At 40.0% G+C, this 144,179-nt stretch overlaps 4 protein-coding genes and 1 non-coding gene across 12 annotated transcripts in view; 3 read left to right on the top strand and 2 right to left on the bottom strand.

The window, feature by feature from the left end:
• Rundc3b (RUN domain containing 3B) overlaps positions 1 to 49,403 on the top strand; it is a 135,437-nt gene extending 86,034 nt beyond the window's left edge. The window contains exons 7-11 of one of the 2 annotated variants that reach the window (XM_027391545.2): positions 5,282 to 5,450; positions 19,382 to 19,539; positions 33,959 to 34,105; positions 43,644 to 43,762; positions 47,083 to 49,403. In XM_027391545.2, the coding sequence (XP_027247346.1) occupies positions 5,282 to 5,450; positions 19,382 to 19,539; positions 33,959 to 34,105; positions 43,644 to 43,762; positions 47,083 to 47,228 (739 nt within the window). In that variant the 3' untranslated portion in view covers positions 47,229 to 49,403. The remainder of the gene's footprint in view (positions 1 to 5,281; positions 5,451 to 19,381; positions 19,540 to 33,958; positions 34,106 to 43,643; positions 43,763 to 47,082) is intronic. The other variant, XM_027391546.2, reaches the window with a different exon arrangement.
• Positions 49,404 to 66,184: 16,781 nt separating this feature from the next.
• LOC118239561 lies at positions 66,185 to 67,096 on the bottom strand. Its single transcript, XM_035451646.1, has one exon. It carries the CDS (start codon positions 66,980 to 66,982, stop codon positions 66,284 to 66,286), a length of 699 nt encoding a protein of 232 aa, XP_035307537.1. The 5' UTR covers positions 66,983 to 67,096; the 3' UTR covers positions 66,185 to 66,283.
• Positions 67,097 to 73,051: 5,955 nt separating this feature from the next.
• On the bottom strand, positions 73,052 to 101,155 carry Slc25a40 (solute carrier family 25 member 40). Of its 7 annotated transcripts, none has more exons than XM_027391547.2 (12): positions 100,976 to 101,154; positions 96,776 to 96,846; positions 96,553 to 96,675; positions 93,766 to 93,825; positions 90,142 to 90,248; positions 88,737 to 88,804; positions 86,572 to 86,696; positions 85,103 to 85,276; positions 81,581 to 81,690; positions 79,391 to 79,472; positions 75,137 to 75,217; positions 73,052 to 74,812 (listed from the first exon to the last, which is right to left on the bottom strand). In XM_027391547.2, the coding sequence occupies exons 3-12, from the start codon at positions 96,650 to 96,652 to the stop codon at positions 74,652 to 74,654; spliced, it is 1,068 nt and encodes a 355-aa protein (XP_027247348.1). In that variant the 5' UTR covers positions 96,653 to 96,675; positions 96,776 to 96,846; positions 100,976 to 101,154; the 3' UTR covers positions 73,052 to 74,651. The 7 variants fall into 7 exon arrangements, with proteins under 7 accessions (XP_027247348.1, XP_027247349.1, XP_035306653.1 ...); XM_027391548.2 differs by having other exon boundaries at positions 96,583 to 96,675; XM_035450762.1 differs by lacking the exon at positions 96,776 to 96,846 and having other exon boundaries at positions 100,976 to 101,155.
• Positions 101,156 to 101,436: 281 nt separating this feature from the next.
• On the top strand, positions 101,437 to 124,022 carry Dbf4 (DBF4 zinc finger; the record flags this gene model as incomplete). Its single annotated transcript, NM_001246771.1, is given in 12 exon segments — positions 101,437 to 101,514; positions 102,801 to 102,973; positions 106,081 to 106,260; positions 108,112 to 108,162; positions 109,642 to 109,711; positions 109,893 to 109,969; positions 112,741 to 112,777; positions 113,880 to 113,925; positions 116,809 to 116,937; positions 117,324 to 117,438; positions 121,075 to 121,199; positions 122,840 to 124,022. Coding segments are annotated over 12 exon segments (2,016 nt in total). The 3' UTR covers positions 123,807 to 124,022.
• Positions 104,591 to 104,747, top strand: LOC113832870. The gene has a single exon (XR_003480340.1). It is a non-coding gene; the product is annotated as a U1 spliceosomal RNA (small nuclear RNA).
• Positions 124,023 to 144,179: the final 20,157 nt, after the last annotated feature.

Genomic DNA, 144,179 nt, shown 5'->3' with positions numbered 1-144,179 from the left:
GCTGTATGGATCCTAGTCTCTGATTGAGTTTTCTGTTGTTGAATGTGCTTTTACCTTGTCCTCTTCTCATCCTTTCTTCTAGTGGGTGTAGCAGGAGTTTCTTGCTCTCCTGGTGGGTATGGGACCAAGGTTCTCTTCTGGTAGACGCAAACAGATCCAATACTCTGATGTCTGTGCTCTTCTCATGGATGGAGGTGTCACTGTTACCGGGGCGTTGGTAGTGTTCAGGTGTGTTGGGTCCCTCTGGATGGAGATAGAACTGCCACATGGTGCTCAGTGTGTCGGATCCCACTGCAGAATTCGGTCCAGCGTGCAGATCACTTGTGTCAGATGACTCTACTGCCTCAGCCTCTTAAGTAGTGCAGTTACAGGCTTTGCCATTGTGCATAGCTGTAGTGGTTTTTGCACGTATTTTCAAAAGTTATTTTACATGTGTGTGTGTGTGTCCATGCCATAGCAAGTACTTTATCCACTGAGCCATCTTGCTAATCTCAGTTTTTACTTTTAAAAATAATGATATCAGCATCTTTTCTTTAAATATGATTATTTTCTGTATTTATCTACATCATTTTCTATAAATACCTATAAATATAAACATCTAACTTATCTAAATATATTTATTAGAAAAATTTAAATAATATGAATATCTCTAAATGTAAATAATGTATTTTTATAAATATTCTTTACATTAAATATTATTCCTGAAGAGCTGTGTTTTCACATACAGAGTTAGAGTTACTGAATCAGGCCATGTCTGATTACATATGCTATTAGGCATTCCTTCTTTACTTAGAATCCCAAGTTCTCTGCCTCTTTGCTCCTCTTAGTATCATTTTCTGTGCAATACCAGCCCTTTGATCTGTGAGCTACATCTGATCCTCTCTCTTCTATTAATATCTTTGTCCCAGCAATTGTTCCCTCTCCATTATCCCTTTTTGTAGATCCTCCCACATTTTATAGCTCGAAAGACATGCTGAAAAACAAGCTCCCTTACTACAACCCAGATCTTGACATATAGGGATTTCTCTCCATCAGCAAGCAAGCATGTAAGTCTGCAGTGGACAGCAGCTGGGTGTCTGTAACTCAGTTGGATTCCTGTGCTGTCTACCTCTTTTACCTTTCTGTGAAGCACGCCTTCCTCCCAGGTATGAGAAAGCCTTCATCTAAAATAGGGTGTTATCAGACATGGTAGGTCAGAGAACTGCTTGATGGCCAGTTCTAAAAGAAAAGGCAAGGGATGGTTAAGGTGTGACTCAAGCTTCTATTGTCTTCTTAAGGAAGTGAGTTCTAGTCTTTAACAGATGAATGGAGTGAAAGGGAAGGAGACAGGGACATAAGGGGAGGGAGGGAAGAATAGAGAGACAAATAGACAGGGACAGAGAAACTTGATTCTGTTTCCTGAGACTCCCAGTGCCCCGTGTTAGAAGTCCAGCCTTTCATGTTTGTTGCTCTGAAGCTGTTCCAAAGCTGCTTCAGGAGCCAAGGACAAAAGGCCAAGTTACATTAACCTTATTGTTCTAATCGCTTAGGAAAAACAAGGACTATGGGAGTTATAAGCCAGTAGCTATGGATGGAAATAAGTAAATACGTAGAGGGTTTGGGGCTCCTTCCTCTGAGATACACAGCATTGTTTATGAGGCTCCAAGTTGAGCTATCCAGAAACTCACCAAGCCCATCCTATCATAACAGCATATAAACATAAGCACCTTAGTTGTCCCCGCCCTGAAAATGAGAAAAATATTCCAAGTCCTTACTGGCTTCTGTTCTCTATCCGTCCCCCCTTTTTTTCCCTCAAACCTTTGCCATAGTTTCTCTCAACCTAGTAAAGGTTTAATACACATATCAAAAACTACTGTTGTCAATGTGCCTTACCACATGTATCTAGGTGGTATTTGGTGATGAGATGTGCTATTTCTCCTCATAGATCTGTGGTTCCCCCCATGTTTGTTCCTTCTCTCTTTCCTGTTGTGGTTTGTCCTCTCTTCTCCATCCTCTATGATTCCAGGCCTCATCCCTGAACTATCTCCTCTGCTGATACTCTTCTCCAGGCAGTTTCTCATCCAGTTTCTTGACTTCATATGTGGTATCTATGCTGCTCCTTTGTAGGTGTGTATTTCCACCTGGGATACCACATACACTTTAGACTTACACCTTTGAAGGTAGAGTAATGGCCTCAAATATGTCATTATGAAAGTGAACCTGTAATTTCTCTTACACAAGAGTTTGCTTCCTTTAGATTTCTTCATTCTCTTTTTTGTTTTGTTTTGGTTTTTGGTTTTGGTTTTTCTAGACAGGGTTTCTCTGTGTAGCTTTGGCACTCGATCTGGAGACCAGGCTGGCCTCGAGCTCACAGAGATCCACCTGCCTCTGCCTCCCGAGTGCTGGGATTAAAGGCGTGTGCCACCAACGCCCAGGAAGATTTCTTCATTCTGAAAATAAAAGTTCTATCATTTATAGTTGCTTCAAAGCCCCACTCTTCAGTTCTCCTTGCCATCAGCAACTATTACCAATTTAGCAACTTAAATCTGCACCTGCGCATTGGCAAAGCAACCAGAGTATTCTTTTGAGTGCAAGTCATACCATTTTATCCCTCTTTAGACAACATCTTTTACAATATTTTAATGTAACACAAAGTAAAAGCAAAACTCTTCGGTTGGTCTGGTTTCTACTACATCTGTGACCTCATTTGCTGCTTGCCCTTCCCACTGAGCTCCAGCATGGCTCTTGTGTCTTGAGTATTCTAGGCATACTTGCCCATTGGGCCTGAGTCTTCCCATTCTCCACACTGAGAAAGCAGTCTCTTAGTTATTTTTTTCCTTTTTCTAGACTTTTAATTACAGAAAATGAGAGGATAAATAGAACAACAGTCCATATACCAGAAAAACCATAGAAAGGGCCAGGAGGTGGTAGTGCACGCCTTTAGTTCCAGCACTCAGAGGCAGAGGCCGGAGGATCTCTGTGAGTTCAAGACCAGCCTGGTCTACAAGAACTAGTTCTAGGACAGGCACCAAAGACATAGAGAAACCATGTCTCAGCACCCCCCCAAAAAAAAACCATAGAAAGAACATTTCCCCTCCATCCTGTGATTATAATAATTACTTCATTTTCCCTTTCTTTCCTACAATTTTTTATTTCCCACTCATTCAACTTAAACATGTGTGGATTTGGTCATTAAAACATTAAAAGAGAATAAGATATTATCAAGAGTCTGTTACATAACACCACTTTTTATTACGGTGACCTTGAATGAACTATATTCTCATTCACTTCCTTTGTTGGAGGAATATTTATTTAAAGAATTAACTAATTTTAATTGATGCAGTTTTTAGGAGAATTGATGGTAAAATGTTACTATGTATTTGTAATGCTTGAATAAATGGAAAACATTGTGGACTAAGTATTTCTTCTCTTCCCTGTCTCTAGAAAGAATTTTATTGTCATTCTTCCTTTTCTATTTCTATGTATAACCATTTCCCAAATGTGTAGGAAATTAAGCATTAGAATTTTAATATCCTTACATAATTATCATCCTGATTATTAATAGAACTACTATATTTAAGAGAGATCTACATGTCTCATTTCCTTTTTAATGTGAGGATTTAAAATTTTTTAATTACATTTATTTATCTTGTCTCTCTGGGGGTGGCAAGAGAAAGAGAAGAAAGTACAGTTGCTTAGATCATGACACTTACATGGAAGTCAGGGGATGTTTTGCTGGTCCTCTCCTTCGACTGTGAGTAGAACTTGGGTTATCAGGCTCAGTAGCCAGGGCACTTACCTGCTGAACCATCTTTTTTTTTTTTTTTTTTTTGAGACAAGGTTTCTCTGTGGCTTTGGAGCCTATCCTGGAACTAGCTCTTGTAGACCAGGCTGGTCTCAAACTCACAGAGATCCTCCTGCTTCTGCCTCCCAAGTGCTGGGATTAAAGGCGTGCGCCACCACCGCCCGGCTCTGCTGAACCATCTTAACAGGCCCTGATTGTATTTTTAAATTAAGGTTACATTAATGTATATGACCCAAGGAAAACTGCTCATTGATCCATCTTGTTCTATGACTTTAAGTTTATTTAATTAATTTAATGTTATATGAATTAAAAGCAATATTTTTAGAGAGTGACATAAAAGATTGTAAGTTTAACACATCTTGTGATTCTACTGAAGTAATTCTATGGAATACTAATATAAATATACAGAAACAAGGAGAATAGGAAAGTGGGCATTGGTTGGTAATAGATTAAAAACCCTATCAGTTGAAAGCTTACTAAATTGTAGGCCTTGTTCTCGCTATTGAGGAAAAAGCTGTAAACAGCACAGACAAAAATCTATTCCCACTGTCTTTTTACATAGCAGAATATTTAGGGTATTGATGGCAGTAAATGTTATGACAGGATTTGAAGAAGGCAGAAGTAGGGTAGGAACTGGTGCTTCTCATTATAAAACAGAATTTCTTTGAGGGTTCCATCTAATGTAGAAATTTAGTCACTCACCTATATTAGACACCTGAGCTCTGTTTGTGTAAATGACAATCTGGGGTTTGTGTCTCCACCAACGTGAACATAGACCCTCATTTTTTTTTTACTACAAATCAGTTTTTAATTAAATCAGGACTGTCCCACAAAAACATTATTAGCTATTCATGATCTGGATTTTGGCAATTGAATTAAACTATGGTACACTTTAAAAGTAATGGGACATTTGCTTTGTGATAAATAAGGCAGCAGAATTACTCATTAGTACACACTTCTGAACAAAAATCTTGCCTTTCTCAACATTGCCCATTTTTAATTCACTCCCGGGTGATCAACACCACAATTGCTTCGACCTGAAGACGGGCGTCCCACTCTCTACTAGACCTTGATCTTAGAACATCCTTTTCTTGTTCTTGAGTTTCTTACCTAGAGCTCACTTTCAGGTCTTTAGGATTTTTTTTTCCTTAGAGAATGATGTAGAATAATTGTTTTTATCTTTTTTATTGATATAAAGACTTGTCAAGATCCATTTTATTTATGAAAATTTAATGTTGCATGTAAGTAAAAGGGGGCAGAGCATAACTGAATTTTACTGATATAATTGGATAATAATCTGTAAAACTGATGACAGACCATGCTAACTTGCCATGTTTTAAGATGTTTAAATCTTTAATAGAATTATTATAATTCTATCTTTGCTACTAAGTATTTTAGAGTTTGCTCTTCAGTGCTTACAAAACAGAAGTGTTAATTTTAAGAGTCAAATCGGAATATGCCATTTCACTTTCTTCTTTTTACCTGTGATCTTCCTAGTTCTGATAGCATTAGCAGTGATGAGGAAGAACTCAGGACTTTTGGAAGCAGCGACAGTGAAAGCAGCACTCCAGAGAATGTGGGGCCTCCTCTCATCATGGATGAGAACAGCTGGTTCAACAAATGTAAGAGAGTGAGACAAAAGTACCAGCTTACCCTGGAGCAGAAGGTATTTGTCAGTTATTAAAAGTCACTTCACTTGTCTCTGCATTTTACCTTTGGACTGTCACTATTCAGAGATCTTTTAACTAAGAAAATTATGTACACGTTGCTATTTCTATCTATTTCTGAATTGAAGTCTTATTTAAAGTCAAGAGAGTTAACACGTTAGAGGTGCCCAGCAGGAACTCCCTCCAAGACACAAACAACTTGAGCTAAGCACAAGCATGTAATCTCAGCATGTAGGTGAAGACAGAAGGATGAGAGTTGGGGGCTAGCCTAGGATACACAGCAAGACCCATAAAACCAAGGACTGAGTAGGAGCAACTTAATGGTAGAGCACTTACATTACATGCACAAATCACTGGACTTTGATCCACAGCATCACAAAACAACCCTTGAGAAGAAACTGCTTCAAGATATGACTGTAAGAAAACAGTGAAGTTCCGCATCATACACAGCACTTGGAGAAATCCATGTGCTTTTATAGTGGATCTGTTTACCAGCATTGATTGTATACGGATTGGAGATAGAAGAGAAAGAGACCCAGTGAGCACAGCTGGACACCAGCACTGTGCAGAGGTGCAGTGGGAACACAGTGACCCAGACTGAAGAGGATGACTTGGCACCAGAGAATTGCTCTGCACTTTTCAGCATATGTTTGGGAAGCTATTTTTAAAAAGTCTTGTCTGAGCTTGTTGCTCCAAGAAGCAAAGTGCCTTGCACCCTGTTCCTAAGAACTGGTTAAAAGAAAAACAAACATGATTACGCTGAGTTGGAGCCTGGTCCTCTGGGATATTCTGTGAAATAAACTTGACTGAGAATTCTGTTCAAAGTGAAAGCTGTCTCTGATGGAGGAACTGCGTACGGTTGCCCTTTAAAGCTGTCAGCTGATTCTGTTAGAGAGCTAAGTAGAAACACTAGAGCCCTGGGCATTAGCAGGGACTGGCAGGATCCATGCTGCCCAACGCTGTTGTTGACTTACAGCCTCATGTCCTCTCAGCCCTCTGAGAGGCCACCACAGATAGTGCTAGGGAACCTGACACACTATAGCATCCCCTGCACCCTTCACCCTTTCACCCGGTAGGGTGTTCAGAACAAGGGTTTCCAGAGTAAATCTGTAGGGTCTGTATGCTAGCTCTACATCTTACTCTAGTCCAGTGGTCCTCAACTCTCCCAATGCTGAGACCCTTTAATACAGTTCCTCATGCTGTGGTGACCCCCAGCCATAGAATTATTTTCGTTACTACTTCATAACTTTGATTCTGCTAGTTATGAATCATTATATAAATAATGTGTTTTCTGGTGGTCTTTGTTGATGCCTGTGAAGGGGCCATGCAGCCCCCCAAAGAGTTGTGACCCCACAGGTTGAAAAACCACTGCTCTAGTGCAAATGCTGGTGCCACTGGCCAGGAGCAAAGTGGAATGAAAAGGTCCAGCATTTCCTGTCCTGGAAGGGCACATAACTAAGAAATGTGGAAGGAAACTGATCACAGAGAACATGTGTCTGCACCTATGCAACAACTGTGATTGCTTCAACAGAGAGGAAATTTTCATTTTTATTTTAAAATTTTATTTTTTATTTATTTGTGTGTGTGTGTGTGTGTGTGTGTGTGTGTGTGTGTGTGTGGGTGTGTGTGTGTGTATGCACACACATGGATGTAAGTGCCATAGGATGCGCGTGGAGGTCAAAGGGCAGCTTTGGGAAATAGGTTTTCTCCTTCTTCCATGGATTTCAGGGATTGAACATAAGTGAACCTGGCTTGAGCAGCAAGCACTTTTACCTGATGACTCATCCCTCTGACCTTTCTTATTTGATGTGCCTGTATGTATTCTTTTGTTATTGCTGTTTGCTGTTGTTTCCTGTTTCTGTGTGCTTCTGAGGAACAAGCCTAACATTTTTAGCGCATTTGCTTTACTCTCTGTTGCTAAGCTATATATTCCAGCCCACACATTAATATATCCATGACCCTGTGTTGATTGAACCTTGGTAGATACATAAAGAATAGAGGACATAATCCCCAGCTAATAACCTAGCTGCAGGTAGGCATGGCTGAACTTAAGATCCATTCCTAAACCTCCATCCCCATAGCAACAAAAAAGAGAAAATGTTATAGACACTGTACCTGGAAGACCTCTCCATAGGTTTTCTCCATACCCTGTTTCAGACTGTCCTTTGCTAACAAATCTAGAAAAGTGCGCACAAAGAGTTTGTCCCATGTGTCAGATATTCTGCTGTGTATATCACACCACAGAACACCTACTCTTCTGAGACCTACAATAAAGGCAAGTCCTTCAGACTCCAAATTAGCAAACATTGTTTTAAAACTCCATTACCAAGCAAAGGAGCTACAGGGAAGCCGTACACCATAAAATAAACCTACATCCAAGGTCACATTACCAAGAGAAACTGCTTACTATGAAAACACCCTCATAAAAGCTATGTTAATTCATTGATGGCTCAAAAGGCCTCACTTGAGAGAAAAAATTTAAAGGAAAAAAATGTTTTATTTGGTTTCCAAGTTCAAAATTTTTGGACCGTATTTAGTCCATTGCTTCCAGAATAGTGGTAAAGCAGAACAGTGATGAGCCTGTAGTAGACAGGGCTGCTTACATTGTGGTGGTAAGGAAGCCAGAAGGGTTAAAAGGGACAAGGGCGATGTGTACTCCCAGAAGCATGCATCTGCCTGCTTTTCTCAACCAGGCCCTGCCTCCCTCTGCTCCCAAAGGAGTCTGTTGAGCCAAGTGGATTACTCATTGATGAGGTTTGAGTTCTCATAATCCAAAATTCTCTGAACAGGACTATACTGGGCACATGTCCTTAATGAATGAGGCTTTGGAAGACATTCTATACTAAAACTATAATAAAAGTGGAAAAATACCCATTTCAACAGATGCTTGCCCCAAACTCAATGCACAAATAGGAGAGATTAGTGCAAAGGGGCATGATTCCTTAAAAAGTTCATAATTCTCTTGTAATTGATCTCAAAGATATCAAAATGAAAGATATACCAAAGAATTAGAAGAAAGAATGCTTTTTAAGAGTATTTAATAAACAGTTATAATATGACATGTATTTAACACCAATGCTCAGGAGACTGAGGCAGGAGCATCACTATGGGTTTGAGACCACTCTGGGCTACATAGTGAATTCCAGGCTAGTGTAGCCTACATAGTAAGATTCTTGTCTCAAAAATTAATAGCTACTCTAAAAAAGAACCAAAGAGATTTCTGGAGAAAGAAAATCTTGATAAGAGTCTTTAAAATGAAATTAGAAGCCCCTCCCCTAGAGTAGATCAAGCAAAAAAAGAGGATATCCAGTGTGTGTGTGTGTGTGTGTGTGTGTGTGTGTGTGTGTGTGTGTGTGTGTGTAGATATGTATGCATGTATGTATTCATGTATGTATGTATATGTGTGTATATATATGTATATGTGTATGTGTAAATTTTATATGTGTATGTGTGAATTAAGTGTTTATGTATGTATGTGTGTATATATGAATGTGTGTATGTATGTATGTATGTATATGAGATCTCTGGGACATCATTTAAAGACTAAAGGTCGGTAGTTCAGTAGGTAGATGACAGATGTGTACATAGACTGATTAAACATATGTATATGCTGATTAGACATATAAAATAGGCTAAAAATAAAGAAAACCCTTTTAGTGAAATAGAAAATTTCCCAAATCATAGAAAATACATGGACATCCAGATGTAGGAGGTATTTATGACCCCAGATAGACATGGCCATAGAATAAACTCTTCATGACATAGATGAAGTATAGAACAGCAACAAGAAAGTATTAAAAGCTGAAGGAGAAGCTTCAGCTCACATTTGAAGGCAAACCTGTCAGAATTGCAGCATCCTTCTCAGCAGAAACTCTCAGAGCAAGGAAGACATGAAATACTGTATCTGACATGTGGAAGAAAGATAATTGCCAACCTTAATTACTGTCCTTCTCATAGTTAACCTTCAGAGAAATAAAGACTTTTCCAAGTAGCATAAGCTGAGGCAATTCATAACCACTGAACCAGCGCTCATGAAGATATTTAAGAATGCTGGTATATAGCGCAGATGGCATTGTACACAAAGTTAAAGAAGATGGAAGAGAAGTGGAGATATGATCAAAGTGTGATATATGCATGTGTAGAAATAGCCTCATGAGCCTGCTCTGCCGACCTGTCCCATACCAAGGTGAGTGATCCTCTGCTCTTCCCAACTCCTGTCCAAAGGCCCAATCACCCTGATCTCTCTGGGCCTGAGCCTGCTCGGAGTAGACCCGCCAGGCCAGGGAGGAGCTCCCTGAGTCTGGAAACACCTAACTCTTCTTTCCCGCTCTGCCGACCTGTCCCATACCGAGGTCACAAGAGGAGATAGAGAGACCCCACCTGCACCCACTGGAAGAAGATATGGGAAGAAGACAGAGTAAGAACTCACTCAACAACAGAAAGACCAATATGACACCACCAGAATCTAGGGACTCCACACCAGCAAGATCTGAAAAACTTGACACAAAAGATGAAAAAGAGATGGACCTCAAAAATTATCTCGGGAAGATGATAGAGACCTTTAAAGAGGAAACAAGAAAATCCCTTAAAGAAATAGAAGAAAAAGCAAGCAAAAAAATTACATGAAATGAAGGAAAAGACAAACCAAAAAATTCAAGAAATAAACAAATCTCTCAAAGAATCTAAAGAAACTCAAGAATAAAACAACCAAACAAGTAAAGGATGCACTCGAAACAGTTCAAGGCATGAAAGCTGAAATAGACACAATAAAGAAAACACAGAATGAGGCGATGCTGGAAATGGAAAGGCTGGATAAACGATCAGGAACTAAAGATGTGAGTATAACTAATGGAATTCAAGAGATGGAAGAGAGGATCTCAGTTATTGAAGACTCGCTAGAGGATATCCAATTTTTCCAATTTATTGGATATTAGGATTGCTACCCCAGTTTTGTTTCTTGGGTCCATTTGATTGGAAAATCTTTCCCCAACCTTTAATTCTTAGGTACCGTCTGTCTTTGAGGTTGAAGTGAATTTCTTGTAAGCAGCAGAAGGAAGGATTCTGTCTTCTTTTCCATTCTACTAATCTGTGTCTTTTTATAGGGAGTTAAGTCCATTAATGTTGATGGATATTAATGACCATTGATTATTGTTCATTCTTGTTTGTTTTTGATTTGGTGATGGAGAGATTATGTGTGGGATTCTGTCCCTTTTTTCTTTTGGCTGTTGGTAAGTTGGGATTATCTATTACCTATGTTTTTCTGGTTGTAGCTAACTTCCCTGGGTTGCAGTTTACCTTCCAGTACTTTCTGTAGGGCTGGATTGGTTGATGTGTATTGTTTGAATCTGGTTTTGTTATGGAATATCTTGTTTTCTCCATCTATAATGATTGAAAGCTTTGCTGTGTATAGTCATCTGGGCTGGCATCCATGGTCTCTTAGTGTAGGTAGAATATCTATCCAGGATCTTCTGGCTTTCAGAGTTTCCAAGGAAAAGTCAGGTGTGATTCTGATAGGTTTGCCTTTATAGGTTACTTGACCTTTTTCCTTTGCTGCTCTTAATATTTTCTCTTTGTTCTGTATGTTTGGTGTTTTGATTATTATGTGTCGAGGTGACCTTTTTTTTTTATTCAGTCTATTTGGTGTTCTGTAGGCTTCTTGTATTTTCATTGGTATGTCTTTCTTTAGGTTGGGAAAGTTTTCTTCTGTGATTTTGTTGAATATGTTTTCTGTGTCTTTGAGTTGGATTTCTTCACCTTCTTCTATACCTATTATTCTTAGGTTTGGTCTTTTCATGGTATCCCATATTTCCTGGATATTTTGTGATAGGGATTTGTTGGATTTAAGATTTTCTTTGGTTGATGAACCTATTTCTGCTAGTGTGTCTTCAACTCCTGAGATTCTCTCTTCCATCTCTTGTATTCTGTTGGTTATCCCGCTACCAAACTCCATCTGGCACGCAGGTCGCTTGCTTCAGATGACTCTGAGCAGCGATGACAAACAGGGGCCGGAAACAGCTCCTGGCCTACCTGGGCCGGCGGATGGAGGCCAGGCTGCCTCTGGGTGTTGGGTGTTCAGAATCCGCCACCACCGAACTCGGTCTGGTGAGCAGGTTGCTTGTGTCAGATGACTCTGAGCCAGGAAAGTTTTCTTCTGTGATTTTGTAGAAAATACTTTCTGGGCCTTTGAGGTAGATTTTTTTCTTCTTCTATTCCTATTATTCTTATGTTTGGTCTTTTCATAGTATCCTAGATTTCCTGGATGTTTTGTGTCTGGAAATTTTTATATTCAACATTTTATTTTACTGTTGTGTCAATTTCTTTTATCGTATCTTCTATGCCTGCCATTCTTTCTTCAGAGTCTTATATTCTGTTGGGGATAGTTGTGTCCATAGTTTGTGTTCGGTTAACCTATATTTTCCATCTCCAGGATTCCCTCAGTTTGTATTTTCTTTATTGCTTCTATTTCCATTTTCAGGACTTGGGGGTTTTATTCATTTCCTTCACCTGTTTGTTTTTCTACATTTCTTTAAGGAATTTGTTCATTTCCTATTTAAGGATCTCTATCATCTTCATAAGGTTTTAAGGTTACTTTCTTGTGCTTCTCTGTGTTTGAATATCCAGGACTTACTGTGATATCTTGTTTATGATCTAACAAATAAAGCTTGCCTGAAGACCAGAGTGCAGAGTTAACTACACTAGTTAACCATAAAGGTCAGGGAGTGGTGATACACACCTTTAATCCCAGCACTTGAGAGACGGAGGCACACAGACCTCTGTTAGTTCAAGTCCACCCTGGGCTACATGAAATTGATCCAGTCTAAAAGAGAAACAGAGCCAAACTGTGGTGGCTCATGCCTTTAATCCCAGCACTAAGGAGGTGTTGAAAAGAAGGGATATGGCTGGGCAGGAGAGGAATATAAGTCAGGGCAGGCAGTCTGAGGAGCTGTCAGTCAGTATGAGGAGGCAGTCTGAGGACAGGTTTGTCTCTTTGGTCTGAGCATTGGTAGAGGTAGGAATTCTAGTGGCTGGCCACTGTATATCTCTGATTCTTCAGCTTTCACCCTTGATAGCTTACTCTGAATTTTTATTATTAAAACCATTTAGAATTTGTGCTAGAAGGACTTGCTGTAGTAGGATAGCTTGGCTCTGGTGGTGTCATGTTGCTCTGGGTTTCTTTGATTGTATTCTTACACTGGCCGCTAGTCATCTGGGTTTGGGATTACTATTGATTTGGATGCTGATTTCTAAGGTTATTTGTTAGGTAGATGCTTTTCCTCCTTGTTTTCTATTTCCTCTCAAGTTCTGGTGACCAGTAAGTCTTCAGGTCCAATAGCATGCCTCCATTGGGGTTTTGGGTGTTCCCTTTGCTTCCGAGGTTCTGGGGTTCTGGGAACTAGCATGGCCTCTGGGGCTCTAGATACTGTGTGTTGTGGTCTCTGAAGTTCCATGAGCCTTAAGTCCCTGGGGTTCCTAGTGTCTGTGTGGCCTACAATATAGAGCAGGAGTTGTCTTCTGGGTTGTGGGTAGGGATGTGGAACCCAGGGAAGGGGGTTCTGTTAGGGATTGCTAGGCGGGTATTAGGGGGCAGTGTCTTAACTAGGGTTGGGCATGGCCTCTGGGGGTGAGAGTCTTCTACTGGGGTTTGTGGGCAGGGCTATGGATCACAGGGTAGAGGGTGCTATTGGGCACTGCTGGGCAGGGCTTAAGGGATTCTAGAGGATGGTGAGCTGTCTGTTACCTGAGTTTCTACTAGTGGCCTGGCCTACAGTAGAGTGGGAGTAGACTAGACTGTCCTCAAACTTGCAGTTATTCCTCTGCCTCCCCTCCTGGGTGTTAGGACTAGAGACGTAAGTCTCCATTTATAGTAATATTGTTTTGTCATTTAAATATTTTAATTTCTGAGAATTCATTTATGAATGGTATAATTATATCATCTCTACCCTTCTTTCCCCTCCCCCTCCTACTATGTTTCCCCTTCACCCTCTGGAATTCATGACCCCTTCCTCTTTAGACATTCTTGTTACATACATACACATACATAGTATACAACCAACTGATAATGTCTTTTAAAAGAACTCCCAAGAATACATAATAATGCTGAACTCATAAACATCTAGTAATATATCAATAAAAATATGAACCCAAAATTATTAGAATATTCAGAAGCAATAGCCAAATCCAAAATTATCGTTATTTTAATCTTTCAGAGTAATTTATTCCTTGATTAGAGAAAAGATTAATAAGGATGTAGTAAACTTTAACAAACCAATAAACTTGATCTAAAATATATTAAATTCTTATGTCTAGAATATTATTATTAACTAATTAATTTAATTTACCTTGTCAAGCACAAATGGAATGGCTATATAGCTTTCAATAATCACATTAGGGTGTAACACTGATATTCTAAATTCAAAGATATAATAGTGATCACAGTATCACAATGCAATAAAGTCAGACAGCAGTTCTTAGTTATTTTCTTATTACTGTTATAAAATAACCCTGACAAAAGCAATGCAAGGGAGAAAAGAGTCATTTTGTTTTGAAGTATCTGGGCATGTAGTCCATCATGATGAGGGAGACATGGCAGAGGTGGGATAGGGGTGTGGGGAGGACCATGAAGCCAGTCAAATTGCATCCAAACTCAAAAGCAGAGTTAACAGCAAGTGGGGTCAGACTAAAACCGAAAGTCCTGCTCCCAGTAACCACTTTCCCCAGCAAGGCTCCACCTTACCAAACTGCACCACCATATGGGGATCAGTTGTTCAAACACACGAGCCTGTGGGGACGAAGCACAAACTACATCAATACAAAGTCCATTATCACTCACATATATCACTTACTTAGATTTAAAAAAAAAAAAACCTTCTAAATATAGGGCAAAAGAAGCAAATAGAAATGAATGCAACTGAAAACAGTGCAAATTGGCAGTTATAAATGGTAATTATCCAGTATCTGTAGGGCTTAGAAGAATGAAATTAGGCAGATAATTTTCTAAAATGTAGGCAGAGAACAAACAATTCAAAGGAAGGAAAATAATAAAATAATTGATATGGACAAATTTAAATAAAGAGAGAGAGCATTTAGCAGAACCAAATGGCGATTATTTGCCACATCCAATGAAACAGAAAAATCCACAGCATAACAATTTGTTCTGAAGTTAAGACACAGGTAAACAGTTTTTAAAATGAGGAGAGTAAGCAGCATAACTAAAACATAGCCAAATCTCACCAATAATTATTAAGGAGGAATTATAATAATTCCGTGTCAGTGCCTCAGGAAACTGAAATGAAGAATCTCTTAAGTATCACTTATCAAAACTGATACCCTTATGCTCTTTTGAAAAGCGATTTTTAAAGTCGTTCCCCAGAACTAACTAATGAAATCATCAGATTCCTGTTTGGAGATATACTGTAGCACTGTTTTAATAGCAGTGCTCCCTACTATATAGTGACTTTAGAATTCTAGACAAACCAGAAATACTCTTCAGTGAATTAAGTGAACCTAGCATATCATTGATATCTGTGTGAAGTCCTAGAAGTATCATACATGATAATATGTATAATATGAGTAGTATACAATATAAAAACAATAGTAAGAGCAGTTAGACATCTGATAACTGTGAGAATGTCCTGGACCTGTGCCCCAGAAGTTCTTAGAACACTGGGATGTGTGGTTCAGGAAACATAACTGTGTTCATAGCATTATTGTTAGTATCAAGAAAATTCTAAAATAACTCTAATGCCATTGACTGTAATACTCGTACAACAAAATAATATACAGTATTGAAAGTAAATGGACTATTTGGCTAAACTCATAAATGTAGATGAATAAGGATATTTCAAAAGAGTACCGATAAAACTCAGGGAAACTAAGCAATGTGTTAAGACAATGTTCATGACAAAAAAAAACGGGAAGAAAAGGAAATGATAAACACATATCTCAAGATACTGCCCTTCCTGCAGATTATAGAAGATCATTTTGGCTCCTACTATAGTATAGTGGTGATTAGATAATGGGTGATGTATTCTTTAATTACTAATGCTTGAAAATATTTGTATATAGTTTGTAATAAAATATATGAAAAGAAAGGTTTGTTTATAAAATTATTTTCAATTATTGAGATTCGATTATGAAGTGAATATATGGAATTTACTATGAAAACAGTCTTCAGGGGCAAGTAATACTAGCCACTGCCAACAGGTATCATGGAGCTAAAACAAAGAGAGCAGTTTGTCAATGTCACAAATAAGAGCACGCACTGATGTGAGTGTCGAGCTAGAATAGGCACTCAGCAGTTCATAGCCAAGAAGCTTGTAGTCTGTTGAAAACATTATACTGCCTCCTGCTGTTAGGCTAAAATGTTAATATCTATGTGATTTTGAAAAGTAATTGTATAGAGTAAATTTTCTAATAGATCTGTTGGCACTTTTTTATTAGTTTGCTTTTTACATTCTAATCCCAGTTCCCCCTGCCTCCTCTCCTTGCCACTGTTAACAAGGTTTGGGAATTTTTAACCAAGATTTTCCTAAGATTACATATAAAATTTCTCCAATTGGACAAAAAAAATGGTTTTAGGGATGGGGAGGTTTCTCAGTATGGCTACTCTCACAGAGGCCCCAATATTTAATACCCAGTACCTGCATGGTAACTTACAACTATCTGTACCTTCAGTTCCAAGGATCTGAAACCCTCTTCTAGCCTCCACGGGCACCAGGCATGCTCATGGAACACACATATGTGCATGCTGCCAAAACACTCATCCATAAACATAAATGAAATTAATTATTTTTTAAATAGCTTTAGGGGCTAGAGAGATGGCTCAGTGCCTATGAATGCCTGTTGCTCTGGGTCAGATCCAGGGTCAGTTGCTAGTACCCACATCAAGTAGCTCACAACCACCCTTAACTCCGGTTCCAGGGGATCTAATATCTCCAGGCCCCTGTGGGGAACCTGCATGACTCAGAAACATGTACATACATGTGGATTTGAAAAATATGGAGGAGCTTGAGATCCACAGCATGAATTAGGGCCACCGGGCAGGATGGGAGCTCCAACTGCCAGAAGCAGCTTTCGTTCTGTGGTGTCTGGGTCCTTTCCCTTACGGTCCTGTGGTCTGAAGGCAATTAAACTCAAGAGATAAGCCAGGCATAATGACTCACACCAGTAATCCCAGCACTCAGGAGGCAGGGGCAGGCAGATGTCTGAGTTCCAAGACAGCCAGGGCTACTCAGAAAAAACCTGATTCAAAAAACAAACAACTCATTGAGGGCCTAAGAACTTCCTAAGTTTAGTCTCAGCTGCAGGAACAATAACCTAGTAGATAAGAACAACAAATGAGTTACTAACACTGAGGAGAATTCAGAAGCAGGAATGGCTAGTTTATGAGGGTCACACATTTGAACTGGCCCTTAAAGGAGATGTGCTTGGTATAGACCTACTTGAAGGAAAGAAAGCATAATTTTATTGCTCAGAGAAAGTCTAGCCTCCTGGTGGCAGACTTGTAACTGCTCACTGTTGCTCATTTGAGAAAGGCAAACTAAAGCCAGATATGTCTGGATCCAGTGCCTTGGGTAGCCCAGTTCTTTGACTGCACACATTTCAAAGCTTCTTACTCAAAATTGTACATACTGTTGAACAACTATTGCAAAGAAGTGGAAGACATCCAAGACTTGAGGCATATCCAGACTCATCAATGCACGCCCAAGTTTCTGTGCATCATGAAAAGACATTTTGATAACCTTTGGGGGGGGCACTGTTTTGCAGATAATTTTGAAATTTTCTGAAACACCCTGCTTCCTGAGAAGATAGATATCAGGAGATGTATCCTTTTTAGTAAAGAAAACTATAGCTTTTCCAGAAAGGAAACTGCAGACATGCAGGAATGTACAGTGAGTACTGGAACTGCAGAGATACTGGAGTGTACAGTGAATAGTGGAGCTGCAGAGTGTGGTAGTTTGAATGTAACTGCCCCCTTAATCTCATAGGGAGTGGCACGATTAGGAGGTGTGGCTTTGTTGGAGTGGGTATGGGCTTGTTGGAAGTGTTGGGAGTATCACTGTAGGGGCCGGGCTTTGAAGTCATTTGCTTAAGTTTCACTCAGTGTCACAGTTAGTCCTGTTCCCTACAAGATGTAGCAACCTCTGCTCCAGCACCAAGTCTGCCTGCACACCACCATGCTTCCCACTGTGATGATAATGGACCAACCCCTGAAACTATATGCCACCCCAGTTAAATGGTTTCTTTGTAAGAATTGCCATGGTCATGGTGTTGTTTTTTTTTTTTTTTTTTTTCACAGTAACAGAAAACCCTAAGGCACTGAGTATGTGGCAAAATTATGTACTAAGCAGGCCTTTCTTTCATAATTAGAAGAGCAGAAAACTGCTCAAGCCAAACTTAGAGAGTTCATGTGATGAGCTTGAAAATGGTGTCAGAGATCACGGAACTAGTGATTTTAGGGAGAATTTGGTGTCCCTGGTGCAGATTTCCAGGAAACTCCAAAACATTAAAGACAAGGTGGAAGGGGGGGCAAGAGATATCTCAATGGTTAGAGTACTGCTTCTCCAGAGTACCTTGGGGTTCAGTACCAAACACCCATAAGATGGGCCACGACCTCTTTAAATCCAGTCCCAGGGAAACTGGCACTGTCCTCTGGGCTCTACAGGCATCAGGCATGCATATGGTACACAAACATCCGTACCCCATTGTGTGAGGCAAAACTCCCATACCCATAAAAAACAAATAAATAAAAGGCAATTTGGAAAGGAAAGGAAATGGCTGGGACATTCCTTTTCTTTGTGTCTTCTGTTTTGGTCTACTTTTCTAAAGTGTTTACACAATGCCTTGAACTACTCTTGAAAACATCTGTCAGTGAGATCTCTATCCGATATATGGGAAGGAATTCTTGATTTGGCGATGGCTTATTTGGGCATGCCTAAAGAAGTGAAGCTAGATGCCAAAGATACTTGTAAAGCCATACTTCGATCATGATCTTTTGGGATGTCAGTGAGAAAAAGGTCAAATGGGTGACTCTTTCATTCCCCAGTCATTATCCTGTGCTCCAGCTAACAGAAACCTTTGCCTTTGCTAGTCACTAATAACTTCATTTACATAGGAAGTTGATAACTAGTTGGAAGAAGTAGCAAAAACCAACAACTTTGGTCTTTGGTACAGAAGAAAAAAGTTGTTTCTGTTTCTAAAATAAATCTTTCAACAAGCAAGGCCCTAGTAGTGTTGAGCAGTTAACCTTGGAGTCCATCAAGAGGAGACATTGGACGAAAGAAGCAGATGCCATGGAGCAGAAAGCATGGGCATGCATACCCAGAAATGAAATAGTATTCTCAGACTCAAGTTTTATACGATTTGCTAATAGTATGGTTAGCTTTGGAACCTACCTTGCACCTACTGTTCAATTAACTTATTAACTTCTGTTAGCATCAAATATGTGGTGCCCAATCATCCAGAAGAAAGCAGCGATTGCTTTGAAGGTGTCATCTGCCTTCTATTTCTTCCTAACGAGTAGGATCTGGAGTTAGCTCCCTGTGTATAGAAAGTCATTTAGAGTATTGATATTTGTAATTAGATATTCATGGGCTTAGAAAACCTGTGTTTATCATCATGAAGTCCACTTTAAGTCCTGTGCATTAAATCACCCTTACACTTTGGAAGAGAAAGGCAAGGGCAGGAGTTGAAGTTTAGGGTCTTCTGGGACTATGTAACTATACCCTGTCTCCCACTCCATCCCCCCCCAAATTACATTCAAGAATGGAGAGTGCATACTAAGCTTCTGTATTCAATTAAAACCATAAGTAATATTTTGAGATGTTTCATATAAAATAGATGGAAGTAATGCTGACGGTACCCAGCATTTATCATAAGATCTCTGAGAGTTTTTGCAGTTGACATTATCTTTGTGATACTGTGTTTCCAGGGTTATCTTGAAGAACTCTTACGGCTTCGTGAGAACCAACTTTCTGACTCTGTATCTCAGAATAAAGTACTACTTCAGAGGATTGAAGATTCTGATCTGGCCCACAAGTTGGAGAAGGAACAGTTAGAATATATCATTGTGGAGCTTCAAGATCAACTGTAAGTGAGCTCCTTTTATGACAGCCTTGGCAATACATAGACATCACCATGGAATGTGTTATGCTAAGCAGTTCAAATGCCAGGAAGTCTGCTGCCTCTCAGATCCTCTCACTCTCTTTAAGGTGTTTTTTTTTCTCACTAAAAAAGCAATCTGTTTTCATTGTGGGAAAATTAGAAAACATAAGACAAAAATTAAAATCACCTTCAGTTGTTCTGTGCAGTATACATCCTAAATGCATGTTTTTACTTAAGTCTGTTTTGTTCTGCAGTGCTGGCATCAGACTTACTGAAGTATACACATCCTCAGCCCTTATGCATTCATGTAGTCATGCCAGTTATTGATTGACTGGAAAATGATTACTCATTAGACCATTATTACTCGAACGTAATCCTGATGGATGAAACTAATACCAGGCTCTACCAGGGTATCACTGTGCACAATTTTAATGCAACCTCCTCTAAAAAAAAATTGTGGCAAGCAGTTTTTAGATAAACAAAGCTGCTGTATACGGAGCAGCATTCTGGTTGTGAGCTCCTTCATCTGTCACTGATCAAAGCACTCACACTAATTCTACCATTTTGTCAAGATTATGTTGTTTATAGTGAAAAATCTCCACTTAATAGTTTTTACTTTTAAAAGATGATATTTAAATATTATTAAACTTCCAGAAAATTATAAGGGTTAATGCACACTTTCCATATTTATTTTCCAAGATTTATCAGATTTTAACATTTGCCTTGTGATTCTCTCCTTCTCCTCACACATGTGGACTTTTAACTGTTTGAATGGTGTATACATTAGTGTGCCTTCTGCTTCTGTTTGCTAAAATTTACTAAAAGTAAAGATATTCTTGTAGATAGCCAACGTTCATGAATCACTTTTAAAAGGTCAAATTGATTAAGTACTCTAATCTTCTCCATCATTCATATTTCAATTTCATTAATTATTCTAAAAACATCCCTCAGTGCAGTTTTGTTTCTTTGTCACCAAATCCAATTCAAGGTTGTATTTTCTATTTGGTTCCATTTTTTCAGTCACTTTACATTCAGAGCAGTTTCTCAGTTTGTCTCATAGGAGATTTGATGCTGATAAGAAATATAGGCCAGTGATTTTTATTGTATTGTTCCTTTGTTTTTGCTTTGATAAATTTACCCTTTTCCCCATGAAATATGATGGAAATTACTTTTGCCTTAAGAGTGTAACACCCAAAAGCATGTGAAGTCTGTTGGCTCTTTACTGATGATATAAATTTTAATGAGTTGGACAGATATTTTGAAATATTTTGTCTTTTGCATAGGTGCTGCTGTTCTCCTTTGTAGTTTATACATAAGATATGACATGAGATGTTATGAGGCCAATTAAACATGAAAGATGCCTTCTTATTTTACCTACTTGCTTATACTCATCTATTCGTTGTTGTTTTTTTTTTTTTTGATACAGTGTCTTACTGTGTAGCCTTGGCTGTCCAGAAATTCACTATGTAAAACAGGCTGGCCTTGAACTCACAGAGATCCATCCTCCTTCCTCTGCCTTCCAAGTGCTAAGAAAAGAGGTACACCACCACACCTGGCAGGAGAGAAGGCTTGTAAAGTAAAAAATTCTATAAGTAAACATAAAAAAACTAACAATATTTTCTAGGAGTTTGTATGTTGATAAAATAATTATGACCACTCATTGTTCCTATTGCTTCTAATGTAGAGGGCTCATCATGGGTCAGCTGAGGTCAGGTTAGCACTCTCCATTCTCATTGGCTTTTGTTAAGATGGGTGAAAATAGCAAGACTAAAATAATAGAGATGACTAGATTTTCCTTTATAATTAAAAGATTAAGAAGGTAATTACACTTTTTTAAGTAACACTGTTTGGAGCTTGTCTAATTATTCTCATCGCAAAATCAGTCTTAATGAGCTGGACTAATAGCATGAGCCTCTAATCTCACTACTGAGGTGCTGAGAAGGGTCATAAGGCTGAGTCCATCCTGGGCTGTTAAATACCAAGACGTTATTTTTTAAAATAAAGTAAAATAAAAGTTAATTTTTCTTTATTAAAATTATTTCCAATTGATGAAGTTTTGATAAGTTTATTTTACATTTGATAATCTAAATGAAAATCCCATATTTAGTATGCAAAAATAATTCACCTGTGTTATAGTGCAGTAAAATAAAACCATGTTATAGATCCCTTTGGTTTTGCAAAAGAACTTTACAATTATTCCTAATACCTTTAAAGAAGATTTTAACCAATATTGAACAATATTAATAAAGCAACAAATAGAAAGTTATGTCCAAGGACATAGAGATGGCTCAGTGATTAGGAGCATGGGTGATTCTTCCAGGGGACCCAGGTTCAATTCCCAGCACCTACCTGGTGGCTCACAACCATCTATAACTACAATCCCGGGTGATCTGATGCCCTTTTGGGGCCTCCATGGGCACCAGGCATAGATGTGGGGCAGAGACACATATATAGACTGAACATCCATAAACATTCAATAAAATTAATATTTTTTAAAATAACCATTGGTCAGCCAGGTGGTGGTGGGGCACACCTTTAATACCAGCACTCGGGAGGCACAGGCAGCTGGATCTCTGTGAGCTTAAGCCTGGTCTACAGAGATAGTTCCAGGACAGCCTCCAAAGCTACACAGAGAAACCCTATCTCGACAGAAAAAAAGTATCTATTGATAAAAATTGGACTGTTTTCTTGAAGTTAGAAGTTAAACATTTACCTTGAAGTAATAAAGCTGTAACCTTCAGATTGTTTCATGTTGTCTCACAAGATCCCTTTGCATGAAACTGTTTTAGAGGAGAATGAGATATGAATTCTTATATGAATATTCTCATTTACTGTTTAATTAATGCAAATAATTTGCATTATTAAATTTAGCTGATTAATATTTAATGGTTAATAACACTAAATGTTAACTAATAATTGAATTAATTAGTTACTGCAAATTAGATTTAAAATGCAAAATAGTGTGAGCACTTTTGCAGCTGTCAGGATAAAATGAACATTTCTCCCTTATTGTTGAGGTCCTTTATCCATTGTCATGAAACCTGAATCAGAGCTGGATACTGGAGTTCCTTTTGCTCTTTCTGAGAAGATAAAACACTTAAATATATCAGTGTAAAATTCAGAGGAATATTAAGAGGTAGAGAGTAAAAGACTTGTAATGTTTCTTCCTATGTGGGTTGAGTATCTTTTCTTGATGATTTGAATCATTTTCTACTCAGCTTGATTTAAAAAAAAAACATATTTAACTTTGTGTATTGGTGTGAAGGTGTCAGATCCCTTGGAATTGGAGTTATAGGCAGTTGTGAGCTTCCATATGGGTGCTGGGAATTGAACCTGGGTCCTCTGGAAGAGCAGCCAGTGATCTTAGCTGCTGAGACAGAGACATCTCTCCAGCCCCTGCTTTTTTTTTTTAACATTTTTTTGAGACAGGGTTTCTTGGTGTATCCCTGGCTATCCTGAAACTTGGTCTGTAGATCAGGCTGTCCTCAAACTCAGAGACCTGCGTGACTCTGTCTCATGAGTGCTGGGATTAAAGGTATGTGCCACCACCTACCGCCCAGCAACATTCCTTAATATATGTAATTTCAATTACTATTATTTTTGGATTATATTTTTTGAATGCTCATAATGTATGAACATTCTGTAGTTCTGGTAACACTCCAAATTAGTGATGCATGTAGTACAAGATTATTTTGAAGGTTTCTACAAATTAGGGCTGTCTTTACCTAGTAGCTATGTCGTTGTCCACAATAGGCTTGGTCTGAATTAATGTCTTGAATTTGCTGGTCCTTCATCTCAAAAATTAAGATAATATTCACCTGGTGGATTATTGAGAATATTCAGGCAGGCCATAGTGGTACACGTCGGGAATTGGTACTTAAAATTTGAAAGCAGGAGGTTAGGAATTTAAGGACAGCCTGGAGCTTCCTGATACCCTATGTCAGACAACCGAAACATAAAAAGTATATTAATATTGGGAGATATATTATGAGCAGGGGGCACTCATATTATTGATTCTTCTGCTTTGGTTTTGATTTTCTAGATATGACTGTTGAGTTCTAGCTTCTAAATGGCAGTTGGATGAATGATGAAAACTATTATACATGATTGTGTTCCCAGTGTATAGCGATACATCCTGTTGAATTACCAGTTAACAGGTTTCACCCATAAATTTAATCCTTTTTAAAATTCATATATTTGATAAAACGCAGAGTATCTTACAAGACACTGGAAAAGGGCACATTTTTAGAAGTTGAGTTCACAGTTAATAAAGTTAAAATACTGGGATATTTTAAAATGTAAAACTAACTTTAAAATCTGAAAATGTTAGTAGTAGTACTTCGTTGTAGATGCTGCATTATTCTTCTAGGTTTGATTCTCATGGTTTTTAAGCCATGTAGTTCAGATTGATTTTTATTTTACTTCAATAAATTTTAACCCCAGTTCATGCATTGAACTTCATCCAATAAAATGAATATCAAGCTTAAAAAATTACTTATACTTTGGATCAATATACAGAAGATTTGTTATAGTGAGGGAAAAGAATTTAGTTGTAGTTAGCAGTCATTTATACGTATGCTTTTGGAATCTCTTGTTTAATAGAAGCTCAGAACACATGGTCCTTTCTGACAAGGAGTTTTCTATAGTGAGGTGAAGACTGACCTCATCAATCCCAGGGTTGTTTAAAGAGTATCATATGTATTAGGAACAGTTTGTTAACAGCCATAGATTTACAGCCTTGGGTAAAAGTAAAAGATTTGCTGTTTAAGCAATTGTAAAACATATACTGCAAACCTCAGAAATAGAGAACCATAGAACAATGTGTAAAATCTGAAAAGCTCGTCCTGTTTCACACCAATAAAATACAAAGAATACTTAAGAGCTCCTGATGCATTTATCCTGTTAATGACTTGAAAATTTTAGCAGTGGTAACATGTTCTGTGTGGTCTTGTAATGGAAGGAACTAGAGTCTAAACAGTATAAGCAAAGAATCATTCCTTGTTGAGGAAATTCAAAAGCCAACCATGTAGCTGTGGCTCGTGGTAAATAGTGATGCTGCCATCCCTCAGCCAGCAAAACATAAGTCAATGATGCTGTACTTCCTGGTTCACAGTTTAGAGTGGGTGGTGCAGATACTAGCAAGAGAGTGCAAATGATATCATGGTGGCCTACATAAAAATGGATGTTTTGACCTATCATAATCATCTGATCATCTGTACATTTAAAAAATGATACTTGTTAATAAAAGTTTAACTTACAATCATGTTAATATGAGTTGCATACTCCATTGACCATATTAGAACAGATACTAAGAAAATGTACTAAGGACTAAGGAAATGGCTCAGTTGGTAAAATTCTGGACCTGAACTTGAACCCATAACCTATGTGAAAAGTCAGGTGCTGTAGCACACACTTGCCATCTCAGCACTGGAAAGGGAAGGTGAGGCAAGCCAGTCCCTGGGGCTCTCTGGCCAGCTGGTCCAACCCACTTGGCAAACTCCAGGACAGAGATAGATACTTCTTGAAAAATAAAAATGGTGCATGGTGCCCAAAGACCAACACCAAAGGTTGTCTGGTAGCCTACACACGTGTGCACAGATACAGATGTATGCACACACACACACACACACACACACACACACACACACACACACACACACAAAGAAAGCAGAAAAAAATGGAGGCAGACTAGAAAGGTAAACCATGTTGTATTACATTCTCTTGAAAACTGATGGGAAATCAGTAGAATAGTAAATTTTCCAGGACAATCATTTGATGTGACTGGTACTCCATTGCCTCTACATATGATACATTCCATTAAAATAAAAACTCTCCTGTTACTGTTTTCATTTTATAACACTATATTTCAGTTTCATATAATTTACAAGATTAATGAATTTAAAAGAATTATTCGGTTCTATTGGGGGGCAAAAATGTATAGACATGTCATTTATAGCATTGTTAACTGGAGAGTGAGGGTAGAACTCAAGGAGAAGAGTTCTTTTATATTAATGAAGTTAAGTTGATATGAATTCAGTTTTGAGTATTATAACCTTAAAATGTTAAATGTAACCTTTATAGTAACCCAAGGAAAATATAGAATATACATGAAAGGAAATAAAGAAATTGAAACATTGTGCTACAAAAACATGAAAGAAAACAAGTATAATAGTCAGTGAGGGAGGGATCACTTATAGACATTGGAAACAAACACTGAATTGATGAGCGTCTCTGTTTCTTAGAAGCTGACTCCCAAGAAACAGATTAGAAATACTAAATTCATGAGCATCTCTGTTTCTTAGAAGCTAACTCGCAAGAAACAGATTGGAAGCACAGGAGAAGAAATCCTCTGGTCCACAAGAACACGCAGTCTGCAAGAGACTCGCTTTAGACTCAAAGTCAAAAGAGAATAATACACAAGAATAGTAACTAAAAGAGACAGATATAATTACACAAATATCAGAGGAAGTAGTTTAAAGCTGCAAAGTTATGACATTGAAAGATATATTAATAAAAACTCATAATTATACATTAAATGATAGAGCATCAAAATTTATGAAGGAAAAAAATGAACAGAATTGAAGGCAAAAAAATCATTATGTAATAACAGTTTGAGAATTCACTACCATTCTGAGCAATGACTAGAACAACCAGAAAGAAAATAAAGTATTTAAACAGCACATTAAGCCAGTTAACATTGTACCCAGCGTATACTTCCAAGGGGCATTCCAAGGTGCATAACATGAAGTTAGCAAATAAGAAAGCAGAATGTGATTTATCCATAAATAGAATATTATCTATCATAAAATAGGAGGGAATTTTGTGATGTGCTATAGCAAGGATATTATTTATGCTAAATGAAAAAATCACTCATAAAAAACTGACTCCACTTACGTGAGTGTATTAATCACTCTTCTTGCTCTGTCCAAATAACTGGCAAGAAGCAGCTTGTGGGAGGTTGTTACTTTGTAATTAAGAAAGGGTGCGCTCGATCACGACAGTCAAGTGTGGCTTTTGGAGTGTGAAGCAGCATTCAAGAGGCAAAGAGAGCAAGAGGAGGACCTACCTGTCACGCCCCAAGTGGCACCACCGAGCCCCTCTCTGTAGAAAGACTCCATGTCCTAAAGATTGTACACCCTTCCAAAAAGTGGCACCATTTGGGGACCACAAGCTGAAACATGGAGGACAATCTACATTTGAAACATAACAGTGAGACAACGTAATAAAACAGAGACAGTAAGGAGAACAGCGGGCATTGTAGCTCAGGCCTTACTTTTTTTCTCCTGTTTTTGTTGTTTGTATACTTATGATTTCAGGAATTACAGTTTTTCTTTCCTTATTTTTTTGTTTTCAGTACATCCCGACTGCATTTTCCCTCCCTCCACTACTCCGAGCTCCCTGCACCTCCCCACCCTTTGTCCTCGCCCCAGATCCACTCCCCTCCATTTCCCTTCCGGAAAAAAAAAGGGCTTCCGGGATATCCACCAAACAAGATACAGTAAGGTTAGGCACAAACTACCATGTCAAGGCTGGACGAGGCAACCCATTAGGAGGAAAAGGGTAGCAAGAGTAGGCAAAAGAGTCAGAGACGTCCTCCCTCCCACTGTTGGGAGTCCCACAAAACCCCAAGCTACTCAGTCATAATATATACAGAGGGCCTAGCTCAGACCCTAGCGGGCCCTGTGGCTCCTGCTTAGTTGATTCTGTGGGCCATGTTCTCAACCACCCTGGCTTCTACAGTTCTTCCTTCTGGGCTTCTGTGGAGTTCCCTGAACTCCAAGGGAGCTATCTCACTATCTAATGTTTGGCTATGGGTCTCTGCTTCCCGTCAGCTGCCAGCAGAGGCCTCTCTGAAGGCAGTTTGGTTAGGCACTAATCTGGAAACCTGAAACAGGTTTACAGGAGCAAAAGAGGACAGGGCCTGGTGGTGGAGAGGCTATAAGGTCAACTGCTCTGCAGGCTGAGGCAAGGGGATAATAAATTCCATTTGCCTAGTCTGCAAAGTGAGTTCAAGGCCAGCCTGGGAAACCGTATCTCTTAGTGAGACCTTATCTTAAAATGAAGAGTTAAAAGATGGCTGAGGCTCAAAGTAGAGTGTCTGCTTACCACATGCCAGGCCCAGGGATCCCTCAGCCAACAATAGAGGAGGAAAGACTAAGGGGCAGATGATGGCACTTGATTTCACATCCCATGAATGGGTTCCATATCACTAAACTGAGTCATCAAAACTGGCAAGATGTTATAGATCAGTTACGTTTTACCACAAAGCCATTTTAAATTGAAAAAGTATCATTTGGAGTCTGAAGCTATTAATGTTTTCTTTGAGAAAGTGTCAGATGTTTATAAAAGAGTGATAATAAGCCCAGTTAGCCATCACCCAGACTGGTCAATCTTATTTTCTTTTCTCAACTATTTCTGAGGCAAATTATGTGTTTTCATTCCTGCATTCTTTACTACACATCTCTTAAAACTAGACATTTTTCTCACATAATCACAACCAATAAAATTAGAAGCATTTCTTTTCTCATCCAGTCTTCATTAATAACAAAATTCTTGTGGTTCTCTAAAAATATCTTCTCTATAGTGTACTTTATTGAATCGGAATTGACTCCTAGGATATCTCATCACAGCATGACTCTTCTTACAGTTCTATTAGATAACTTCTATGTGTTCCTTATTCTAAGTCACTGGCTTCCTTGGCATCATCTCAGGACAGATTATCAAACCCCATCCCAGGCTCAGAACTGAATTTTAACAAGGTTCCCCAGGGAATTAAGTGATTCATTAAAGCTCGAGGCATGCTCATATTCTGTAAAGTAGATCCTTTGCATCCAGAGAAATGAATTGTTCTTGCTCCAAGTCACATATATATAAAGAACTTGAAAAAGGAATGGAGATTATAAGAGACTATAAAGATCACAATAAACCTATCCTGTAATTAGCCAGACATGTATTCAAATAGATGATAGAGTAGTAAGAAAAAAATAAGTAAATGTTTGCAGTGGTAGAAAAAGTAGAGAGATGTTGATGGCTTACATTAAGAAAAAAAAAAAAAAAACCAAAACAGTGGAAGTAAGTGGGTGATTGTCTAACGTATTACCATTCAGCTTCTAAGATCTGAAAGAACTGTTTTTACACTTACAGTTCTCAAATGTCCCCAAGTGCACCTTTTCCTGGATTCCCTTGAGAATTTGTTATGTAAGATTTCTGCTTCTTGCCATTTTTCCCTTCCCTGTATTCTTCTCTCTGCCACCCTGTTTCTCCCTATTCCTTTATCCCCTTTGTTTTCTTCTTTATCCCTGATACAGTTGTTTAATATAAACCTTTTATTATGTGAAATGGAAATAAAATAATGAGAGAAAACTCATAAAGGGAGTGAGGACTTACCAGTTACTGCTTTAGTTGGTGAGAAGTAAAACCCAGGCAAATGTATACTAAAAATGCTTCCCTGGAATTTCTGATATGTGTTTGGAGCAGAAAATTGCTCTCAAGGGGCTTGTGTAAATTTTAATTGAGCTCTTTGGACAAGAATATCTTAGAGGTAGTATGTACTTCAGTTCATTTCATGGCATTTTGGGAGGCACAATAATCATACAAATGAACACTGGATTCAGATAGTGACAACTGACTTCTCTTTATGAAAGTTCATGCCAGTCTTTCATCAGATGGCTTAAGCCAAAGATGAGCAATACCTAGAGCAGTTCATTCATTGATTATTTGGGTTTTATACAGTGGTGCTACCTCATCGTTATTCCTTCAATACCTACTGGCTAGAATTGTATATGAAGAATTTTACTGATTGGAGCTCTTTGGTTTCTATAAAACATTCCATGGCTAAAGCTATACTAATTCTCATTATTCTTGCTTGTACTTAATGTTTGCCTTTTTAAATGCTCTTGCATTCATTTGGTAAGCATCAATTGAAAATAATATGATAAGCCAGGCCAAGTTCCAGGTGCTGATAATGGAAGAGCAAGTAAAACTAACTCTGCCTTTCACAGTGCTACCTTGGTTCAGAGCAGTGACTAACAGTAATCTAGTACTATCTGGAAGATGGTTCTACTTCCCTTCTGTAGCAGTAATTTCTAGTGTAGTTACTTTATCTTTAGTGACTTTCTCTTTCTTTGAACTTCAGTTTTCTTACCAAGATGCCCTGCATTAAATGCATAAAAGTTTGCATTAGTATAGTTGTTAATATATTCTTAAATTTCATAAAGGTTACAGCCCATATCTCAGAGAACTTGAATACACCAAGAATTGTGGCACATTAGACAAGTAATAGGTGGGAAGTCTCAGGTTTGCTGGAGCGCTGTCTTCAGTTCATTCTCTGATGCTGTAACAGGATATCCAAAACTGCAATTTGTAAAGAACATAGTTCTAGAGTCAGAAAATCCAAAAGCATGGCATCTCCTTTAAAACTTACATCTTGACTTCCATGATTCAAGTGTTTTGTTTTATCATAATTAAAGATTGTTTCATGTTGCCAGGAGGTAGTAGCACACACTTTTAATCACAGCACTATGAAGGCAGAGGCAGGTGGACCTCTGTGAATTCGAAGCCAGCCTGGTCTGCAGAGTGAGTTCCAGGATGGCCCAGCTACACAGAGAAACCCTGTCTTGTAAAAAAAATACTGCTTCATGTCATGGACCCTTTGGACTTTCATGAGTACTTGGAACCACAGACGGTTAACTCCCTTAGGGCAGAGAATCATAAATCTTATGGTAGCCAACACTTACAAGAATGAGATCATCATGATCTGAGAAATGAACAAAGTAAAAGAGAGAGAATGACCTTATTAGCGTGCATCACGGTGGTCAAGTAAGATGTCTGAAAAGCTTCATGGGAGAATCAGAAAGTGAAATCAATTTTGAGGAATGGATAGAATTTGGATTTTTAAAAAGATTTTTTATTTTTATTTATGTGCATTTGTGTATCTGTGTGAGTGTATTGCCCTCAGAGGCCAGAAAAGGGCATTGTATCCCTCAGAGCTAGAGTTACAGATGATTGTGGGAACAATCTGGGAACAAATTTGAGTCCCTTGGAGAAGAAGTACTTCTAATCACCAAGCCATCTCTCCAGTCCTAGAATTTGGATTTTTAAAATATAGTTGAGATATTATTAGTGTTTAAAGAACATAGGCAAGGAGATGATAGCTTTTCAATAGTAAGTAAAATCTAAGTAAACTTAGATTTGGGGTATGTTTCCCTCCTCTGGGGGCTTTGAACCTAACTCACCTCTTGAAGTCATTGCTTAGTATCAGATGTGTCAGAATGGTTACGCTTGATGGTCTAAATCTAGCTTAAAATTCATGGAATGAAGTTCTTTCTTTAGTGATCTTTTAATCTTTATATTCATCAAGACTGAATTATGTTATTTTTAGGGATGAAATTCCTGGACACTGCCTGTTAAAAATCCAAAGAGAAAGGAGCTTTTATTAATTTAGAGAGAAATACCACAGAAAAGTTTTCAAATTTACCTGATAAATATATTATTATTCCTTAGTTGATTAAAATTTGTCTTTAGTGAACCTTTCTGTTGAACCTTTCTCTTGGTGTGAGTGATAAGTTGGTTTATTTCCATCATCTAGAATGTTTCTGCATCTAGATTAGCCAGTTAATCTCAACACTAGTTGTTTTAGTGAAATGTGAAATAATGCATATTTATCTTTAGTCACTGATTTAGCATGATGAACAATTGTCTGGTAATCTAAGGCAAAGTCACTTTTAGGGTAAGCTCTTCTTTTTACCAATCCTATTTGATTCACTTTGAATAGGTTTTGCTATAAATTTGCTATAATTTTTAAGGGAAATGATGGGATTGTTTAGTTTGAAAGCAACTGCAGTTAATTCTTGGGAACAGTAAAATTTACTGGGAAGCTAATGGAAGTTTTAGGGATAGTAGAATGGAGATGTATGTCTAAAGAAAGGTAGATGAAAGTAGGAACTGTGGAAAGTTCTCTGCTGATCTTAGTCAGAACCCCACTGCTTGAATAGATACATAGCCCTCCTCATCAGATTAGATTCTTGTCAATATCTAAAATATGGAATGGAATTTTTAATCCAACTTAACTCATTTGCCTGTTCTGTGGTATACCCGAGAATGGAAACCTACCTACAATTTACTGTGCAAGAATTCTCTAGGGACTTATTTGCTTCATAGGAGTAGGACAAATGCCAGCATTTCCTGTTTACACATTTCTCATAAAAAGCGGCTAGTAGGTACTACATGAACCAAAACTATGCCTGTTTGACACACTGAAGTCTCTTATCTCATTTCAAGAGACCAAGTAGAAAAAGTACCATTGGCTTTCTAAGGACAAACAAAGGTCTAAAGATAATACTAAGGGCATCGAGATGGGTCAGTTGGTGAAGGTACTTGTTGCCAAACTTGATGACCTTTGTTTATTTCCCACAACCCATATGGTGGAAGGAGAGAACCAACTCCTGTAAGTTATCCTTATACCCCTGTATACAAGTCACTAAATAAGTAAGATAATTCCTTAATTTGGCTTTAGGCAAAAGTTTTGTTTAGCCAAAAGTTTGGTTTTGGACAACTGTTGTGTTGTAACCTTTGTGGAAATAAGTTCTATTTTATGAGATCTAAAGTTGCTTCTCTTTACAAAAGAAACTGCTTTATAAATTGAAATGGTGATGTGCCTCACCCTTAACAAACTTCCAGTGTCAGTTATTCACAGATAAACAGTTTCATTTCTCACACACTGGTGGGAATGTTGCCTGAGATCCGCCCATGACAGAGAAGTTGAGTTTTCCATTGGTATTCACTAAAAACCCCTAGGGGAGCAAATACGTAATAGAGAAAAATCTACTAAGAAAACCCAAATAATGCAATGTATTGTGATAGATTATCAGGCCAGTAATCTTTATTACTTCTTTTGCTACCAATCTTAAAATTCCTGTAAAATTCTGTTTTCAGTAAATAAACAATGTTAAAATACCTAGAAAGACTTTAAATGAGTTTTATGTCTTTTTCCAGTGAAAAGAATTGTGACAGAAAGAAAAAGATTATCCTAGTAAGATTCATTCTCAGTGACAGTTTAATGAGACAAAAATGGAGTGTGTGTATTAGATTATGTTTCTTTCTGTATACAGTGAAACATGTATTTTAACATACAGTTATCATATGCTCTGTGAAATCAGAAATATACCCATTAGAGACATGCAAACATGGTTATCATGTAGACCCCCTATTGGCACTTAGATGACCATGCTGGCCATTTGTCTTTAGTGTAGGATTGTGCTGCCAGCTACTCACTGTTCCCTCTCCAGCACCCAGAGCAGGACTGTGGGTTAGTTAGTAGGGTGGAGGTTGTAATAGGCCTCCATCACTTCCCTGCTCTTGACATAATGACATGATCTTAGTGCACAAAGGTCATAGGCTCCTGTTTGAGAATGCATGCTACCAAGATTTTCTGTAAAGTTTTAGAGATACAGTAAGACCATCGCTTTTAAATTTTCTTTAATCAATTCCAATGTTGAATTAGTCTCATGACTATAGTCAGTTGGTTTGTGTAAATTGAAATTTTGCCAAAACTTTAATTCTTTCGTAAGTTGTTCCTGTCAAGTAACTGTTCTTTAGAAAGTAAAGAAAAACATGGTAAAACATTGCCAGTTGATTATAGCATTCAGTACAGTTTTGACACTGATTGCATATTTTCATGAAACTTTATTAATAGTCATTTCTATTGAAAACAATTTTATGAGTCTGCAGAGATGGCTTGGCAGTTAAGGCAGCAAGTGCTGCCCATGCAGAGGACCGGAGTTGAGTTCCCACCATCCTCATCAGACAGCTCCAGGGAATCAGAAGCCCTCTTCTGGCTTCAAAATGCACTGTATTCATGTGCTCATCCACATGCAAACACACACATACAGACATAATTAAAATTTTAAAAAATAAAATGGAAATGCGTAGAGGAATTTTTAAGTAAAAATATTCTTTAAAATGTATTTATTGCATGCATTTTTAAATTCCATATATTTCTACTTTTTAATTGATTTATCTTTTTACTTGAGTTAAATTACTTTCAATTATTACTCTGAGTTATTGAACTAGGAGATCCTTAGACATGGAATTTATATTTTAGCTAGCATCTGATAGTCTATTGCTTTTGATTTAGGTTTAAAGTGCTGATGGATCCTTTAATTCCTTAGCAACACCTCATTGGAGAAGACAGAACATCTGATTTTCAGTAGTAGTGATTTATTCTAGCCAACACAGAAAGTCTGAAAAGCAGTCCAAGTCCCATCCAGCCATGGTGTTTCTGCTCAGTCTGTAGACATACCATTGTAAACTGTTTCTTAGGGGCCTAGGTACTGGTTAGGTTCCCTGCCATTGAGAGAATAAAAAAGAATAAAGACAAAAGCACTCACCATCTTAATATTCACAGGACTGTGCTAAAGAATAATGATTTAAGATCAAGACAAGAGTTAACTGCCCACCTCACCAACCAGTGGCCTTCCCCAGGAGCTATGGATGTCAATGCTGTTGCCTTGGATACGTTGCTTTACCGAAAACACAATAAACAGTGGTATGAGTAAGTGTAATATTTTCTTCCAACTAATTACATATTTAGTTGTACCAAAACATGTGGCTATCCACTTTGGCATCTCAGTTATTTTTCTGAACTTATTATTAGCAAAGATAGGCTTTAGGACTCCTTTGATGAGATCCTTTAAGAAGCAGATGTCTGAACATTTGAAGCCAAGGCGTCCTGGGGAAGCAAAATAACTGAAGAATTCCTAGGTAATACTATCAGACCAGTTGCCTCCTCCTTCTGTTATATTCCCATTCAGTCTTCAGTTGTATCTATGGACTTGTTTTCATGAGGCATTTAGTTTTAAATTTTAGCTTTAAGATGCAGTAGCCTGAAACCAATTTTCCAGATTGTTAAAAAAAATGCCATATTCCATCCCCCAAAGTTATATAAAAGTCTCTAGTTCTCAGTGGTTCTGAATTTTGTTCATTTTAATCACTCTATTGTTTAAAACCTATAATACCATCACTCTGCTTCTGGGCTGTGATTTCTTTGTCCTAGTGTTACATTTGGTCAGATTGTGTCAGTATTGAATAAGCTGAAAAATCTTAGATAATCTACATTGTGAGAATCAAGTTATATTATCATCTTTTGGATTTTAACACTTTTCTATCTTAATCATTTGTTTCCACTATATTTCTTCTTCAGTTGAGTTTCTAACTTTTCTCCCTAATCTTCCCTCCCGGGCCCTTTTATTTTTATCTCTTTCCCTTCTATTTCTCTTTTTGCTCTTTTTCTTTCTCCCCCCTTTATCTGCTCTTCTTTAGAGTATGCTTAGTCACTGGCAGAGTCACACATTCTTACCTAGGCTTCTTAGGATGCCCAAGCTAGTGAGTTACCTTGTGTTTCTGTTGGTTTGTTTGTCTGTCTGGCACTCATCTAGATTTTCTGCATCTTGACTAGTTACTTGAACAGACATGTTTTAGCCAAAGTGTAACTTCCACCTTCTTTATTCTCATGATGTTGGGGGTTGTTGTTTAACAAGGATAGAGTGCAAATTAAATTTCACCTTTTGTTATTAAAAGTAGTACTTGAAAGTTGATTACTATCTTTCTTGTTTTACTGATTGTTAGAGACAAGTAGAGGTGAACAGACTATTTGTGGAATAAATCAGAACTCTTTTCACCTATTAGATCATTTCTTAGTGTGACCCAAGGGGCTTTGGGCATTCCATAGAGTAGCATAGAGTTCCTTTATATACTCATAGAAAAAATTACAATAGCTGGGTGGTGGTGGCACACTCCTTTAATCCCAGCACTTGGGAGGCAGAGACAGGTGGATCTCTGAGTTCAAGGCCAGCCTGCTCTACAGAGCTAGATCCAGGGCTACACAGAGACACTCTGTCTCAAAAAAACAAAACAAAATAGTGTATGTAGCTATAGCCTATGCATAGTATGACTTTACCTTTTGGTGTCCTACAGAATTAATAGAACAATATTTGTATTTCAATTTTATGATAAAATATGCTTTATAGAAATATATGGTATACTTACTTTATATGTAATGCGTGAGAGGCTCTTAAATTTACAGAGATGTGCTGGGGTTATGGTTCTCAGTGGATGAACTACCGGTGCAAGCATGAGGACCTGAGATTGGATCTCCCTCACCCATATGAAAAGTCAGTAGTGTTACATACCTATAATCCTAACTCTGGAGAGGCAAAGATAGGCAACCCACTGGCCAGCTAGTTTTGTCCAACCCAAGATCTCCAAGTTCAGTGAGAGATCCTATCCAAAACTTATACATGTGAGCACAGTTGCACACACACACATGGATACATACATATGCATACATCATGCTCTCATGCTCAGTATTGTGACAGGGGCAGTGGGCAGAGCTCAGTAATTGAAGTGTTGAATGTGCCAGCATGAGGACCTGTATTTTATCCCTAGCTCCCATGAAAAATGGTGAATATGGTTGGCCATAAGTCTTGGAGAGACAGTGTCTGATGGATCCCTGGAGCTCACTCACCAGGCAGCCCAGCCTAGCTGGAAAGCCTCAGGTCTGTTTTCAAAAACCAAGGTGGAAAGCTCCTGTGGAGTAGTATCCAAGACTGGACTCAAACCACTGACTATCTGCACCCATGTGTACTGACACCTACACATATAAATGTGAACATGCAGACACACTTGGCATGGCATTAAAGCTACTAAATAAGACTTCCTTTGCAATATCCACATCACTGTAAAAAGGTGAGAAATTTTTGACATGAGATATGCGCTTCTACCTGTTCACATGTTACCCGTTGTTAGGTCAATAAAGAACCCAGAGTGGGCCTGGCTCAGCCATGAACCCAAACTCACACAATACAATAGTAGTAATAAATAAAGGTTTAAAATAAAGAATGACAAGTGGGATGTTTATGACTAGTTTACATCTTCTTGTGTAACAGTAACGTATTTACAAAAGCAGTATCACAGCAGCCTTAAAATGAAGAAGTGATTGCAGTCTTGAAATAAAGGCAGGGGTCCAGCCTATCTAGTCAGCATTTAGTTTGCTGACTCACAACAGTAGCTGAGGAAGGAAAGTACCCTTTTCTAGTAGTATCCTGTTAACTTAACTTGTCCTCATTATGTTCATACTATTTGTAGATGACCCTGCTATCCCTCAGCAAAAAGTGTTAAGTGCAGTGTAGTACACTGGAGTCTGGACCTGGAGTTTGGACTCAGAGATTGTCAGTAACCACTGCTAAGTGATTACTTTGTGATACCGAATGATGCTTCTGTCCTTCCTTTCCCTTTCTGTATATATAATCCTGAAAGTAAGGCCTGTCTAACAGTCAGGTGCACCATCTGAAACTTAATAACGTCTCAGTTAGTATTAATAGTTGACATGATCTTTTCTTCATTAATCTTCCATATCTCACATTCTGAATCTTACAGAAAATTGATTTATCCTTAATAGTTCTGAGTATGTAATTTCAATTACTTCATTTAAAGGTGAAGGTCTGGATTTTCAATATAGGGAGCCTTCTATAAATGTTTAAAACTAAGCAGACCTTTCCATCATTTATGAGTGCCTAAAAATTATGGAGGGAATGGTGAGGTCTCTTTTAATAAAGACTGTCAGCTCTCTTGACAGATGGCCTTACCGTTAAGTAGTTTGGTGTTAATAAGCTTCTGCAAAGGATGTACAATGCCTAAAGCTCTGGGAGATTATTCTAACAACTAGCCTAAGATGTATTCAAGAAGAAAATGTCAGAAGTGAGCTTGGGACGAGTTGGGCTTAACAGCCCTTATTTGAGCTCCCAGCAAATTAGTGAATGAGGCAGCACTGACAGGTTCAGAGAACACCCACCCACCCAGCAGCCCAGCAGTGGCTTTTATAAAGAGAGCAGAAAGCAAAGTAGAAATAGCATCTGATTGGTTCTGTTTAAGTATGACCCTCCCTTGAACGTGGAGGAAGGAGGCATTGGTCTTGTTTGGGAGTGATGTGACAAGTTGGCCCTCTGAGGTTGGCTGAAACTTGGCTTGTTGTTACTAAAATTTAGGCCTGAGTTAGGTTTCCATTTGAATACACTACAGTTTGCAGAAAGCAAAAGAAGTGATGGTGCCTTTTGTGTGCATTGTGTGCATGTGTCTGTGTGAGGGTGCCAGACCCCCAGTAACTGGACTTACAGCTGTGAGAAGCCATGTGGGTGCTGGGAATTGAACCTGAGTCCTCTAGAAGACCAAGGAACGCTCTTAACTGCTGAGTCTTGTCTCCCCCTCCCCCAGCAGTTTGATTATTTAAACATACCCCTATGAAAAACAAGAATTAAAGATAGCTTTTCTGTATTCGTGTGCATACACATGCCTGTGAATATCACGCACATGATTTTTTCTTCATTCTTCTCTCATAAAATATGTCCTGTCCACAGCTTCCCATCCCTCCATTCCTCCCAGCCCCACCCCACCTCCCATCTCCCCCATGGCCACTGTTCCTCTGTTTCCCTTCTGAAAAGAGCTGGCTTTTCAGGGACATCACCTGAACACAGTCTAATGGCACTTAAACTCATTATCAAGGGTGGATGAGGCAACCCAGAGCAGGCAAAAGAGTTAGAGACATTCATCCCCCCACTGTTAGAAGTCCCACAAAACCCCAAGTTAAGCTGAGCAGTAGTGGTGCATGTCTTTATTCCCAGCACTTGGGAGGCAGAGGCAGGTGGATCTCTGTGAGCTCAAGGCCAATGTGGTCTACAGAGTGAGTTCCAGGATAGGCAGGACTACACAGAGAAATACTGTCTCAAAAAACAAACTAACTCACTAAACTAAACAACCACAGCATATACAAAAGACCTAGCATAGACCCATGCAGGCTCTGTGATTGTCACTTCAGTCTGTGAGCCCCCTAAGAGCCCTGCTTAGTTGATGACTGTGGGCCATGTTCTTGTGGTGTCCTCCACCCTAATGGCTCCCTCTCTTCTGTGAGGTTCCCCAAGCTCTGCCTAAGGTTTGGCTGTGCATCTGCTCCCTTCAATTGCTGGAAGAAGCCTCTCTGAGATTGGGCTAGGCACTCTTCTATGAGTATAACACAACATCATTAAGGATCATTTCATTGATTCCCCGACCCCCACCCCTTTGACCAGGCATGTTTGGTTTTATCCTAGGTTAGGGGTAGGGGGCACCCAGCTTCTGGTTCCTGGTCATCCAGGCAGTGTGGGGCATGAGCTTCCTCTCCTGGTGTGGGCCTCAAGTGAGACCAGTCATTGGAAGGCCACTCTCATCAGCTCTGTACCACCATTGCCCCAGCACGTCTTTCAGCCAGAACAGATTGTGGGTTGAACTTTTTGTGTCTGGGTTGGTATTCCGGTCCCTCCCCTGGACGTCTTGCCTGGTTACATAAGATGGCTGCTTCAGGCTCTGTACCCCCATTACTAGGAGTCCTCACCAGGGTCACCCTCATAGTTTCCAGGGAGCTTCCACTGTACTAAATTTCCATTATCTCCCCCAAAGGCCCCCCAATTCCAATCATCTCTCCCTGTACTCTCTACCTCTGTCCCTCGCTCCCCCACCTGGTCCCTCCTGTTGCCATCCCCATCTGCCCACAGTCCACCCACATAATCTGTCCTATTTCCCCTTCCCAGGGAGATCTGTCCATCCCCCTAGAGCCTCTCTCGGTCTGTGGATTGTATCAATCATGCCCATGATTCCTCTTGTCCCTGTAGATAGTACTCACTCCCTTTGTGCATCACATGGTGTATTGTTCAGTGACTACCAGATAACAAGAATATATATAACTGAGTTTAGAACATCTTTTGAGCAAATGTATAACAAAAACTGTATCAATGTTTCTAATTATTGACTGAGAGAAGACTGCCCATGACATATGACACCATTCTTACCGGTTTAAATTACTGTTAATGACATGTAATAAACTACAAGTTCTTTTGTTGCAGAAGGTGTGCTTCTCTTTGCTTTGGGTTCTCATTTTTATGCCCTTAAACTACTTATATTTTAAAAATTCTGTTCCGAGAAGCATCAATACATTATTGGTTTGTGTCTCTCTGGATATATTTAAATCTCATGATGTTAATGAATCTAGAATTCTCAAGACTTAGCAGAACTCCCATGGATAGTTTACTACAAACCTACAAATGTGTATGAGGATGCGTCTTTAGAAATTGGGTAAGCACAGCGAAACCTTGAACTGAACTGAAATCCAATTGTAGAGAAGGAGGATTGATGAGCAAAGGAGTCCATACCAGGCTGGTGAAACCCACAGAAACTGATGTGAACAAGGGAGAGCTTTTGGTTCCCAGACTGACAGCTGGGAAACCAGCATGGGACTGATCCAGACCCCCTGGATGTGGGTGTCAGTGAGGAGACCTCGGAAATCTATACGGCCTCTTGTAGTGGATCAGTATTTATCCCTAGCATAGGAATGGACTTTGGGAGCCTGTCCCACATGGAGGGATACTCCCTGAGCCTAGACACATAGGGGTGGGCCTAAGCCCTATCCCAAAGGATACAACAGACTCTGAAGACCCCCCCTATGGAAGGCCTCACCCTCCTTGGGGAGCAGAAAGGGTATGGGATAGGTAGGGTGTTGTGGGGGGCAGGGGAAGAGGGGAGGGAGAAGGACCTAGGATTGACATGTAAAATAATCTTCTTTCTAATTAAAACAAAAAAAAATAAAAAAAAGAAATTGGGTAAGAATAATGTAATCTAACACCATTCATCATCATCTGAAGCTGAAGTCTCCTTCCTGCTAGTGGGTTTGTACTCGTCTTCAATAAGGGAGGCAGAGTTCTGCTATTAATGTCTTATGAATAAAGGGTTGAATTTTGGGATGAAATACTTGTTGTTGTTCTAAAGCATCATTGTTTCCATATTCTGTTTCTACTTTCCTTTCCCTTGATTAAGTAGAAACTATAAACTAAAGGGTTGATACTAACTGAGAAAAATTAAAGAAAAAGTTTCAACATCAGTACCTCTGAACTTCAGCTTTGTGGGAAGCTCATCCAGCATTGTTATTCTTAGGGCCTCTTTCAAAGTTCCCTCTATCCAGTAAGCAGCAGGCCTGGAGATTATTGTAAATATGTGCTGCCAAACTCTGTTAAGGTATTCAATAAATTCCCATCTTTTGTTTTTAAATGTTTCTGCATATAAATTTTAAATTGAAAACAGTAACACATTTCTTATAATGAAAAAAATGTCGAAAACTCATCTTAAGCCACCAATTTAAAAGCAAGAATTCTATGTGTTGAACAAAGAAAATAATTTGTGAAGAAATGTTTAAAATTCTCCCTTAGAATCCTGTGTTCTAGACCAGGAAGAAGGCTTAGTGGATAAGAGTGCTGGGTGTGTAAGCATGAGGGCCTGAGTTTGAATCCCCAGCACCCATGTTGAAAAGCTGGATATGGCTGCTGTAAGTCAGGGTTTTCTTTGGGCTGGCTGCCAGCTCACAAAAACATGACTCAGAGACTTGTGTCAGCCAATAGCTTAGGCTTGTTTCTAACTGACTCTTATAACTTAAATCAACCCATTTCTATTAATTTACTTTCTGCTTCATGACGTTATTACCCCATCTCCAGAGTGCCCATCCTGTTTGCTCTGTGTCTCCTGGTGTGTCCACCCTTCTTCCCAGTGTCCTCTATGCCTAGAAATCCTGACTACCTATTGGCCTCTCAGCTTTTATTAAACCATTCACAGTGACTCATCTTCACACAGTGTAAAGGAATATTCCACAGTAGTTGCTCCTATCTGTAACCTCAAGCATAGGTTGGGGCTGGATTTTAAGAGTCAGCTGCACCGAAACAACAAGCTGTAGTGAACTGTAGTGAACATTCTTACCATCCTCTATAGCTAACAAAATATGACTTTAATGAAAGCCAAGTGAAATTTATGGGGACAGAATAATTCAATACAGCGCTGTTTCAGCAAATGAAACTGCTCTTTGAGAAGACCTTCTAATAACATAGCAAGGCAGACCCTTCTTCTGAGGCTGGAGTGGAGATGACAGAAGCTAGGGGAATCGTTAGTTCCAAACTTCTAGGAGTGTTTACTGTAAATGGCACCCTGTTTTCTTTCAACAAAATAGAGGTAGTAATAATCTAACTTCCTAGGGTACTATTTAGTATGAAATAAAATTTTATAGTGTACATATACTCATAAATGCATGTGTCATATAAATTTAATTTGAATGTATAGCACTGTATTTTAGCAAGTACAAAATGTTTATAAATATTGGGTACTACTTTATTGTATAGCATATAGATTATAGATGTATTATCTGCTATATCAAAAGTTTCCCAATTTAAAATTATCATTAAAGACTTTTATATGCTAAGCGTTTGAGAAGTCATCTTATTATAAATTAAGAAAGGGCTAGAGAGATGGCTCAGAGGTTAAGACATTGACACTGCTCTTCCAGAGGTCCTGAAACCCCAGAAATCCCGGAAACCACATGGTGGCTCACACCTTCAATAATGAGATCTGATACCCTCTTCTGGCATGGAAGCAACTCTGGCAAGACACAACTCTGTCTACATAATAAATAAATAAATAAATAATTTTAAAAATAAAATAAATTGAGAACATTGTACTAAGTAAGCTCGTAAAGTCATCCTGCCATGTCATTCTTCATTCCCAATAAATGTATTCCATCACTGTGGCAGCCTAGAAAAATTTTTCTTAATAAGATTGATGGGAAGTAAATACAAAACCAATTTAGAGTAATTATTATTTTTAGTAAACTTATCAGTTCCTGCCGTTTGTTGTTGTTATTGTGTTGGTTGTTATTATTAATGTAATTTGTGTTCAAGTTATTGTTAATATACAATCTACTTTTAGTAAAGGAATGCTTTTCTATTTCCTCCTCATTTTAGTTAAGAGTCCTAACTAGCATAAGATAACATCTGAACTAAGTATCCAAAATGTTTTCCTTCAGACAGGGTCTCTCTCTGTAGTTCTGAGTGGCCTGGAACCTGCTAGGTAGACCAGACTGGCCTTGAATGCACAGAGATCCATTTGCCTCTGCCTCCCAAGTGCTGAGATTAAGATGTGTGCCACTATACCCAGCTTTCAAAACACTTTGTGTTTTGACCAGGTCTACTCATGACAATTGTAAAAAGACATCATTTGATTCATAATGTGCTTTCCTGTAAATATTATTATAAAATATGTATTTGTGGATTTTATGTAGGATCTAACTACCGTATGAAAGACATTCAGCTTGAAAAACCTTTTCTTAGTTCACTTGTGTCGGTAAACAGTGATCAATTCTGATTTTACTTGAACTACAAAAGACACCAAACCTGAATATATCTTTTTTTGTTGGCCTTATCCTGAAAACTAAATTTGAGGAAAGGTTAATAATAAGCATTTATTGACTTTTGATTTCTAACTGAAATACCCTCTAAGTAATTAGCCTAATACGAAAGGATCTTAAAACACCAAACAGATGAGGGAAGGAGATTAATTGTCTTGATGGTATATTCATATAATAGCTAATTATTAGTCAACATATTTAAACTTTTAAATTGGAAGACTGCAATAATTGTTTTATTGCATAGCAGCTGTCAGAGGGCACTGGAGAATACTGAAGTGCTTGAAATGATAGGTCATTATTAAATTATGCCATTTGGTTTTTTGTTTGTTTTGTTTTGTTTGTTTCAAGACAGCATTTCTCTGGCTGTCCTGGAACTTGCTCTGTAGGCCAGGCTGGCCTGGAACTCAGAGATCCACCTACCTCTACCTCCCAAGTGTTGGGATTAAAGGTGTACAACACCACTGCCTGGTACCATTTGTTTCTTTATTGGTAGTATTCCTTAGATTGGAAGTTCCTATTTTAAGTGTCTGAATAGACAATCAACTTGATAATGTTAATTTGCTTGACAAATTATTATTCTTTTTTGTTTTTCAATGAACAAAACTGAGAAGCTTCTAGAGTAGGTAAGAGAAATCACACAGAAACCATGATAAAGGCAAACTTTAGGGAAGATGTTGTGAGAAAATTAGTTATACTTTTAATGCATTATAAACCATTCAGGACTGTCACAAGATGCTCTCTTTAGTGAGAAGAAATTTCAATAGTTTTTTTTTATCCTTATTTTCAGTAAAAGTTACCAAAGCCTTGACCAGTTATCAGCAGAAGTTAGCCTTTCTCAGGCCTCACTGGATCCTAGCCATTCACAAGAAGATGGGAAACAAGACTCATTCAATTTCATCGGTGAAGGTAAGTGTGCTGGCTAGATCATGTCCCTTGACACATGATCAAGTCATTGGAGAGGAGAGAACCACAATTAAGAAAATGCTTCTGTGCCAGGATAAACTCCAAAGCTACACAGAGAAACCCTGTCTCGAAAAACCAGAGAGAGAGAGAGAGAGAGAGAGAGAGAGAGAGAGAGAGAGAGAGAGAGAGAGAGAGAGAGAAAGAAACCACCTCTGGTGTTGGTTGTTTTACTCTTTTTTTTTTTTTTTTTTGGCTCTTTGGAGTGCCACCACCCAGCTCCTGAATAAATAACACATGAAGTCTTATTCTTTTTTATAAACACCTAGCCTTAGTTTGGCTTATTTCTTGCCAGCTTTTCTTAAATTCAATTATCCTGGCTACCTTTGCCTCTGGGCTCTTTCCTTTTCCTCTGTATGTCTTTCTCTGTGGCTGGCTGGGTGTCAAGGGAGCTGGCCCCTGACTTCCTCCTCTCCTTGTTCTATCTTGCTCCTTCCTCCTTCCCAGGTTTCTCCTCCTCTTTATTCTCCCCGCCTGCCAGCCCTGCCTATCATTTCTCCTGCCTTGCTATTGGCCATTCAGCTGTCCACCAGACCTTCAGGTGTTTTAGACAGGCAAAGAATCACAGCTTTACAGAGTTAAACAAGTGAAACATAAAAGAATGCAACACATATTGGCAACATTAAACAAATGTTCCACAGTGTAAATAAATGTAACACACCTTAAAATAATGTTCCACAACATGCCTCCAAAAGTTTGGGCTGTAGGCAAGCCCATAGGGCATTTTCTTATTTAGTCACTGACAGAGGCAGGCCCATCCATGGTGGGTGGGGCCATCCCTGGGCTGCTGGTCCCGTGTTCTGTAAAAAGGTGGGTTGAGCAAGCCATGGGGAAGCAGCTAATCAGTAAGCAGCTCCCTCTGTGGCCTCTGCATCAGCTCCTGCCTCCAGGTTCCTGCCCTGTTTTGAGTTCCTGCTCTGACTTCTTTAGTGATGAACTACGTTGTGGAAGTATAAGCCAAGTAAACCCTTACCTCCCAAATTGCTTTTACCATGGTATTTCGTTTCATCACAGCAATAGTCACCCTAACAAAGACAAGAAGGAAATGGCTTTCGTATTTGTGAGTAGTTTAACGTATCTGGTCTTAAGAACAAAGTGTTCTTCTGTAGCCCACACCAGCCTTAAGTTTATAATCCTTTTGACTCTGCCTCTGGTGTCTGAGATTACAAACATGTCCCACATGAATAAATAATCATTATAATGAAAATGTATTTATTTCTAATAAATTGTGTTCATTGACAATTGCATATATGTTTTAATACATTTTGGTTACCCCTGCAGGCTCTCATTTCCCTCCCATACCTACAGGCCTCTTCTCTTCCTTACAGACCTTTTTCTCATATTCATTACTTTTGCTTGTTTTGTGTCTCACAGAGTTTAACTAGAGCTGTCTGTATCAGCCTGTGTTTATAATTATCCATCAGAGCCTCTTGTGCTATGCCTCCCGCTCTTCTCCCAGAATCCATTAGGTTGCCAATAGATCAGTGTAGGGCCCTGTGAGCCTCTTCCTTTCCATGGCTGACTGCTGGGAAGCCCCAACTTGTGTGGACCCAGTGCCATTGGGCACATTTGCTCAGAGTTGTTTATATGATTGCTTTGACCATGTTGTGTCATTTCACAGGCCTTCTCTGCCGTCTGGTTCTTACATTCTTCCTGCTCTCCCTTCTGTTAATGTTACTGGAGCCCTAAGTGGTTTAAGTGTCTTAATCAGGCCTGAGCCTTTCGTTATTTTTTATTCTCAACATTTGCACAGTCATAGATCTCAGCAACACTTCCATTCACCTTAAGGAGAGTTGCTCTCATTAAGCCTGAGAGTAGTCTTTGTCCAGTGTATTAGTATTTCATTATTTGGTTAAATTTACTTCTAAGTATGCCATTCTTTTTTTAAAGATTTATTTATTTTTTATGTATACACTGTTCTGCCTCCATTCCAGAAGAGGGCACCAGATCTCATTACAGAGGATTGTGAGCCACCATGTGGGTGCTGAGGATTGAACTTGGGCCCTCTGGAAGAACACTCAGTGCTCTTAACCTCTGAGCCATCTCTCCAGCCCGAATCTGCCATTCTTTTGGATTATATTATAAATCAAATTATTTTCTCAGTTTTTCAGATTTTTTCATTGCTTCTGTAGATTTTTAAGCATGCATTTTTAAAAAAATTACTCTCTTACCCTGTCTACCTGTGAAAAAAAAGAATAAAAGGGACTTCAGTTGCTCATAGTATTCTCAGAATATCTTGTTCTATCTATCATCTATCTGTCCATTCATCCATCTATCTGTCTACCTATCATGTATTTGTTTTTTTGAGACAGGGTTTCTCTGTGGCTTTGGAGGCTGTCCTGGAACTTGCTCTGTAGACCAGTCTGGCCTCCAACTCACAGAGATCCACCAGCCTCTGCCTCGATAATGCTGGGATTAAAGGCATGCACCACCACTGCCTGGCTTTTAACTTAATTTTTTTAAAGACAGGCTGCTGAGAACTTACAGTGTCACTCAGGCTACTCATGAATGCTTAATTCTAGAACTTCTTCATGTTCAGCTCCTCACTGGGCATGTTTAGTGGAAACTAAGAGCCAACTCCTGAAAGTTTTCTTTTTACACACTCTGTGGCACACATAGACACACACACACACACACACACACACACACACACACACACCCCAATGCACAGGAGATATTGAGTAAACAGTCAGCAAGTGAGTGTTGTCTGATCAGGATAAGTTTGTTTCTATTGCCCTTAATGTAAGCATGAGGTTCCCATATTCTCTCTGGCTTGGCCACAGTTAGTGTTATTTAGTTGAGTATTCTTTTTTTGTTACTGAATGACTGAGTGTGAATATATCTTCCAAAATAGGGGGAGGGGCATGGTGGCACCCACCTCTGATCCCTGCATTTGTGAGGTAGATGGAGGAGGATCTCTGTGAGTTTGAGGCAAGCCTGGTCTACATAGTAAGATAGATCCAGGATAGCCAGGGTGGCATAAAGAGATGTATCTCATTAAGTAAGTAAACAAAAGGCAGCTGTCCCAGTTTTGCTCTAGAATACATATCTCGAACATCAGTACCAAGAAGTCTTAAGAGAAGCACAAATACTCTAATGCTTTTAAAGGCAATGTTAAAAACTGCTGAAAGGTGACATATGTTTAGCCACACGGCTACGTCTTCATTCCTTTAGAAGCTATGGGAATTTTTCATGGATTTATGGTCTTGCTGTGTGATTGATGAAGGCTGTTTGTTATTTCTGTGTGATTTCATCTTAACTTCCAGGTAAAGAAGATACCCCCTCTCTGCTTGGTCTCTGTGGGTCACTAACATCAGTGGCAAGCTACAAGTCCCTCACGAGCCTAAAATCCAATGACTGCCTTGCAAGTCCCACAGCTGAGATGACAAGTCCAGGCCGGACTCCATCCTGAAAGACTACAGAAAAACCCAAAGTTTCTGTTCTGTAAATATTCAGTTTCCATACGTTTGACTGCTGGGGAGATATTTGAAATTTTATATCATTCTGGTACACTCTTGACATTTTGTTCTTTGGGGATTTCAGCCCAGCCCATGTGAAGTCTGAGGGAAAGGCATAATAATCTGCTATTTTTCTTTTTTCAAAAATCTTACATTTGTCATTGAAGATGTTTAAAATTGAAATGGCTTTAAAGAAATCTTACAAAGATTGTCTGAATCTGTTGTAAACTGTACAAAGTTGTTACTCAACTGATTTTTATATATTTGTTTAAATTCATCTTGGTGTGCAGAGGCTGGGCTCAGGTTTTATTGAGAGTTAAAATTGGTGTTTTCTTTGACTCCTTTATTTGGTGGTTAAGTTGGCACAGAAGACAACTAATTTCATGAAGGATTTCCTAAGTTCCGATGTCCACATAATATGTTTGTACAGGAGAAGGCTCTCAGCCACAGCGATACAATGGCTCATTTAGTTTTTCTTTTATCATTTGGTAACCAACTTCTAGCATTTCACAGTTTTTTTGCTATGTACCTTTTTAGGAATTTGCTGACTTAATTTGTAAGGTATGTAGGAAAAGCATTTTGTATCTAAGAAAATGAAAACATTTCTTAGACGTACTTTCTCAGGATTTTCTTTTAAAATTATCCATTTTAAAATGTGATCAGGTGTGCCTGGGAAGTTGGAAATATTCCAAAATGCAGAACAAACATCGGAAAGGTGATGTTTTCATCAGAAATTTCCAGTTTAATTAAGGATTTGAGAAGCTTTTAAATGAAGAACTCATGAGTGGCCAGCATACCTGACTGGATATATGTCTGAGCTACAATTCTGTGTCCCCCCTGTGTGCAACATTTAATTATACCTTGATGTGTCACACCCTTTACCATGACCTCATTTTAAAAACTGATCTTAGTGTTTAAAAATCCTATACATCTATGGGAAAAGTGCTCTTTTAATGGCCATGTTTCCAAATCTTTTTGCTGTTCTTGAAACAACTACACATGTCCCAAAAATTCCACCATATTGAAAATGTATGAAGTATATTTTCTGTAATGAGTGATATGAGGATATAAGTGTGCCAAAGAAGTTTTTTATGTTGTTTACACGAAGACGTCACAAAACTTACTGGGGACTTCAGGAGGTGTTTTTGTTTGTTAATTTTATATTTAAACCTAGCAGCTGTGACATGGAGGAAGCTGTTCCTCCTATAAGACTGTGTGTCCAGAGTGTAGGGATTGGAGGTTCTTGGAAATGCTTGGAGCTTAGTCTCATGATGTGGAATACAAAGTAATCAATAGTGATGTGACCTGTCTTACAGTGAGGCAGGATACAGATAGTCACTTCAGGGGCAAAGGAGGGCTGGATGCTTGTGACAGTCTTCGTTTTGGATGTGTCAGAACATGCTGAGAGCTTCCTTCCCACAGCTGAAGGCTTTAATGCTTATACAAATGCATATGTTCTTGGAAAATGGCACCTCCAGCTGTTCTGAGGAATGTACACTGCATTAAGAACTCCGGTGTCCAAAGCTGCTTTTAATTAGTGTGAGGGATAGAGAATGAGGACCCCGGGCCTGAGGAGGGAATGAGGAAATAGATGGTCAGGAGAACTTGGGGAATTTTAGGCTAGTTAAGGGCACGCCTCCACTTTTCTAAGAACTAGCAAAATGTTTAATGCTTTATCATCCTGACCTGCTCTCACCTGACATTTATGATTCTTTCATATATTAAAACCTTGGTAAGATCTTTTCATACATTTTTTATAAAGTAGAAGGGAATACAAGATTCCCTAATTGGTACACTTTTTCAGATTTGTCTGATAGAAATGCTAGTTTGTGCACGTAACCCTGCTGCAAGCCGCAGACTAAGACATGACACCTGAGGATCAAGGCTTTCCCTCCATTCTTGGAGCTCTTGGTATAAAATTCATCTGCTACTATGAAATCCAGGTTTCTGCAGTTCATTTCAGACCAGAGGAGAGTTTATAAATGTTTGCATGAATAAACCGTATGTGTCTCAATCTTTAATTTCCAATGGTAGTCTTTATTTTTCAGACCCCCCACAAAGAATGCTGAATTATGTCTCTTTCCATGTGTATTTTGTTGCCTTGATGTACTATATTTGTTGCATGTATATTAAAGATTTTTTTAATAATACAATTATGGTCTTCTTCCTTGACAAAAACAATCACCTGATTCAAGTGTTCACTAAACTTGTATTTCAGCAAATATAGTGAATAATGTGGATTAATTATACCTAAAATACTAATGAATGTAATTTGAAGAAATCCTTTTATTCAAGTCAAATTCTATATGTACTTTTAAAAATACTCTTTATAGACCACATGATATTTTGAGAATTATTGACTACATATAGGATAGTGGTTCCATATAATATGAAGCTGACAGAAATTCTGACATGTTCTAAATTTATTATAATTCAAGCACTAAAAGATAGGGGAAGATAAGAAAAGTTAAATTTATCAGAAGCTTACAGGCAAAACCCCACCAAAATTATAGTCATAGTCCTGAAAATACGTTGACATGTTGTCATCTTGTGGCCATGTTATGCAATTGCAATTTGGATTTGCCTGCTCTAGTAATGAAATGGTTAAAATTCACTGAATATTGGACAGATTTCTCCTTTATCCCCCTCAAGGGCATTTCTTGGAACTTTCCGGAAGTTTCAGGACATTGCCCATGATGTATAATGAACTTAGGATTCCTACCAAAGAATCCTTCTCATCACAGTATGGACTATCTTCGTGAGTGCATTTCCTGCCGCCCTCCTCATTGTAACAGGAATAAGGCAAGGCAGAAAGAAGCTGAATATTTTTTTTTCTGACAAACTCCGCCCTAACTGTGTCTAAGCTCTTTTTCTTATACCAGGGGGCAGACAGTGACCCCCAGACTCTAATAACACGCTTTAGCAATCTGGCAAAGTGCTCTTTCTGTAATATGAATTTTAAATCAAGTGTGGTAATCACAATGGAAAGCTGTTTCACCGGTACGCTAAAACCAGTAAATTAAAAGTAGATTAAATGTCACAGCATATAGTCATTATATGCAATAATGAGTTTCATTATGACAGTGATCTGTAGATTTTAATATTGCTCCACTGCAATATTCTTTCTAAAAATGATTGACGTTTTCTAAAGGTTTGGGGGTTTATTTTCATCAAGTAAATTGGTCTATAGTTTTCTGTTTCATTGTGTCTTTATGCAGTTTTAGTATCAGGATAATTATGACTCATAAAATAAGTTTAGTAATGTTCTGTCCTTTACCATTTTATGGGAAAGTTTGAGAAGCTTTATGTTAGTTCTTTGAAGATCTGCTAGAGTAAATAGGCTTTTTAAAAACAGTACAGCCGGGCGTTGGTGGCGGCGCACACCTTTAATCCCAGCACTCAGGAGGCAGAGGCAGCCGGATCTCTGTGAGTTTGAGACCAGTCTGGTCTCCAGAGTGAGTGCCAGGATAGGCTCCAAAGCTACACAGAGAAACCCTGTCTCGAAAACAAACAAACAAACAAACAAAAAAAAAAACAGTACAAAAATTGTCTGAATCTGATTTTTATATACTTGTTTAAATGTGTTTTGGTATGCAAGGGCTGGGTCCAGGTTTTATTTCAGAGGCCTAAGCTTAGTGTTTTCTTCCACTCCTTTATTTGGTGGTTAAATTTTCACAAAAAGACAACTAATTTCATTGTTTCCTAAGTTCAAATGTTTCTGTGCTGCAGAAGAAAGCTCAATTTGGCTAGTTTTTTTATGATTTTTTTTATTTGAATTAGAAACAAGATTGTTTTACATGACAATCCCAGTTCCCTGGTCCCTCCCGTCCTCCCCTACCGCCCCCCCTTAACTAAAACCCTACCTATCACATATCCTTTCTGCTTCCCCTGGATGCTGAGGCCTTCCAAAGAGGGTCATCAGAGTCTATCATATCCTTTGGGATAGGGCCTAGGCCCACCCCCTTGTGTCTTGGCTCAGGGAGTATTCCTCTATGTGGAATGGGCACCCAAAGTCCACACTTGTGCTAGGGATAAGTACTGAACTGCTACAGAAGGTCCTGTAGATTTCTGAGGTTTCCTCACTGAAGTCCATGTTCCTGGGGTCTGGATCAGTCCCATACTGGTTTCCCAGCTATCAGTCTAGGGACCAAGAGCTCTCCCTTGTTCAGATCAGCTGTTTCTGTGGGTTTCACCAGCCTGGTCTGGACCATCACTCCTCCTCTGCATCTGGATTCCAGTTCAGTTCAGTGGTTAGTTGTATGTGTCTGCTTCTACTTCCACCAGCTGCTGGATGAGGGCTATTGGGTGGCATATAAGTCAGTCATCAATCTCATTATCAGGGGAGGGCATTTAAGGTAGCCTCTCCTCTGTTGCTTAGATTGTTAGCTGGTGTCATCTTTGTAGATCTCCAGACATTTCCCTAGTGCCTGATTTCTCTGTAAACCTAAAATGTCTCCCTCTATTATGGTATCTCCATTCTTGTTTTCTTCAATTCTTCCCCCACCCCCACCCCCATCCCCGCCTCAACCTTTCTGCTTGCTCATGTCTTCCTCACCCCTCCTCTTCTCCCCTTCTCATTCTCCTAGCTCCCTCCCCCCTCCTCCCATGCTTCCAATTTTCTCAGGAGATCTTGTCCCTTTCCCCTTCTCCAGGGGACCATGTATGTCTCTCTTAGGGTCCTCCTTGTTTACTAGCTTCTCTGGCAGTGTGGATTGTAGGCTGGCAATCCTATACTTTATGTCTAAAATCCACATATGAGTGAGCACATGCCATGTTTGTCTTTTTGTAATTGGGTTACCTCGCTCAGAATAAGGACCCCACTCTTTTCCAACTAATGTCCCTACTTTAACCTTCCTCACCCTCCCCTCTGAGGCTGGGACTTGAATTTTCACAGTAACTCAGCCAACCTAATAGCAAGGGCTTTGGTTTGATTTTCTTCAACTTGAGCCCTGTGGCTGATGAAGAGAAGACTCTCTTCCAGGGTATACGTAGAAACCTTTAGTCTGTCTATGTGCATCTGGAGCTGCTTAATTTTATCACTGAGTTCATTGTCCTTCACCATATTCTGAGACGCTAGACATTGGTTAATTTGATCCCAGTGCCCATTCTTTTCCTTTGTTAATTTACCCAGATGCCGGGAGCAACCGGTCAACAGCATCATTTTCCTTATTTTATATACAGTCACCAAACCCACTGCCTCTCACAATTGGTGAATCAGGATAATCAAATACATTTGTCTCCTTATGTTTGTAAAATAGTTCACATTGTGAGCTTTCTTTCACTTCTTTCTGAAGCCCCCAGAGAGGCTTCAGTAATTGGAGAGGCTGTGGTACCTGCAGATGTTGGCAAATTAGAATGCCTATTTCAGATACCTAAAAAATTCCCTTATACTTCTGTTGCTCTACAACCACTTCTGATACCAAAATCTGTATTAGTCATGGCTCTCTAGAGTAACAGAACTTATAATCAAATCTCTTTATTACAGAAAGGGGATTTACTAGAATGACTTGTAGGCTATGATCCAGCTAATTGAACAATGCTGTCGCTGAATGGAAAGCTCAAGAATCCAGTAGTTGTTTAGTCCAGAAGACTGGATGTCTCAGCTGATCTTCAATGTGAGCCAGACTCCCAAAGAAGTAGGCTCAAATGCCAGTAATGGACTCGCCAGTGAGAACAAGTAGGCAACAAGAGAATTTCCTTCTATGTCCTTATATAGGCCGTGAGTAGAAGGTTGTGGTCCAGATTAAAGGCGAATCTTCCCACCTCAAAAGATCTGCATTAAAAGCTTATCTTTCTACCTCAAAATCCAGATAAGGATCCTGTCTTCAAGTGATTTAATTAAGAAAAATCCCTGGGGCTGGAGAGATGGCTCAGAGGATAAGAGCACTGACTGTTCTTCCAGAGATCCTGAGTTCAATTCCCAGCAACCACATGGTGGCTAACAACCATCTGTAATGAGATCCGGTGCCCTCTTCTGGTGTGCAGATATACATGGAAGCAGAATGTTGTATACATAATAAATAAATAAAATCTTGAAAAAAAGAAAGAAAGAAAGAAAGAAAGAAAGAAAGATCCCTCACAGGTGTGTCCAGCCATTCGGGTTTTAGTTAATTCCAGATTTTGACAACCAAGAATAGCCATCACAGTAGGAAACAAGTAAGGGGGGCAGAATTTAAAAGGAAGTGGTATAGAACACAGGTAATCTGAAAGGAAAAAGCAGCATAATGGAACAGGATGGGTGAAATGGGGTTGGGGTACTAGGGCAGGGTAGAGGGGGGAACCTGGGGATGGGTGAAATGAGCTTGGGGTACTAGGGCAGGATAGAGGGGGGATACGAGGAGGGCTAACCCTAAAGACCTTAAAAAATGCCACATGGAAACCTACTACTATATAAACTAAAGAAACTTCCTTTAAAATTTATACCCCCGGTGGTGGTGACACATACTTTTAACCCCAGCATGCCGTAGGCAAAGGTAGGCAGATCTCAGAGCTTGAGACCATCCTGGTCTATAAAGCAAGTTGCAGGACAGCCAGCACTACACAGACAAACCCTGTCTCAGAAAACAAACAACAACAACAACAACAAAAACCCTCCTGTAGATGTCATAGGCTATCAAATAAAAGGCCCAGTATCAGGAATGGGTTACGTCTTTTCTAGTTGTCGGCCAGTGGGGTCTCATAATCATCGACACACTAACATTTCAGGCCATTGCTATTGATCTTGATTACCCTGCAGAAATTGATGTTAAGACCCCTGTTGCTGAAGATATCATATATGTATATCACAGAACATGAAGAAATTAAGCTGATACTAACGAAGTTTTGTTTCTACTGGCTTGCTTTCCGAGTGCTGGAAGTTTCTTTTTTTTTCAGATTTTTTTTTATTTGAATTAGAAACAAGATCGTTTTACACAATCCCAGTTCCCTCTCCCTCCCATCCTCCCCTACCAACCCCCCCCCACACACTAAAACCCTACCTATCACATATCCTTTCTGCTCCCCCTGGATGGTGAGGCCTTCCATAGGGGGCGGTCATCAGAGTCTATCGTATCCTTTGGGCCTAGGCCCACCCCCGTGTGTCTTGGCACATGGGTTTCAGTGAGGAAACCTCAGAAATCTACGGGACCTCCTGTAGTTGTTCAGTACTTATTCCTAGCATAGGTGTGGACTTTGGGAGCCCATTCCACATAGAGGAAGTTTCTATGCATGCTAATAGAGTAGAAAAGCAATCAACAGTCTTATCAGCTGTGAGCTAAAACAGCAGCTGTCCTGGCAATATATGCCCACTGTTAAAATAGTGGCACAAATATTATGTGAATGACCAACCACTCTCTGATTGGACTTAAAGCTTGTTTTACAAGAGGGAACTCATGCTTGTTACCATTAACTGGACCAAAAATTCATGTCCGGTAAGGTCATTGAAAGACCCCAGAAGGGGTACTTTCGTAGAAGGAGACCCGCACCCAGGAATCAGCGAGACCACGGACTTGGATGCAAAACCGCAAGAGGTTTTATTGGATACGCGGGTACCCGGGACGACTTAGTTTCTGTGTGGCTAAGCGCCCCGAGCCAAGGGAGAGAGGTCCTTATATAGCAAAAAGCACGGTGCAGAAGCGAAAAGCATAGTTACAGGGATTCTATTGGACAATTTAATGAGGTATAGAGCATTTTCTCAAGGTCTGATAATTAGGCGAAGCGGCCTTGGCTCTATCTCATCTTGGGTACAACAGACTCGGCAGTTCCTCCCTCCGCGTCCAGATGGCTGACCTTGGGACGGAGCGTTCCCCATCGGGCGGGAGCGCAGGGGGAGGGAGGCCCTCTCGCCGCCTCACAGGCTCCTCGCTCGGCCCCAGTCCCGGGGCGCGGTGCCAGATGGGCGGGCCGGGGGCACAAGCCCCACCGGGGTGAAGGCTTGGGAGGAGCCGGTGGCTGGACGTGCGGCGGCGGGGGAGGTGGAGGCCGGCGGGGGTGGGGATCCGGGAAGCGCAGGAGCCGAGGCATCCGCCATGCGCGCCCCACCAGCCGCCGACCGGAGGAGGAGGCAAACTTGAGAAAGAGAGAGCTAAGGGGCGGGGCCTTTCAAGGGGTGTCCCCCAACATCTGCAATCGCAGCTGCAGCAGGGACAGCGGGATGAGGGGAAGCAGGGCGGTGGGAGCGCCCCGTTTCCTCCTCGGCCAACTCTCCTCCCGCCCCCACCCGATCCCCATCCTCCCCAGCCCATCCCGCCTGCTCCAGAGAGAACACCCAGCACCGGCACAGGCGGGGGAGACAAAGAGGCAGCGGGTCTTTCAGTCATAAGCCCTAAGGGAGAATTTAGTACTATTATGCTACATGGATTTGAAACAACACTCCTACTTACAGATTAGCACATCTCGTAAACCTCAGAGATTCTTTTCCAGTAGATGGCAGTTAATAGAGAGACCCACACTGGCCAGTGTGCAGGGAATAAAGGACTGTTGAGAGCTTATCTAGATTGGACATCTGAATTACCCTTCGATCTGCCAAGACTGAGAAATCATTGGGGAAGAGTGGGCAGAGAGATTGTAAGAGCCAATGGTAGTGGACACCAGAATTCACAGCACCACTGCACACATGAACTCAGTGTCTGTGACTTATGCACAAGACCTGTGCAAGGTCAAGCCAGCCAAAATCCCAGAGTGAATGGAGTCGGGGCTCATGAATTCCACACCTAGAGGAAGAGCTATTGCCAGCTATGGCTTCTGGGGTAAGGAGAGTCAATTTTCTTCAGGAATGTGACCACTGAGAAGTATACTCCAGTAGTTGGTTCCACACACAGGCAGCACTAAGTGGTCACAGGGCTTGCCCTAGCTAAATTATTTTCAGTATGAATTTGACACCCATTACAGTTATTTGGGAGGAGAGACTCTGAATTGAGAAAATATCTCCATAACATCCCTCTATAGTAAAGTCTGTCTTGCAAATTTAAATGAGTGAATTTGCCTATGGGAAAGTCCGTGGTGCATTTTAAAACAATGGCCCATTATGGGTAGGACAACAACTCAGCGGATGGCCCTGGGCATACAAATAAGAAAGCAGGCTAAGCAAGCCAGAAGCAAGCCAGTCAGCAGCACCCTCCGAGATGGCCTCTGCATCAACTCCTGCCTCCAGGGTCCTGCCTTGCTTGACTTCCTGCCCTGACTTCCCTCTGCTGGACTGTTACTTGAGCTTGTAAAATGTTACCTGCCTTTGGTCAGAATGTTTTATCACAGCAACAGAAGCACTAACTAAGACAAAGGTTTAAAACAAAGAGCACATGAACTTAGGAGGGGAAAAAGGTGGAGGAATAGAGGAGAAAATGAGGGGCAAATCTAATAATAACAAATTATACACATTATGAACTTGCAAACAATAACAAAATTTAACTTATATTTAAAAACAGAAAGCATACACACACACATGGGAGCTGCATAATTTTTCAACACATGCAAACATCTGATATTTATTTAAATCTGATTAAACATTCACCTCTTCAAACACATATCAGTCCTTTATGTTGAAATACTTTCTTCTGAGGTTAAAGTTATATAATGTTGTTTTCAGTTGCTGCAGTATACGATAGCACATCACAATTCTTTCTTGTAATTGTCAATTCCTGTTGACCCACTGCCCCCATCTTTTCTTTTTTCCCTTTGTCCTTTGTGTGGGCTAACCGGCCTCCTACTCTGAAGAGCCATAAGATCAGCTCTTAAACCCTGTGTGTGAGTGTATGGTCCTTTTCTTTTGGCTGACTCATTTCACTTAACATGATCTCGTTCCATTCTGTCACAGTAGTCAGTGTGTGTCTGTGTATGTGTGTGTGTGTGTAGTATTTTCTTCATGAACTCATCATTTAATGGACACTTAGATTGTTTACGTTTTGTGGTTATTGTGTAGTGGAGATGGGAGTCTGGATGGCCTTTCGACATATTTATATAAAATCAGTAGTGTGAGTTATCATATGCCAGTCTATTTTTATTTTTTGAGGAATCTCTTCCACAATTTTTCATGGTGACCAACAGTCCAGCCAGCCATGACATGGAAGGCAAAAGTCTTCTTAGTATCCACACCATGTCCTTTTGTTGGTGTCAGTCTTTTTGGTAATACCATTATTACTGGGATGAGTTCCCCTGATGATTAGTAATGTAGATGCCTATGTGTGTAGGTCAGAGAACAACTTGTGGGAGTCACTTCCCTCCTCCCATGTGGTTCCTAGAAATCCAACTTAGGTCATCAACCCTGGCATCCAACACCTTTCCCAACAGCCTCTGTAGCCTATCTTTATAGGTTTTGCTGTTTTGCTATTGAGTTTTGGGAGTTGGTTATATAATCCGGATTTGAACACTGAATTATAAGTATAGTTTGTTATTTCTCCCTCTCTGTTAGGGTGACTCTTGGGATCCTTTGCTGTAGCCTTTGGCTTAATGTAATTTTATCTGTCTTTTGCTTTTGTTGTCTGTACTTTTGTAGTCTTGACTAAAACAAACCTGCCCTTTCCTGTATCTTAGCACTTCCTATGTCTTTCATGAGTTCATAGTTTTGATCTTACATTATGTCTTTAATTTCCTTGTGTAAGGAGCCTTGTAACCAGGCAGGTGAAGGCCTGGCTGAAGAAAGTTTAAAGGAAAGGGAGCTTAGGCCCACTACGCAGCCCAGCCATTGTAGATAAGAGTGAAAATGTGTGGAGTGTGGCAAAGTGTGATTAACACGATTTAGCGAACTATTTAAGAACCAGCTCAGAACTGGGAGTTTTAGCGTGTACCACGACTCTATGTCCTGGAGCTCTCCTCCGCTAACCTGACAACCAGTCCATCAAGCTGAGTGCCCGTTCTGAGCCTGATTCCACGGACACCCGGCCCTCAGGAGACTAACTGGCCTGATCCAGAGGAGCAGAAGTCCTGAGCCAGAACCTTCTGGCCACTGCAGGAGAGGTACCCCTGCTGTGAGCCTATTGTCTGTGGTTCTTAGGCTTGTTTGCTTATGCTTGTGTGTTGCTTTGACATAAGCGTGAAGTAAAACTTATATACTCAAAAACTCAACTCGCTGCCTCTGGGGCACATCTGCTTTCCCTATGGTCCAAATCAAACAACCCTCGGACCTCCGTCCAGGGCGGAACCAAGGGTCCCAGGACACCTCTATCTCCCCCTGTGGTCCAAATTACCAAATATGAGTCCTGCACAGGCACAAATGCAAATCCAAGTCAAAACAGCAAGAGACATAACAAGACACATTATCAAACATGGACATAACAAGACACATTATCAAACATATAGGTTTCAAGCTCGACCTTATCTCCAAGATTGACTCCACTCAGGTGAGGGGGGTGGTCGCAAATCCCGGACGAGCCCCCAAATAAAAAACCCCCAGGATCTCAGCCCAGGACTGCGGCCACCCCAATCACCATGCGTAGGTGGAAACTTGATGTGAACAGCAAGAGGCTTTAATGAAAGGTGAACGTTTGTACAAACGGGCCTTCTCAGCACACAGGCTAGAGAGAAGCCCCGATCTCTAGGCACCGGCAGTTTTAAAGGCAAAACCACAACCTTGGAGGGGCCGAGACTCTCTGACTGTTGAGTTAGTAACCAGAGTCACAGGTTCCTAGGAGGCCTTTTGTCTTGAGGGGAGGGCTGGGAAACAAATGGCCTCCTGACCCACCAGTTGTAAAACCCCCAGACCTCAGGATGTGCTAATCAATCTAAGCAAATGGTAGCTGTAGCTATCTCTTTGTTTCATAGGGACCCTAATTGTTAACTATTGACACATTGGCCAGTGGGGCAATATGTTTCCTTCATGAGCCCCTCGGGGGAAGGCAGCCATCTGGGAATTCTTGGTACTCAGCTATCTTATGGCCTGTAAGGGAGTAATTGCTGGCGGCTGGTAAATTCCAGGCACTAGGTCATAGTGGCCTTGGTCAGTTTCTGGGTCAGGCTACCACCCTACATTCCATTTGGGGAGTTTCCTTATCTGGGCTTTATTTCTTTGTTAATTTTTAAGTCTTTCAAAACATGCTGGCCAAGCACTACAATCACAGTGACCTTCCCAGTCCTTCTGGGAACACAAGCAACCATATGCTCACATACAGCATTATGGTAACCAGGAATGTTAAACACTCAGAGTTGTTTTTTTCAAGAGAAAAGATGTATCACCTGTTTTCCACCCAGAAGCCTGGGGCTGGAGGTGGCTAATAGCCTACATGATCCTTGTACTACCTGTAGGGCCAGGCCATACTAAGCTTCCACAACCAGGACTGGTGATACCTAATAGTCCAGGTGACCTTTGCACTATCCGCATAGCTATGAGCTGCCCTAAGGTCTCACAAGCAGGACTGGAGGTGGCTAACAGCCCAGATGACTAAGATCACACTGATGCTCCCCTAGGCCCTCAAGGTAACACCTATCTCTAGAACCCATTTTCATGGACAATGTAACAAACATTTTGCAAAGAGTGTCAATGTAATTATGCCTCCTGTGCACACAGGATTATGTTACACTAGGAAACTTTTTCCTAGATTGTACTGTACTTAAATATGCCTAAAATAAACTGCCTGGTTTCCCATTCCAGAAGTTTAAATGACTACTGAGTGTTGAATTGGATTTCCTTCATGCCTCCATGGATCATTACTCTGCTGGGATGGTGTACTGTTTATGATTTATTTAAGTCACTGTAGATCCAAATAGCAAAGCAGCCATACAGGTTAGCCATGGAAGCCCGGCACACACCTTTAATCCCAGGACTCAGGAGACAAAGGCAGATTGATCTCTCTGAGTTCAAGGCCACCAACGGCTACACAAGATTGAATCAGTCTAAAAGAATAACAGAGCTCATGCTTTTAATCCCAGCACTAGAGAGGTATAAAAGATAGGAGTAGAGTCTTCAGTAGTGAATCTCAGGATTATTCTCCAGCCACACTGAGGAGAGGCAGCAGTCTGAGGCTTGGTGAGAACGTGTGAAGATGGGATCAGCCCTTTCAGCCCGAGGTAGAGGTAAAAGCTAGTGGCTTGGCTGCTTTGTTTCTCTGATCTTCAGCTTAAAGCTTGAACCCAAAATCTGTCTCTGGGCCTTTTATTTATTATGCTACATTCTACCAGCCCTGGTGTTTGCAGACACCTCACACAGTCCTAATGGCATTCTTCTAGATTCTGATATCCAATAAATCAAAAGGCTGCATGTTAGTGCATGGGTTTATTCCTAGAATCAATACTTTGTTCCCTTGGCCTACGTGTCTTCTTATGTTAGTAACATGTTGCTTTGATTAGTATAGTTTTTCTTAATATTTATTTATTATGTATACAGTGTTCTGGCCTACGCCAGAAGAGGGAACTGGGTCACATTACAGATGGTTGTGAGTCACCAGGTGGTTGCTGGGAATTGAACTCAGGACCTCTGGAAGAGCAGCCAGTGCTCTTTACCTCTGAGCCATCTCTCTAGCTCTGAAGTAATTTATTTATTTTTATTTTATATGCATTGGTGTTTTGTCTGCAGGTATATCTATATTAAGTCATCAGATCCCCTGGAGCAGGAGTTACAGACAGCTCTGGGCTGCCATGTGGGTGCTGGGAATCAAACCTGGGTCCTCTGGAGAGCACTCAGTGCTCTTAACCACTGAGCCATCTCTCCAGCCCTTAGTATAGTTTTGTAGTAGTTTTTAAGTAGGCAGTGTACTACCTTCAATGGTATTTTTTGTTCAAAATGTCTTTGGCTGATGAGAAAGAGAGTAGTTAGGGGTAGGGAGGGAGAGACAGACACACTACATTGAGTCTATGATTAGGTTTGCTTAGTGAGAGTTTATCTTGTCAACTAGGTTGGGCTAAGAAGTACAGAGGAAGCTAATGAAGTACACCCTGGGAGTGTCTATGCGAACATTTCCAGACACACTCAGATTGTGAGGGCTCAGACCTAAGGGAAGATTTGACTCATTCATTGATGGATTTAACATCTGGATGGAATCTACACATCACCCCAGCTCTTTCTCTGACTACCCACCATGAAGTGGGTTGCTCTTGTTTGCAGTCTGTCTAGATGAAGAAGCCAATCTGCCACCGCTCCCATCATTCTTAAATTCTGTTCAGTGCTTTGGGCTATGCAGTCAGGGACCAAGCCCTCTGAATCTGTGAGCCAACCTAATCCTTCCTCCTGTCAAGTTCCCTCTCTCTGGTATTTGATTAGAGCTATGTAAAGATAACTAAAACAGACAGTATTTCTTTCTTTTACTAATCTAAGAGTATATATATTTCTCTTCATCTTTTTGTCTTCAAAAATTTCATGAATATTCTATAATTCTTCTTGAGTAGATCCTTTTCTAGTTAAATTTATTCCTGGGAATCGTGTACATGAATGTGAGGGCAACTATTGTAAACACATCTGCTTTACCAGTTTCTATTCCACATAATTTGCTATTGGCATGTAAGAATACTACTGTTTATTTTGTATCCGATGTTGTTGAATTCACTCACTGATTCTAATAGTGTAGAGTGGCTCTTTGGTGTGTGAAATGTGTGGAAACTCTTCCTCTTGCCTGACTGTGTTGACTAGAACTTCTAGGGAGCTGAAGAGTAAGAGAAGAGTGACGCTTGTCTTCTAAAGGGAAATGCTTTAAGGGAATAGAGGGGAAAGAGTACCTACTTTCAAACAAGACTGGGCCACAAGGAATAATGAAAAGAATGTGTCACACACATCAGGGTGAAGTGGCAGTGCTGGGCAGATGCCATTATGAAGTATTTTTGTAAGGCCACGGTGCTTTTATAGAAGTTATCAGCTGCCTGTGAGAATCCTTCTTTCACAACTTCAGCCTTTTTATTTTGACGAGGGTTGATGTAAGCTATTAATTTTGAGTCTGATCACTTTCACGAGTTCATCACGGTAAAATGCAAGCTGGTAGCAGTTACCTTTACTAATGTCCCCAGCCACAGGTCAATGTCTAGAAGGTGCTACGCTACCACACAGTTCAAGTCAAGCTTGAGTCTGAGTTCTCTCAAAAAGGGGAAAAAAATTAAGTTAGTTCCCTTTGCTCTCAACAAACAAAAAAGCAGCTTTAGCATTTGTTCTTTTTTTTTTTGTTTTGTTTTTGTTTTTGTTTTTCGAGACATGGTTTCTCTTCGTAGCTTTGAAGCCTATCCTGGCACTTGCTCTGGAGACCAGGCTGGCCTCGCACTCACAGAGATCCGATTGCCTCTGCCTCCCGAGTGCCGGGATTAAAGGCGTGCACTACCAACGCCCGGCAGCATTTGTTCTTTTTAACTGATGAAAACAACAAATTTGTAGCTTTGCTACTAGGGCATATCTTAATCATAAATATAAACTTAAAATTGTTTTTAGATATAAATTCTACTTTCCATGCTTTTAGTCTTATTTCCAATTTATAGCTGCACCAGAAGGCCCCTGGCTTGACATACAAGATTTCTGGCCGCATTTCCAATCGGAGCTCCCAGCAGCATTCCCACGAAGACACTGCTCAAGCCAGGTGAACTAAATGCCATGGCTATTGACTTTTGTCACTTTTTCTCTGCCTCAAGATTACAGTAGTTCTTCAAATTTGCTGTAATTTCTTCAACATAATTCTCCCAAGCATACCTTTGAAATCTCCTCTAAGATGGACAATTTCCAAAATGTCTTCTTTTCCAAGATATGCATGTAAAGGTCAAAACTGATTCTCTTCTACTACATGGAACCTGGGGATTGAACTCAGTTTGTTAGGCCTGATAGCAAGTGCCTTTACCCACTGAGCTATTTTACCAGACCTAAAATGTCAATAGATTAACGAATAAAAGCAATAGTCTTTAATTTTAAAAAGTTCATTTTGCAAAAATGTAAAAGCAGGCCCGCCGGCTGGGCCAGGGTGGGGCCGATGAACTTCTGTACCTCGCTGTCCCAGGGTGCTGCAGGAAACCAGGCAGTCAGCTGGCACCACTAAGATCTGGACCTTCGGAGCATGTCTTTGAGCACTATGGGAAATGGTTACCACGGCTGCAATACAGAAATACCCAAACCCCATGAACCCCAGCGTGGTGGGCGTTGATGTGCTGTATATGCCCTGGACAGATATGTGGATCCCTCTGGAAAGCTGCACAGCTATAGACTCCTCAGCAAAGTGGGGCCTGCCTTCCATTGTGAAGTCTCTCATTGGTACAGCGAGAATGAAAACTGCATGTAATGTTTAGAAACTGTTATTCTTTTGTTTAAAAAGAAGAAAGGAGAAATGCTGAGACATGAGACATGTTGACTATAAGTTTATTATAAGGCCTGGTAGAATGGGGAGACTAAGAAGAGGAACAGGGAAATGGCTGACCGCCGTGGTCAGTCGTCATACAGAAACAGGGAGAGCCCGTAGACAGAGAAGAGTAGGGCAGGAGAAGAGAGAGAGTAGAACGGAAGCTGAGAGGAAACAGAGAGCATAAAAAACAGAGAGCAGGGACCTGTCTTTTAAAGGGGTCCTCTGCACCTGAGTGCAGACTTAGTTCCCATGGAACTGAAAGACCCCCGAAGAGGTACTTTCGTAGAAGGAGACCCGCACCCAGGAATCAGCGAAACCACGAACTTTGGATGCAAAAAAAGCAAGAGGCTTTATTAGTGGCGCGGGTAACCGGGGCTTAGCTTCTGTTAGGCCAAGCCCCGAGCCCCAGAAGGGGGGTCCTTATATAGGAGTAAAAGCACAGTACAGAAGCGAAAAGCATCAAATCAGCATTTTCTCAAGGTCTGGTAGTCAGGCGAAACGGCCTTTATCTTCTGCCGCGTCCAGATGGCTGACCTTGGGATGGAGCGATCCCCGTCAAGCGGGGCCGCGGGGGGGGGGAGGGTGTGCCGGGGGCGAGCCCTGCTGGGGTGAACCGGCTGTGGGGGAGCCGGCAGGCCAGCAGCCGGTCGTGCACTCATGGGCTGCTGGCTGATTCTGGCTCACGTTCTGGGCCCGGCCTTGCGCGGCGGTGGGGAAGTGGGAGCCGGCGGCTGTGGGGATCAGGGGTCTGGGAGTGCAGGGGAGGATGCATTCGCCACGCGCCCCGCCAGCTGCCGACTGGAGGAGGAGGCAAACTTAAAAGAAAAAGCTAAGGAGGGGGGAGGTCTTTCATCCCCCATTTCTCTTGTAACTGAATGGAATCTTTCATTCAGAGGTCTCTGGATATTCTGGATCTATCTGCTTTAGCTGGTGGTATTGTTGAGTTAAGACTAAGGTCTGTATGGCAGATAATCATTCTCTGATGAATTGAGTCATCTTGTTCAGAATGCAGGGACCAAGTATAAGGATTAAAAATAGAATAATCAGAGGTCCCATGAGAGTAGATACAAGAGTAGTGAACCAGGGAGACTTAGCAAACCATCCTTCGAACCATCCCTGTTGGGACTCAAATACCTGTTGTCTCTGGTTAAGTCTTTCTCTAAGCTTGGCCATGCTGTCTCTAACTATTCCTGTATGGTCTGCATAAAAGCAGCATTCTTCCTTGAGGGCAGCACATAGCCCCCCTTCCTGTAAAAATAATAAATCTAACCCTCGTCTGTTCTGCAGGACTACCTCAGAGAGTGATGTTAAGGATTTCTCGAGTGCACTGACTGACTCTTCTAGGACCTGGATATCTGTGTGCATGGCTTGTTGTAGAAGCTTAAAATGATTAATTCCCTGTAAGGCAACGGTTCCGGTCCCTATGCCGGCTGCTATGCCCCCCACTGTTATCCCTCCTAATAATAGGGCCACGGTAAAGGATATTGGCTCCCTCTTATATCGGGTTGATTTCCCTAGTACGCTGTAAACATATTCAGGTTGGTGGTATGTGACTTTGGGCCAAAGTTCTATCAATATACAAAAGTCAATGGTGGTATTGAGAACAGTGGTAGAGACACAGGGAGTCAACCCAGTACTGCAAGCCCAATAAGTTCCATAAGGGGCAACAAGGTATCGGCTGTCCTGAGATAATGGCTCTACTTGGTTACATAATTCTTGATGTGAGGGAGGAATCCTGCCTATGCATAGCCCCTTTCCTGAGACCTCAGATATTGTGAGCTTGTGCTGCATAGCAGCTCCACAACTGGTAGGTGCTGAGGTCTGGTTAGAGTAGTTGCCCAGTATTGCCACGCCTTCATAATATGGGGGCCGGGAAACTAGGCATAACCAGCATTCCTGAGTCTTGTTGGGGTCTGAAAAATTTAAGGCTTGGTAAACTCCTTGGATTAATTGTAATAATCTATCTCCGGTACCTGGAGGGTCTCTGGTTATCTTGATGTTTAGGGCGTCTGGGGAGGGGGAGAGGATGACAGCACCTGGGGTAGGAGTGATAGCTTTAGGAACGGTAGGGGATTCAGGGACTTGGAATTGGGTTGGGGCTCTCTGGTCCGCTATTACTGGGTTTGGCCCGACTGATTGTTGGCTTAGGGGAGTAATTTGTCTGTACAGGGAGAATAAGGTCACCGGATCTTTCCCTGCTCGGTACTGCCGGAGTCCCCAGACTTTAGGACTATCCCAAGTAGTCCTTTTTCCAGCATCTGTGAACCTTAGGATGAGAGGGTTGCATTTTCCTCCGGGGGTGGCGCCTTGAAAACCTCCCCCTCCGGCACTATCATAACAGGGTCCGCAGGCTCTTTGCCCACATCTCCATGGTCCTTTCCCTGCGTACCCTGGGATCTCCCTCCATTTGAGAGTGATGAAATCCCAAGAGGAAGAGGGTTTCCAGTAAGCCTCCCCTGTGGTTTCACATCCCCGGCTTGCACAGTACCCTTCCTGTGGCCCCCCCCAGTCATGAGTTGGTTTATGGCCGGGGCAAACATAAAAATCCTTGCTTCTTGTTCCTATCCTTCCCCCAGGGTGGTGGCATCTGTACCCTGGGAATGGTTCCTGGTCAGAGGGATCCCAGTCAGACCCTACTAAGTCACATAGGTCGACATAGAGAGGAGGGAACCCATCATGTAGAGTCCCTATATAAGTTCTGAGGTTGGCTATTTCCCCGGTCCCTAGGTTGGCTATTTTCCAGGTGATATTATAAACCCTGTGGGGGTTGGTTGCTACATGGGGGGTAAACAGACAACCAATCAACAGGAGGGTTTACGAGAGAGTCTTATCTTTAAAGGATTTTGAGTGCGGTGTGCGGTCCATTCTGATGCAGTGGCTGAATCGGTGGGTCGGGCTGGCTTTACATGTGAAGCATGTATCCAAGCTGCAATGCCGTCTACTTTGAGTGCGGTGGGAGTGGTAAGCAAAACGATGTAGGGTCCCTTCCAGCGGGGTTCAAGGTTCTTGGCCTGGTGACGCCGGACCCAAACGGTGTCCCCGATCTGGTAGGAATGGGGAATGGTGGGATGGTCCCTCTGGTCTTTATAAGCTTGAGCAAGGGGTTTCCAGACCTCCCGCTGTACTAATTGTAGGGCCTGTAAATGAGCTTGGAGAGAAGGGGAGTTAGCAAAATCTGAGACATCTTGATCAAGAAAGTTAATGATAGGAGTAGGTACTCCATGCAGGATTTCAAAAGGTGTGAGCCCATGTGGCCCAGGGGTGTTTCGAGCACGGTAGAGGGCTAGGGGGAGTAGGAGGACCCAGTCTCTGGTGCCAGTTGCAAGCGACAATTTTGTTAAAGTCTCCTTAATTGTTCTATTCATCCTTTCTACCTGCCCTGAACTTTGGGGTCTATAAGCACAATGTAATTTCCAATCAATCCCCAACAAGGTGGCCACTGACTGACTTACCTGGGAGGCGAAGGCGGGCCCATTGTCTGTTCCCAGTACCTGAGGCATCCCATAACGGGAAAGATTTCTTCAAGTAATTTTTTAGTAACGATCTTGGCTGTTTCATGTTTAGTAGGGAAGGCTTCAACCCATCCTGAAAAGGTATCTACAAAGACTAATAGATACTTGTATCCATATTTACCTGGTTTAATCTCAGTAAAATCTACCTCCCAATGTGTTCCGGGCCGGTAGCCTCTGACCCGGTTCCCGGGAGGAAGCTTCAGTCTGGATGCGTTGACTCGGGCGCACGCATCACATTGTTCAGTTACCTGTTTTAAAATGTCATTCTTCCCCAAAAGGAAATTGAATTCCTCTTCTCGTTCGAGTAGCTCTCGCATCTTCTTGGGGCTCAGATGTGTCATCTTATGTAAAAATGTCACTAGGTACTTAGTTACCCGGTAGGGGAGGACAGTCTTTCCCTCATAAGTCCAATCCACATTTGATTCCTTGGTGGCTCCCAGTTTCTCTAGGGTCTGGATGTCTCTTTGTTCGTAGTCCCATGGGGGGGGAGGGACGATCGTTGGTGGGTTCTAGCGCCAGGAGGTTAGTGGTTTCTGTAGCCAGGGCCGCCTCTCGGGCAGCCAAGTCTGCCCTTCGATTGCCCCTGGCTTCAAGAGAATCCCCTTTTTGATGTCCGAGGCAATGTATGATACTTAAGGCGGAGGGCAGATGAAGAGCTCTTAGGAGAGCGAGGATTTCCTCCTTATTCTTAATGTCCTTCCCTTCTGAGGTAAGCAACCCCCTCCGTCTGTAAATTTCTCCATGTATGTGTGCAGTGGCGAAGGCATAACGACTGTCTGTGTACACGGTGAGCCTCTTACCTTTTGCCAATTTTAGAGCCTGCATGAGGTCAATGAGCTCCGCCCTCTGCGCGGAGGTTCCGGGAGGGAGTGCCTAAGCCCAGACGACTTGATCCTCTGAGGTGACTGCCGTGCCAGCCCTCCGTTCTCCTTGATGCAAGAAGCTGCTTCCATCTGTGAACCAGATATGGTCCGGGCTGGGTAGAGGCTGGTCAGTCAGGTCGGGTCTCGTCCCATGGGCCTCAGCCAGTACCTGTAAGCAATTATGAGCCTCTGGCTCCCCTGGGAGAGGGAGCAAGGTGGCTGGATTCAGAGTCACCAGAGGCCCAAAGTGGACCCGGTCTTTGTCCAACAGCATAGTCTGGTAATGAGTCATTCGGGCATTAGTGAGCCATCTGTCTGGAGGCTGTCTGATGACTGCCTCAACCGCATGAGGGGCATGTATGGTCAAAGGCTGCCCCAAGGTTAGCTTGTAAGAATCTTTTACTAGCAGGGCTATGGCGGCAATCATTCGGAGGCAGGGTGGCCATCCCGATGCTACAGGATCCAATTTCTTGGAGAGGTATGCAGTGGGCCTTCTCCAAGGCCCCAGTTTTTGGGTGAGGACTCCCTTGGCATAGCCCTCTTTCTCGTCCACAAAGAGCTCAAATGGCTTAGCTAAGTCCGGTAGTCCCAGGGCTGGTGATTCTAGGAGAGCCTTTTTGATGTTGGTGAAGGCTTTCCTTTGGGGCTCCTCCCATTTAAAGGCAATCCCTGGCCGAGTGAGGGGGTAGAGGGGAGCCGCCATTTCAGCGAACCCGGGTACCCATAGTCGGCAGAAACCTGCCGTTTCCAAGAACTCTCTTAGTTGGCGGGGATTTTGTGGGGTGGGAATGTCTAAGATGGCTCACATGCGGGCTTCCGTCAGCCATCGCCGTCCATCCTTTATCTTGTATCCTAAATAGGTCACCTGTTTCTGACATATCTGGGCCTTCTTGGCGGATGCTCGGTACCCTAGGCTCCCAAGAGTCTGGAGGAGGGCTTGAGTGCCCTCCTTACATTCCCCCTGGGTTTTGGCTGCCAAGAGGATGTCATCTACATACTGTAAGAGGATTAGCGCGGGGTACCAAACCCGGAATCCTGCCAGGTCCTGATGTAAAGCTTCATCAAAAAGGGTGGGGCTGTTCTTAAACCCTTGAGGTAACCTAGTCCAAGTTAGCTGCCCAGAGATTCCAAGGTCAGCATCCTGCCATTCAAAGGCAAATATAGGTTGGCTGGTGGGATGCAGGCGGAGGCAGAAGAAGGCATCTTTAAGATCTAAAACTGTATACCAGGTATAGTTGGGTGGCAATCCGCTCAGCAAATTATAAGGGTTGGGGACAGTAGGGTGTATGTCCTCTATCCTTTTATTGACCTCCCTCAGATCCTATACTGGCCTATAGTCATTGGTTCCTGGCTTCCTGACGGGCAACAAGGGTGTATTCCAAGGAGATTTACAGGGCATCAGAATCCCTTGTTCAAGTAACCTTTTAATGTGTGGCCGGATTCCTTCACGGGCCTCTTTAGGCATCGGGTACTGCTTGACGGATGCAGGAAGGGCGGCAGCTTTTAAGGTTACTATAATTGGGGCCTGGTTGATGGCAAGGCCCATCCCGCCTATCTCAGCCCAGGTTTGGGGAAACTCCGCGAGCCAGTGGTCAAGGGTTTCCTGGTTGCCTGGGTTATCTTTTTTCATGGAGTCTATATTCATCTTCTATGGACATTGTCAAGATGGTGAGGGGAATTCCTTCTGGCCCTGTGACTTTGACTTTTGATTTTTCAAAGTGTATTTGAGCTTTTAGTTTGGACAATAGGTCCTGTCCTAGTAAGGGATAGGGGCAATCAGGCACATGGAGGAAAGAGTGCATGACTTTACCGGTCGCGAGCTGGAGCTGCCGATCTGTGGTCCAACGGTACTGCTTTCCGCCCGTAGCCCCCTGTACCCATGCAGTCCGGTGACTCAGGGGTCCGGGTGACTGATTCAGAACGGAATGTTGTGCCCCTGTATCTACTAGGAAGGTGACCGGATGCCCCCCGACTTGCAGTGTTATCCTGGGCTCAGGGGGGGGCTCCTGGCCCTGACTTCTCTAATCTTCTAGGTTTAGAAGGTTTAGGTCAGAGGTTCTTGGCCGTGGAGGCTTGGCCCGGGGGTTCTTAGGGCATTCTTTTGCCCAATGTCCTTTTTCTTTGCAGTAAGCGCATTGATCCCTGTCCAGGTGGGGCCCCCTTCTGCCATCCCTCTGCCTATTCTGTTTCTGACCTGTCACTACTGTGGCCAATAGCCTGCTCATCTCTCTATTCCGCTTACGGTCTCTTGCAGCCTCTTTCTCCTCTGCTTCTTTTCTCAGTCTTTCCTCTCTTTCCTGGGCTTCCTTTCTCCAACATTCTTCTCTTTCTGTCTGTGTCTCTCTCTTATTAAAAATACGTTCTGCTTCCTTTAATAAGTCTTGGAGCGTATATCCCTGTAAATTTTCTAGCCTTTGGAGCTTGTTTCTTATGTCTGGAGCTAACTGCCAAATAAAGGACATAGAAACGCTGGTGGCCTGCCCTGGATCTTCCGGATCATAGGGAGTATACATTCTATATGCTTCTTTTAGTCTCTCTAGAAAAGTGGCGGGCGATTCCTCCGCCCCCTGTATCACCTGCTTTCCCTGGGCCAAATTGGTGGGTCGGGGCGTCCTGCCCCCCGGAGACCCACTACAAGCAACTGGCGATAGAGACGCAGATGGGTCCTACCTGCTTCTGTAGTAAAATCCCATTCAGGTCTTTCAAGAGGGCAAGCCGCATCGATTTCATTGGGCAGCTGGGTGGGCTGCCCGTTGGCTCCTGGGACATTCTTTCGTGCTTCTAGTAGAACGCGCTGCTTCTCCTCCGAGGTTAAGAGGACCTGCAAAATCTGTTGACAATCATCCCAGGTAGGTTGGTGAGTTGTGAGGACCGATTCTATGAGAGATGTCAGCCTCACAGGGTCTGCAGAGAAAGAAGGATTATTATTTTTTCAGTTATAGAGGTCCGATGCTGAGAATGGCCAATATTGAGGTTGGCCATTCGGTCCAGTTCGGAGGGGCAAAGCGGTTGAATCTGGAACGGGCTGCTCCCTACGACCTCTTAGTCGGTGAGCCATTGGGGAAGGGTCAGGTGGGGGAGCTGAAGCCGTCTCCACCGAGGTGGCGGGGGCCGCTTCTGCCTCTGGCGGGGGGCGGTGGCGCCGGGTATGGCGGGGGTTCTTCAGTCAATAGGTCAACCAACAGGTTTTCTCCCGGGGGAAGCACCTTAGGCGTCTTCTTTTCTTCAGCTTTAGCGTCTTTTACCGCTGTAGGGTAAAGGCTGGAGTGGGGAGGGAGCTGGGGATTGGAAAGGCTAGGGGCTGAGGGAGTGGGCCGGTTGGGGCGGTTAGAGGGAGGAAGGAAGGGGGGGCCCTTGGGGTGTAGGAAAGGACGTATTCAGGGGGGAGGGTCCTGAACCAAGGCTTCCCAAGTGACTATGTATGCCACCTGGTTGGGATGCCCCTGTGGTCCAGGATCCATAGTCTTCTCTTTCACCTGAAATATAGTTTGGAGGTTAAAGGTACCATCTCGCGGCCAGCCCACGTCAAAGGTTGGCCATTCTGAGGAACAAAGAGTAATCCATTTGCGTTTATGCACATCAACAGATTGGTTATGAGCATAATCCTGCACATCTCTCCAGTGTGAGAGTGTTAGGGACAAGGGAGTGGTGATAGTTTGTCCCATAGTTTCTAGACTTAGTAGAACACAGATAATGGTTACAATACAAAGACTAAACAAAACAGAACAGGCTTTCGCTGCGCGGTTTCGACAGAGAGTCGAGAGTAGAGGGGGTCGAAGAAGGGGGCCGGCCTTCTTCGTCCCCGGTAAGGATTGCAAATCCCTCAAGCCGAGGACCCTCTCCAAAGAGGCTGGGAAGATGTCCAGTCACAGATCTCAGCTCAAAAACAAAAGTACAAAGGTGAGCCCACTAAGGCCTCAATCGCTACCAGGACGTCTCCTGGAGCCGTGGTCGGGAGTCCGAACCCGTCAAATACAAATGTACGCAGCTGTGTACTACAAACGCGAGCGCGCAGTTCATAAAATGGTTTCAGACAGAAAGACAGGACAGGACGAGACAAGACAGTGGATCCACATAACACTTACCTCCCAAATGTGGGTCGGTGGTCCCTGGGCGGGGGTCTCGATCCCGGACCGAGCCCCCAAATGAAAGACCCCCGAAGAGGTACTTTCGTAGAAGGAGACCCGCACCCAGGAATCAGCGAAACCACGAACTTTGGATGCAAAAAAAGCAAGAGGCTTTATTAGTGGTGCGGGTACCCGGGGATTAGCTTCTGTTAGGCCAAGCCCCGAGCCCCGGAAGGGGGGTACTTATATAGGAGTAAAAGCACAGTACAGAAGCGAAAAGCATCAAATCAGCATTTTCTCAAGGTCTAGTAGTCAGGCGAAACGGCCTTTATCTTCTGCCGCGTCCAGATGGCTGACCTTGGGACGGAGCGATCCCCGTCAAGCGGGGCCGGGGGGGGGGGGGGAGGGCGCCCTCTCGCCGCCGCGGGCTCCTCGGGGCGCGGTGCCAGGCGGGTGTGCCGGGGGCGCGAGCCCCGCTGGGGTGAACTGGCTGGGGGGGAGCCGGCAGGGGCAGTCGGTCATGCGCTCATGGGCTGCTGGCTGATTCTGGCTCGCGTTCTGGGCCCGGCGGGGGCCGGCCTTGCGCGGCGGTGGGGAAGTGGGAGCCGGCGGCTGTGGGGATCAGGGGTCGGGGAGTGCAGGGGAGGATGTATTCGCCGCGGGCCCCGCCAGCTGCCGACCGGAGGAGGAGGCAAACTTAAAAGAAAAAGCTACGGGGCGGGGGGGGGGGTCTTTCAGAACCTTGGGCTGACCAGGGTACTGCCTGTTCCACCAGGTAACAGGGGCAGGCCAGCATAATGCCTGAACCTTTCAGAAACACTACTGTAAAATCAGACTTATTTTACTGATTGTGTCATAATCATTTTTGAAAGTGCAGTACTGAGAGGTACAGAGCAACGTTTTGCATAACAGGTGATACTATTTTAAATACATTTCTGTGCTCAGTTTCTTGCCCTTTACTAACAAGAAATACAATAAAACTAAGGTAAATGTTAAGTTTAACAATGAATTTTCTTGTATGTGTTTCATAGCATTATATAGTGATTGAATATGAAAATCACTGCCAAGAAGAACAATGGTACTTTTAAGCAGCATAAAATACTTTAATGAAAAAAAAACACAATACATATATGGAAATACTAAAATTTTAATGTAAATCAACACAACATTGTAATGTAAAACACCATGATATAATAAACTCTGTATCATTTATTTCTAGTGAAAATACAAATATTTTCTACTATGCATTTGTTCTCCTACCAACACTAGAGATCATTGTCATCAGATACATTATGCTGTTGGGGCAGGGAAGGGATACTTCATATTTCATAGAATACACACAGAATGGAATAAAGTGCTTTTTTTTTTTTTTGCTGTACGGGGTAAGTAAATCAGAATAGCATTTCTTACACTGCCATCTTATTATTTATTTAAATTATTTCTCATTGTGCTGGAAATCAAACTCAAGAGTTTCACAATCCAAAGGCAAGTGTTCTACCCCTGAGCTACATTCCAATCATACTTAAAAATCTCATCCCTGGGCCACTAGGATGGCTCAGTGGGTAAAGGCACTTGCTGCTAAGCCTGGGGACCTTAGTTCAAAACCGAAGACACACATGGTGGAAGGAGAGAACTAACTCTTGAAAGTTTTCCCCTGACCTTCATATATACATAAACATACACAAAAAGCAAATGCATCTAATTTTTAAAAATCTCATTCCTACTTAGTGATAAATATATTCATGTGTTTCATGTACAGTTTATACAAACAGCCTGAAGACAATGCAAGTAACGTTTCTGCACCTACATTCTGAATGCTGTCAACCAAGGGAAGGTGCGGGATTTTCCACTTGGAGCAGCATCATTTGGGGATACTACATAAAAGAGTTGAAATTTTTGTATTGCTTTATATTTTGGCCTTTAGGCTAGAGTATGTTGATTTTATTAGAAAAAGTTGCAGAACTGACCTAAAGAACAATGACACTTGGAAGACAAGCTAGGTAAAAGCACATTCCTGCACCCAAAACTATTTATTTTCACTAGTCTACATACAGCATGGCTTTCTACTGCAGATCCAAATTTGAGTGAATATACATTTACTATCATCAGTGAAAATATGCTCCCAACAGAAACATTAGGTAAGGGTTGGTAGATTTACAATGTCAAGAGCCACGGCGTATAAATAATTATACTTTGGTTCATACAGATAAGGTGCCTACACCTTTCATGGGAGAAATTCCAAGCTACACGAAGCCTTAAAGCAGTAGCAGCAGAGAGGGAACACCATGCACTTGAATTAGGGAAGTCACAGGCTACCATCTGGGGAATGAGGACAATGCCATTTGACAGCTCCTTCCACTCTTTACTGAAATGCCAATGTGTGTGATCTGACTATGCATGAGACTGAACTCCATTCTCTAGGCTGCATCATTCAGTTCATAATCCAAAGTACTCTGAGGCGTTGCCACATTCCCAGGTTACCTTACACTGAAATATGAAATGCTGTATATACTCAGAAACTTCTTTTTCTCCTAAGGAGCAATTTCTCTGCAAGAGTACAAAATGGCCGCAGCTTCTGGATTATGTTTTAAAATCCCAAAAAATTAAAACTAGGATTATGGTTTAGAGGTAGACTAAAAACTTATTATTCATTTAAATTATAGGGAAAACAGAGAAAGTCACACTGTAAGAGAATAATGGTAAAAATTCCATCTTGCCTATCAATCTTCATCTTACTTGGCTCTGGTTGACATTTCTAGTCAAAAGTCCATCTAGAGAATTATACTGCCTTTCAACATTTTGTTTCTGGAAAAAAGCCTTTCCAAATTCATATGTGCTGATCATAATGGCACAAGCAGGAGCAATTTTAATTAATCGAGGAATCAGACCTGACAAGAGAATAGGAAAACAAAAACCACATTTTACTTTATTTTTTTTAATGTAGCATTTGGCTTCACATAATGACCAAATTAAATAAATTGCAATACCAAATTCCATATCATAAATAGGTAGCAAAGAACAGAATAAACTGTTCACTCCCAAATCCCAATTTTCCTTATAACAATGAATCTACTATGGAACATTATTTTATAACAATATTTAGGAGAAAATAATCAATATAAAATGTTACCTATCAATTCTTCCTAAAAGTTAATTATGGAAGATTTAAAACCAACAAATGTGTCCACAGACTGGAGAGCAAGGATTTTTACCTGTAAACAACCCGGAAAATCCACTTTCAGAAACAATGTTCTTCATTATAGCCCAGGTTGACAAATGGAAAGGCACAGGAGCTATAAATGTTAAAAGAAAAAAAAAAAAAAAAAACACCGTAAAACACGACTTAGCAATCTGCATCACAGATGTGTCTCAGATCTTGCTCTACTGCTGTGAATAAACACCCTGAGCAAGGCAATTCTTGGCTTACTTACAATTTTGAAGGTAGTCCATGACTATCATGGTGGGAAGCCGACAGGCCTGGTGCTGGAGCAGCAGCTGGGAGCTTACATCACGATTCTCAGGCAGCAGCAGAAAAGGAAAGGAAACACTGGCCCTGGCCTGGGCTTTTTAAGCCTCAAAGCCCACCCTCACTGACACCCCCCCCCAACAAGCCACACTTACTCCTAAGGCCACACCTCTTAATCCTATCCAAATAGTTCCACACACTGGAACCAGGCATTCAAATATATACGCCTATGGGGCCATTCTTATTCAAACCTTCACAGGATCATATACAAAGATGCTTATTACCTTTGGTAATATAACGTTATTATAATAAGAAAATATCTGTTTATCTAGGAGTTAACTTGCAATCTGTTTTGTTTTGTTATGTTTGAATATGTTCTTACTACACAGCCTCTGCTCTCTAGGCAAGGCTAACCTCAAGCTCAAAATCTTCCTGCCTCAGCCTCCTGAGTGCTGGGGTAGGAATGTGAACCACCAAAGCCAAGTTCAATTTTTAATGCCTGCCTGCCTTCTTTAAAGAGGCAGCAGCTCTAGATGCAAATGTGCAAGGAGCATACACCATCAGTGGTGTTGTTTGTAGTCAAGCCTTTCATGATGAGAAATGGAGGACACAGACAACCCCCTAATACATCTAATGCATCTCTTCTATTCTAAGGCAAATCCAGAAAAAAATTTTCATTTCTATTTTACTATTCATAGTTTAATTTTGTTGTTGTTGTTGTTTTATTTGTTTTTTTTTTTTTTTCGGTCAATGATGGTTCTGAGGACGGGTCATTCTCCTAATGATGTTGTGTTTCAACTGCAGCCTTTCTAATTAGATCTGTAATATTTCTTCAAATGACAGGTTTCAGGTAGCAGTACCATCTCAGCTATTTCCACTCAAGTATGGCGGTGGGTCAACAACAAAATATAAACACTCTGCTAAGAGAGGATGCCACTAAATTCAAATATAAACCCTATAATATAAATAACTGCACAAACTTTACCTGTATTTCACAGTTTCTATCCAGTTGGGTGAGTCCACAGAGTAGCAACACAGTAAATTTGAAAACAACTCTGAGAAGCAGGCAAGCTCTCTCGTGAACCGCCCACTCACCCCACTCACAGCTGAAGAGCTCTGCCTTTGCTTGGGACCAACTGGGGAATGAACAAACAACCCTGTGCTGCCTTCTCTGGCCTTTGAGAACTGCATAGTAAAATTTTATTTAGCAGTGTTTATACTATGACAATCCTTAGTCATGAAGACAGACTGAAGTACACACCCCCAAGCAAGCACGACAAAAAAAGAAACGTTACAGAAAAATATCCTCTAAAAAAATGTCTATTTCAACTGTAGACTAGATGAATAGATTTTTAAAGAAAACCCAAGACTAGATAAAACTCACAGCACTAGTGAAGAAACACACACTGGATGTGAAAAGATGGAAGTAAGACATAAGTAAACAGAAGCCAAACCACACAGGAAGGGCTGTGCTTAAGACTCAAAACAGACCTTCCTCCTCTCAGGGCTCACAACAGTCTCACTATGCAGGCAGCTAGGCCTCACCTTGGGATTCTCCAGTGCCTCAGCCTCCCAAGTTCTTAGAATTACAAAAATTTACCACTACTCAGTGATTAGCAAAATAGATTTTAAGGCAAAAATGATCCCAAAAGACAAAAATCACCACATTGTATTAATTCCCTAAATATTTCTTAAATCAAGAATTAAAATGATTAACAATTTAAATAATATTTTAAGTTATCAAATATGTTTGGAAAAACTTAACCTCTAGAAAACATACAAGTTTGGGTCAAGCTTAAAATGGTGAAGCTAAGTATCACATTGTTAAAAAAAACTAATTAATTTACACATTTATGAATATGCACCATGGTGCATATGTGGAGATCAGAGGTCAACTTGTTGAGTCAGTTCTCTCCTTCCACAAAGTGGGACCTGGGGATTGAACTCAGGTCATTAGGCTTAGTGGCAAGTGCCTTACTTGCTGAAAAATCTTAGTAGCCTAAATTTTTAAAAAATTAAATAAAAATGGTGTATTTACAGATGAGGTAAATGTTAAAGAATTGGCACTTACTACACCCCAGTGTTTCTGAATGTTCCCTGTCTTCTGGTAGGTTTTTGAGGTAGGTACCTCATTTATTGGTGCACTGCTGCCTGGTACCCAAGCCAGAGTAGACAGTCAATAACTGAGCAGTAGATGAAGAACAGACTCACTTTCTTTTATGCCTAGTACTTGACTCCTTGGTTCCCAGTTGGTAGACTGTTTGGGAAGTGTTTGGTGTGACCTTGTTGGAGGAGGTGTGTCAGTGGGGCTCCACCACTGCACTCTTTCTTGTCTGCCTCTCTCGGCCTCAGATGGGAGCTACCGCTCTAGCTCATGCCTGCCTCCCTGCTGCCATGTCAGTCATGGACTCAAACTCCGAAACTCCAATCCCCCATTAAATGCTTTCTTCTATAAGCTGCCATGTCATGGTGTTTTGTCACAGCAACAGAAAAGGAATTAAGACACTTAAAGATAAATGAAGTCATTTCAAAACAGAGCGAAGTTATTGGGAGGGGGTGGGGATTGGGATAAATAATGTATAATACAAATGATGGATAATACAAAACAGTTTCAGGCTATTTACTGTTTAACTTTGCAACCTTGTTAGAGTATCTTGTTAGAGTAGTAAAGAGTCACTAACTCAAGTGGACAATGAGAGTCATAGCAAATGAAAACCCAGCTCTTCTTTCAGGTTCCCTATTGGGAGCTGAAAGAGGCACTGATTAGATAGAAAAACCTACTGAAAAAGATGGCCTCCTTGTCTCAGTCTCAGCACCAAAGCCACAAGCATGCTGCTTATGAGAAACTGCACCAGATAGAAACTCCTACCCCAGATACTTAATGGGTGACACGTTTGATGAGAAAGAAGGAAACAAAATAATTCTAAGCTGTCATAGGAAAGACAGTGCTTAGGCAGCTGAAGGCTCATACAGAGAAAAGAGAAACTGAGAGAATAAACTATAATTACTTCCCAGGCTTCAGTACTGTCTAATATTAGAGGAAACTTGGTATTTAGCAGGTCAAAGATAAAGCCATTCAGATTAATTTATAGAGGTTCTCAAATAACATTTCCTTATTATTATAATGCCAACTCTATTAAAATCATCGCAGATTAGAAAGTATTATCTGCATTAATAAGATAATAAGCCGCCATGAAGCTTACACTAAACATTTACAGTGGAAATTCCTTTAGACCCTTTCTTCTCATCTCCCCCTTTTTCCAGATGGGTCTCACCATGTACATTAGGATGGTTTTGAACTCACAATCCTGCCTCCACCTCCCAAATGCTTGATTACAGGCATGTACATCACAGCCAGGCTTGCTAGACTTTTAAACCAAAATAAATGAAGGTATGTGTGGCAGGGACTGGTAGAAGTAAATAAGAGTAAACTTTCATTCTAGAAGAAATTATAAGTTACAAAGAAGTAAAAAATAAAGATGAAGAAACAAGTAGGGAAAAATAGTAAGAATAAGGAAGCTAAACATAACTTCATGAAAAAAAGGTCCTCAGTAATTTCCTACCATCTTTTTTTGAGACAAGGTCTTACTATGACGTAGCCCTGGATGGCCAGGGTTTTTTTAATCATTTATACTGATTTGTCTAGATTTAGTTATTGATTTATTTCAAAGAATACTTAGTGAATAAAAATATAAATTTGAAATAGATTTGAAAATAAAATATAAGAAAAAGTATAATGTAGCTTTTCATGATAAAAGTAATTCTTTTCTTCATAGCAGTTAAGAGACTTAAATGGTGGTAGACAGGAAACAGGCTTTAAGATTTCTACAATTTTCTTAGTATTTTTCTAGGTATTCTATTCTAACAGCACGTCTTTATCAGTTTCATTGAAGAGGAGTAAGGTCTAAAAAAGACAACAGTGTTTCCTGATTTTATGTATTCCTAACAAAATCACATAAGGGAAACAATGGCATCTTAAAATGCTTTAAATTAAACTTACATTTTCTACTTTCGTGAGTCCAAAGTTGTGTCTGTTTCTGTGTTTTCACCACATCAAATGGTAAAGTTGCAACAGCTGCAAACTATCAAAAAAGTAAATTTAAATCAGTAATTAAAAAAATACGTTAAAAATGTATTAGCACATTATTTAATATGGATGATAAAATCACAAACTGGTATTTAAAATAACCAGTTTTTATTGATGCAAACAGGTTACATCTCAACGATTCATCATGAAAACTCCAAAGTAAACTGCCTCAGAAAAGTCCCTGTTTTCTTTCCTGAGATTATGGCTGCCAATGGCAAAGTCAGAATCAGTCCCATGTGGCTTTCTACCCAGTGTTTGTATCTTCTGATTCTCCTGTGTCTTACAATACTATTTTAGTATGTATTGTTTGTCAGTGTGGATGTGGGGGTCTCACGTAGCTCAGTCTTGCCTTGCACTCAACTGAGTAGCCAAGGACTCTTGGCTACTGACATTCCTGTTTATATTTGCCAAGTGTTGGGACTACAGTCATGAGCCACCACACTCAGTTTTTTAACATATTTTAAAGCAGAAAGTCTCCAGTATGTACTTAGCATATGATAATTTCCAGCAAACATTTTCCAAATATTAGAAAAACTAAATTTAAAAGCTAATAAAAATGTACTTCAAACTTTTAGTTTCTATATACCTTTTAATGGGTTTTATAGTTGCAATGGTTCAAAAATCACGTTTTTCTAATTCTCAAAGTGATGCAATTTAATACATTTTTCCATACTGCTTTAAGTAAGATTTTAAAAGAAAATTAAATTCCTTTAAGAATGTTCTCCTATCTGATATAATAGCCATATACAATATTTGTGCTTCCAGCTCATATTTGAATTAATAAGATTCCTAAAATGCCTCTTAAAAATCACAGTTTATTTCATCTTAACAATTTGCTGTTCTTGAAATCAGTTGCAAAGATTGCAGATAATATGAACTGCACGTTTTAAGTAACAGGTAAGAAACTTCTGTGCTTTTTCCATTGCATGGACAAATCTTTGAAAGCTGCTAATGCTAACAATCATGTCTAGATTAAAAATTAACATGGTATGTTCGGTAGCAACATTAAATTGGAGTCTTTCCTATTCCTGTATAGTAGGTGTTTCCTGAAGCCCACATTCAATGCTAATTATTTTTACTCCCATGTTTACTGCTAGTAGAACCGACAGACTAAGATCGCATATTGTTCCAATTTTCCTGCAACTTTCCACTTCTCTACTCAGTCCTTTAAGTCTTACTTGTTTTTCTTTCTTTTTTAAAAGATTTATTTTGTATACAGTGTTCTGTCTGCATGTATCCCTGTTTACCAGAAGAGGGCACCAGATCTCACTATAGATGGTTGTGATCCACCCTGTGGTTGCAGGGAATTGAACTCAGGACCTCTGGAAAAGCAGGCAATGCTCTTAAACTCTGAGCCATCTCTCCAGCCCTTACTTATTTTTCTTAAAGAAAAAGGACATCATCATGCAGTCCAAGCTGGCCCTGAACTCCAGGTCTTCCTGCTTCCACCTCTGGAGCACTCAGCGCTGACTGAGTCTTGTTGCTCTGTAACTACATTCTGTCTGCGTCATGCAATAAGTGATCACACATTAATTTTGGAAGTATGTGGATCTAAGAGAACTCTTCATGGCCAAGGTGGTGATGAGATGCACCTGTACCACTTGGAGGGTAAGGAAGGATGAACTTCCTGTTCCCTAAAATAGTTCTTTGTGATTCTTCCCTTCTGGTTTCAATGTTTCTCAGAATTCCTTCAGAAATTTCTAAATAGCCAAAATGTTCCCAAAGAACCGCAGCAGCATAGGCTTGAACATGTCTGTTTGATTTGGTGCAACATATTAGACAAAACTCCATGACTATTAGCTAACCATATCTAGTAGCTTTTATTGAACTGTAAAATGCTCTGTGAGAAAAAAGTGCTAATCCACACAATCATGATGATAGCTGTACTTATTTAAACAACACAAGTTCGTTCGAAAATGAGTAAGTGTAGAATTGAAAATATTTTAATGGCTAGTAATGTATTTTCTGAAAACAGGAAAAAAAAGTGTCCTCTCAATATGCATGAAATGCTAGATAAAATCTTGTTCTGTTTTAATACTAATTAGCAATTTTCTGGAATAGTAACAACAACAACAACAAAAAAGAAAAAAAAAAAAAACTTACAGAACCAGACAATGCCCCTGAAGTAAAGTTGATCATAAATGTCGGTTCATATAAACCAGATTTCTCACACAACCACTTCTTTAAAATTTCATAGTTATACCAGTACATTGCTATAAAACAGAATGAAATGAGCACAGGTTTAGAAACACAACGTGGACTTTAGAGAACAGAGCTAAGATGTTACAAATCAAAGTAAAACAGAAACTCCAGTCTTGACACACTGCCCTTTATGCTTAAAACTAGATGGGATTAAAAGGGGGGACTGAAATTCTGGGTAATATTTTAGCTTCTACATCAATGTAGCTGAGGTATAATCAGACACCTGACAGGACAAGCAGGAGAAAGACAGGTAGGTACAGGGCGATCCATAGCACAGTGTAGGAATGCAAACCAAGACAAAGCACACAGAACCGGAGTACATAAAAGGCCAAACACGGTGGCTAGATGGAGGCAGTCCATAAATAAGGGTAGTTAGTATAATTCATGTTACATACTGCATTAATAAAACCATGGGAGGGGCTACTTATGATGGGAACATTTAATAAAATGAACACTTCCATTTAAAGCAAACTCAAATTTCTTGGAAATACAGAAATAAAAACTTGGGTCTTCAGACTGATAAAAGATATGCATGAAAAATTTGTAGCAAAAATGACTACTAATATATAGGAAGAAAAAAGGACAAATAAAAATAAAAACATTAAAGTTCTAATGTATATTATCTCCAAAAACCTCAAAATATATTCAGAAAAATTAGTGTTTATTCATCTTTTAAAAGGCAGCTAGATATCAGCTAATAGGGAAAACTCAATTGCAATTATAATACCTACAAAGATTTATAAAGCAGATCTATTATGAATATACAGCTTCAAAAAACAAAAACAAAAAAGGCCTGGTGAAGTAGCTCAGAGGGACAGCACTAACCCAGCACACACAATGTCTGGAGTGAGTCCTCCTCACAAACGAACACACACATACTATCACTGCCCACAGGGTGTAGTAAACCTATAACAATATATAAAAAGAGTGTATATAACCTTTATGAAGAAAATTTCAAATAGCTACTGGAATTCTTTAAAGAATATTAACAGAGATATATCATTCTTAGGAAAGAAAAATAAGGTAACAATAGATTTTTTTTCATAAATCACTAGTGATTTGGACAGTATTACTAACAAATTAGTATTACACAAATAAACCAGTAACACAAGAATCCATCCATACACGAAAATATCTCTACAAACTGAAGTTACTCAATGAATGATGTTGACAATGGCTGACCTATATGTTGGGTCATATCCCCAAATCAATTATCTCTAAACAAATGGCCAAAGAAACAATGCCAGCCTTTAAAAGTAATCACTGAGATGCAAATCAAAGTGAGACACTTTAAATGACCAAATAAACACAATTTGAGTACCTCAACAAAGAAGAGCTTATGAAAGTGCAAGGCAGCAAAAAACATCATCACTGATGATAAACCACTTAATTTTGCTTTACTATGTTTATCGTGTGGGTGTGTGTGAGTGCACACGTGGAGGTCTGAAAATAACTTGCAGGAATTGGCTCTCTCCTTCTGTCACATGGGTGCTGGAGACTGAACTCAGGGCACAGGGGTTGACAGCAGGCACCTGTATCCACTGAGCCATCTCGCTGCTCCTTTCATTCCCTCTGTTGTTTTAAATAATTTAAAATTTGACTGTATGTGTTTTTGACTCCATGTCTGGCATGCCTGGGTCAACAGAGATCAGAAGAGATGTCATATCTGGAACCAGTTAGGACAGCTGTGAGCTGCCATGTGTGTGCTGGGAACCAGATCCAGGCCTTCTGCAAGAAAAGCAAATGTGGACAGTGCTCTTAACTGCCGAGTTATCTCTTCAGTCTTGTTTTTTGCTTTTTTGTTTGTTTGTTTGGCCTTAAATTTATCTGCCTGCCCCTGTCCTTTGAGTGTTAGGATTAAAGGCGTATGCCACTGTGTCCAACTAAAAGTGAGCCTTTCAAAAAAGTGATTATAACCAGGTGTAGTGACTCATGTCTGTAAGAGCAACACTTGAGAGATTGAGGCATGAGGATCACCATGAGTTTCAGGCCAGGCTAGACTATGCAGGAAGACCCTGTCTCAAAAAAAAAAAAAAAAAACCAAAAAAAAAAAAGGCTCACATTTAACTAGCAAAATTAGAAATAGACCTAAGATATTTAGATGAATCAGCAAGTCCAATATGGGAAAACAGTTGCATAGACACAATAAGAAACTGTATAATTTTTTTTTTCAGAGCAAGCAGTACTATTTCATTTATTCATATACAAGAATAAAAAGAAAACAGTTACCCATAAAACTAGAATGCATCTTATGAAAAGCTTTGAGTAGGAGGCAGGTAGTTTTAAAGATCAAAAAATAAACAATGTATTTTTCAGCATAATCCATTGGAAAACATTTTATAATCAAATAGATGACAAAAATCCAGTATGGGGTCAATGTGGTGGCTCAGTGGGTAGGGGCACTTGCTGCTTTGTTTGACGACCTGGGTGTGAAATCCAGAGCCTACATGGTTGAAGGAGAGAACCAACTCTTATACTCTGACTTTCATAAGTGTTTTAAAAGTTCATAAATGCTACTATGGAGGGTACCACTGGGGTCAAGGTGTCAGGCAGCAGAAAAAGGGCATATAAATGACTTCATGGTCTAACACACTCAACAGTCAAGCTCATACAGTGACATGGCAAATTCACAGGTTTTCATTTCATAAGCATACATATGTGTTTCTTTTTACATAACAGAATATATTTTTAACACATTCTCTTTTTTCAATTTTTAAATAGAAATTTAAATATAATTTTTTCTAATTTCAATTTTTATATACATTGGTGTTTGACCTGCCTCTTTGTGAGGGAGTTGAATCCACAGGAACTTGAGTTACAGATAGTTGTGAGCTGCCATGTGGGTGCTGGGAATTGAACCTGGGTCCTCTGGAAGAGCAGCCAATGCTCTTAACTGCTCAGCCATCTCTCCAGCCCCCAGAACATATTTTTAAAGGTAAACTGGCATAGAAGGCTATGACTAATTACTTACTTTATGTCTCTATGTAGTATAAGTGAACCTACTTGACTATTAATAGTCTTTTACAGAATATTAATGGGAAATGTTTGTTTTCAATTACTGAAAAATTAAGAGTTCAATTAAGTTAAAGATGGTCTTAAGGATGTTTTTATAATATTTTGATTTGTATTTTATTTGTCTTATTATGACTTATTTAGGATAGTTAAGGTAGTTTGTATTATCTGAATATGAATATGAACCAATGAATACTTAGCAGCATTTAGGCACAAGAAGAAAACACAAGGACCTGAATTAGAAACTGTTCAATCAGTAAAGGCTTGGACAAATCTCAAATTCAAATAATGAACTACAAATCTGTGGTCAGTACAAAAAATTTATTTTTAGCCATAAAGAGTTTAAAACCTAGTAAAATTAACACGTGACCTAAGACAAAGTTTAACAGCTACTAATAAGACAAGTCCTACCTGAGAAAGGCACATCTCTAAGAATAGTAGGGGCCCAGCCCTTCCAAAGGGAGATCCAACCATCTTCAGACACTTTCATGCTCACAAATCGATGTAGTTCCTTGTAAGAAAACTTCTTGGACTGTACCTTAGTTCTGATCAACTCTAATGGGCTTATCACTGTTACTGCACCAACTAGTACAAACAGGAGAGCAGAGAAATTAACGCACATATGATGGCAGCCAAAATTAGCATTTATATGCTTTGTTGTTGTAACCCCTCCCTCACTATCACAAATCATGCCCTCAAGTTTTCTACATTTGGGGGACCTTTCAGGGGTCAGCACACAAGCACAATGAGCAAGCTTCACCCTGGGAAAACTCTCCTGCCAGGGTTTGTGTTTTTAAAAAATTAATTAATTAACTGATAAAGTAAAAGGTGGCATTTACAAATATACTTGGTTTTGGTTGATTTCTGTTTCCTGCCCCCCCACTCCATGTGAGCCCTTTCCTCCACGAATCCTTCTGCCCCCAGTGTTGCACCTTCCCACATCAATATCCCATGTGTCTATGTTATCCTCAGTTTCTCTTAATGTCTGTAAAGACTAAAAGAGAATAGTTAATGATGTTAAAAGGGTTCTTCTTGAGCCAGGCGTTGGTGGCGCACGCCTTTAATCCCAGCACTTGGGAGGCAGAGGCAGGCGGATCTCTGTGAGTTCGAGGCCAGCCTGGTCTCCAGAGCGAGTGCCAGGATAGGCTCCAAAGCTACACAGAGAAACCCTGTCTCGAAATAAAATAAAATAAAACAACAACAAAAAAAGGGTTCTTCTTTCTCATGATAAATGTGTCAAAATAGACACATACCTTTTCTTCATTTCTGCTCTTTCAAGGGTAATACTAGAAATTCTGGAGTCAACCAGAGAACTGCTACAAATCCCAGTTAGTAGTCCCACATAAACAACTACTTCCCCTCCTCTTCTGTTTTGATGAAGGGTCTCACTATACAGCCCTGGCTGGCAGAGAACTCTCAATATAGAACCAGGCCTTCAGAGATCACCTGCTTCTGTCTCCCAGGTACTAGGATTAAAAGCATACGCCACCATGCCCAGCACAAGCCTATTTAACAGAGACTGTTCTGCAGAGACACTATCTTCCTTCTGACTAAGCTCTGAATCCCAGAGTTTATAAGAAATATGATTTAACCTTTAGCCTGAGTCATGTATGGACCCAAATATGTTGGAAATTTAGGTGAATAAGAATAAACTCTAACATCACTCTTAACTATCTAAGATTCAATGAAAATGAGATAATCCTATCTCGTTCTCATGGCAATCACCTACTTACTTCATCACTTCTAGAGTAGAGATATCAACAACTAATACAAACTACATCATACCAGTATTCTGTACATTAAACAGATTCTCTGCAAATATCAGAATTTAAATAGATGTTCTAAGTAGAAATCAAAATAAAAACAAGTTCACTACTTACATCTGGCAACAATCCCAGCAACTATTGGAATTCGGGTTTCATTTTCTCCTAATTTTGCTCTCAAAAAAGCACTTAATTGTTCGTAGCAGGTAAAATAAATAACAGTGGCAGGAACTGCCATCACTCTGTTAGAAACACACACAAAATATGTTCAGAGTTATCAAACAGCTTCAGCTATACTGCCAAGTTCATATACTATATGTTTTTATATGGGATAAACTAGAAATTACAATTACCCCATGAGAGAAATGTGCTTGTGTGCATATCTGCATGTGTATGTACTTGGATAGGTCTGTGTGTATGCATGCACAAAGAGACAAGGTCAAAGTTGGATGTATTAATCAGCTGCTTTCCATCCTACTTCTTTTTGGGATAGGGTCTCTCACTGAACAGCAAGCTCACTGATCAGCCCGCAAGCAGCAGGGACATTCTGTCTCCACCTCCCCAGTGGTAGGACTACAGATGCGCGCCAATGTGCTGGCATCACACTGAGGTCCTCAGGCTTCCCTGGAAAGCACTCTACCACCACTTGAGCCGTCTTTCCAATCCCAATTATGCTTAGAAAACAACTGTAAAACAGTTTTAAACCCAGATCATATATCACAGCAGCTTATAAGTAGAAGTAGATTATAATTACACTGCCAGGATTATATATGTTACTTGTGAGGGAATACTGATGACATTTTAAATGAAAATATCAAAGTGAATTATTAAGTTCAAATAAAAATTTCAGATGTCTGCATGTCATACAGATTAATGCAACAAGAAATCATTTTATGTTTATGGTATATCATTAACAGTCACAGTGACAAACCATAGCTTGGAGTGCTTATACTCTTATAGAGATGTTCAATGCTAAGAATTTAGAAATAGGACTGAATAGTGGCCCCAGAGCTGTCACTAACATTATCATTTTAGGCATTAAAATATATGCCTCAAAAGTGACTCAAGAATGAATCCCCTACACACACACACACACACACACACACACACACACACAACAAAACAAAAAAACAGAGGAAGCTGTGAGAAACAAATGAAACAGAGGAAGCCAAGACATCTTCTGGAGTTTTTACATCCAGCTTTTTAAGTTTACCATGCTTATTCACAAGTCCATACTTAATAGAGAACTAGAATTGAATATATAAATATTCAAAATACCTAACAGTATTAGTACAACAAAAAGAAAAACAACAAATTGTTTATTTTTAAATAAAAACAAAACAAAAAATGTGGACAGTAAAAACTTAACACAGAGGGCTTGGTTGCTTAAATTTCAAGAGAGCCTATTTGTATACTAACCTTTAGCACTAGAATGTTTTTGAGGATAGTACTTTAGGTATGTCTAAAGCTCAACAATTAATCTGGACTGATGATGCAAAAGGTGTGATTTGTGGCATACAACTACTTTCTTTGGGGGGGGTAATGACATTTTTTCAGTTGCAAAGTGCAATGGGATGTCCTTCTGTATGCTGCCTGCCAGTGGCCAGGCAGAATATAGCCAGGCAGGAATCCAAACAGTTATGGAGAGAAAGAAGGAAGATTCCATGTAGACGCCGCAAAAGCAATAAGTGAGGTAACAAGCCACGAGAGAGCCTTTGTGGTAAAATATAAACTACTAGAAATGGGTTAATTTATATGTAGAGCTAACCAGTAAGAAGCCTGAGCCATTGGCCAAACAATTATAATTAATATTAAGCCTTAGAGTGGTTATTTGGGAACTGGTTGGAGGGACGAGAAAAACCTCCCACTACAGCAAGACAGAATACTCCATGTAGCCAACACACAATAGTAACTGTACATTCTGAAACTCAGGTGAGTCTTCCAAAGCAGAAACACCCCACACACTGCAGTTACTTGTTGCCAGAATAAGTACATCCTGTGCTATGCCAGGAAAAGGATTTTAAAAAGTGACAAATGGTCACCTAATGTGTCCTTTTCCTGACCAACTATACTTGGTATGCTCTAACTGTAATGAACCATATACATGAATATAACCTTTCCTGGCTTCTGTGAGTCCTTCTAGAACATCAAATGTACAGTTATGAAACTCATAAAACAATACTTCAGGAAAAGAAAGAGTCCTAATATTCAAATGCAAGACTGTTCAACAATGTTGATTTCAACCATGCTTAGTAGAAAAAACATAGTCAATTTCAACTTACAGAGTAGGAGGGAGGCCACTCCACAGCGATTTAATGCCCTCGTTTCGAAGAATTTTTAAAAAGGCATCCTAAAATTATATTAGAAAGGTAAACAAAATGCATCTTTAAACCAGATAAAAATTCATAATGGTAACTGATAATTTGAATTTGTTAAACATCCATTTCTAAAATACAAGTTTCTTGGACTTAAGGATGCTCATTCTTAAAAACAAGAGACAATTTCATATACATAAGGTGGAATGTATCCTTATAGAATGAAGTCTCCACTACTTTTTCTGGCATGTTTTTAAAAAACTTGTTTCATGTTGTTTTTAATCTAATAAGCTTTTGAGTGGCTGGAGAGATGGCTCAGCAGTTAATAAGCTTGCTCTTCCAGAAGACCTGAGTTCAGATCCCAACACCCATGTTAGGTAGCTCACACCTGCCTGTAAGTCTAGCTGCAAGGGGATCTGATGCTCTCTTATGGCCTCTGTGGGTACTCATATACATATGGGCACAGATTCACACAAACACATATGCATAAATTAAAAAATTTTAAATAAAATAAAAAGTTTTTATAAGAATACTATAAAAATGAAATACAGAATTGGGGCTGGAGCGATAGCTCAGTGGTTAAGAGCACTGACTGTTCTTCCAGAGGTCCTGAGTTCCTAGCAACGACGTGGTGGCTCATGACCACTCTGAATGAGATCTAGTGCCCTCTGCTGGCATGCAGGCAGAAGACTGTATACATAATAAATAAAATCTTTAAAAAAAAAAAAAATGAAGTACAGAATTGATCACAGAACCTCTCCTAAGTATGAAATCTGAGACACTGTCATTAAACACCACTTTCTGAAGTATCTGGAGAGGAATCAAAAGCAGTCAGCAACTAAAGCAAAGCCTGCTCTGAGCAGGCAAACTCTTACAACTTGATAGTAAAAACTTTAAAAATGTCAAAAGATAGAATAGAAATATCATCATGGAAAATATGCTCAACATCATTAATAACTGTGGAAGTGAAATGCAGGACCACTTGGAGCACATCAGGAAGACTGAAATAAAAAGGTAAGTTTGGACTGGGCGGTGGTGGCGCCCACCTTTGATTCCAGCACTTGGGAGGCAGAGGCAGGCGGATCTCTGTGAGTTCAAGACCAGCCTGGTCTACAATAGCTAGTTCCAGTACAGCCTCCAAAGCCACAGAGAAACCCTGTCTCAAAAGCAAAAAACAAAAAAACAAAAAAACCCGACACACACACACAAAAGCAAGTTTGGTGCAGCAATGCATGCCCGGAACTCCGGCTATTTTCTTTCCCATGATTTAATATTTTGAACTTTTAATTTCTTTACAATTAGAAAGTCATATATAACAATAAATACAAGAACAGAAAACATACAAAGATTCCAAATAAAAGCATCTCTTTACCAATGTTCCCTGGAAATTTCCTGGCTTCTTATACCATGCTTTGTTGTTCCCATCTTCACAGACACACATATGATCCATGAGTCCATTACTGTATACAAAACACTTTCCTAATAAAGAAGAGTCCAATAACCAGTAGTTACTTCATACAATGACATTATTTTTACTGATAAACTGCAAGTACAGCGACACTAGAAAAGTTTAGAAAGAGAAATTCTAGGATGGAACATACATAATTAGCTCAGTTTGCTCAAGGTAAGTAAGCCCTGTTCTCTAAACTCACATTGTGACAAGTGACAACATGAATTAGTGGGCTTTATGTATTCAGAACCATGGATTTAAAAAAAGTTCACTGTAGTATTTTTTAGGTTACCTAAGGGATGGGAGATGGAAGACAGAAAGAGAAACATGTTTACATGCCAACTCTTGCACACAAGGGAAATTTGTATAAAAACAAGCAGAACAAACGTTACTAACGTAAGCAGTACAATGCTTGTGTTTTCTCTATTTGTACTGCTATCTAGCGAGCTATCAACGCTACTTACCACAACTTGTCCTAATGGACTCACACGTGCTGATAGGATGTCTTCTTTGTTCAATGACACGTAACTCTGAGTCACAATGTACAAGTCTAAGCATTCCCTTCTACTTCTACAACTTTAATGTGCAAAGGTAATCGTTTAGTCTTTTTTTACTATTCACTTACCCTTCTATGAAATATGACTGTTCATTTCACCTATTTCTATATATTCAAAAAGAAAGCTGTCTTTTTAAATATTATTATTATTGTCTCCATCGGATTGATGCTGAGACTAAAACTAGGCTTCATTCATGATAGGAAAGCAATGCACCCATTGAGCTACATTCTCAGAACAGGGAGCATTCAAATAAGGCAATTTATCATAGCTCAGTCAACTTTTTGCTATTTGTGTTTGATATACTACCTTTATAAAATTTTCTAAGGTTGGTTATAGAATTGGTATTCTTGTTCGTCTGATAAAATATAGAATGACTTTTATCAAATTCCATATAGTCATACAATGCATTATAAAATAACCGAGAGAAACAGGCAGGCTAACGGCAGACTTTCACCTCTCCTTTCTCTCCTCCAAATCCAGTTGCACCCCCATCTCTGTAGCAGACACCTGCTGTGGCCTCCCCCTCCTTTCTGCCCCATGTCCATTTGATCAGGAAGATCTCCTCCAACCTTCCTCCCCACTCATCCTGTTATTCCAGGGCCAACTCTAGCAGGCTTTCTCTGGAACACTAAGTGTATGGGACAAAAAAGAATATTAAAAGCTTCAAGGGACAAGTAACACATAAAAGCAGACCTATTAAAATAACACTTCTCAATAGAGAAGTGCCAGAAGGGCCTGAACAAATGTTTTACAGACTCTAAGAGGGCACAGATGCCAGGCCACACTATTATATCCAGCAAAACTTTCAACAAACAATAGATGGAGAAATAAGACATTCCATGACAAAACCAAATTTAAGCAGTATCTATCTACAAATCCAGCCCTACAGAAGATGCTAGATGGAACACTCCAATGTAAAGAGGTTAACCACGCCCCAAAACACAAGGAATAAATAATCCCAGACCAGGAAATCAAGAGGTGAAGCACACACACACACAAACAAAACCCATCCATTTGGAATATACAAGAAACACACCTAACATCAAGGATAGACATCAACTCAGGGTAAAAGAATGGAAAAAGATATTCGAAGCAGATGGACATAAGAAGCAAACTGGCATAGTCATTTTAATATCTTACAAAATAGATTTCAAACCAAAAACTAGCCAAATTAGATAGCGAAGGACACTGCATACTCAAAGAAAAAAATCTACCAAGAGGACATTTCATCTTAATATCTATGCCCCAAACACAAGGGCAACCATGTTCGTAAAAGAAATGCTATTATAGCTTAAATCACATACTGACCCTCACTCACTGGTAGAGGATGACATCAACACTCCAATGTCACTAACAAACAAGTCATCCAGACAAAAACTAAACAGAGAAACACTGGAGCTAACTGTTGTCTTAATCCTAATGGACCTACCAGATATTAAAAAACATTTCTCTCAAACACTAAAAAATTTTATCTCCTTCCCCCCCCCTTTGGTTTTTCAAGACAGGGTTTCTCTGTATTGCTTTGGAGCCTGTCCTGGAACTCACTCTGTAGACTAGGCTGGCCTCGAACTCACAGAGATCTGCCTGCCTCTGCCTCCCAAGTGCTGGGATCAAAGGCGTGCGCCACCAACAACCGGCTTGTATCTCTTTTTTTGTACCTTGAGGAATTATCCCCAAAATTAACAGCATACTTGAACACAAAGCCAGTCTTAACAGATACAAAAAACCTGAAACCTGAGATCTCACGTTAGTAACTTAACAGCACACCTGAAAGCTCTAGAACAAAAAGAAATGAAACCCAAAAAGAATAGACACAAGAAATGGTCTTACGGCTGAGATCAAGAAAATCAATAACCCCATTAAAACACTTAAAAGAAATGTTCAACATCCTTAGTCATCAGGGAAATGCAAATCAAAACTACTATGAGATTTCATCTTGTATCTGACAGAATGGCTAAGATCAATAACAAGTGACAACTCATTCTGGCAAAGATGTGGAGTAAGGGGGAACACTCCTCTATTGCTGGTGGGAGTGCAAACTTGTACAGCCACTATTGGAATCAGTGTGGTGGTTCTTCAGGAAGATGGCAATCAGCCTACCCGCAAGATCTAGCTATACTACTCTTAGGTGTATACCACAGAAACACTTGCTCAACCATGTTCACTGATTCATAATAGCCAGAAACTGGAAGCCATCTAGATGTTCCTCAACAGAAGGGACCAGAATGTAGAGAGCCAGCTCAGGTCTGTACCAGGTCCTCTGTGTGTATATTATGGCTTCCAGTTTAGTGTTTTTATGGGACCCCTGGGTGTGTAAATAGGTGGGTCTCTGATTCTTGTGCCTTCTCCTGGGGCTATTTTCCTTCTGTTTGCTCTGTCCAACTTTGATGTGATGGTTTTGTTTTACCTTACTACATTTTATTTTGTTATGTTTCACTGTTATCTCCTAGAAACCCTTTCATTTTAAAGAAAGACAGAAAGGGGCTATTCTTACAGGAGTAGCATATATTCACATATAGTCATTCTCTACTTCAATAAGGTAGTCCATAAAAGTGTTAAGATATAGATGGATAGATGTATTGATAGATGATAAATAAAAAGGGATAGATACCATACACATTTTTTCCCCTGCCTACACCACCTCATTGGGTACAATTAAAAGGTAAAAAAAAAAAATGCTTCTAGATAAGGCATGAATTCTTCTTCTTCTTTTTCTTTCTTTTTTTTTTTTTTTGGTTTTTCGAGACAGGGTTTCTCTGTGGCTTTCAAGGCTGCCCTGGAACTAGTTCTTGTAAACCAGGCTGGTCTTGAACTCACAGAGATCCACCTGACTCTGCCTCCCTCCCGAGTGCTGGGATTAAATGCGTGAGCCACTGCAGCCTGGCTGCATGAATTCTTAATAAATTAACAAAAGCATTATACAAATAAAAATGAGTACAGTAACATTTTTAAAAGCCTAACAATACTGTCAGGGTATCCAGATACATACCTTTGGGGAATGGGTTTTTCTGGGCTTGCAGTCGAATTTTAACAACATCCAGTGGTGTCACTACGAATATATAAATTTTGATTAAGATGTGATATCTCTAGATCTTTAAGATGTGTACACCCATTTAAAAAGCTAAACATCAACTCATACTTTCTCTCAATCCTATGCAATAGATAAGCTGCTTATGTAAAAACAGCACTGAATAGTCCTATCAGTGGGGTGTTCTACTGTTCCTATCTGCAACTACAATTCCACTAGTGTTAAAACTAAAGCACTACAATTTTAGAAAATACTTTCTTTAAAGCAGTGTGGTGGTCCCTTGGTTTCAGGCTCCATATTTTTAACTAGTTGAAAAAACATCTGTTAAAGATAAAAATATGTACACACACACACACACACACACACACACACACACACACACACACATATATATATGTATATATATAATACATATATGTATATGTGTAATAAAGTTTAGTGAAAAATATCTCCAAAATTACCTGCTAAACTATAAAAACAAGCTACAAGTAACAAAAAAACACACAATGATAATCTTCCCAATCTGATCAATTTATCTGTATCAAATAAAGCCTGTAGAAAATAAAATTTGGGGTAGACTAGCCATAAGTCATCTTCAGCATTATGTTATGCCGTCCATTTGGGAGCAAAGAAAATTTGTATCTTATTTTCATTTGCATGCTCTATTTCATGAAAATAAGAAAAAGGTATCAAACTGTGGTTTCAAGAGAACTATTCATCAGAGAACAAGAAAGTCACATCAGATAATATGTAAGGTCATTATGAACTTGAATTCTGACCTAACGATATACCACAAGGCAATTGGTTTATATGTTCTAATCACTTGTTATCATAATTAAAGAAACCAGTCAACTTAAAATCATCCAAATGTTATCATATCATCTGTGCCATTTGGCTGTGTCTATAAGAAATGTACTATATGAAACATAAAAAAATAATCCTCAGAAACTTAAACTCTTAAGTCGCCCAAAATTATATTATTCCATATGAAAATATTTTATTCCTTTTCTATTTTAAAAGACCTAAAGGAACTGTAAGTTTACTAATGTTGATAGGGAACTTCAATAACTTATTTAAAGCCAATTTTCTTCCTCCTTTCTTTTTGGTTTTGTTTTTTGTTTTTTTATTTTGTTTTGTTTTGTTTTGAGAGAGAGAGTCTCTATTATGTAGCCCTGGTTGTCCTGGAACTCTTATGTATACCAGGCTGCCCTCTAAAGATCCAAACACTTCCATCAGCTACTAGATGAAGGCACTAGGATGGCATATAAGTTAGTCATCAATCTCATTATAAGGGAGGGGCATTTATTGCTTAGTTAGTTGGGGTCAACCTTGTAGATCTCTGTACGTTTCCCTAGTGCCAGAATTCTCTTTAAAACTATAATGGTTCCCCTCTATTATGGTATCTCTTTTCTTGTTTCTCCTCTATTATTCCCCCGGTTCACAGCTAAGCACTGAGCTGAACTCCTGGAATCCAGTTGCAGAGGAAGAGGAGTGATGAGCAAAAGGGTCAAGACCATGCTAGGGAAACCCACAGAAACAGCTGACTTGAACATGGGGGAATTCATGAAACCCAGAATGATAGCTGGGAAACCAGCATAGGACTGTTCCAGGCTCTCTGAACATGGGTGTCAGCAAAGAGGCCTTGGAAATCTATCGAGCTTCCTGTGGTGGATCAGTATTTATCCCTAGCATACAAATGGACTCTGGAAGCCCATTCCACATAGAGGGATGCTCTCTCAGCCTAGACACATGGGGGAGGGCCTAGGCCATGCTTCAAATGATGTGACAGACTTTGGAGATCCCCTATGGAAGGCCTCACCCTCCCTGGGGAGCAGATAGGGGAAGGGATGGGGGGGGTCTGTGTGGGGCATGGGAGGATGGGAAGGAGAGGGAACTGGGATTGATATGTAAAATAAGATTGTTTCTAATTTAAATTAAAAAGTAATAAATAAATAAATAAATAATTAAAAAAAATCCACACGCCTTTGCTTCCCAAGTCCTGGGATTAAAAGCATGTGCCACCACACCCAGCTGAAACTCCTTATTTTCCACGAAAAGATAAAACTCAGAAAAACAGTCAACATCCCCAACTTGAGAGGTGACCTGTGAGTGAATAAGCAAGGACAGAAAGTGCAATGCTCTTCATTTCCTGTTCCTTTCACACACTGTGCTGATGAAGAAGGACTGGTGTCCTAGACAGTATGCACCATCAATGTAAAAGATGACTCAGTAAAGGGCCTGCCACACAAGTGTGCACACTGCACGGCCTGAAAGCCCCCGTGCTTGTTAAACACTGGCCCAGTGGCACTGGACTGTAATCCTAGCCCTGGGTGGTAAAGGCAGGAGGATCGTTGAGGCTTGCTAGCCAATCATTAAGCTCTGGGTTCAGAAGAAGGACTGAAGAAGACATCCAGAATATCGAACTCCAGCCTCCACAAACACCTGCATACACATATGCATCCATTAATATGCACACACACACACACACACACACACACACACACACACACACACACACACACACACACACACACACACACACACACACACAGGCACGTACACACACCAATAAGGGAAAGAGCAACAAAGATGCCGACACTGACTTCTGGCTGCCACAGGCACACATACACAAACGACAAATACGTATATATACACACACCCCTCAAAAGTAATTTCATTACTTTACAGATGATAAACTCTAATGGAGTATTCAAAGTTACATAGTCTGTAGTGGTAACATAATTTTACTCATCAGTGATGTCAATATAGCTCCAGTACAAGAGGCAAGCATTTGCTGAAGAGGTGTCACGTGGATTATTGGTGGTGGCCCCTCGGTTTCAGGCTCCATTATTTTAAACTGATTTAAAAAATCTGTTGAAACAAAAGATACAGCAACAAATGTACACACATATATGTAACACAATATATGTAATATGTAATAAGGTTTGGTGAAAAATAGCTTCAAAATTACCTGCTAAACTATAAAACAATAATCAAGAGTGCTTGCCTAGCATGCTCAAGTCTTGGGTTTGATTCTCAGCACTGCAAAAATGAAACAAAATAGAACAGAATAAAATTTATATTAAAGCACATGTTTTTATTACTGCCAAAAGTAAGTCATAGATGAAAGCTAGTGTGCAAATGCCATTAATAGCACACAGCGGCCTCTGGTAAGAAGGTGTTTGGCTAAGTTGCATGAGTAGCATTAAGTTTGCAGGACAGGTAACCAATAGGTAAGGAAATATCCTCTAACCAAAAGCAGTTAACTAACAAGAATTTACAAAATCAGTATGTTTACAGATAAACATTACTTCTCTATTCTAGAATAAAATACCATTCAATATAGCACAGTTTTTATTGCATACCAATAGTTGTTGCATAGCTATAAAATAAAAACACACAGCCTTAATCAGTATCTCATAAAAACTTCATGAGACAGGCAATACTTATTATGTTTTAGAAGTCATATATACATATATGTATATATATATATACATACAAACACATTTAGACATTGATATATGTATACATGCTGTTTTAAAAAACAGGAAATACTATTTATGCTTAGTACTCTGCTATGAATATAATACAAACACTATGATAACTTTGTATTATTTCTAATGCTTTACAGAGTACATAATTATGCTTAAACAATCTCTTATACTTAGGTTGCCAAATTCTCAATGGCAAGCCCTTCTGATATAACCTCCTACTCATGTATCTTCTTGTAGTCTTTCTATACTTACCTTAGTGAGGAAACTAAGGCAGTTAGGCTATAATATTTAAAATCTTAATACAGAGCCAGACATGGTGGCACATTCCTTTAATCCCAGCTACAGGAGGCAGAGACAAGAGAATCTCTGTGAGTTCAAGGCCAGCCAAGAATACACAGGCAGACTTAGTTTCAAACAAAACAAAACAGAACAGAACAGCTCTTAACATAAAGCCTGGTATGGTGGTGAACGTCCCAGTTCTCAGGAAGCTGAGACAGAAGACTAGTTTGGACTTTACAGCAGAGCTCTGCCACCCACTCACCAACAGATTTTGATGCAAACTTCCTTTCCAGAAAGACTAAGGCACCCTTTCACTGGCAGTATGCCATTCCAATCATTCTTTATGCTCACAGATCCTTTCTCATTACGTGTCTTGGCCCCTCCCTGTCCTCTGCTTCCTGGATGTCATGAGATGAACCTCTCTGCTTCCTATGCACCTCTGCCACAATGTCACATTATCAACAGTTGGCAAATGAATCTAATACAAATAATTATTAATAGAAGTCTTTAGAAAGCAGTAGATATAGGTTAAGTCTAAGTCAAGTTTACTGTGAATAGGAAAGAAAAAACATCTTTTGGCAAATGGAAGGAAAAAAAAGGAAAGTGATGGGTATTTTTAAAGTATTCATTGTCTAAACTCAAGAATGTAAATGTATATTTGGTTATGTAATCTGCAAAAAGCAAAAGTGAAGTAGGTTGAACAGATATTAACTTCATTAAAGGGCTTAGTATTTGGCTACAGGTGTAACTCAGTATTAAAACACAGGTACCAGGTTCAGTGCCCAGAATACACACACACACACACACACACACACACACACACAGAGAGAGAGAGAGAGAGAGAGAGAGAGAGAGAGAGAATTTGACTATGTCATAAAACTACTTTAAGGCTAGACAATTCTAAATGAATTCATTTCTCTTTATGTACAGCCAAATAAATGCTGGGTGTCCAAACTCATCTACAAATGTGTTGGACCACATTCATAGCTATCCTAGGATGCATGTAGTATATGAGCCAAGTTGGCTTCCAGCTTTAATCCTACAATGGAGGGGGGGAGGCAGAGGCAGTTGGATCTTTGAGCTTTGAGGCCAGCCTGGTCTACACAGTGAGTTCCAGGACAGCCAGGGCTACATACAGAGACTGTGTCTCAAAAAACAAACAAAATAAAACAAAGAACAAAAAACAACCCCCCCTCAAAAAATAAATAAACAAACAAGTTAGACATACATAATTCTGCTCCATGTTCTCCAGTTTTTCTCAACACAGTGCTGTAATACAGTTTCTTACTATAAATAACTCTGGCCGATTTCACTTATTCTTGAATGAAGACCCTTCATCTGAAGGACTCCAGGAAGTACATTTTCAAGATCTACTTCAAGCTGGGTGTGGCGGCTCATGCATGTAATGCCAGCACTTGGGAGGCAGATGCATGCAAGATGATCTCTATTGAATTCCAAGTCTGCCTGGGCTACATAGTAAGTCCAAGGATAGGGAGAGACCATCTCAAGGAGAAACAACAAAACAAGATCTCCTTTAACATAAACCACATTCTTTTATAGACCTAATTACCAACAGGACAGATAAGGAGATTTCTATCTGTCTATGACCAAGTCCTTCTTCCTGGGGCTACTCTAAGATTTGGGTTTCAGTAACATTTCTTAAAATGACACTGGATGGTAGGCTGAAAAACTACTAACTACATGGTAAGTAGAGTTTTTCGATTATTCATTGTTTGTAAATATCACTTATGTAACACGTATGGGCAAGTCTAACCGCACGGGTCCAACTCTTTTACTGTCCTGTCTCAAAAGAAATATAACTCACCTTTCCCAAGAGCATAAAATGGACTTCTATTTTTAATCAAAAGAAACATGATTATACCTTTCCCACATCCTGAAAACTTTAAAAACAAAACAACCCAGTTTTCCCTTCTATCTATCACTCCTTTACTGGCATTTTTTTTAACAGTTTGCTCAAGCAGTGACTTCAGATTCACAGTTTTAAACTAGTACTTAACTATATTACCATTCAAATTTTACTTACCTATATTATCATCAAACTGCCATTAAGGGAATGAATGACACATGAAAACCATAGGCCTACGTTTCAGGTTATAGCCATTTGGAACTGTCTTGGGAATGGAGAAGTTGTGCAAGGCAAATGAGAAGGACAGCAATTAAAGAGCTCTTACTGTGCCTGGCCATGTCCTGTGCTTTCAAGAACATTCCACCTAACTCCCACAACAGATAAGAACTATTGTCCCCTTTTCACACACTGAAACTGAGCCTCAAAATTATCCAACTCCTATAGGTTGTCGAAGCTGGAACCACCTCAGTCCTGTGAGAAAATCCCAGACTTCCCACCCTTAAGTTTTGCTCCCAGTTCTCTTTCAGCTGATGCGCCTCCCTCTCTCCCAGCAAAGGACCTTCCCCTCTGCCTGCTTCTCTTTCTCACATTCTCTACCTACTCCAGGGCATTCCACCCCTCCCTCATGCTTCCATTCTAGTCTGTATTAATGTTTCCCAAACATTTAAACCATTTCACAAACATGGAAATTCCGTGTTCCTTCTGAAGCTTACATTTTGAAAATTGACTTTTGCCCCCAAAATGTCAAAACGCTCAAACTGTGTACCTCCTCCTTCTCAAGATCTGTTAGGCAAGCTGTATGCCTCTTCGTGCGTATGCGCCCTTCCCGGCTCCCGCTCCCACACTTTTCTTGTGAATACACGTATCTCCAACTGCCTAATAAACAGTTTCATAAAGACAGACACTTCCGTGAGAGCTGCTCCGAGCTCGATGCTGTTCAAAACAAAACCATTTCCTCCGGCTATCCTAATCCGTCTTGGTGTCCTATTTTGCCTAGCAATCTCAAAAAACCACTCGTCTGTGCTTCAATATTCTTATTTGCACTGACTGGTCTGTATCAGAAATCAATAAAACTGTAAGGAGTGTCATTTACGGCCAGGAGTTAAGAAGACATGCAACGCAGTACTTAACAAGCAGAAGCATATTCAAAACAAGTTTTGTGGGGGCATTTTCTCATCTGTAAAGCAAGATTAAAACAAATCACAAACGTCTCAATTCCGCCTTGACCATTAACCCCTTATCGTTACCGTTTTACAGGTGAAAAAAAAAAAAAAACCCTGACACTTCATTTTCCATTCTTTTATTGTTGCAAAATAAATAAATTAATTAATCATACACACAGACAGAAAGAACGGATCTGGACAGAACCAAAGTACCCAAAGGGCAGCGAGGGTCGGACGGGTGGACCCCCGTGTCGCCGCCACCCCGGCCACCCCGGCCACCCAGGACAGGAAGGCCTCTGCGGCCTGTCTGCAGGTCGGCGGGAGCCCGGAGCCGGGGCCCGCGTCCCTCACGCGGCTCAGCGGCGTACCTGGTGGCGAGGCGACTGCAAGGCGGGGTTCCCAGCCAGCCTAGCCGGTGATGACAGCCATGGGCCTGCGAGGCCGCCCGCATCCACGGCCCGGGCTGCTCCCGACTCCCGAGTCTGCAGCGCGGCGCCGCGGGAACTCCAAGGGGACCCGGGAGAGCCGGGAGAGGAGGGGTGTCTGAGGCGGTCAGGCCTACGCGCTGGGGGCGGGGCAGGGGCGGAGTCATGGGCGGGGGGCGTGGCCCGCGGCGCGGAAGGCCCGGCAGGTGGAGCTTGCGTGCTAGCGGCCGGCGCAGCGTAGGGAGGGCGGGGAGCGCGCCTGGGCGCCGAGGTCGCGTGACGCGATTTCAAATCTTTAACCGCCGCGGCTCGCACGTCGGTACCTCAGCCCCTTCCTGCTCGGAGGCTCCGCGCCGGAACCGGCTCTCGGCCCACCGCGGAGGCCCGGGCGGGTGGGTCCGGTGCGGACCCAGCATGTAGGTGCCGGGCGGCTGCCATGAACTTGGAGACCATGAGGATCCACAGCAAAGCTCCGCTCCCGGGTATGGACGCCCTGTCCCGTCCCGTCCCTCCCCTCCCCCCCGGTCCCTTTAATCCTTCCCTGCTCGGCCGGTGCCGCCGTAGATTCCCCGGAGCCTTCCCGCCGGGGCCTCGGCGCCCTGAAGGCTTTGGGTCTCCGAGAGCTGACGGCGCGGGCCGGGCCCCTCGTGCTCTGCCGGCGGCCACAGCCGCGACCCCGCGTCCCCCGCGTCCCCCGCCCGGGCTGCAGGCCGGAGACAATGCGTCCCCGCCGAGGCCCCGCTCCGTTTGTGACTGTCGGTTTCCTTGGCTCGTCATTCAGACTGTGTGGATTTCAACCTCGCGGACACGTGAAGACAAAAAACCAAAAAAATAACACATGCATTTCGATTGCATTGTGTCGTCTAAAAATAAAAAAAAAAAAAATTCATGGTGGAAAGTTCTCCTTAAGAGATAACGTGCGTGTCTGTTAACCGGGTCGTATAAAAAAAAAAATGCAGGTTGTGTTAGAAGACAAAAAACAAACGAACAACAACAAAAAAACCACTTGCATTTCAATTGTATTGTGTCGTCTAAAATTAAAAAAAAATAATGGTGTAAAGTTCTCCTTAAGAGAGATAACGTGCGTGTCTGTTAACCTGGTAGTATTAAAAAAAAATGCAGGTTGTGTTTGAAAAGTTCTTGGGAGTTGGTTGATTCTCATCTGTTTTTAAAGTAAAAGGAGATGAGCAGCCACGACGTCCTGAGGGGGCCTAAGTTGTTAATGTGTAAACACAGTGTGTGAACCTAAATCATTTTTAGTTCTTTTTAGTACTGGACAAAACTGTGAAGCCGTAATTGTAGCACACAGTAAACCTTGAGGGTTAGGTTGCTTATTCTAGATAATTTTCTCTTTTTTTGCCTAGGTAAATAAGTTTTTACAATTTGAAACACCTGTGTTGTTTCCCAGCCCTGCTGGCATCAGTAAATAACTTGAGCCAATACCTACCTGAAGTTTATTACATCCTGAGAAAGTGAGGTTTTCAGGAAGGCTTTATATAGAGTTCCCTGCCTTCATACATGAAAAGGAATAAATAATGTACTACCTGCGGATTGAGCTCTTGTTTTCCAGTACAGAATTTGTGGGAAGCATGCAGGGCAGTTTGCCTTCATCCTAAGTGTGATATTCAGCAGTACATTTAGAACCCAACTCCTTAAGTTGGTATGACTAACAAGTTTTCCTTTCTGTGGTAAGGTTGTTGAACATTTTCTAAGCAGTTAAATTTTTTTGTCTGTATAAAGCATTACCTGATTGTTTTTGTAATCACAGGTGGCATCCAAGACAAAAATGAAAAGAACAGACCATCTTTGAAATCCCTGAAAACTGATAATAGGCTGGAAAAATCCAAATATAAGCCTCTTTGTGGAAAAATATTTTACCTTGACTTGCCTTCCATTACCATATGTGAAAAACTACAAAAGGACATAAAGGATCTCGGTGGGGTAAGTGAAAACTGCACTCACAAAAAAATAAAAAATTAGGCTCAAACTCTATCATTTTGGAAATCTATAGCCATTTAATCAATAGCAGCCTAAAAACTATGAATTGTTTTTTGTTAGTGATGAATTTGGGGATTGGGAGTGTAACCCAGTGGTCTAGCACCTACTGAGCATGTGCAAGATTTTCTATGCTCAAGTCCCAAAACCAAAGGCAAAGAAAACATGTTTTAGCTTTTCGTAACCTGGTAAGTAACTGCGATAAGTGGTTAAGTATAAAGGGAAGAGAGTCCTTGGTCCTAGTGAACTGCTTTCCTGAATAGCACGAACTTATTGACTGATACTAGGGGTGGGGTGGGGACCACACAGGACTGTTAGGTGTTAAAATAGTGCTGGGCAGTGGTGGCACACGTCTTTAGTTCCAGCACTTGGGAGGCAGAAGCCAGTGGATCTCTAGGTTGGAGGCCAGCCTGGTCTACAGAGCTATTAAACTGAGAAACCCTCAAAAATATACTGTGTGTGTGTGTAACTGCTGAGTCAACAGAAGCCAGTCATTGAGGGAACAGTTTTGAAGTAATAGTTGTCTTCCCTCTTACATACATTATTTAGATGATTAAAAAACTTTGTCGAAAGTCTAAAAGATTTCTTAGGTGTAATGTTGATATTGCCTAAGTTCCAGCAAATGAGGTTATTGGGATTTTTACTGTTTCAGAGGTTTTTGCTGGACTGGAATTTTGAGTTTCTGAAAGTTTGAGTGTTTCCAATCTGGAAATTTCAGATTCCTTAGAATTTTTTGTTGATATGATATTTTACTTACTTGCCCTTGAAATTTTTCTACTTTCTTTGTGGGGGGTTAAATAGAATTTTACTTTGAATATGAAAAGAATTTCATATTCATTTGTTTTGAAGGAATTTCATTTTTTTATTTTTCGTCAGTTACTTTCATACACAAATTACATCATAATTAGTTACCCCCATTATCCGTCCTTGTCGTTCGAGTCTTGCTCACTCTCTTTTTAACTAGGTCCCTTCCCCTGAGCATCCTCCTTTTCCACTATTGTCACGTATTTATGGTGGCATTCATCATAATGGCCCATATAGTTGCACTTCTAGAGGTCTTGGTTGATAGACCTGCCATCATTGACTATGTCCTTTCAAGGGAATGATGTGCTTAGCGCCTTAGGTATGTGTAAAGACCCCTCTGCTTTAGAATCAGAGTACTGTCTGCTAGTCTAATTCCCAGAGTAGTGTGGTACGCCACTACTCTTTAACTCTCGGTGGCTAATAGTTGCTTCATAGCTTTCTCAGTTACGTTGCCCAATGTGTTAACTTTGTGTTTTTAGCAGTAGATGCTTCAGACAATCTGTCTATAAGCCTCGTGTGGGGAAATCTGTAAAAGAAGCTTTGACTAAGTTAGCAGTGTGACCACTGGAACAGGAATCACTTCCACTAACCCTTTCTTTCTCTCCCAGCTTCAGCACTTCCTAACGTATTTTCAAGAAACATTTTGAATTACGTCTGCCATATAGTTAAGGAAGATTTGATTCTGTATGTGTCAGATTTTTTACCATTAGTGGTTTCAAATAGCTCAGTGAACATATTAAAAATGTAATATGTAATATTATACTTATGTGCTAGGGGAGTTACCATGATCATGATGATTTTCCCAAGGTGAGGCTTATCCATACCAGTACAGATGTACTGACCCTGTGATTTCCTCAAATGCAAAAAGGCTCTGCTGCATAATTTATATTAATGGAGATTGCATCTGCACTCTCCCCCTAGGGAAAAGTACTGAGCCAATGAGGTAGCTTGCAAGGCAGGGCATTTGCTGCCTCACCTGGTGACCCGAGTGTGATCCTTGGGACGCATATGGTGAAAAGAGAGCTGACTTACACACTTCACTAACTTTCTTATTGGAGAAAAGTACTTAGTTCTGGTCTTTATCATTCTTATATAATTCAGTGAAGTTGGTTCATTTCTTACATCCAAACGCTAATTTTATCAAAAGGTTATATTTTCCCCCAATTTTTAGTTTTATATAGCATTTCTATCCTTTTTATGACTTATTGCTTCAGATCACCCCAAAAATGTCTTCATTTAATTGACTACATTCTGTATGTTTTTTTTTCTAGTCTTAATAAAAACATGTTAATATCCTATTCATTTGTACAGAAGAGTCATGATAATTAAACCACTGACTTATTGTAGTCAATTTTCACACATAGCAAACTTTATAGTGTTACAGAAAATAGCTAAATCAAAACCATGCAAGGACATAGAGCCAGGCTTGCTTATAATCTCAGGGTTTGGGAGGCTAAGGCTGTAGGATCATGAGTTCAAAGGTTCATGCCATCTTGGGCTACTTAGTAAGACCCTATTTAAAGAAAAAGGACAAAGGATAGGCCTGTTTCTAAACAGACTATAATAAAGCAGTTGGAGAAAGATAAACATAAAGGTCTGGTTGGCAGCATGAACCTGGGAGAGCAGGGCCTAAAAATGAGGAACTCAGAGGAGAGCTGCAGGAGTTGGTTTTCCCTTTCTGCCAGGTGATCAAACTCAAGTCATTCTTGGCAACAAGTACCAGCCCATTGAGGGTGGTGTTGTTGTCTTCCATGGTATGAATACTGTAGAGATTAGATAGAGCTTTTACAAAGTCTTCTTACAGAGTATTTGTTGTTTCGGCTTAGTTCTTAGTCTTCATGTCAGTTATTTAATGGTACTACTGGTGTTATTAGACTTACTTTAATTCTTCCTCTGAGTGATGAGTGATCTTTAATAACATTGAATTTGGTACTACAAAGCATGCTGGGACATTTTCTTCCAACAGTTTTATGCTTGTATAGTAAAGGGTTTCTTTTCTCTGCTATGTTTAAGCCTTAGAATGTTACAAACTTAATGATTTAGAACTGTGATTACCAGTTAATTCATTAAGATTAAGTAAAATTTAAAATTCGGTGGCCTGGTTATAATTGCGTTTTGGGTGGTTAGCCCCAGAAATACTGGAAATACCAATTTGTAAGATACTAGATTACATCAAATTGTAATTTGTGCGATGTTTTTAAATAGCTTTGGAGTTTCAATTAAAAGTGCTTTTTTTTTTTTTCTTTTAGCGAGTTGAAGAATTTCTCAGCAAAGATATCAGTTATCTTGTTTCAAATAAAAAGGAAGCAAAGTATGCACAAACACTGGGTCAAGTTTCTCCTGTACCAAGTCCAGAGTCTGCATATACTGCAGAAACCACCTCACCTCATCCCAGCCATGATGGAAGTTCCTTTAAGTCTCCAGACAGAGTAAGTGTGGTATATATGCTTTGAGACTATAGGAAAGTGGATCTCATGGTTTTCTTGTTTTGAGACAAGATCTCACTATGTAATCCTCTCAGGCTGATCTGGAACTCCTATGTAGCCCAGACTGACCTCAAAATTCTCAGCCCTCCTTCCTTTGTCTCCCAGGTACTGGGGTTATAGATGTTTGCCCTCACACCTGACTCTGGGCTTTCACTTGCAAGCTTATAGCACATAGATGGAATGGTTATAAAGTCAAAGCTCTGTGGCTTTCTCACTATTGTTAACATTGGCTGTCATTTTGAAAGCTGATTATTTTTCTTTAATAATATAGTGTAGTCAAGTTGTACCTTGATTCCTAAAATATATATCCTTGTTCTTTAGAGGGTAGCTTTTCTGTTTAGAATAATTTACAATGAAAGTTAATAGCCAGTCATTCTCATGAAAAAAAAATAAAAATAAAAACTTTAAAAGATTTCAAAGCAGAGAAAAGCAAACTGCCCACTTCCAGCTTACTGCCTGTTTCACAAAGCCGACAAGTTAGGCATGATTTTATACATCCAAGAGCTTGGTGGAAAACTCGAAACAATATTTTGTGATATGTAGAAAGTATTTGTGTAATTATTGTATAAATGTTAGGGTTGCTTTCATGCTTTAGGTAGTATTTAGTCTTTGTGACAAAGACCATGTGATGTACACAGCCTACAAAAGTATTCTGTTTGACACCTTGCATAAAATAAGTTATAATCCATGCTTAAAAAAAAAATAGTGGCAATACACCCCTGTCAAATCATTGCCATTAAGTTGGAAGACAAAAGGAAGGACAAACTAATTGGTCTAAATGCTTAGAGAAGAGAGTGAGAGATAAAATGCTTAATGTATCCAAATTGTTAGACTGACATGTAATTCAGTTGCCATTTGAAACATACCTTCCTTATCTGTGGTAGCCATATAAAAGCAGTTTAAATACAGAAAAAAGGTAACATGAGTTGCAGTGGAGATAACTTGAGAAAAAGAAATAGGCTTGTGCATTTGTGCTGTTTGGAGAGAAGGTCATATACTAGCAACAGGCTCTCTATTCGCTCATAGCCTTCAGCTACTTTCCAAGCTGTCCTAGTTTAAAAGTGAAATAATTTTGTATAAAGTTTATTTTCTTTTTTTTTTTTTTGGTTTTTCGAGACAGGGTTTCTCTGTGGCTTTGGAGGCTGTCCTAGCTCTTGTAGACTAAGCTGGTCTCTAACTCACAGAGATCTGCCTGCCTCTGCCTCCTGAGTGCTGGGATTAAAGGCGTGCGCCACCAACACCTGGCTGCTAAAGTTTATTTTTCTTAAATCTTCGGTTAATACAAAACAAGGCCTGCTATCCCAGCTCCTGGGGATGTGAAACAAGAGGATTGCAATCTCAAGGCCAGTCTAGACCACTCAGTGAGACGTATCTAAAATGAAGGTCTTAGAAGGACTGGAGATAAAGCTGAGTTGTAAAATGCCTGGTAGACTGTGCCACCAAAAAGGAAAAGAGTAAAATCTAAATTGTGAGCATGAAAATTGTAGATTTAAAATTTCAGTGGATGCTAGCTAATTTAATAGTTACAAATTTACTAGAGAATTGACCTTCTTGGGTCTCATTCAGGTTCTTTTTTATTCTTGGTATGTTTTGTTATTTTCACCACTGGGGGGGGAGGAAAAGGATAGTTTTAGTAATCTGTCTTGCCAAGAGAATAATTAAGTCACTTTTGACCATATATTTGCTGTGTTCATAGCCATCGAGAAATTTATCTACTTTAATGATTTCCCCTTTGTAATCCTTTCTCTGATGAAGTACTGTAACCTTATGTTTGTTTTCTTGGTCTTCTTACAGGTATGTTTGAGCCGAGGGAAGTTATTAGCTGAAAAAGCTGTCAAGGATCATGTGAGTAAATTCACTGAGTTAGGACAGTGCTGGTCTAGCATGCATGAGGTCCTTGGCTCAACCCCCAGCTCTTTGTAAGCCAGGCATAGCAGCATACTCCTATTATCATAGCACTAGGGAGGTAGAGGATCAGAGGTTTAAGGACTTCCTCAGCTAATTGAGTTCAAAGCCAGCCAGGGCAGGAGATCATGTCATGCAGGGACAGGGAGGGGAAAGGGGAAAAAATGTAGGGCATATTTTGCTTCTTTATTATTTGATTGATCTGAGACAGATTCTCATGTAGTTCAGGCTGGCCTCAAATTTGCTATATAGCTTGCTTCCAAGTGCTGCCATTATAGATATGTACCACCACACCCAGTTTTATTTTATTAAACATTAAACTGTCGGCTGGCTAGATGTCTCAGTGGGTAAAGCCAAGACTAGTGACCTTAGTTTGATACCTAGGACCCAAATGGTGGAGGAAAGAACTAATTCATGCAAATTGCCCTCTGATCTCCAAGTGTGCACCTACACACGTGCACAAAGACATGAATTCATGTAGAATAAGTAAATGTAATTAAAAGAAATTAACTTGGGGATGACAGTAAAGTTGGTAAAATGCCTGCCATGAAAACATGAGAAGCTAAGTTTGGATGCCCAGAATCCACATAAAAAGTAAAAAGCCAGGCATGGCAGCAGGTACCTCAAATCCTCAGCCTTGGAGTTTTTTTGGAGAGCCAGTCTGAATTAATGACTTTTGGGTTCAGCAAGAAACCCTGTTTAAAAAGGTAGAGAGTAATTGAAAAAAAGACACCTGGCATTGACCTCCAGCCTTTGCATGCACACAGACATGTACACACCACACACAGAATTTTTTATTAAAGTTGCACATATTCTGGAGATACTCTTTAAATTTTTAATGAGAAAAGGTTAAATTAAGCCATCATCTCATTGTATCTGAAGCAGAAGTTAGTTTTCCTGGAGAAACACCCCCATCTTGTGGCCATCTCAAACATTACTGGACACCCAAAGTTTGCTTTAGAACTGTACAATAATTGTTAAACTAGGCATAATGAGCACACCTTTATTCCTGGCACTTGAGAGGCAGAGGCAGGCAGACTTCTGAGCTCCAGGCAAGCCAAGGCTACAAAGTGAGATGTTGTCTCGGACAAAACAGCAATATATTAATTGGGATGGATTTAAGAATGCCGCTGTGTGGTGGTGGGTCACGCCTTTAATCCCATCCCTCTGGAGGCAGAGGCAGACAGATCTCTGATTTCAAGCCCAGCCTGGTCTACTGAGAGAGTTCCAGGGTAGCCTCCAAAAGCTACAGAGAAACCCTGTCTTGAAAATAAATAAATAAATAAATAAAATGCCAAAATATAAAACAAGGTCCTCATTACTCTTGTAATTCTTTAGGGACATTTATGCAAGAGGTTTCTTCAGAGGCATTAAAATTTTATATGGATTTGTAAACTTGGTTTTTTCATTGTTTTACAGGATTTTATTCCTGCTAATAGTATATTATCAAATGCCTTAACATGGGGAGTAAAGATTCTTCATATTGATGGTAAGGATCTTTTGGTAATATTTGTTGTCTGTCCCTTAGTTCTTAACTTTGCATAGTAAAAATTTTGATAGTAGGGGGTAACTCCAATGGTAAACCTTTAACCTAAGTTTACTGCCACTTAAGATATCATTGTTTAATTCCAAAGGTAAATTGCTAATCTTCAGTCCTTCTTTCAATAAAGACATTAGATACTACATTGAACAGAAGAAGAAAGAGTTATGTTCACTCAAGAAATCAAGTACTTCTGTGAGGGATTCGGTATGTTGCTTTCTACATTTTTAAAGTACTGTTAAAAGTGATAGCTTGCTTTTAATTTATGTATCTATGAGTAATGTCCTAATAAGTCAAATATACTTTGTCAGAATATTTTATGGGTATGCCTATATAATGTTTGTATATCATTTGCCTTGAAGCTTATATTCATGAAGTGAAAATTGTTTCTGGGGTAATGGCATACATTTTTCATTCTTTTTTGATGCCGCTATTTTATTTTATCTTATTTTGTTTTTTCGAGACAGGGTTTCTCTGTGTGGCTTTGGAGCCTATCCTGGCATTCGCTCTGGAGACCAGGCTGGCCTCGAACTCACAGAGATCCAACTGCCTCTGCCTCCTGAGTGCTGGGATTAAAGGTGTGCGCCACCAACGCCCAGCTGATGCCGCTATTTTTAAGAGATACTTTTGTTTATTCTGTAGAAGAATACTCAGATTAACCTATTATGTAAGAAAATCCAAACACACATTTTATTTGCTCTAAATGATAGAAATGCTGTAAATCCTGTGCAGTCTAGCCAGTTAGCCTGAGTGTAAGGTTTTTGCTATTAGTTTTACGCTGTGGCTGTCCTAATGGTCTCCTGCCATCAGTCTTTACATTCTTTGCTTTCATCTTTGAAGCCTCTGTACAGAAGGTTTTTTTTCTATCCATCCCTTGATCTTACACCCCTAACTACTGTTCAATCTTCATAATCCATCTTCTTGAAATTTAGCAGATGTCTGCTCCTACTTTTCTTCCTCATTTTCAACTGACAAGCTATGAAATGCCTAAAGAGATTACCAGATCATTTTGAAACTTTTTTTTAAAAGCCAGTTGTGTTGGTTTTCCTAATGTTGGCCATTCCTTCCTTGAGCTCTTCATCTCTTCGCTTCCTCCTGATTTCTCTTATTCTTCAGATCATTCTTTTGTGGTTTCCTTTTCCAACATTCAATCCTTAAGCAACTTGGATATAAAGAAAATAAAGTTGAGAGAGTACATAAAAAGTGATGGAGGACGGGCGTTGGTGGCACACGCCTTTAATCCCAGCACTCGGGAGGCAGAGGCAGGCGGATCTCTGTGAGTTCGAGACCAGCCTGGTCTACAAGAGCTAGTTCCAGGACAGCCTCCAAAGCCACAGAGAAACCCTGTCTTGAAAAACCAAAAAAAAAAAAAAGTGATGGAGACAAAAGTAGTTTGGTAATTTTGGTCATTTTATGTAATATAATAGGCAACTTAACGTTTTCTACAACTCCAGTAACACTAGGGACATACATCTGAGGTTCTGATGGTTTTGATTATCTTTTGTTTCTTCCCCTCTTCCAATTGGGAATGGTTACTCATTATCTTTACATTGACTGTCACTTCATTTTGTCACTTGCATTCTGGTATTGAGTCCACACAGTAAATTCTGTATCATAAGTGCCATAGTTTTCAGTTCTACAATTTCTGTTCAGCATGCATGCGTGTGTGTGTGAACTTTTATGTGTCAGGTAAATTTTCAGTACACACAAGATACTGTCAGTGTTGTGCAGACTCCATATCTAGTATAATAGTTAGGCAAAACTGATTTTGTTTTTACTGTTATTTTTGTTGTTGTCTGTTTTGTTTTTCTTGAGGCAGGGTTTCACTGTATAGTTCTAGCTGTCCTGGAACTCACAGAAATCCACCTACCTTTGCCTCCCAAGTGCAGTGATTAAAGATGTGTGCCACTGTGCTGCCATTACTGTTGTTTGAACACCTATATTTATTCAGGTTTTATTCAGACTGTAAATTCTGTCTTAATTTTGTGGTTATGAAGTCATTCTAATCTGTTGCATTCTAATCTGTTTTCAAAGACTTCTATGCATCATTGGGGTTGTTTTATACACACACTACATAGGAGTTAATCTGAGATTTGGGCAGTGATTAAATCTTAGTTCCACTTTCAAAGCTCTTTCTATCTTGCACTTTGGATCTATCAATAACATGTGCAAGGCTGAGTTCTGCTCAGTGCATGTGTATATGTACACAGGGGATTGGGATGCCCCTTCTGCGTGCTCCTTGAATCCTCTGTTCAAAGGTCCCTTTCCCAGCTACTCTGGTAAGAAATTGGGGATTTCCCATAGTACCCACAGCACTGCCCATACTATGTTTATACCTGGAATGTACCCTCAGGACAACTGGAAGAAAGAAAACATTCAGAGACTTCTGTGGGTTTTTGGAGCATCTTTTGTTATTTCTCTAGTGAGAAAGATGTAGTTAGTTTAATTTTTGACTCATTCACTCAGACACCTTCATGACTGAAGGTCCACGTTTAACATGATCTTCACAATCTGCTCCCTCCTGTAAAATGCCTGTATACCTACCTAGCTGCTTATTGAATGCTATCCAGAGTTTAGATATAATCAGTGAATTGTAACTATTTGTTTCTCCTAGGTCTAAACTGCTAACAATACCTTGTTCTCATTAATTAATGTTGAGGGCTAAAATTTAATCTAGAGTGCAAGGGCTAAAGATATAGCTAGGACTGTGGGACCCAAGTTCAATACCAGCACTACAAGCCTCCAAGGAAGACTGTAAAGTAGAACTGAATTCTATCTTTAGTTCTTGCGTGCTATTCAGTTTATTTGATTGAATTGATTTTAAGAAGCAAGATTCCCCCCTTCCCCCAGAAATAACCACCCACTTTGATACAGTGTTTTCCCTGTGAATTTTCTCTTGAAGGTACTGAACAATTGTCTGTGAAGTTTTTGCTGTTTTCAAACCCAGTGTTTTCACTGCATCTTTTCTTTTTTTAAAGGGAAAAAAAGCTGGCACTACAATACAAAAGGCGAGAAGTAAGTATTCTAATACAATGTTTAATTTTCTTTTAGAGAGCAGAAAAAAAAATATATGAAGATTGAAGCTTAGGACTCTTGATTCAGTGGTAGAACACTTACCCCAGGTGCATGTTGACCTAGAGTCAATCTCCAGTATATCCAAATGTATATGCTTACAAAGATTTTCTAAGATAAATTAATCCTCTAAATGATTTATTCAAGGACTTTTTAGTAATCTTGAGAACATGGAACTCTGTGATAGTCTGAGGACATTTAACACTATCCTATCCCATGTTACTAGGTTTTTGTTTGTGTTGTTCGGGTTTTTTGTTCTGTTTTGGGAGACAGGGTTTCTCTGTACAACAGTTCTGGCTGTCCAGGAACTCTCTGTATATCACGCTGGCCTTAAATTTAGAGATTCACCTGCCTCTGGCTCCAGAGTGCTGGAATTAAAGGTGTGCTCTGCCACTGCCAGGATATTAATAGTTTTTTAAGATATTTATTTTATTGTGTTTGTGGGAAGGGGATATGTGTACATAGTACAGGTACCCAAAGAAGCCAGAAGAGGTTGTTGGATCCCTTGGAGCTGGGGTCACAGGTAGTGGTGACTCAACTGATGTGGGTACAGGGAACTGAATTTTTCTGGTCCTCTATGAGAGCATTATGTGATCTTCACTGCTGAACTCTCTCTCTCCAGCTCCCAAATTAATATTTTCAAAAACAACAAAAAATGGGTTCTGATCAAACCTATTTACTATGATGAACATGAAACGGTAGTGCTTTGAGATAGTTTTACATTGTGAAAATACCAGAGCCAATCAGTTTAAGAATATTTGGCTGGTTATGATGGCAAATGTCTAATCCCAACAGTGTGGAGACTGAGGCTTGAGTATGAGAAGTTCCTGCCCAGCCTAGGCTGCAGTAGAGAGATTCTGTCTCACAGAACAAAACAAATTCTCAAAGTATGCTGGATCAGGTTGGGGTGATGATGTTGGAAACTATTTTACCTGAGGCCTACACCTTTCAACTCTGTGGGTATCAAATGATTTCCAGGGGATTTTACCCACAGTAAAGTCTTTAAGTACCATCTGTAAGTGTCTAATGGTATTCTCTTTTCAAGCAGGGAGACTCAAAAAGCCTTTTTTAAAGGTTGAAGATGTGAACCGGTAAGTGTCAATGTCTAGTGTGTAGGAAGTTGTGTTGGTATTACAGAGAAAAATCTGATTAGACTTATTCCCATTAATATGTTTATTTCCTTTATATGACAGTGATGTGCCTAGAGCATTAATTCATTTATGTTCAAAGACTAAATTTAGTTTCATCTTATTATAGATTTAAATTCAGAATATCTGCTTTAGGTTAATCATAAAATCATCTCATATTTTATTATTTTAAATAATCACTGTGGCTAAAGACTTTGAACAATTACTAAAGATTTCCCCCTATAATTGTGGGGAAAATTATAGATATTACTTGGGAATATAAAACCTAAATATGACATCTACCATAATAGCTTTCCAAACTGTTAGGTTTTCTGAAATAATCTTAATGAAATCAATAAACAGAGGTAAGTTAGTTTGGTATAAAAAAGTTAGATTAGTTTCTCTTAGCTTTCTGGCTATTTCCTTGGCCGAGTTGAATATAGCTAATTTTCTTGGGTGTTCACTGAAGTGACTAAAGCATTGAAAACTTCTTTTTAAAATGTGTTATGGGGCTGGAGAGGTGGCTCAGCGGTTAAGAATGCTAGCTGTTCTTCCAGATAACGTCAGTTTAATTCCCAGCATGCTTGTTGAGTAGTTCATAGTCACCTATAACTCCAGCTCTAGGGTATCTGGTGTCCATGGCACCCACACACATGCATCTACAAATAAATAATAAAATCTTTAAGACATATAAAAATTTTGACAGTATTATTGTGAAGAAAAGGTGCAGTTTAAAATTAGGCCAGGCCAAGGTCTGATGCCTGCAACTTCAGGATCTGAACTTCTAGTCCATCCTAAGCAGCATAGGAATATCTTGTCACAAAATTAGGTAATGGGTCAGATATCCTATAATCATAGACTGCACTAGAAGATTTAATAGTGTGGGTAGTTCCACCTTGGCATGTGGTCGTAGATTTTATAAAACAGGCTTGAGGCTGGAGAGATGACTCAGTGGTTAGTAGCACTGGCAGATCTGCCAGAGGACCAGGCTTCGCTTCCCAGCCCCCACATAGCAGCTCACAGTTATTTGTAGCTCCAGTTCCAGGCCCAGGGGATGGGATGCATTTTGCTGGCCTCTGGACACTGCATGCATATGATGCACAGATGCATATGATGCATAGGTGCACATTTAGGCAAACATCTATACACATACAAATAAATGAAAATTAAATACATTAAAAATAATAAAAAAGCTGAGCAGAGGTGGCACACGCCTTTGATCTCAGCATGAGGGAGGCAGAGGCAAGCAAATCTCTGCACTTGAGGCCATTATGGTCTACAGAGCTAGTTCCAGGACAGTCAGAGCTACAGAGTGAGACCTGTCTCAAAAAACCAAAAGAAAAATAATTATTATAATGGTAAAAGAAAATAAGCAAGCTGATTAAGCCATGGGCAGGAAGTCAGTAAACATGTTCCCTCATGGCTTCTACTTCAGTTTCTGCTGCCAGGTTCCTTAAATTTCAGCTCTGCCTCTCTTCATGATGGCCTGTGATTAGAACATGTATGCTTTTCATTGTGATGTTTTATCATAGCAATAGAAACTCTAACCAAGACAGCAATATTAAAGATTAATCCAATAAATGGAAGAAGGCAAGTCATATATTTAATATGGAGTTAGTATCCAGAATACAAAAATCATCTGTACAGCTCAAAAGGAAAAAATAAAATATAGTAGAGAAATGCAAATCCAAATCACAGTGAGACTTCATTAATTCTTTTAGGATAGTTCCACGTGTATCTAAGAAACAGAAATAGCCTAAAGTTATAAGCAACCTCAGTGTATTTATCTATTACCTCAGTATGGATAAATGAAGTGTGGAAGATAAATGTCTGTGTATATTCTGTCAGTAGAATGTATTAAAGACATTGAAATTCCGAAATGCCACAACACGGATGAGCCTTCCAGACATCATCCTAAGAGGTTACATTATCCCATGTGTATAAAGCATCCAGAATATTCGGATTCAGTCACTGATAGTTGGAAAGGGCTGGAGGGAAATTGTTATTGTTCAATGAGTAGGGTTCTGGTTTTTGCAAGGTAAGAACTGTAGAGAATGGGTAGTGAATTCACAGCTTAATGCTTCATGTGACTAAACCGTACAGTTTATTTGAAACTATCTAGAGTAGTGAGTGGTTCTCAACTTGTGACGAAGCGACCCCTTGAGAGGGGGGTCAAATGACCCTTTCAGTGGGATCATCTAAGACCATTGGAAGATACGGATGTTTACATTACAGTTCATAACAACGGCAAAATCACAGTTATGAAGCAACAACAAAAATAGTTTTATGGTTTTGGGGTCACCACAACATGAGGAACTGTATTAAAGGGCCGCAGCATTAGCAAGGTTGAAAACCAAGGCTGATACAGTGAATGGGATGGTGATTCTATAACTCAGGTTTTAATGTGACTCAACTGTAGTTTCAAATAGTTAAGGTGGTAGGTGTTTTTGTATGTTTTAAATGGTACTTTTCAGTGGCAAGGATCTAGGAGAAGTTGAGGGAGAAGAAACTGACTGATCAGAATATTGTATGAAAAATTATTTTCAATTTTAAAGCTTTTTAATTGTTAAAGGAGCAGGCCTACGAGCCAGGCAGTGGTAGCAGAAACAGGCAGATTTCTGTGAGTTTGAGGCCAGCCTGGTTGAATTCCAAGACAGCTAGGGCTACACAGAGAGGGACCCAAGGCGGGGGAGGGGCTCCAAACTGGTTCTTTGAAAAGAAGGTGAGCCCTATCAGGTCTCTGTTGTTTATTTAAGATTGAGGTGTACTACATGATTTTTGAAACACAAGGCTTTAAACTTTTCTTTGATTCAGGAGAAACTCCAGTATATGCCTCTATTCCTTTAGGTCTTACAGGCCATTCTACCTTCAGCTGACCAGTGTGCCTTCTATAAACTATGCTACGCACAAGCCTTGCAGCCCATTTGACATAGAGAAGCCATCCAGCGTCCAAAAGCAAGCTCAGCCTAAACCCAGGTTAGTGATTTTAGAAGGAATGCTTTTTTGTTTTCATAAACATTTGGGGTATCGAAATCACATTTTGTGCTATGGTAGTTGTATGTGTGCTTGTTTTTCCTGTGTATATTTTTAATGCATCTATGCTATGTTTAATCTGAATCTAAGTGCATTATTTAGAAATTTTAGATGAGAGTGGAGATCAAATAATGAAACTTTTTTCACTTGACCATTTGAACTGTTCTTCGGAGTATTACTTTTTTTTTTTCTTGAAATGCAGTTAAAGATATTTGCTCTTACAAGACTGTGATTATAGCAGATTCTGCATGTGATAGTTTTAAGAAAATAAATTTTATTCATTGAGTTTAGCAGTTAATTTTGTTGCCTTTTTTTTTTTTTATCACTAGACCTAATACGGATGGTGATAAATGTGGTGGAACCCCAGTTCAACTCCAATTGAAGGAAAAGAGAAAAAAAGGATATTGTGAATGTTGCTTACAGAAATACGAAGATCTTGAAACTGTAAATGTCATTTTGCCCTCAGGATTGGTCTTTCTAAAAGCCTACATATATTTTTATGTTTAAGTCTTACCTTACTATTCTGGTTGTAGTTTGAAGCATGGTAATTATAAATATATTCTTTGATAGAAACAGCTCCCAAATGTTTTATGATAGGGATGGAACCCAGCACTCTGCACATTATGGTGCATGCATGCATTGGCACTGCTGCATCTTTAGCCTGAAGCACTTGAATTTTAAGAACCCGAGGAGGGAAATCAACATTGAAAAAAATAATTTTTATTCATTCAGTAGCTTTCTATGGAGCACTCAGTATATAACTATAAGATAAAAATAACAAAAATCTATGTTGATAGATGGTATTAGGTCAGTGCAGGAGAAACAAAGCAGGGCTGAGTTTTTGCTTTTTATTTGGACTTGGCAAAGAAATAACTAAGTGACGTCTAAGTAGAACTACAGAAAAGCTAGGTAACCAAATTTCTCAATATTGACTGAAATCAGCCAGGGAGCCATCCAGAAGTGGTATGATGGCCTGTACCAAGCAGGATGGGAGTTCTTGAGGCTCAACCAGGTTGTTGAAACACTTCAAGGATAAAACTGAAAGGGTTTACACAATTCTGGGTTGAGAGGTGTGGATAAGTGAAAAGTTATGTTTTTGGTCTGAATAATTGCAAAAGACAAGACTTTCGAGAGCATATTAGATAAAGGTAGTTTTTAAAGATGGGGCCTATTGGAGTTTGTACTCTGATAAATAAGAATTTTAGAATCACTAGCAATCTGTCTGTGTGCCCTTAAGTTTAGTGCATAGCAAGTGCTTATTAATCTTAGCAGTTAGTATTTGAATGCTTAACTTTTAAGAGAAGATAGACAGATGTAGTGGTGCACAAATTACAATTTTAGTTTCAAATACTCAGGATGAGTATTTGAGGTGGGATGAATATTTGAATGCATAATTTCTAGGACAACATGAACAACATAACAAGAACCATATTCAGATATATATGGATTTTACAAAATCTATTAATACTTACCAGTGGTTTTGTTTTGTTTTTGTTTACATGGTAAAGGAGAAAATACAGTTAGTTTAAAATTACATTGACTCCAAAGCTAATATATCTCAAAGTCCCCCCCCTTCCTTCTATGTTTTGAAACTTAAAAAAAAAAAATGTTTTTGAAATTACTTGGCATTGGGAGAACAGAGTAATCTAGAATGTTTGTTTTTATTAATCTTTGAGGTCCTAATGTGATACTCAGAAAATGTAGGGATAGAAGGAAAGTTGTCTGCTTGTTACCACAAAGAAAGTAAATTTGTGGAAGTAGATTTGAGATTGAAATTTAAGATCATGACTTTGATAGGGTTTTTGTTCTGTTTGTCTGTTTTTAATTTAAAGAAGCTGATTTGGGTAGGTCACTTTTGTAATCACAGCACTTTGGAAGCATGGACTGAAGGGTTTTAGGTTTGAGATCTTTTTTTAAAAAAAAATACCTTGTTTTTTTATGTTTTTGAGATTACTATGATTCTACACATGCCAAGAGACTTGAGTTAGGAAATATTTTTGAGGACTTAAGAGATGTCTCCGTCAATTAATTCCTTATAAAGGAACTAAGATTGATCCCCAAAGCATGCATAAAAACCAGAGGCACGATGCTGTGCACACTGGGGCAGACAGGCTGATTGCTGGATTTGCTGGTCTGCTTTACTTGATGAGTCTAGGTAGACAGCACCTGAGGAATCACAGACAAGGTCTGTGCACAAATGCATGCAAATATTTTTATGTACTGGAGGTAAAGCAAACATTCCATACCTTTATTAGCTTGTGTCGCTGGCAAAGGAAATAGGTTTATATGTATTTGTAACTAGGATGAGTTAATTTTTTGCCCCTCCCCCAACAAAGTTTCTCTGTGTAACAGTCCTGGCTGTCCTGGAACATCATTTGTAGACCAAAGTGGCCTTGAACTCACAGAAATCTACATCTATCTGCCGCTGCTAGGACTAAAGATGTGTGCTACCATGCCCAGCTTGTTTTTCCTTCTAATCACTCTTAAGATTGAAAAAGTTTTCTCTCTGTTGTGATCAGTATGTAATGAGCACATTTGTTTGCTCATACCTGGATATTTCTTCAATTATGCGTCTTTTTGTAATAATATACTTTGTAGCATTTGTCATAGATTTTGAGTTTTAAGGTTTATTTTTACATGACTCTGTGTGCGAGCATATGGCGCATGTGTAGAGTCTAAAGGAGGCAATTGGATTACCAGGGACTGGAGCTAGTGGTGATTATGATACCACATTTGGGTACTGGGAACAAGCTTCAAGTCTTGGAAGATCAATAAGTGCTTGTAACTGCTCAGCCAGCTCTGCAGCACTCTAGTTTGTTTTTAAACTCTTCTAGATTCTTACAGGTTTTCAGTTCTTGCATATTAAAAGACTTCATTTAATTCTATAAGCCCTACCTTGATAATTACATGCAGTCGTAGATGAAAAGGTGCTTTATAAAACACTAGTATGTTACTGGATTGCTAAAGGTCATTCTTTTTGTCTTGACAAAAGGTCTTTCCCCTACCCCCACCCCCTTCTTTTGGTTCTTTTTGAGGCAGTGTTTCTCTGTGTAGCCCTGGCTGTAGATCAGGCTGGCCTCGAACTCACAGAGATCCACCTGTCTCTACCTCCCGAATGCTGTGATTAAAGGTGTGCACCCCCATGTTTAGCCGAGATAAAGTCCTTTTAAAAATATTTAAATTAAAATATAAATACATCATTTCCCCCTTCTCCAACCCCTATCAATCCCACTTACTACCTTTTGCTGTCTCTCACAATTCATGGGCTCTCCTTAAAAATTGTTGACTTATTTATGTATTCTCTTCAATCCATAAAATGTTACTTGTTTGCATACAACTCCAGGCTGACCACTTTGTATAAGATAACCAATTGGTGTGCTCTTCCTGGGAAGACTTATTTCTTCTTGGAAATTCCTTACTTGCCTGTAGTTCTTTGTCTAGGGTTGGGGTCCTATGAGATTTCTACCTTCCATCTTGGCATGCATATTGATGTTGTTCTTACTCTGTGATTGGACAGCTATCGTGGAGACTTTGAGTGTCATTTCTAGGAGATGCTGTCTCACAGCAGACTTCCTGTTTCTCTGGTTCTTTCAATCTTTGACCTCTTCTGTGATGTTTACTGGACACCACACAATCACTTGTTCTCTGAATTTTCAGTTTGTCTTTTTCTGTGGTCCCCATCTGTTTCAAATGATGGGGGGTGAGTACTACACTTACTCTGTGGGTGTAAAGTTAAATATTTAAAATAGAGTCTGTAATTATGCTGGTTTAGTAAAGTAGGGGTAGTAACTGTCTGTCCCAGGTTGGCCTGAAGCTTACAGCTGTCCTTCCACCGTTGCCTCCCAAGTGCAGTGATTACAGACTGAGGCACAGTGCCTGTGAGTGAAGTTCCTACTGTGCTTCCTAGCTGAGTTTGAGATATGGTTTTTTTTTTTTATGTATATATATAGAGAAAAAAATAGATACACATATATAGAATTGATTCAGACATATATAATGACAGTGTTTATTTGATTTGGAATTTATTTAATTGATGTAATTATTGAATGCAGTTTTATGATGCTTTTTGTTTTGTTTTAGCACCTTTTGAGTGAGAAACACAAAAACTTCGCACAGAGTAACCAGTATCAAGTTGTTGATGATATTGTATCTAAGTTAGTTTTTGATTTTGTGGAATATGAGAGAGACACACCTAAAAAGAAAAGGTAATTAATTTGCCCAAGTTCTGCTTGGGTTGTAAAGCTATTTTATGTATAAACTAAAACTTATTCTGAAGTTTATCTGCTCTTAGAAGGAATATAGATTTTTTTTTTAACATGACAAATATGGTTTAGAACTAATACCTTCTTCCCTTCTTTTTCCCTGCCACCAAAGGTACTTAGTCTCCCTCTGACATGGTTTTGAAAGGGAGTTCACAATTTTTTCTATTAAGGTCAGTATAGAGTTGATATTTTAGGTTTTGTGAACTGAAAGAGTTCAGTGGCCTCTGTTCAGCTTAGTTACTGAACATAGCTATATTCCAGCAAAACATTAGTTAAGAAACTAAATTGAAGACCAGATATGAGCAGTAGGTGACATTGTCAACCTCTGCTGTCGAACCATGAAACTTATTGTCAGATTAAAAATGTTGATTACAAACTAGGACATTGGCAGAATTTTGAAGTGTGAATACAGTGCTGTTCTGTTTCCAGTAACTACACACTGACAATTTGGGACCTAATTATATTATTCTCATAAAATTTTAGAAATGCTTTCATATGTATGTACCGTAGAGTTGATAATTCGGTTATCTATTTTTATCCTATCCTTAAGGCATAAAGATTAAAGAGCTGTGATACTGAATCCAGCCTCTGAAGAGTAAGCAGGGGTGTTGCATCTTTAGATCCTGGATTCCTGTAGTGCTCTGCTGAAACTTCATGGCTGATTTACTGATGTGGTCATGTGGGGCTAACTGAAAACTTAAAACTTTAGTTTTTAATAGTCATTCCCTAGTCATTTATCAGTGCCATTTTTACTTTTCAGTTCATGAATATCTCTGAAATTACAGTTGGACTAGTGCTATCGTCCATTTGTTTAAAGAAACTCTAGTCCCCATTTTGGTTTTGCTTTGCTTTTTAGGGATCAAACCTCTAGGGCCTCGTGGATGAGGCTCAAAAAGAATCTTAAAGGGTGAACAACATAAGTAGAGGAAACCATTCTGGTTGTAAAGACTGGTGAATTGTGCATTGCTCACTGTTTCTTGTGATAGATAATTCAGAATGTAACTGGTGACCAGTTAACTTCTCATTCATTTATTTATACATCATTTGGGATTGTTTAAGAGAAATTAGTATCCCAAGTATTCCAAGATTCTACATGAAGAAGAGTTTTGATTCATATATATTTGTGTGAATTTGAAGGACTACTTTACTTTTAGAAATACAAATAAATAGTGTACTTTGATATTGTGTGTTTCTGCTTTCAGTTTCCAGTAAATACTTAACTTTCTGTTGATTAAACATAACTAGTAAAATGTACATTAATTAATATAAACTAAAGCACTAAATTGCTGATATTTTCTCAAGATAACCAAGTCAGGTCAGATTCAGCTCCTGTTGTCTCCCTTTGGCTACATGACTCATGTCATTTTAATTCCTCGTGATTCCTTCAAAGTTCTGGATGTTGCTATCTTGGGGAGGGAGAAGGATGTGGAAGGGAAGTGGGTACACTGGAGTTTTGAGTTTTACTTTTAAAACGGCTGAAGTAAATGTTAAGATTTTTGTGTTGGCATATCTTAAATCAGTTTCTTAAACTCATAGTTTGACTAATTTCTAACTTCTGAATTTTTCTGTTTTTCTTCTTAAAGAATAAAATACAGCGTTGGCTCCTTTTCTTCTGTTTCTGCAAATGTCCTGAAAAACACTGAACCAAAGGAGAAGCTACAGTTGGAGCCCATTTTCCAGAAGGACATGGTAGAAAGTAATGGACAACTGCCTGAGGAGATTTTTCAGTGTGAAGATATCCAGAAACCTGAACAAAGGCTTGTGTTGGCTTCAGAACCCATGTCCTACTCTTCAACGGGATTGAAAGGACGTGATGAGAAAGCAGCCAGCATGTTAAATGCCAGTGAACCTGACATAAAACAGAAGTTTACACAGCTACCTCCATGTAAAAATGAACAGGAAGGAATTCTTGATGTTTCTGAACATAAATTAATTATTAATAGAAATGATTTAGAACAGAGGGTTGGTGACTCTGTAGGTGTGCCACGGTCATGTGTACAAGTTTCTCATCTCAGTCCAGAAAATAGTCTACCCCAACCAAAATTAACAGCAGATACTACACATTTTTCAGCAAAAGATTTACAAGAAAAGGACCTTCATTTTGTGTTTGGTCATGATTCTGATCTGGTGACATTAAATACATCAAAAGAACAGCTAACAGTGAAGGCCGGAACGCCATCCTGTGGTCCTCAGCAGCCCAATGAGTGTGACACGGAGAATACAGATAACTTGCCTTGTGGTAAGATCCAGCGGAAAGTGAGACTGTTATTAGGGCAGAAGAAAAAAAATGTGGACCCAAGTGCTGAATTGGATAAAAAAAGAACTGAGTTTCTTCCTATGTGTGAAGACAGAACTTGTGGGTCACCAGTACAGTCTCTACTGGACCTTTTTCAAACAAGCGGGGAGAAATCAGATTTTTTGGGGTTTACCAGCTACACTGAAAACAGTGGGCTATGTGATGTTTTAGATGTTTGGGAGGATGAAAATTCAAGTAGTCTGCTCTCAACATTTTTCTCTTCCCCTTCAGCTTCTACATTCATTGGATTTTAGTATTTAATGTGTTTTTCAGAAGTGACAGTTTTATTCTTGGAATTTTTATAAATACATATATAATTCTTAGGAGTCTGCTTTTTGGTTTTGGTTTGTTCTTTGCCAGCTTTGTTGCTAGAACCATATGTAAATACTAAGATGATGTTTATAATTTTTTACAGAATTGAGTAGCTGTTACAAATTATACAATAAAATCTTGTGATTTATTTTACATACTATGGTCATAATTGTAATGAATATCATTTGCTTTATCACTGGAAATAATTTCAAGTGAGACTTTAAACATATCAAAAACTAAGCACTGTACATTGTATACATTGTATTGCCCATTAGCTTAGATTTCCATGGTTCACGTTATTGCCTAAAATATTCCAGGTAGAAAGGGAAAAAAAAATATACTAATCGGTTTATTTGAATTCTTGAAGATACTGGAAACATTGAATGTAGATAATGAACCAACTAGATTCTGCCCAGCTCCTGACAGTGCAGACTGAGGTGGTTGTAGGGATCAAAACAGTCCCAAAAATTGTAAAGGAGAACTTAAACCAGTGTACTACACAGAATATAGACTTTCTGTTATAAGTAACTTGAGAATAATTTCTTCAAAAATGACTTCTTGTTTGGTATTCGTGATACATAATGTAGTGAGTAGCTGGGATGGTTTTGAAATGTCTGGGAGGAATAACATGATCTGGTACTTAGCTATAAAATAACTTGGAACAGGAAAAATTTAAGGTGAATTTCATCACATATATTTATTATATAGGCGTGAAGTATTTACCACTAAACAATTTTGCATGGTACAAAAGATGGTGCTATTAATTACTGCATAAATATACACCATTACTGCATAAATATAACAAATTGGTTATCAGTATTCACTTAAATTTTGTTACATTTCTTTGTGGGGATGGGGGATTCATAGGCCTTGTTGAGGTTGTGGAGATCAGTGGGCAACCATGGAAAGAAATTCTTTCCTGCCATTTGGGTCCCAGAGAGCAAACTGGTGGCAGGCTCCTTTAATCTGCTAAGCTGTCTAAGTGGTTCAGGAGTATTAAGTTTTTGAAACTATGCCAAACAACTTCTGGGGTAAAGAAACGTACCACTGCCAGGCGGTGGTGGTGCATGCATCCCTTTAATCCCAGCACTCGAGAGGCAGAGACAGGAGGATCTCTGTGAGTTTAAGGCCAGCCTGGTATATAGAGCCAGTTCCAGGACAGAGAAACCCTGCCTTGAAAAACCAAAAAAAAAAAAAAAAGGAAAAAAGGAAAAACTGCTGTGAATTGAAGAGCTTGCTACTCTAATTTTAAAGGACCATGCCCCAAAGAGTTAACTTGGGAATTTAAAAATCTAGAAACTTGGAAAATTATATGTAGTCTTTTCTTACCTTAATATGTCTCCAAGTGTTCTGTGTTCTTGTATTATTTTGCCTTAGTTATATTTAATAAAAGCTGAATGGTTCAGTAGTATTAAATTTTAATTTGACTACATCTGAACTACAATGTGTTTTTATCTTTGGCACAGTTGGCTGTGCCTTAATTTACTGCTATTTCAGGAAGCAATTGTTACTCCACAGTTACCAGCCTACTTCTCTAGCAGTGGCCCATTGACTCAGGCTGCAGCCTGGCAGGAATTCTGTTAAAAGACTTGAGATTCAACGGCTGCAGTGAAAACCTTCTCTCCTGGCTGGCATCTCTTGGAAAGACCTGTGTTTCCGTTCTATCAAACCAGAAGGTGCCTCATCACTTCAGATCTCTTCCTACTACTTCCTGTGTGTCTCTCCTGGATAACTTCCTGTCAAAATAGTTGCTAACTCAGCCTCCTGTCCCAAGGTTAATTTTATTTAATTAATGCAAATGCAAACTCAGGGTTCACAGGTGTGATCGAATGTCCCCCAACATTTCCCCTGTTTTGTGTAAAAAAGAAAGGTTTTAACTCTTAACACGTAAAACTATATACAGTAAGAACAATTATCAGACTGTGGAGATGGCTGAGGTTAAGGTCCCTGGCTGTTCTTCCAGAGGTCCTGAGTTCAATTCTCAGCAACCACATGGTGGCTCACAACTGTATATACCGAGATCTGGTGCCCGCTTCTGACATGCAGACAGAACACTGTATACATAAACAAATCTAAAAAAAAAAAAAAAAAGATTACATTTACAATGTCCAGTTCATTTGCATTTGGCAAATTTAGAGAAACTATTATCTATCCTATCTTGGTGAGTCCAAACTTTTATACCTTATTCACTTTCTATCTAGTTTGGAGCTGACTTTTTCCACCCTGTCAGAGGCAGCCACTATCCTGGATTCCTCCCTCCCAATAAATCAAGTGATGTTTGTGGTAAAGACAGCCTTCTTTTACCAGAGAACAGATATAAAGACATAATGTCACCAGAGCAGAGCTGTAACAACTTTTGCTGGAGCGCAGCACTATAACACCAGCTGAGGAAACTTTCCATGGGTGGTGCAGAATTGTTACACTCCAGGGAAGCAGAGCAGAGCTGTAACATTTCTCTGGAGCAGAGCTGAGTAGAGCTGTGATGACTCTGCTGGATCACAGTTGCTACACTTGCATTGAGGAAACCTTTTCTGGAGCAAGGACTGTAACACTGCTGGGGAAACTGTCCTCCACCAAAAGAGAGCTGTAACACTTCAGTTGAGATACCTTTCCCTTCAGAGCTGAAGATAATCCTTGACTTCAGACTACCAGGATACCATTCCTGTCAGAGCTATAGGTAGTTTGTATCAATATACAAAATTACCTTGGGGGCTGAAGAGATGGCTCAGTGGATAAGAGCACTGGCTGCTCTTCCAGAGGTCCTGAGTTCAATTCCCAGCAACCACATGGTGGCTCACAACCATCAATAATTTGATCTGGTGCCCTCTTCTGACCTGCAAGCAGAACACTAACATACATAACAAATAAATCTTTTTTAAAAAAATACCTAAAACAAGAGTAGGAATATGGAGTATGTTCTAACAAAATCTTAAATATGTATCAATATATTAAAATCCTATGAATGTAAGATATTTGGGTTAATCGTTGCTTTTGAGTTTAAAGTAGATTCAATAATCTACCCCTTTATTCTAGCCTTTATATTACCCCCCTTTAAAAAAAGATTCTTGAATCTAACCTCCCTTGCTTAGTTCCTCCCTGTCTATGATCAGTAATAACTTGCAACCAACTCTCTAAACAAAAACAAACATTCATAACCCACCAAATGATCAAAAACCAGCCACCACAACTCTTGGGAATGTGGGTGTCCTATTCTTAAAATTACTTCCTGTTGTCTGGGGGAAGCAGCATCTTTAAGAGACCCTGAGAAAATTGAGATAATGACCACCTTCTGGGAAAACTAGCTGTAACTTTGGTTGTCCAGTCTGTGTGTAATGGGAAAGTACAGGGCTTATTGAAGTCAAGGCTGGAGTAGTCTATAATGAAACATTTATATAATTATTTATCAATAAAAATTTGGAAGTCGGCAATCCAAAAAGGACTTAGATCCTCTCTCTCTACCCTGCCTTACTAACTCCTGTGGTGATATTCTGTTTATGATCTAACAAATTAAGCTTGCCTGAAGATCAGAGTGCAAAGATAGCCACACTAGTTATCCACAGAGGCCAGGCAGTGGTACCTACCTTTAATCCCATCACTCAAGAGACAGAGACAGATGGATCTCTGTTACTTCAAGGCCACCCTGGGCTACACAAAATTGATCCAGTCTCAAAGAGAAACAGTTCACACAACGATGTCTCAGCACTTGAAGTGGCATGCCTTTAATCCCAGCACTAAGGAGGTGGAGACAGGAGTGCTGTTGCAGGGCAGAGAGGAATATAAGGCAGGAGAAAGCAATAGAGAGATTCAGACTGAGGAACACTGCAGTCTGAGGAATGATGCAGTCTAAGCAGTCTGAGGACATGATCGCCCCTTTGGTCTGAGCATTGGTAGAGGTGAGAAATCTCTAGTGGCCGGCTGCTTTGCTTCTCTGATCCTCAGTATTAACCCCAATATCTGCCTCTGAGTTTTTATTATTAAAAAACAATTAGAATTCATGCTACAATTTCCTATTTCCTATCTGTCCTGTCCTCCAAAACCTCTATGGTTAATTTTGGTCAGCTAATGGATCAGCTAATTTTGGTCAGCTGCTTTCTGACTCAAAGCAAACTTTATTTTCAGAATGTGATGAAAATATCATACATTTTGTCCTTTTTGTCTAAATAAAAAATGGTTTAGCTAACATAGTAAAACTATATACAATAAGTACAGTAACTATGTACAAATAAATGCAGGTAAGAATTACATTAACAATATGCATTCCATTTGGATATGGCAAATTCAGAGTAAATAACTCATTATCTATCCTATTCTATCATGGTGAGTTCAAAGTTTTGTATCTAATTTACTTTCTATACTAACTTATATTACCAATCCAAACTATCTTTTTATGTCTTCCAACCTTAGACACTTTACAACTCTTTTGTGAGTTTCTCTTCTAAATTTGTTAACAAGTGAAACTATAACTACCTAGTCTTCAACTCCATCAGAGACCTGAGAAGGATACAATATTACCTGATTAAACAGGAAGTGCAGAGCAAGCAACTTCCAAAACTATAGAAACAGAGGCCGGGAGTAGAGTCAAGAGAGCCACGAGCCTCAGACCTGGAAGCAGTTTCTGAGGGAGGCCTCAGCATCAGGCCCAGGATTGAGGAGTGATCCCCGAGTGAAATGACAGCAGCAGTTTCCAGAAGTAGCTTCCAGAAACTATGCAGACACTAAGGCACCACAGATGCCAGCCCAGACTACTTTCACCAGTAAATCTTTCAATCTTTCATAGATGGAGAAAACAAGCTATTCCATGATATATATATATATTTAAAAAAAGAAACAAATTTAAACAATACCTATCCACAAACCCAGCCCTACAGAAAGTACCAGAAGGAAAATACAAACCCAAGGAAATTACCTACATCCACAAGAACACAGGAAATAGATGAGCTTACAGCAGCAAACCCCAAAGAAGGGAATGCTATCACCAACCACAAAAACAAAAATAGAAGGAACTAGCAATCACTGGTCATTAATAACCATTAATGTAAATGGTCTCAATTCACCTATGAAAGACACAGGCTAACAGATTGGATATGAAAACAGAATCCATCCTTTTGCTGCAAACCTCAACCTCCCAGGCAGACATTACTCAGAGTAAAGGTTTGGGAACACTTTCCAATCAAATGGACCTAAGAAACAAGCTGGTGTAGCTATGCTAATATCTAACAAAATAGACTTCAAACTAAAATCAATAAAAAAGATAATGAAGGGCATTTCATATTCATCACAGGAAAAATCCATAAAAAAACAAAAAAATAAAAACAAAAAACCTTGTTCCCTATCAGATCACCACAGTTTAAACTTAGAATTCAACAGCAAAATTAACTTCAGAAAGCCCACAAACACATGGAAATTGAACAATGATCAACTGAACCACCACTGGGTCAAGGAAGAAATAAAGAAAGAAAAGATTTCCTAAAATTTAATGAAAATGACTGCACAGCATACCCAAACTTATGGGACACAATGAAAACAGTGCCTCCATAAAGTTGGAAAAATCCCACACTAGTAAATTAACAGAACAAGTGAAAGCCCTGGAACAAAAAGAAGCAAACTCACCCAGAAGTAGATGCCAAGAAATAGTCAAATTGAGGAGTGAAATCAATAAAATAGAAACAAAGAAAACAATGCAAAGAATCCATGGGACAAAGAGTTGGTTCTTTGAGAAATTCAACAAAAATAGACAAACCTTTATCCAAACTAACCAAAAGACAGAAAGAGAATATCCAAATTAAAAAATCAAGAATGAAAAGGGGGACATAACAACAGATGCTGAGGAAATCCAGAGAATCATCAGGTCATACTACAAAAACCTGTGCTCCACAAAATCGGAAAACTTTAAGGAGATGGACAATTTTCTAGATAAGTACCATATACATGAAAAGAAACACAACTGTACGCAAAATATGGTTATTGGTGGTATATTATACATGATAACAATGAGAACAACTCACACGTGTAGCCAATAACCAGATCACTCTGGGAAGTCCAGAACCAGATGCCTCCAAGACCTGTCCTGAACCCCGAGAGAGAAGGAGCACCTCCTCTCCTTGCTCTTTATCCTATGCCTCTAGGTACATGTGGCCACGCCCAAAAGGGCTTGGTCAGCATTACAGGTATTCAGGGTCTCTCCCTACATATAACGAAATTAAATCAAGAACAGATAAACAACTTTAATACACTTATAACCCCTAAGAAACTAGAGACAGTTATCAATAGTCTCCTAACAAAAATAAGCCCAGGTCCAAATGGATGCAGTGCAGAATTCTACCAGATGTTCAAAGAAAAATTAATACCAATACTCCTCAAATTATTCCACACAATAGAAACAGAATAAACATCGCCAAACTCTTTTTATGAGTCTACAATTACACTGATACCCAAACCACACAAAGACACAACTAAGACAGAGAATTACAGACCAATTTGAATTCAGGAACATGTCAGAAATATCATCCACCATGACCAAGTAGGATTCATCTCAGAGATGCAGGGATGGTTCAACATACAAAAATCCATCAATGTAATCCATCACATAAACAAACTGAAAGAAAAAAAAAACATATGATCATCTCACTAGATGCTGAAAAAGTCTCCAACAAAGTCCATCTCTTGGAGACATCAGGGATAACAGGAACATACCTAAACAGGATATACAACAAGCCAACAGCCAACATCAAACTAAATGGAGAGAAACTCAAGGCAAGTCCTCTAAAGTCAGGAACAAGACAAGGCTGCCTACTCTCTTCAAATCTATTCAACATAGTACTCAAAGTTCTAGCTAGAGAAATAAGACAACAAAAGGAGATCAAGGGGGATACAAATTGGAAAAGAAGAAGTCAAACTCTTACTATGTATTTTGCTGGTGATACGATTGTTTACATAAGTGACCCCAAAAATTCTACCACAGAAGTCCTACACCTGACAAACACCTTCAGTAATGTAGCAGGATACAAATTAACTCCAAAAAAATGAGTAGCCCACCTATATACACATGGCAAATGGACTGAGAAGGAAATCAGAGAAACATCATCCTTTACAATAGACACAAACAACATAAAATACCTTGGGGTAACACTAACCAAAAAAGTGAATGACCTGTACCATAAGAATTTTGACTATCTAAAGAAAGAAATGAAAGAAGATACCAGAAAATGGAAAGATCTCCCATGCTCTTGGATAAGTAGGATCTACATAGTAAAAATGGCAATCTTGTCAAAAGTAATCTACAGATTCAATGTAATCCCCACAAAATCTCAGCACAATTCTTCAGAGACCTTGAAAGAATAATACTAAACTTCAGATGGAAAAACAAAAGACCCAGGATAGACAAAACAACTATGTACAATAAAGGAACTTCCGGAGGCATCACCATCCCTGACTTCAAGCTCTATTATAGAGCCATAGTCCTGAAATTGCTTGGTATTGGCACAAAACCTGATAGGTAGACCAATGGAATTGAAGTGAAAACCCCGATTTTACCACACACACCTATGAACACATAATTTTGGACAAGCTAAAAATATAAAATGTTAAAAAGAAAACATATTCAACAAATGGTGCTGATATAACTGGCTGTCAACATGTAGAAGAATGCAAATAGATCCATATCTATCACCATGCACAAAACTCAAGTCCAAATGGATCAAAGACCTCAATATAAATGCATCCACACTGAACCTCATAGAAGAGAAAGTGGGAAATACACTTGAACGCATAGGCACAGGAGACCACTTCCTAAGTAGAACACCAGTAGCACAAACTCTGAGAGCAACAATTAATTAATGGAATCTCCTGAAACTGAGAAGCTTCTGTAAAGCAAAGAACACAATCCACAAGACAAAATGTCCACCTATGGAATGGGTAAAGATCTTCATCAACCCCATATCTGACAGAGGGCTGATCTCCAAAATATACAAAGAACTCAAGAAACTAGATATCAAAATACCAAATAATCCAATTAAAATGGGGTACCGATCTAAACAGAGAATTCTCAACAGAACAATGTCAAATGGTGGAAAGACACTTAAAGACATGCTCAACATCCTTAGTCATTAGGGAAATGCAAATCAAAACTACTCTGAGATTCCCTCTTACACAGATCAGAGTGACTAAGATCAAAAATACCAATGACAAGAAAACACATTGGAGAGGATGTGGAGAAAGGGAACACTCCTCCATTGCTATCAGGAGTACAAACAGCCACTGTGGAAATCTGTGTGGTGATTTCTCAGAAAATTAGGCATCAACCTACCTCAAGACCCTGAAATACCACTGTTGGGCATATACACAAAGGAGGCAAATTCACACCAAAAGGACATTTGCTCAACTATGTTCATAACAACATTATTGATAATAGCCAGATCTTGGAAACAACCTAGATGCCCCTCAATTGAAGGATGGATAAAGAAAATGTGGTATATTTACACAATGGATTATTGCTCAGTGGTAAGATATAATGGCAACCTTAAATTCTCAGGCAAATGGACAGAACTAGAAAAAAAAATCGTGAGTGAGGTAACCCAAAACCAGAAAAACATATATAGTATGTACTCACTCATAAGTAGATACTGGCAAAAGATACCCAGCTTACAATCCACAACCCCAGAGAAGCTAGAAACCTCTTCCAGAAACAGATGGAAGCAGATGCAGAAATCCACAACTAACCAATGGAGTACAAGTGAAACGGGAGGAGTGAAAATATGAACAAAGGAGTCAAGACCATGATGGGGAAACCCACAGAACAGCTGACCTGAGCTAGCGAGACATCACTGACACAGGTCTGACAAATGGGAAACCTACATAAGACCAAACTAGACTCCCTTAATATAGGTGACAATGGTGCGACTGGGACAATATATGAGGCCACTGGCAGTGGGTCCAAGACCTAACACTAATGTACAAACTGACTTGTGGAGCCCATTCTATATGGAGAGATACCTTGCTCAAACTAGACACAGGGGTGTGGGGGTGGAGAGGTGCCTTGGTCCTTCCTCAGCCAGATGATGGGACAGACTTAGTAGTCTTCCTATGGGAGAACTTACTCTCTCTTGTGGAGAAGATGGAAGGAGGGAGAAGTGGAGGGAGTGGGAAGAGAAAAGGAAAGGGGAACTAGAATTGGAATGTAAAAAATAAATTAATAAAAAAAGAAAAAAATAGTGGAAAGACCCAAAGGAAGGTAATCAACTGGAATGAACTTTGAGTTCTTGTGGGCCGGCTGGATCAGGGAGGCTCCTCACCTCGAGGGTCTTTCAATAGAAAACCTCAATAGGTACAAAAAAATTGGAATAACCTGCTGTGTTTTAACAGACCACCATGCTTTAAAGTTGGAATTGAATAACAACACAAATTGCAGAAAACCTAACAAACTCATGGAAATTGAACAACATGCAATTGCACCATTCCTGAGTCAAGGAAGAAATAAAGAAATAAATTAAAGACGTCCTAGAATTCAATAAAATGAAGACACAACATACCCAAACTTATGGGACACTTTGAAAGGAGTACTAAGAGAAAACTTCATAGCTCTAAGTGCTCACATGAAGAAACTAGAGAATAGTCACACCAGAGAGCTGACATCACAGCTGAAAGCTCTGGAACAAAGGGAAGCAAATTCAACCTGGAGGAGTAGACCCAGGAAATAATCAAACTGAGCGCAGAAATCAATAAAGTCGAAACAAAGAAAACAATTCAAAGAATCAATGTAACAAAGAGTTGGTTCTTCCAGGATATCAACAAGATAGACAAACCTTTATCCAAACTAACCAAAAGGCAGAGAGAGAGAACATGCAAATTAACAAAATCAGAAATGAAAAGGGGGACTTAACAACGGACACTGAGGAAATCCTGAGAATTCTGAGGTCATACTTTGAAAACATGTACTCCACAAAATTGGAAAATTTAAAGGAATGGACAATTTTCTGGACAGATATCACTTACCAAAATTGAATCAAGAACAGATAAGCAAATTAAACAGACCTACAATATCTAAGGAAATAGAATCGGTCATCAAAAGTCTCCCAACCAAAAAAAAAGCCCAGGGCCAGATGGCTTCATTGCAGAATTCTACCAGAAATTCAAAGAAGTGCTAATACCAATACTCCTCAAATTTTTCCACACAATAGAAGCAGAAGGTTCAAACACTTTTTACGAGACCAAGATTACCTTGGCTTCCTCTGCATTGCAAATTGCTACCCTTCATTGCTCCACTTGAGGACATCAAAACATGACTCCTCTGAGGCAAGAGGTTACTGGGCCACTGATCTGGATGCCCAAAAAATGGTCCTAAGACCAGTGCGGCCTATTGATATTCTAATGACATACCCTGACCACTGACATGCCTTGGACCGATGCCTGAGACTCCATGGAACAACCAAGAGGTTACTAAAAGAAAAAAAAAAAAAAGAAAGAAAGAAACAGCTCAAACCCACAGGTTGGCGGAGGACACCAAAGAGAAAGATCATTCTCCCAGAGACAACTGGCAGGACTCTGGTAACTGACCTTTACCAGGCTACTCAACTGGGGTTCACAAAACATTCTGAGATGCTCAGACCAAGGTATATTATACCTAGACAGGACAGCCTGGTGAAAGATGTCTCAGCCAGATGCCAGGTTTGTGCTCAAGCACATCCAAAGCAGAGATCTTTTACCCAATAAGGGGTCTGAATGAGAGGCCAACACCCTGGCAAATTCTGGGAAAACTGACTTCACTGAGATCCTGCTGGCCAGAGGAGGATAAAAGTACTTGCCTGTTCTTATAGATACCTTTTCTGGAGGGGTAAAGTGTTCCCATCTGGACTAAAAATGCTTAAACGGCATCTTAACAGTTCCTCCAGGAACTGTTCTCCTGATTTGGCCTCTCCCTAGCAATGGGGTCTGATAATAGTCCCACTTCTGTAACCATAGCTTTCAATAGTGAAAGCTGTAGAAATAGATTGGAAACTTGGTTTTGCATATAGATCTCTGTAGCCTCCTATGGGCTGGCTACAAGTGTGCTTAACCACACCTGTCAGGGCGTGATCAAGGGGTGTTCAGGATGATGCGTGGGGGGTTCTTAAGGTGATGCAGACACATGGGAGCCTCTTCTCTCTGGCCTCCCTAGATTGCTATTTCTGGGTATGCTCTGGCTTGCTCTTGGCTGGTATTATCTGAATAAAGGTATTTTGGATCTACAAGCCTTCTATGTTGGTTTCAGATCTCAGACTTTTGGGCAGGTAAAATAAAACAAAACAAAACAACAACAACAAAAACCTAGCCAAATTCTCATTAGAGTCTAGTCTTTGCTTTGCTTCAGTCAGGTCTGATGTACCCCATATAGGGAGGGATTCAATCCCTATGAGATTATGTTTGGAAGACCTGCCCAGACTGCTTCCCAGACTCAGAGACCAGCAGTTGTCAGACCTCTCTAATGATTCCTTTCTCAAGTCACTATAGGCCATCTAGTTCTCCATAAAGACTATTCATTGAACCATCTGAGAGACCCAGCTGACTTCTAAGTCCATAAATTTCTTTTTGTTAGATTTTGGTGATATTGTCTAGGTCAAACTAGTAGCCAACGAAACACTGGAACCAACTTGGAAAGGCCCCTACAAGGTGATTCTTTCCACTACTATGTCTGTGAAAGTAGCTGGCATTACACCATGGATCCACTAAACCAGGTCAAGAAAATGGAAGCCACGGATGATGATGCCAAATGGACTGTCCAAACCCATTAAGGTTTCACCAAGCCCTAGATCCTTCTACTCCCTGCCCCACTACCTCCTCCTGATTCTTATGTTTGTTATAAATACAAGATTATGATCCAACCCCCATAACCCTCAGATCTGGACCTGGGAACTGAGGACTGTTTGGGAGTTTATCTTTTGAGATAAAAATACAGAGTTTACAATTCTATGCACTCCCTGTGGCTGGCCCTCTCGTTGCCAGGAACAAAGGAATTTCCATTGTAAAACTTGGGGTTGTATAACAGAGGCTTCTGTGTGTTCACAATACAAACACACATTTAAAGCAGACATCAAAGCAAGGTCAAGATGAATGTGGGCTTCTGGTCCACAGTCACCCTAGCTATCACCTCCACTGCATCTGTCTTCTTCAGAAGAGGGCATCAGACCTACCCAGAGTTGGAGTCACAGGGAGTCCTGAGTCACCATGTGCTGTTGGGAATCTAACCCAGGTCCTCTGGGAAAGCAGCTGGTACTTTTTCCTGTAGTCCCATTGCTCTAGTCCCTTGCCATAATATCGTAACCACCCCCTCCCCACTATCAGTCATGTACAACCTTTGAATCGACCTGGTATATGACTCAGAGTCCCCTGTTTGAGGGCTTCACTAGTAGATGACAATCTTTCTTATTGGTCCAATACAAAATGTCTTCGATTGGGATTTACTGCACAGGCACTGATGTGAAATATTACTTCAACTATGTAAAGATTTGTTATATTTGGCCGGGTGTTGGTGGCGCATGCCTTTAATCCCAACACTTAGGAGGCAGAGGCAGGTAGATTTCTGTGAGTTCGAGACCAACCTGGTCTACAAGAGCTAGTTCCAGGACAGCCTCCAAAGTCACAGAGAAACCCTATCTGGAAAAAGATTTTTGTATTTGTTTATATTGTGGACTATTGCTTTAACTATGAAAGGTATGCTACATTTTGTTTAGGCTGCATTTGTTTAATGTGAAAGACCCCTGTCCCTTAGCCCTTTCTTTCTCAAGTTTGTCTCCTCTTCCTCCTGTTGGCGGCTTCCCCGATCCTCACCCCCGGCGGCCTTTCCCCGCCACCCGCCGCACGCCCGGCCCGAGAACAAGCACCGGGTGGGCCGGCCCGAGAATGAGCACCAGGTGGGCCAGCCCGAGAACGAGCACCGGGTGGGCCGGCACGAGGGCGAGCACCAGGTGGGTCGGCACGAGAACAAACACCAAGTGAGCCGGCCTGGAGCCCTGCCCCTGAGCCCCCGCCCGAAGAGAAACACTCTGTCCCAAGGTCTCCGCCCCCAAGGTCAGCCATCAGGAAGGGGGGCGGAATTGAGTCTGCTGTACCAGACACCAGACACCAGACCTTGAGAATATGCTGATCTGGGATGGCTCTGTGTCTCATTTGAACCATCCAATGGAAATGATTCTGTATTTCGCCTTATTTGAAAGACTCTGTGTTTCACCTCATTTGAATAACTCTGTACTTTGCCTTATTTGAATAACCCTGTATAGCGCCTCATATACATTGACCAATGGGAATAGCTCTGTATAATGCCTCATTAGAATTATCCAATAGAATCCCTGCTCCTAGCTTGCGCCTTTTTCCCTATATAAGGACCCCTTTCCCTTGGCTCGGCGCGCTTAGCCACACAGAAGCTAAGTCGCCCCGGGTACCTGCGTCTCCAATAAAGCCTCTTGTTTTTTGCATCCAGTTTGTGGCCTCGCTGATTCCTGGGTGTGGGTCTCCCTCTACGAAAGTGCCTCTTCGGGGGTCTTTCAAATGATGTAAAGATGTGTTGCTTTGCCTGCCTAAGGCACCTGATCTAATAAAAAGTTGAATGGCCAATAGCTAGCAGTAAAGGGATAGGCAGGGCTGACAGGCAGAGAGAATAAATAGGAGGAGGAATCAAGGCTTGAGAGAGGAGAGAGGGAAACTCCTGGGGCCAGGCAGTCACCAATTAACCAGACACAGAGGAAGCAGGAAAGTAGGACATACAGAATGAAAGGTAAAAATCCCCAAGATAAAACAGATTCTATTAAGTTATAAGAGCCAGACAAGCTTTCATAACTAAGAAGTCTCTGTGTCTTTATTTGTGAGCTGTAGATCTAAAAGAAAGCCTGTTACAGGGCACTACAGTTCCTTCGGTGTGTTTGGAAGGCTCAGTGTGCTGTAATTTGTTACTTTCTATGGAATGTTTTGGACCAACTGTAACTCTACAAAGTTACTGATTTGGTAAGTCCCTGAGCCTTTCACTCTGCTGGAAAATATGTTTATTACCAGTGTTTGTAATGTGCAACCTGAGTCTTGGTCCAGCAAGGATATAACCAAAGTAGTGGATTAATGCAATATCTTCCAGGACATCTAGATGGGTCAGAGCTCTTCAAAATAGAAACACAATGAAGTAACAATGAATAAGAAACACTGGGGATAATGATTTTTCTGTTGTAATTCCTTCCCTGTGAATGGGAGAAAACAGCTCCTGATTTTTCTTTTGAATGTGATGAAAAGTCTGCATTTCCCCAATTCAGGGCTATAGATACCATGTTTCCCTTTGAACAGAATCACACACTTCTAACGCTGACTACAACTACAATTAAGGCTACCTCTTAGTTGGCAACTGTGTTCTATTTTGTTGTGTGTGAGACAAGTTCTCCATGTAGCCCTGGCTGGCCTTGAAATTGCAACAGTGCTCCAGCTTTTGCCACTCAAAGGGCTAGGATTTCAGATGTTCATCACCACATCCAGATCACCTGTCATTTTCAACAATCCACCTGAATTTAATGAACATTGCCACCCTGGATATTTAAGATATAAAACACCGACATAAGTTTTCTTCCTCCTCCTCCACCACTTCCACCATCACCGCCACTACCACCACCTCAGCCTAAGGTATTACTTTTAATTTATTATTAGCCAAAGGGTAGAAACATTTAAAGAATACTATTTAGCCTTTTCTTTTGTAAGAGTTCTTACCTTACACACAATGGTTGCATTTCTCTCCTAAAAATAAATTCACAGGCAAATCAAACAGCATGAAACTCAATGTGAGTTAATCTTACTCGACTAAGCTGTTCCTCTATGTCCCCACTCTTCAGTGGCTTTAAATGCCAGGCACCATTGGTCATTCAGACCATTCCAACAAGTGTTGGAATGATAAAATAAAAACAAAGCAGAATAGGACAAAACAAACAGAGGAAAAAGAGCAAGAAAAAAGCACAAGATACACATGAAGACACAGAGACAGATGCCCATGTGTGTACACACAGGAATCCCCTGAAAACAACAAAGAATCTGCAAGGTAGAAAAAAAAAAAAGCCTTGCCAAAACATTAGGAGACAAAGCCCCTCCAAAGACACAAAGTGCCATTGAGTTTGTTTGTATCACAGACACTTCTAATCACAGTGATCATGGATCATGCTTTCCATTCTCCGTCTCAAAAAGCCACAGCCACACATGCAAGGCCAGCTGGCTTTTCTCCCCTTATCTTCCAGGTGTTTTTATTTTATTTTCATTTTGCACTTCATCCATTCAGAGCTCATTTTTGTTGTTGTTGAAGGCATAAGGTTGGCATCTGCATTCATTTTCTGCGTGTGTTATGGCTTCGTGAGGGCGAGGTCATCCTTTCTTCCCATGTTGAGTAAAGGGTGAGCTTGCATATTAGAGCCTTGTCCTGGGAGAGGAACAGCATCTGGGTTTTCATCACTGAGTGCATTTTAGGTTTATGCTTTTAATGGCTGTTCTTCATCAAGCTGAGCAAGTTCTTCTTTTTTCCTGGTTTTGTGAGAGTTTTTATCTCAGTGAATGACTATTTGTTATTATCTCATTATTCTGTATCTATTAATATGCTCATATTATTTTTCCTCTTTAGCTTGTTGTTGTGATAGATTACATTAATTTTTATGTATTTGACCCCCTTTGCATACCTAGAATAAATCCCATTTTTTACTATCTTTTTTTGAGACTGGATCTCATGGATCCCAGACTGGCCTCCATTTTGTTCTGTAGCCAACACTGGCCCTTAAACCTCTCGTACTCCCACCTCTGCCTCCCAAGTGCTGAGTTTATGTGGGGCAGGGAATCAAACCCAGCTTCTCAAGAATACTAGGTAAAAATTCTATCAAATGAATCTTTTACTTTCAGTTCATTGGACACAATTTGCTAGTTTCTTCCTGAGGTTTTCATGAGAGATACTGGTCTACAGTTTCCTCTTTTTAATAATGTTTTCTTTTTTGTGTGTGCCATGGCAATGCTTACCTCATTTATGATTACAAAAAACTGTCTGTTCCTATTTTCTAGAAGACATTTCACAGAATTTGCTATCATTTCTTCCTTTGAAGCTTGGTAGGACTTGCCTGTCAGTGTACCAAAGCTTTGTGTTTTCAAAGGACAGTATTATTAACTCAGTGCCTGTGGTGCTTGGTTTGAATGAAAATGGCCCCATAGTCTCACAGGGAGTGGCACTATGAGGATGTGTGGCTTTGTTGGAGGAAGTGCATCAGTAGGGAATGGGCTTTACTTAAGCCAGGTCTTATATGACATTCTCTTCCTGCTGCCTGAGGATCCAAATGTAGAACTCTCAGTTCCTTCTCTAGTACCATGTCTGCCTGCATACTGCCATGCTTCCTGCCATGAAGATAATGAACTATAAACTTCAGTACTGTAAGTCAGCCCCAATGAAAATTTTTTTCTTTATAAGAGTTGCTGTGGTCATGGTGTCTCTTCACAGCATAAAACCCTAAGACAGCATCTTTAATGTTTGAAGGGACCAGCTTCCCTTTTGGCAGCCATAACAGCTGAACACGTGCTCTATGACCTTGTCTTAGTCTCTAGAAAGTCAGATGCCTGCCTTGTGACAAGGAACCAATCAGAAGTTAGCTGGTGGCGCTATGCTTTACAACCCTGGGTGTGCTTTACGGACAAGCGCACAGCAATGACACACAAAGCAACCACCCTGGGAGGGCCTATGGGCCATAACAACCAGTTGACCAATCAACACAGGGCAAACCCTCCAAGCCTGGAGGCACACCAATCGTGAGCCTGTGTGTACCCCAGACACTCCCCTTACGCTGTCCTATAAGATCTCTCTGGAGGCCCTAGGAGCTGTCTTTTGCAAGCCATCCGCCATGGCGGGTGGGTGAAAGACCCGAGCTAACATGTGGTTAGCTTGTTAAATTACAATAAAGCCTCATGCAGTTTGCAGCAAGCTCTCGAATCCGCCTGGTGATTGGGGTGACCGAGGTCGTGGCCTGGGACCCCAGATACCTGAGTTTTCTGGGGGGTCTAACATGTTGTCTGCAATATTCCTCTGTAATCCTTTTTAATGTCTATGCCATCAGCAGTCATTGGTCCTCTTTCATTTCTACTGTCAGTATTCATGTCTCCTCTTCTTATTAGTTACCTTGACTCCATGTTAATTATTGATCTTTTTAAAAAGGCAGTTTGGGGTTTTGTCTCTGTTGATTTCTGTTTTCAATCTCATAGATTACTGCTTTAATTTTTTCTGTTGCTTCTATTTATTAAAAAAATATATTTCTTTTGAGACATTTGTTAATCAGAATGCATTCTTTAAATATTTTGGTGGGTATGGGTGCTGTTATCTTTGTGTTAGTGATTTCTGGTTTAATTCAATTATGTAGAAAGAGGAGCTGGAGAGATGGCTCAGCAGTTTCTGCTTTTGCAGAGGACCGAGGCTTGTTTCCCATCATCTGCATGACAGTCATGATGGCCTGAAACTCCAGTTCCAAATGTCCCAAAGCCCTCTTCTAACCTCTGTGAGTACCAGACATGCACACAGTGCACATATTTACATGCAAGCCAACACACATTGTAAGATATTTTGATTGCTTTCTGACAATAAAGTTTGCTTTGAGTCAGAGGGCAGAGCTAGCCCCTAGGTGACTAAAATTAATCATAGAGGCTTGGAGGACTGAGGACAGATAGGAGACAGGAAGTAGTAAGGCAGGAAATAGTAAGGGCTGAGAAAGGATCTCAGCTCTTTTGGATGGAGGAACCAAAAAGATAGGAGGTCACTGGAGGCTTCTCTATCACTCCTCTGATCATTCCGGTTCTTTACCTTGATATCCGACTCCCAATTTTTAAACTGATAAAGAATAATTAGATAAATGCATCAGCATATTAAAATAAAAATTAAGAAAATAGACATATGAAACAGGCAAGTAACCCTAGAAGCAGCCCCATTCAGAAAGATTTGGAGAGCCCTTCCTGGCTCTTCCAAAAGGCATCTTGAGAAATTCTGTATATTTTTATTACATATATTGATTATAATATAATTAATATGATAAAAATCTATTTGATTAAGTAGATGATCTTATTATCTCAGTATAATAAAATGTTGCTGCTTGTTCTTAGCTAGACATAAAATAAACATTCTCTGATACAAACACACTTTAGTATTTTTCTTGCTTGGAAGTTACACAGGCTGTACCAGTTTAGATTTTTTTTTATACAAACAAGTATTTGTGCACTTCTCTTTTCTTACAATATTCATATTTCAAATAAGGCAAAAGTTTGTAAACCTTTTGTCATTTTATTTAAATATTTTTTGAGAATTTCATACGTGAGTACTATATTTATAACATTTCTAACCTGCTCTCTCCCCATTCCAGTTCCTCCTGTGTGTCTCCCTCAATTCATGATGTTTTCTTCTACTGTTACATACACACATGTGCATGTGAGTGCCGTCTGCTGGCTTCATTGAGTTTCCCCTTGGTGAAGAGCTAGAGGCAACTATTGACTGTTAAGAGGAGGAGAATGCAATCCCAAGTTGTCATCTTTAAACACATATACTTATAAGATTATAAAATTCTTAAACTACAAAAACTTCATTTTTCTCTTAGAAACTTCTCTATTCAAACATACATGAGGAGACAGGGTACAATGACCTATAATTCCAGCACTTAGGAGAAAGAGGTAGGAATAGCAGTAGTTCAAGTCAGGCTTTCACATGCTTGTGTGTATACATATACATGTGCCCCTGATGTACACACACACACACACACACACACACACACACACACACACACATACACACACACACACACACACACACACACTTAAAATTGTGTAAAAATTGTGTGTGTGTATATATTATGTATATATATACACACATATATGTATATATTATATATATTAGTAAAAACATAACTTGTTATTTATTAGTGTATTCTCATACATGTCAAGCATTTAGGATTCTTGACTTAATAATGCTGAGTGAGATATTTTTAGCCTCTACTAATGGCTGATTGTATCACTCCAAAAGTTATGTATTGAAATCCCACTATGATGGTATTTGAAGATGGGGCCTTCAGAAGTAATTAGGCAATGAGGGTGAAACATCCACAATTGGATTAATGTCTGCATTATAAAAGAGAGCAAGAGGTGGTGGGGAGAACAGGATGCTCTATTTGTATCTCATAAGGACAAGGAAAAGGCAGCTGGTGTCCACAGGTCCAGGAAGTAGCCCTTACCTGACATGACACCCAGCAGTGCCTTCCTAGCTTTCTGACCTCTACCACTGTGACAAATGTCTCATTGTTCTTGTGTTTTGCTTTGTAGTGCTAACTACAAAACCCAGGTCCTGTTACATCTCAGTTCCTTAAAGGTTTGTTACTTAACTACCCCGTCTAAGCTATGATTGCTGTAGCAACACAAGCTAAAACAAACCTTAAGAAAGGTTTTTCAATGTTTGTTTCATCAAACCGGTATATTTGGCTCTTTGAAATTATTTAACATATTCCAAACATCCTAAAAAATGAGAAGTAGACACTCCACTTAGAGCAATGAAATAATTATAAAGCTTACACAACTCCTTTCAGCTGAGAGAACCAGATCAGGAATGGGGCTATGGTGTGGTGGAGAACACAAACACTTTTTTATGCCTCAGGCTCTAATTCTCAGTAAACATAATACTGTTTATTAAGGCCTAATGGACTCTTGAAATCTTGTTCAAGCTATAGACAACTGCATGCCACGTAAGATTCTTAACTATCTCACTGATTTGAAGACTTGAACATTTTTGAAATTCCAATATGCTTCATGACATGTAGTTCCCCAAAATATGCCATCCAATTTGATCAACACCAATTGTTGAAGATGCTGCATTTTTTCCAGTGTGTATTTCTTGCTTCTTAGTAAAAAATAAATCAAGTGTTCATTGGTTTGTTCATTTATGTGTGGGTCTTCAATTTTATTTTGTTGATTAACATGTCTTTTCTTTTGTGCCCAAACCATGCTGTTTATATTACTATAGCTCTGTAGTACAATTTGAGATCAGGACGGTGGTATCTCCAGCAGTTGTTTGGTTATGCAGTTTTGCTATCATATCCTTTGTTTGTTTGTTTCTATATGAAGCTGATGATTTTCCTTTCAAGATCTGTGAAGAATTGTGTTGGGGGGGCTGGAGAGAAGGCTCAGAGGTTAAGAGCACCGGCTGCTCTTCCAGAGGTCCTGAGTTCAATTCCCAGCAACCACATGATGGCTCACTTATGAGATCTGGTGCCCTCTTCTGGTGTGCAGATATACATGGAAGCAGAATGTTGTATACATAATAAATAAAT

Source organism: Cricetulus griseus (assembly GCF_003668045.3).
Source record: "Cricetulus griseus strain 17A/GY chromosome 1 unlocalized genomic scaffold, alternate assembly CriGri-PICRH-1.0 chr1_0, whole genome shotgun sequence".
In the NCBI taxonomy this organism is placed as follows: Eukaryota; Metazoa; Chordata; class Mammalia; order Rodentia; family Cricetidae; genus Cricetulus; species Cricetulus griseus.
This window is presented reverse-complemented; position numbering and strand designations above follow the sequence as displayed.

Bases quoted from the DNA above. Each gene is read 5' to 3' on its own strand.
- LOC118239561 (XM_035451646.1), bottom strand. From the start codon at position 66,982: ATGCCTCAGGTACTGGGAACAGACAATGGGCCCGCCTTCGCCTCCCAG.
- Slc25a40 (XM_035450762.1), bottom strand. From the start codon at position 96,652: ATGGAGCCTGAAACCGAGGGGCCACCACCAATAATCCACGTGACACCT. The intron at 86,697-88,736 runs GTAAGTTGAAAT...TGTTTCTAACAG, and splicing joins AGTGGCCTCCCTCCTACTCT to AGTGATGGCAGTTCCTGCCA. The intron at 79,473-81,580 runs GTAAGTTTTTTT...CTTTTTTGATAG, and splicing joins CAGGGGCATTGTCTGGTTCT to TTTGCAGCTGTTGCAACTTT.